This window comes from Ranitomeya variabilis, chromosome 6, assembly GCF_051348905.1.
Source record: "Ranitomeya variabilis isolate aRanVar5 chromosome 6, aRanVar5.hap1, whole genome shotgun sequence".
Taxonomy (NCBI): domain Eukaryota; kingdom Metazoa; phylum Chordata; class Amphibia; order Anura; family Dendrobatidae; genus Ranitomeya; species Ranitomeya variabilis.
The window spans coordinates 511,555,657-511,699,835 of NC_135237.1; the positions used below are offsets into that span (position 1 = coordinate 511,555,657).

A 144,179-nucleotide genomic window follows, 5' to 3' on the forward strand; every position below is an offset into this window, starting at 1 on the left:
GCGGCCCCTGGACCTTACCGATTGTAACCGTCAGCCTCCGTTCCTAAGAATGAGGAGTTTAGGACCCTCGATGACGTCGCGGCTTGTGATTGGTCGCGTGCCACTCATGTGACCGCTCACGCGACCAATCACAAGCCGCGACGTCATCGCAGGTCCTAAGCTCCTCAATGAGGAGGTATGTATATTTTATCTAGGGGGTTGTCCACCTTTGGGGACATTTTAATTTTGTACTTAAATGCATGTATTCGAAGTTAAAAAATCTTTTTTTTTTTTTGCAATTGGATTTCAATAAATATTTCCAGCATTTGCCTTTTATAGCCTCTGTGTTGTACTGTCTATTGCTGGCTGCAGAATGAGTTATCCGAGAAACCATCAGCGAGTTTGTGGTCACAAATCAGCTCAGCAATAAAGTCAGTGCAACACGGAGGCTAAAATAAAGGCAGTGGCAGCAATTTTTTTTAACGAAACCCAAATTTTAAAAATTATATTTAGCCCCAAATACATACATTTAAGTAAAACGAAAGAGATAGAGGGATTTTTGGTACTTACCGTAAAATCTCTTTCTTGGAGCCTTCATTGGGGGACACAGGACAACCGTGGGGTGTATGCTGCTGCTGCTAGGAGGCTGACACTATGCAAAAAAAGGAAAAGGCGTAGCTTCTCCCTGGCAATTTACACCCACCGACAGGCACCAAGCACCTCAGTTAGTGCAAAAAGCAGTAGGAGAAGCGACAGAACTCATAATAGTAAAAGTAACAACTCACCTAGGGCCTCCTGGCCCCAAACACGGTACCAGAACAAACAAGTAGGGAGGGTGCTGTGTCCCCAAATGAAGGCTCCAAGAAAGAGATTTTACGGTAAGTAACAAAAATCCCTCTTTCTTTACCGCTTCTTTGGGGGACACAGGGCAACCGTGGGACGTCCAAAAGCAGTTCCGGAAAAGGGTGGGTAGAAAGGAAATGAGAAAAGGTCTCAGGTCGGCCGGTGTGCGACCGCCGCCTGCAGTACCTTCCTACCAAGACCTGCATCGGACGAGGCTTGGGTATGAACTCGATAGAACCTCGTAAACGTGTGCAAAGATGACCAGGTTGCGGCCTTGCAAACTTGCAAGGCGGAAGCCTGGTGGCGAACAGCCCAAGAAGCTCCGACAGCTCTGGTGGAGTGAGCTCGCACCCCCGGAGGAGGACGTGCCTTATGAACACGGTACGATTCTGAAATTGCCGAGCGAATTCAGTGCGAGATAGTGGATTTAGACGCTTGAAGGCCCTTCCGACGACCCTCGAAAACAACAAGGAGAGAATCGGATTGACGGAAGGGAGCGATTCTAGATAGATAGACCTGAATGGCCCTGACCACGTCAAGCTTGTGAAGGGACCTTTCCAAAGGATGAGCTGGAGAAGGGCAAAATGATGGAAGGACTATGTCCTCATTGATGTGGAAAGCCGAGACCACCTTGAGAAGGAATTCGGGAACCGGTCCAAGAGCGACCTTATCCTGATGAAAAATCAGGAAGGGGGAACGGCAGGATAGGGCTGCCAACTCGGAGACCCTCCTAATAGATGTAATGGCAATGAGGAAGGCGACCTTCCAAGAGAGAAGGGAAAAGGGCACGTCCTGAAGAGGCTCAAAGGGAGCAGCCTGAAGAGCACCAAGGACCAGGTTAAGGTCCCAAGGATCCAAAGGAGGATGGAAGGGAGGGGCAATATGCGCAACTCCTTGTAGAAATGTCCTATCCTGGTGAATGGAGGAAAGGTCACTCTGGAAGAGGATCGACAGAGCGGACACTTGTCCCATGAGTGTGCTGAGGGATAAGCCCAAATTGAGACCAGACTGGAGGAAACTGAGAAGATCCGGAAGAGAAAAGGACATTGGAAAAACTTCATTAGTTTCACACCACCGGAAGAACGCTTTCCAGTACCTATGGTAGATACGGGAAGACGCCGGTTTTCTGGCTCTGATCATGGTCTGTATGACCTGGGGAGAGAGACCAGAGTTCTTCAAGACTGCGGCCTCAACGGCCATGCCATTAAACTCAGCGACTGAGAACTCTGGTGGTAGAGAGGTCCCTGCGAGAGGAGGTCTGGCCGATCCGGGAGTCTCCAAGGAGTATTGGCGAGCATATTTACGAGCTCGGTGTACCATGGCCGCCTTGGCCAGTCCGGCGCTATCAGTATGACTGGAATCCTTTCCAACTTGATCTTCTTTACCACCCTTGGAATCAAGGGGAGGGGAGGGAACAGGTAGGGAAACTGAAACTGGGACCATGGAATTACCAGAGCGTCATGGCCGACGGCAAGAGGGTCCCGGGATCTGGCGACAAACTGAGGGACCTTGTGGTTCATCCAGGACGCCATAAGGTCGACGTCCGGCGTACCCCAGCGAAGGCAAATTTGGTTGAAAACTGCGGGGTGGAGAGACCACTCGCCTGCTGCTAGACCCTGGCGAATGAGGAAGTCGGCTGCCCAGTTTTCGACCCCGGGGTATGAATGGCTGATATGGCCGGAACATGGCGTTCCGCCCACCGAAGGATCCTTGCCGCTTCTGCCATTACTTGGCCGCTGCGAGTCCCACCCTGGTGGTTTAAGTACGCCACGGCCGTGGCGTTGTCTGACTGGATGCGGATGGGGAGACCCGTCAGAAGAGACTGCCAGTGTATTAGCGCAAGGAAGATTGCCCTGATCTCCAGAAGGTTGATGGGAAGAAGAGCTTCCTGGGTGGTCCAACGGCCCTGAGCCGTGTGATGTCGGAAGACTGCTCCCCACCCGAGTAGGCTGGCATCGGTGGTGATGACCTGCCACTGAAGGGGAAGAAATTATCTTCCTCTCAGGAGAGAGAGGACGACAGCATCCACCAGGTTAGGGACTGACGAACCTGGAGAGGAAGGTGGACGGGGCGGTCCAGGGAATCCAAAGACATGTTCCAGGTGGATAGGAGGAATAGCTGGAGAGGGCGGGTGTGTAACTGGGCGAAGGGAACAGCCTCCATGGAGGCCACCATCTTCCCCAGGACTCCCATGCAGAACTGAAGCGACCGGGGAGCTGGGCGTTTGAGAAGACGGACCGCTTTGAGGAGAACTGAGAACTTGTCCTCTGGGAGAAAGACCCGAGCTAAGTTTGTGTCGAACACCATGCTCAGGAAGGACAGTCGTTGGGACGGAATCAGGGAGGACTTGGTCCGGATGATAATCCAGCCGAGACGGGTAAGGGTGTCCAGAGAGACCTGGAGACTCTGAGCACAGTCTAAACGAGAGGACCCCTTGATCAACAGATCGTCCAGGTAGGGGATAACGAGAATCACCCTGGAACGAAGGAGGGCCATGACCGCCGCCATGATTTTGGTGAAAACCCTGGGGGCAGACGCTAAACTGAAAGGAAGGGCCGTGAATTGGTAGTGATTGTCTTCGATTGCAAATCGAAGGAATCTCTGATACCGTACACAGATGGGGACATGAAGGTACGCATCTTGAATGTTGACTGAGCAGAGGAACTCCCCGGGTTCCATGGCGGCGATCACTGACCGCAGGGATTCCATCCTGAAGTGGCGAGGTCGGACGTGGCGGTTCAGAAGCTTCAAATCCAGGATAGGGCGGAGGACCCGTCCTTCTTTGGGACTACAAAAAGGTTCGAGTAGAACCCGGAAAAACGTTAGTCGGAAGGAACGGGAACTACAACTCCGGCGGCAACCAGAGACGCCACGGCTTGGAGCAAACCAGGTAAAGGGGACGGTTGTTTTGGGGGACGAGAGAGAAAGAAGCGATTTTCCGGGAGGGTAGAAAATTCGATCTTGTACCCAGAGGTAATAATCTCTCTGACCCAGGCGTCGCTGATCACTGACAGCCAGGTGTCTTTGAAGAGAAGAAGCCGGCCTCCCACCCTGGGAAGACTCCCAGGTGGGGGTGACCCGTCACTTAGAACGGTATCTGTTGGAACGAGGTCCGGACTGCCTGGGGGGGTGGAGCCCTGGACCTCCACATGGGAGCTGGCTTGTAAGAGGGTTTTCTACGTTCGCCCGTGGTAGCGGGGCGCTCTTGTTGCGATGAGGAATCTGAGGCTGCAAGCGGCCGAAAGGGACAAAATGTCCGAGGACCCTTTGAGTTAAAGAAGCGTTTTGGCTTGGACTGGGGGAGAGAGGTACTCTTGCCACCAGTCGCGTCAGAGATAATTTGATCCAGACGAGCACCAAAAGGCCTGGAACCTTGAAATGCTAAGTTGGTGAGAGACTTTTTACAGGTAGCATTTGCATTCCATGCTTTCAGCCAAAGAATGCGGCGAATAGCGACAATGTTGCTGCTTGCCTGGCCGAACAGGCTGCGGCATCTAGGGAGGCATTGAGAAGGTATTTTCCTGCGTGGTTAATCTGGTCTGCGAGGTCAGCCAGCTCGGTAGGGGAGACCGAAGCCAAAATGCCCCGACGGAGAATCTTGGCCCAGGCAGAGATGGCCTTAGCCACCCAGGTGGAAGCAAAGCTGGGACAGAGGGAAGCACCCGTTGCCTCGAAAGCTGACTTGGCCAGTGCCTCAATCTGTCTGTCCGATGCATCCTTAAGTGACGCGCGATCCGGTAAGGAGAGAACCGTCTTGGAAGAAAGACGGGAGATCGGCGGATCGACCTTGGGAGACTCAGCCCACTTAGAAAGAAAATTGGCGCTAAAGAGATAGAGCACGTCCAGATGTTTTCTACCCGAAAAACGCTTTTCAGGATGTTCCCAGTGTTTAGACAGGGTAGACTCAAACTCATCATGGGTAGGAAAGGAGCGAGAGGGACTCTTCACCCGCTTAAAAGAGACAGCGGAATCCTGGGGGGAAGCCTCGTCTTGTTTTAGTTTGAGGGTTTGCGAGATAGCCGAAATAAGACTATCTACAACAGCCTGCATGCTAGAAGTCTGATCTGATTCGGAGTCCGAACCAGACTGGGAATCCACATCAGACCCAATGTCCTCCAAAGAGGGGAATTGGGAGAGCAGTTTGAGCACTGCGGAGGGACCCGGAGAACTAGACGAAGAGCTAGAAAGAGTCCTCTTTCTAGAGCAGCTGGTTGATTTGTCTCCCTGTGGTTCAGGATCAGGTGCGGCCGACTCACCATGGGAGACGGTCGGAGCAATGGTGGCTGTAGGTAGCTGTGGAAGACGTTCAAGTGCCTGGACCAGGGACTGAGACACCTTAGTAAAATCAGAGACCGACTGCGAGATAGCAACGGCCCACTCAGGGGGAGGGGGAGCGCCCCCATCCCGAGAGTCAGAAGCTTCCTGCGGGGTAGACATGGCAGGAGGACTGCAGGACTGGCAGAGAGGCGATGATTGGCCTACTGACCACTTTATCTTACGAGCACAGGCGTAGTGAGTTATGGTAGGTTTGTGAAGGAAGGCTCCCGAAGAGTTGGTCATAAGGAGATTCTGCAGCGCTATACTACAAAGAAGACTAAGGGCCTACAGTGGTATGGATAATACCAAGGGAGGGGCCAATATAGCGTCACAATCCTACCGCACCGCAGTTATCTGTGTCCCCCAACGCACGATGTCTCCTGTGCACGGAGCTGCAGAGGCAGGAAGTGCCAGCGGTGAAGGAGGGGCGGAGCTATGCTGTGAGGAATAAGCCAAGGCTCCTGATAGGGCTGCGCCAAAACGGAAGGGCATGCCCGAGATGTAAGGGCCATCCTGAGTGGAGGAAGAAAAGAGCGCCGAAAAAGCGCACCCAAGGAGGGGCGTGGCCTATCGGGGGCGTGGCCGGTCGCAGCGGGGAAAATGAAAGTTAAAAAGCCGGGACTTTGTGTCAGGGTGAGAGCGCTGGACATCTAGTCAGGGGGAGTGGGAGGATACTGCTGCGGTAAAGCGGCCTGCTGAAGCGCTGGTACCTGCATGTCCGGTTCCACAGGTAGAGTGGGGAGAGAGGACCGTCCAGGGGCCCGTTGAGAGAGGGGTCGCTGGATACGGAATCCTTCGTCCAGAAGACGGCCTTGACCCCAAAGACAAGGGGGAGGGTCACCCCCAGTGACCACAGTCTTCCTCTCAGCCCTCTCCGAGGAGAGGGGGACTGTTTTGGCAAGGACCGTCACCATAAAGACCCTGGAGCACCTGGGAGGGTGACAGGGGATAATGTCCTGCCGGCGGTCTGAGGGCTGCGATGCGGACGACACCACACTGCTCGCTCAGCCGCCCTCCTGGGGAGGCAGGGTGGGAGATTACACCCTGAATCCCTGAATGCTGTATCTGAAAAAGAAAGCCAAATCGTTAATAAAAACAACAAAACCTGTAAAGGAATTCAAGGTTAGCAGCAGATCTGAAGATCCAGGTCCGCCTCCTACAGACACTAAGCACAAACTGAGGTGCAAGGTGCCTGTCCGTGGGTGTATACTGCCAGGGAGGAGCTACGCCTTTTCCTTTTTTTGCATAGTGTCAGCCTCCTAGCAGCACCAGCATACACCCATGGTTGTCCTGTGTCCCCCAATGAAGCGATAAAGAAAAATAAATGACCTCACCCCTCCTCTCTTGGAGGGGGCAATTATTTTTATTACTTAAATGCACGTATTTTTAGCTAACAAAAAAACATAATTTTTGTAATGTTGCTCCAATTGCCATCGATAAGTCTCTGTGTTGCACTGCCTAGTGCTGAATGCAGAATGAGTTAACTGGGACTCTGCCAGTGAGCTCGATCTGTTGTTCCGATGGGAGAATTTGTAACCCTGATCTGTCTTTTTCGAGCTCCTCGCAGCTGATTTATGACCACATCAAAGTTAAGTGCGCAGGGAAAGATCTGGCAAAAGGGGACACGAGTATTCATTAAAGGGCACTGCAAAAATTATTTTTTAATCCCAAATACATGTATTTTGGATAAAAAAAAAAAAAATGTCCCGAGAGATGGACAACCCTAATCTTGGTCAAGGGTATTAAAAGATGCCCAAGAATTACACGAGGCTCACCGATACTAGCCGGCATCTAACGAATCTCCGTGAACTCCGATGGTCCACTAGGGGCAAGATCCATCCATGTCCACTGATCTTCCAAAAAGTTAAGGGACTGTTGTGATGGTTCTTATACTTGTAGAATACCTTTCAGCACATGTTGGATTTCCAGTTACCTTAATAAAACAATATCAGGTTGCTTGGAGTTTCATAATAGCCATTTGTTTAACCTTTTCGCCGCCAATGACAAATTCATGAGTTTCAATGACTGCTGCTTGAATATTAAAGCTTAGACCTTGTTATTAAAACTCAGAAGCCGCATTCAGGTCACCAGACTCGATAGTCTTCCGTTGGAAAGTAAAGAAACAAACAAAAACAACACCAAAAGGGTTTTACGTCCCAGTTCCTGTGTTTCTATACAGTTGTGGCCCACAGGTTTGAGACACAGATTTTGGTTTTCACAAAGGTTTTTCCGCTTCAGGGTTTAGATCTTTTAGTCGGATGTTTCTGGTCTCTGAAGCTGAATTTTCAGCTTTTTTTTTATAAGTTTTTACACTTTTGACAAATACATGAAGTTCATGGACAGACTCAATATTTACAATGTAAAACGCAAGAAAAAAGGCTGAAAAGGAGCGCTTCTGAGGAGGGACTAGGGGAAGAAAAACCAACAAAACACCATATTTTTCGGACCATAAGACACTTTTTTCCCCCAAAATTTGGGAGGAAAATGGAGGGTGCATATTATAGTCTGAATACAGGCTAACCGGGTGGGGTCGTGGCGGAGGAAGCGTGTTGATGTGGAGGGCCTGGTGTCGGTGGTGAGAAGAGCAGAGTTCATCATTGGTTTCCCAGTGGCCATCTTCCCGAAACCGTGGGACGCCGGAGGTGTCCATTTTGCTGAGGCTGGGCTGAGATCCCAAACTGCGCACACGCCTCCTTCAGCTGGCCCATGGCTTCTGGAAGATGGCGCCAGAAAAGCAATAATGAGCTCTGCTTATAGCCGATATTGGGCCCACAGCATCGCCACACTTCTGCCGCCGTGGGCTAACTCTGCACTACGCAACGCACTCTGCTGTGCCTCACCGCCGACACCAGGCCCGCAGCATCGCACCACAGGGATACCCCCTCCTCCCACCCAGGGCCCACAGCACGGCCCCACTTTGACCGCTGTCAGCTCCCTGAGGAAGGCACCATGCCACCTGTGGCCCCTGCTCCACCGCTGCTGGTCCCCAGCTAAGCTACATTAAATTCAGACTATAAGACGGACTCCTATCTTATACATTTTTTTTCCTATTTTCCACTCCAAAATTTGAGGTGCGTCTTATAGTCTGAAAAATACGGTACACTAAATATATTGAACTAGCTGTTTCCAGCCAGCTAACGCTCGGCGCGCTCATTGCTATCTAATTAACGATGCTGGTGATTAAACTAAAGTAAATAATGACAACATTCAATAGCGCTTACGCAGGTGGTAAATTAAGTTAAAATGAAGTAAATAACAATAATTGTGGTAATGTGGTGGGGGGCGGGATTATCTGTGGTAATGTGGTGGGGGGCGGGATTGTGTGTGGTAATGTGGTGGGGGGCGGGATTATGTGTGGTAATGTGGTGGGGGGCGGGATTATGTGTGGTAATGTGGTGGGGGCGGGATTATGTGTGGTAATGAGATGGGGGGTGGGATTATGTGTTGATGAGGTGGGGGGCGGGATTATGTGTGATGTGGTGGGGGGCGGAATTATCTATGGTAATGTGGTGGGGGGCGGGATTGTGTGTGATGTGGTGGGGGGCGGGATTACGTGTGGTGATGTGGTGGGATTGTGTGTGATGTGGTGGGGGGGCGGGATTGTGTGTGGTGGGGGGCGGGATTACATGTGGTGATGTGGTGGGATTGTGTGTGGTGATGTGGTGGGGGGGCGGGATTGTGTGTGGTGATGTGGTGGGGGCGGAATTATCTGTGGTAATGTGGTGGGGGGTGGGCGGGATTATGTGTGGTAATGTGGTGGGGGGCGGGATTATGTGTGGTAATGTGGTGGGGGGCGGGATTATGTGTGGTAATGTGGTGGGGGGGCGGGATTATGTGTGGTAATGTGGTGGGGGGGCGGGATTATGTGTGGTAATGGGGTGAGGGGGCGGGATTATGTATGGTGATGTGTTGGAGGGCGAGATTATGTGTGGTGATGTGGTGGGGGGCGGGATTGTGTGTGGTGATGTGGTGGGATTATGTGTGGTAATGATGTGGGGGGCGGGATTGTGTGTGGTAATGTGGTGGGGGGGCGGAATTGTGTGTGGCAATGTGGTGGGAGCAAGATTGTGTGGTGATGTGGTGGGGGCGGGATTGTGTGGTGATGTGGTGGGGGGCGGGATTATGTGGTAATGTGGTGGGGGCAGGATTATGTGTGGTGATGTGGGGGGGGCAGGATTATGTGTGGTGATGTGGTGGGGGCGGGATTGTGTGTGGTGATGTGGTGGGGGCGGGATTGTGTGTGGTAATGTGGTGGGGGCGGGATTATGTGTAATAATGGGGTGGGGACAGGATTATGTGTGGCGATGTAGGTGCGGAGCTACTGTGCAGAGGGCGGGATTAGCGAGTAATCACGATGCCTCTTATATATATATATATATATATATATAGATGTGTACAACTTTGTTACAGCTCAATCAGCCCACTGTTACCAGGTACGGACATCCTAATCAGCTGAAAAAAAAGAAACAAAAAAAGGAGCGCCAGCCGAAGGATTCAAGTCCCACTCACTTCATAGAAGGGAGAAAGATTCCTATCCCTCCTTTTTTCAGGTCAGCCTCTTCCAGTTTGTTTATTTGTTATTAAGTTGTAAAAGTTTTTTTATCCATTAAATTAATTCTGGGAGTCTCTTGCTGGATTGGCAATCACTCCGTTACATGGTTTAACTTGCACGGCGTTGGTTTATGTGCAAGGTGGAGAGGCTGACCTGGAAGAAGGGGGCATAGGAATCTTTCTCCCCTATGAAGTAAATGGAGCTTCAATCCTTTCACTCTCCATCTCCAGCACAGTGGGTCTATCAGTGGACTCACTGTGCTTTTCGGCTGGCGCCCCCCCTTTTTTTTTTTCCAGCTATCTCAATATTTTCATTGTGTCCCTTTATTTTTCCAAACTTCTGCTCTTCGTCCTGACAGCTGGATATTAGCCAAATCCTGACTGATGATTGCCCGTTCTTGTCTCGTCAGTGCTTGGAGTTTATCACAATTTCCGGGTTTTTGATTGTCCACTCGATTTTTGAGGGATGGGATTGAGATCTGGGGAGTTTCCAGGCCAAGGACCCAAAATGTCAATGCTTTGTTCAGTGAGCTACTTAGTTGTCACTTTTACTTTGTGACATGGTCTCCATCATGCTGGAAAAAAACATTGCTCGTCACCAACTTTCTGCTGGATCATTGGGAGAAGATGCACTTGGAGGAGGTTTAGATCCCATTCTTTATTCAAGGCAGTGTTCTTGGGTAAAATTGCGAGTGAGCCCCCTCCATGGATGAGAAGCCCCCACACATGGTCCCAGGATGCTTTACTGTTGGCAGGCACAGGACTTCTGGTAACGGTCACCTTTTCTATTCTGGACATTCATTCTTCTAGATGTCCCAAACAGTCTGAAGGGGCATCTTCTGAGAAAATATCTTTCCCCAATCCTCTGCAGTCCATTCTCTGTACTTCATGCAAAGTCATTTTCTTTGATGACTTCAGACTGGTTGAGACAACTGGAAAAATGTCCAGAGAAGAAAAGGTGAAGCCTACCAGGAGTCCTGTGTCATGCCAACAGTAAAGCATCCTGAGACCACTCATGTGTGCGTTGAGAAACACGTGATGGTGTCTCCGCAGCTATCCTACATGCATTTGCATATTTCCCATAAGGGATGGGGGCAGTGTTCTGGATCACTGCGTTGAGAAACATGTGATGGTGTCTCCGCGGTGTTGGATGTTTTGGTCTCCCCGAGGCCAATCATCTGTTCCTTCACAGCCTTTTACTAGGCACTGCTCCTAATAGCCAGATTCCTACTCCACACTGATGAGGGGCAAACACCCCGAAACAGCTGTCTGTGGATGGATACCATGCTTGGCATAGGTGGTTTTCCTGTATTGGATGCTGCCCTTCCCGTGGTTGTTCCTTCCCGGGGAAAGGTCTGGCTATTCACTGCTTGTGTTGAGAAACACGTGATGTCTCCGCAGCTATCCTACATACACTCATGTGTGGGGGCTTTTCATCAATGGAGGGGATCACTCGCAATTTATCTTTAGAACACTGCCATGAATAAAGAATGGGATCTAAACCTCCTCAAAGAACAACTTCTCCCAACGATCCAGGAGCGATTTGGTGATGACCAATGCTTTCTCCAGTAAGATGGAGATCATGACTGAAAGCAAAAGTGATAACTAAGTGGCTCAGTGAACAAAACTGACTTTTTGGGTCCATGGTCAGAAATCCCACCCTCCCCCAGATCTCAATCCCATTGAGAACTTGTGATCCTCAAAAACGCATGAGGACAAACAAAAACCCAAAAATCGTGATAAACTCCAAGCTCTGATTATACAAGAAGAGGCGGTCATCAGTCCGGATGAGCTGGTATCCAGGGCACAAGTCTTCAGAACGAACACAACACAATATTGAGAATTTGTATAAATTTGATGTATTTATCAGGAAAAGTGTAAAAACTCCTAAATGATTGAAAAACACTGAAACAGCAAATTTAGTAAAAAACAGAATTGGGATCAGCCTCAAAACTGAAAATGAATGTCTGAACGAGGCCTAAGCTGCGGAATGACAGGACAGAAACACTTTTCTTTTTTTTCACAACAGTTTATTCTGTACCTCCACGTTTAGACCACTGATGGCGGCGGACATACAGCAGCTGCGACAAACTCCAGCGCTGCCCAAATCAGCGGTCCCCTCAGTGACGAGCACAGTACCCCGGATTGTCCGGCAGCTTCTGGAGAGCATTTTGGCAACTTAATCAGTAATTTCTCCCACCAGCCTGTTCTCAGAAGATGGAGACTACGCTATTGATTGAGCGAGCAGAAATGGATTAATATGTAAGAAAAACCAGACGAAAGCTGTAAACATACAGGTGACCGATGGGAATAGGAACACTTAATACTACGGGGAGAGGGTCGGCCTTCTCGGCTGTCAGATGCCGCACACTGGGTAACTACTGGAACTTCAAGTCTGATATGAAAGCCATTTTTTATTATATTTTCATCTAGATAGGCTAGAAAATTTGTTCTGATTAATTTCTTAATGCAGATTATTAATGTCTTTCCTGATCTAAAGCTCCAAATCCACTGCAGAAATCTAAAAATGCCTGCAGCTGCCACCAGAGGGCGCTTACTGCACACATTAACCCCATGTAGATTTTTTATTTATTTTTGGCGCCAAGAGCAGTAATTTTGATTTTTTATTTTTCGCAGATATAGTCGTGCAAGGGCTTATTTTTCTTTGGGTCAAATTGTAGCTTTTAGTGAAACCATTCATTTTACCATATATTGTATGAAACATATATAAGTGCGGTGAAAAATAAAACACCATTCCGATATAATTTTTTGGGGCTTAAAGGGGTTGTCCAAAGCTTGTAGTTCAAGACTGCAGACTTGAGAATGCTCTCAGTGCGGTCAGGATTCTCCGGTGCTGGGAGCGGGCGGTCACGTGACGACTAGACTTCTTTAAGTCAGTACGATTAAGACATAACGAAGACGTCTAAATATATTTATAAACTTTCGTTAATTTCCTTAATCATATATATATATATATCATTTTAAGTGCGTAACAAGACACTACAAGTTGTTTTTCAGTGGAAATGTGGCGACCAACAATTCTGGCATTTTGATGTACCGTGTAAGTATGCATGTATGTATGTGTATATATATATATATATATATATATATATATATATATATATATATATATATATATATATATATATACACACACACATATATATATACACACACATATATATATATATATATATATATATATATATATATATATATATATATATATATATATATATATACACACACACACACACACATTATTGTATTACTTTTTCAGACAGAAGGGAGTGAAGTTAAAAAACATTTTTTGTGGTTTTTTTTAAATATTTTTTCTTAAAACTGTGATAGTTTGTACTGTATATTGTAACAATGCAGTGTACAATTAAAAAAAAAACAAAACAAAAAAAAGACTTTCATCAGGTTGGCAGCTACAATGGCAGCCCTTCGACCGCATAGGTGGAAAAGAGGGATAAGTGCCCTTACCGGGATCGATCCATTTAAATGCCGCTGTTAGCAATTCACAGTGGTATTTAAATGGTTAAAAAGCAACAATCAGAGCAAGCCCCAGACCCCGACACACTGATAAATGAGGAAGGGGTTATTATAAGCGATCACAGCACTGTTTGCAGTGAGCTCCCTCTAGTGGTGACTGCAGGAAGTGCCCTTGTAACTTTTAGATCCGTCTATACTGGGGAATTGGAGCTTTTGGACCAGATCTCTGATCGTGATAAAAGATAGATTAAGATAAACCAGTACAGAATTTTGCACCTAAAAATATGGAGGTAACAATGTGGCAGGTGGGGCTTCTTAGGTGCGTTACATTTGTCTCCTATGCAATAAGGTAATGGTACAGAAGTGGTGTGGTCTGCAGTCTGGATACAATGGGTCATGGCAGAAGAATCTGGGTGGTCCCTAAAAGAGAAAAAAAAATCCTTAATTCACGTAGATGACAAGCAGGACATCGTGCAGGACTTGTCCCAGAGCCGGCATGTGAGAAACACTAAAAAAAAAAAAAAAAGCAGCAAATCATTGGTAAGATCACACTACACGGTAAAACGTAGGGGAGCGCCAGCGGCGATCGAAGCCACCGACAGGCAGAAAGAAAGGTCAAAGACAAGCAGCGGATCACAAAAAGTCTGCAGGTCAGAGAGCGCGCGGATCGTCTCCCGTGCAGCACGGTGAGGGGCCGCCGCGGCCACGCTGGACACCTACTGCCAGGGCAGAACAAGGACGGTAGGATCCAGCGTCAGAATGGCAAGAAAAGGTGAATGGTTGGGAAATTCACAGTCACTCGGGGTCCCGAGCCCCCCGGAGTCGCAGTCTTGCTGATGACCAGTCCGTCCTGCTTCATGCTCTGTGATTATCAGCAGCAGGTTCAGCCCGCGGACCGGGAGTAAAGTCTGCCTTCCGTCTCACAGTCACTTCTTTCCAACGCCATTGGTGACTTTCCCCCTGCGATTCTTTCTCCTGGACGTCGTGGGGCCTTCATGGTGTCTCACCGGAACTTCTGGAAAAAAGGAATTACAGTGTATGTAGTAGGTGTAATAATAATAATTTTAATACCTCCAATTACAAATGTAGTATAGTTCTTCTGATTCGCTATGTCTCTTTCCTCATGTGAAGGCATTGCACATGTATCCATGGTTACGACTACTAGCAACTAGCTAACTAATCGTCACTATATCAATGGTCATTACCTAAGCTACTGCAATGACTGCACAGGAGGAAAATACATAGCGAATCAGAAGAACTATACTACATTTCTAACTGGAGGTATTTGCTAATGATATGAACAACACGTCCATCTTGACCTGTCCTCCCACCTCTCTTCTTGTTCCCTCTTCAACCGCTTACAATCTGGCTTCCGGTCACAACACTCCACTGAAACTGCCCTAACTAAGGTCACCAATGACCTATTAACCCCTTCATGACCCAGCCTATTTTGGCCTTAATGACCTTGCCGTTTTTTGCAATTCTGACCAGTGTCCCTTTATGAGGTAATAACTCAGGAACGCTTCAACGGATCTTAGCGGTTCTAAGACTGTTTTTTCGTGACATATTGGGCTTCATGTTAGTGGTAAATTTAGGTCGATAATTTTTGCATTTATTTGTGAAAAAAATGGAAATTTGGCGAAAATTTTGAAAATTTCGCAATTTTCGAATTTTGAATTTTTATTTTGTTAAACCAGAGAGTTATGTGACACAAAATACTTAATAAATAACATTTCCCACATGTCTACTTTACATCAACACAATTTTGGAAACAAAATTTTTTTTTGCTAGGAAGTTATAAGGGTTAAAATTTGACCAGCGATTTCTCATTTTTACAACAAAATTTACAAAACCATTTTTTTTAGGGACCACCTCACATTTGAAGTCAGTTTGAGGGGTCTATATGGCTGAAAATACCCAAAAGTGACACCATTCTAAAAACTGCAGCCCTCAAGGTGCTCAAAACCACATTCAAGAAGTTTATTAACCCTTCAGGTACTTCACAGCAGCAGAAGCAACATGGAAGGAAAAAATGAACATTTAACTTTTTAGTCACAAAAATGATCTTTTAGCAACATTTTTTTTATTTTCCCAAGGGTAAAAGGAGAAACTGGACCCCAAAAGTTATTGTACAATTTGTCCTGAGTACACAGATACCTCATATGTGGGGGTAAACCACTGTTTGGGCGCACGGCAGGGCTTGGAAGGGAAGGAGCGCTATTTTACTTTTGAATGAAAAATAAGCTCCAATCGGACACCATGTCGCGTTTGGAGAGCCCCCGTGTGCCTAAACATTGGAGCTCCCCCACAAGTGACCCCATTTTGGAAACTAGACCCCTCAAGGAACTGATCTAGATGCATAGTGAGCACTTTGAACCCCCAGGTGCTTCACAAATTGATCCGTAAAAATGAAAAAGTACTTTTTTTTTTTCACAAAAAAATTTCATTTAGCCTCAATTTGTTCATTTCCACATGGGCAACAGGATAAAATGGATCCTAAAATTTATTGGGCAATTTCTCCTGAGTACACCGATACCTCATATGTGGGGGTAAACCACTGTTTGGGCACACGGTAAGGCTCGGAAGGGAAGGAGCGCCATTTTACTTTTGAATGAAAAATTGGATCCAATCGGACACCATGTCGCATTTGGAGAGTCCCTGATGTGCCTAAACATTGGAGCTCCCCCACATGTGACCCCATTTTGGAAACTAGACCTCCCATGGAACTAATCTAGATGTGCGGTGACCACTTTACACCCCCAAGTGCTTCACAGAAGTTTATAACGCAGAGCCGTGAAAATAAAAAATCATTTTTCTTTCCTCAAAAATTATTTTTCAGCCCTCAATTTTTTATTTTCACAAGAGTAACAGGAGAAATTGGACCCCAAAAGTTGTTGTCCAGTTTGTCCTGAGTACGTTGATACCCCATATGTGGGGGGAACCACTGTTTGGGCACACGTCGGGGCTCAGAAGGGAAGTAATGACGCTTTGTATTGCAGACTTTGATGGAATGGCCTGCGGGCATCATGTTACGTTTGCAGAGCCCCTGATGTGCCTAAACAGTAGAAACCCCCCACAAGTGACCCCATTTTGGAAACTAGACCTCCCACGGAACTAATCTAGATGTGCGGTGAGCACTTTGAACCCCCAAGCGCTTCACAGAAGTTTATAATGCAGAGCCGTGAAAATAAAAAATCATTTTTCTTTCCTCAAAAATTATGTTTTAGCAAGCAATTTTTTATTTTCACAAGGGTAACAGGAGAAATTGGACCCCAATAGTTGCTGCACAGTTTGTCCTGAGTATGTAGGTACCCCATATGTGGGGGTAAACCACTGTTTGGGCTCACGTCAGGGCTCGGAAAGGAGGGAGCACCATTTGACTTTTTGAACGCAAGATTGGCTGGAATCAATGGTGGCGCCATGTTGCGTTTGGAGACCCCTGATGTGCCTAAACAGTGGAAACCCCTCAATTCTAACTCCAACTCTAACCCCAACACACTCTAATCCCAACTCTAGCCATAACCCTAATCACAACCCTAACCCCAACACACCCCTAACCCCGACACACCCCTAACTCTAATCCCAACCCTAATCCTAATCCCAACCCTAACCCTAATCCCAACCCTAACCACAACCCTAACCCCAGCACACCCCTAACCATAACCCTAACCACAAGCCTAATCTTAACCCTATTTCCAACCCTAGCCCTAATTCCAACTCTAACCCTAAGGCGATGTGCCCACGTTGCGGATTCGTGTGAGATTTTTCCACACCATTTTTTAAAAATCCGCAGGTAAAATGCACTGCGTTTTACCTGCGGATTTACAGTGTTTTTTTGTTCGGATTTCACCTGCGGATTCCTATTGAGGAACAGGTGTAAAACGCTGCGGAATCCGCACAAAGAATTGACATGCTGTGGAAAATACAATGCAGCGTTGCCGCGCGGTATTTTCCGCACCATGGGCACAGCGGATTTGGTTTTCTATAGGTTTACATGGTACTGTAAACCTGATGGAAAACTGCTACGAATCCGCAGCGGCCAATCCGCCGCGGATCCGCAGCCAAATCCGTACCGTGTGCACATAGCCTAATTCTAACCCTAATTCTAACCCTAACCCTAGTTCTAACCCTATCCCTAGTGGAAAAATAAAAGTAAATATACTTTCTTTATTTTTATTATTCTCCCTACCTATGGGGGTGATAAAGGGGGTGTTCATTTACAATTTTTTTTATTTTGATCACTGTGATAGGTTTTATCACAGTGATCAAAATGTACCTGGAACGAATCTGCCGGCCAGCAGATTCGGCGGGCGCATGCGGACGGAGGGGAGCGGAGCACAGGACGGAGGACATCGGTGGCTGTGGGGGGGCAGATAAGGGTTTCCAGCCATGGCCGATGATATTGCAGCATCGGCCATGGCTGGATTGTAATATTTCACCATTTTCATAGGTGAAATATTACAAATCGCTCTGATAGGCTGTTGAAAGTGAAACAGCCAATCAGAGCGATCGTAGCCACAGGGGGGTGAAGCCACCCCCCTGGGCTAAAGTACCACTGACCCTGTCCCTGCAAATCGGGTGAAATTGGAGTTAACCCTTTCACCCGATCTGCAGGGACGCGATCCCTTCATGACGCCACATAGGCGTCACAGGTCGGATTGGCACCAACTTTCATGACGCCTCTGTGGCGTCACAGGTCGGGAAGGGGTTTACCGGCAAGAGCAAGCGACACTACTCCGTCCTCCTCTTGGACCTGTCCTCTGGCTTTGCCCTATCCTGGATCTTGTCATACCTAACAGACCAGACATTCAGCGTCTCCCACTCACACACCACCTCGCCCCCTATCTGTCGGAGTCCCACAAGGTTCAGTCCTAGGGCCCCTGCTCTTCTCCATCTACACCTTCGGCCTCGGACAGCTCATAGAATCTCACGGCTTTCAGTATCACCTCTATGCTGATGACACACAGATCTACATCTCTGGACCAGATATCACCACCCTACTAACCAGAATCCCTCTATGTCTGTCCGCTATTTCATCCTCCTTCTCCGCTAGATTTCTAAAACTTAACATGGACAAAACAGACTTCATCATCTTTCCCCCATCTCACGTGACCCCCCCAACGGACCTATCCATTAGAGTAAATGGTTGCCCACTCTCCCCAGTCCCACAAGCTCGCTGCCTCGGGGTAATCCTTGACACTGATCTCTCCTTCAAACCACATATCCAAGCACTTTCCACTTCCTGCCGACTTCAACTCAAAAATATTTCACGGATCTGTACATTCCTCAACCAAGAATCTGCAAAAACCCTAGTCCATGCCCTCATCATCTCCCGCCTCGACTACTGTAACCTCCTGCTCTGTGGCCTCCCCTTGAACACTCTCGCACCCCTCCAATCTATTCTAAACTCTGCTGCCAGACTAATCCACCTGTGCCCCCGCTATTCCCCGGCCTCTCCCCTCTGTCAATCCCGGCACTGGCTCCCCATTACCCAGAGACTCCAGTACAAAAGCCTAACCATGACGTACAAAGCCATCCACAACCTGTCTCCTCCATACATCTGTGACCTCGTCTCCCGGTAGTTTCCTGCACACAACCCTCGATCCTCACAAGATCTCCTTCTCTACTCCCTTCTTATCTCCTCTTCCCACAATCGCATACAAGATTTCTCCGGTGCATCCCCCCATACACTGGAACTCTCTACCACAACATATCAGACTCTCACCCACCATCAAAACCTTCAAAAAGAACCTGAAGACCCACCTCTTCCGACAAGCCTAAAACCTGCAGTAACCACCGATCGACCAAACCGCTGCACAACCAGCTCTGCCCTCACCTACTGTATCCTCATCCATGCCTTGTAGATTGTGAGCCCTCGCGGGCAGGGTCCTCTCTCCTCCTGTACCAGTTGTGATTTGTATTGATAAGATTATTGTACTTGTTTTTATTATGTATACCCCTCCTCACATGTAAAGCTCCATGGAATAAATGGCGCTATAATAATAAATAATACTAATATTATTATTACACCTACTGCATATTGGGATAGGATCTTGAAAATGAGAATACCCCTTTAAGTATCACCTACCTGTCTTCTCTATGTGATGCCAGGGAACATCGGTGTTATACGTGCTGTCCTCACACTCAGAATAGCTCTGGAGAGAAGAAATAAAGAAATGTCAGAGACAGAACCCTATAAAGGAGTAGAAGAGACCAGAAACGTCCACAAGATGCATCCGGATGTCCCTAAGTTCCCGTCGGCAGTGCTGGACTTTGCCTCGGACGACCCATGGATGCCTGGTGAGCCCCATCATGTTGGAGCCAAATTTTCTTTTTTGCCTTATCCTATTTTTTCCCCCCTTTTACCGTTTTTTTTTTTTCCCCATTCATATAGCTGTATGAGGACTTGCCAAGATATAGATCTAAAGGACACATTTGTTTTATGGCATAAAGTAATGAAAAATCACAAATAAAATTCCAAAAGAGGTGAAATGGTGACAACATCTGTTTTTATAGCGCTGACTGTGCGGTAAAACCACCCGGTGACTTGATTCTTCAGATCAGCGCCATCGCAGTGAGACCACAGCTTGGATTTTATAACTTTTGCAAAAATGAAAATGTGTCTCGTCTCGCGACTTCGGAGATCCATAACTTTATTTCTGTTGATGGAGCCGTTATTTGTGGCGCGAGCTCTAGCTTTTACTGATACAATTATGGGGTACAAACAATACTTTGATCACTTCATATTGTAATTTTTGACTGCAAAAAGAAAAAAAAAAACCTAAGAAAAAAGTTTCAGTTTCCCCCCCCTCTTTCTACTGATGCAGTTCCAGCAATGTTGGGGCACGGGGTCTCGTGATGATTGTTACGCAGCCAATCAGCAACCACTAAAGGGCTGGGGTGCTCACACTTCCCTCCGACAAAACTTGGACGTCCGACGGAAGTGTGAGTCAATCAGCTCATCAGCGGCTGCGGTGCTAAGATGGCGATCATAACGAGACCTGGAGCTGGTGTGGAAGGAGACTACAAGGTTTTTAGTTTTATTTTACATGGGGGACTACAGCATTTAAGAATGGGTTGTCCAAGTAGTGAACAAACCCTTTAAATATTAAAACAGTAGTGATTGGAGCTAGCTCTGGTCGCTGATGCCAGAAGGTAAGTGCCGGCTGTGCAGCACAGCCTGCGTCTGTCCTTATACTTCTACCTTCCCCAGAACATTACTATTAATGTTATCAAGTGTAAATGGCCTAAAGTGCATCGGATCGCCAGCTGATATAATCCCCTGCCATGGTATCGCTACCTTCTGCCTCTGTCCACAGTGATCGGCGTACCACACCATCCCATAGAGGCAGAGGAACGTTGTAATCGCCTGCAACAGACATCAAGAAAACACATTTAGTATCCACAATAGCGACCCGACAATAGTCACAAAAATGCCATACATTCTCCAAGGACAACACTACTGACGAGGAAAAAAATCAATTTTATATAGAGACACCAGAAGAGGAAAGGTGGGAAATGAAGGTTAAGATCCCATTATGAGCCAAAACTGGAAAATTAAACCCATGTTCAAAATAACCTAATTTAACTTACATTTTGGTGATACGAAAAAAAACAATACATAATCCTATAACTATCACTAAATCACATAAAATAAAGTACAATTTTTTTTCCAAAAATATATGCTTAAATTTTATTTGCAGACAATTACAGTATTAAAACAACTACAAAAGACAAAACCATTTAAAAAAAAAAAAAAAAAAAAAAAAAAAAATGGTAAAATTAAAATAAAAGGAAAATGAGCACAGGCAATTTTATTACCTGGTTTGGCACAACCAGATAATACAAATTACAATACAAATTGTCTAATGACACTGCACAGTACCACCTGAAGAAGCTGCACGCGAAACGTGCGTCGGGGTACTTGGAAATGTGGATTTTATCCATGATGGCACATGGTGGGTACAGGCTTCAGCTTAGTTTCAGTTGATTTTTCATATTATATGAGCGATAATGCAGGGGGGTCTCCTAACTCTTCACATTAATGTCTCCCAGGGATAAACTCCATGTTTCTGTAATCTGTGAGGACTACATTCCTATGCCCCTATTACTTATTAATCTGGTAACTGTCCATTTTCCCATTTTCTTTTTATGTTTCTTTTATGGTTTGGTCTTTTGTAGTTGTGTTAATAATGGTCTATTAATAAAGTGTAAAACCTATTTTGATAAACATTCTGTCCTTTATTTTATGTGATTCGGTGGAAGTTATAGGATTATATAAGATCACGTCATCCTGTCCCCAGGATGAGAAAACATCACTGGGAATTAGCAGTGAAGCGACCAGTGCCAGGCAGCTGCTGTAAAGGCAGACAAGATGACATGGGGTCAGCGGAGGACTGTGAGCACATAATGAGGACAGATCTAGATCAAAAAAGTGAAACTCCTCGTGTTTAACCCCTTTCTGCCAAGATTTTCCTTCCATACAGCTCTGTGTTGTTTTGCTTTTCTTGGAAAATTAACTTTTAAACTTTTTCATCATTTTTTTTCTTCAATTTTTTTGGGAGGCGGATGACAAAAAAGGGAGAAATTCTGGCATTAGTTTAAATGGCATTTGCCCCCCCAGGTGAGATAAAGCTAAGCCACTGTATAGCCGCTTAGATAACTAAACGGTCTCGGCTTCCTGCATTGCGGTTGTCATATGCCGTCTACACACGTGACCAATGCAGCAAATCATTGCTCTCTGCAGGATGACATGTACGCGCCAGGCCACGTCAGCTGTGACACAAGGGGGCTGGCTTGGCTACTATAACGAGAGAGCCAGCCCCCTTCACACACAGCACTGGTTGAGATATAGCAGAGGGGGATGCTCCCTTTCCGAGTCATGATCAATACTGATGTGAAGCTGCCAGGAATTCCAGAGGGGGGCCGTATCCTGGCCTTAGGGCATGTATACGTGTAGTATTTAGTACAATTCTATGCCATTCCATACACATCAGCTGGACGACCTACCACACACAGGAGCCACAGCACCACGTACAGCAGATGGGTCTTGGAGAACAGGTCCTGCCCAAACTTAATACACACGATGGCTTCTAGGAAGGCGATTGCTCTGTAAAATAACAGATCACTGACTCAGGAGGACATTTTACATGTTAAGTTTGTAGCCGTCTCTTCATTAATAGATATGGCCCTAATATATTAACCTCTTAATGACCAACATCTCAGGACTGCTCCAGAGCTAAGAAGACAGAAGTGGATTTTAACCAGTTCTGCCCTCCTATTTCCAATAACTGGGTGACAACAAGTATGTGGAAGACATTGCCATTTACACAAATATCCAGTGTCTACAGCTCAAGTGCACTCCAGCTCTGGGAGAACTACACCTCCCAGCATGCCCTGAGATTGTGGTAGGTAGGCGTCGCTACGCTGTACCTCGTAACACGGGGTCCCGAAGAGAAGAGCATCTTCTGTGAGGAGCGCTTGCCCTGTAAGGTCATACACAGTGTCCGGTTTCTCTATCCCCCATACACAGTGTCCGGTTTCTCTATCCCCCCATACACAGTGGCCGGTTTCTCTATCCCCCCCCTACACAGTGGCCAGTTTCTCTATCCCCCCCATACACAGTGGCCGGTTTCTCTATCCCTCTATACACAGTGGCCGGTTTCTCTATCCCCCCATATACAGTGGCCGGTTTCTCTATCCCTCCATACACAGTGTCCGGTTTCTCTATCCCCCATACACAGTGTCCGGTTTCTCTATCCCCCATACACAGTGGCCGGTTTCTCTATCCCCCCATACACAGTGGCCGGTTTCTCTATCCCTCTATACACAGTGGCCGGTTTCTCTATCCCCCATACACAGTGGCCGGTTTCTCTATCCCCCCATACACAGTGGCTGGTTTCTCTATCCCCCCATACACAGTGGCCGGTTTCTCTATCCCCCCATACACAGTGTCCGGTTTCTCTATCCCTCTATACACAGTGGCCGGTTTCTCTATCCCCCATACACAGTGGCCGGTTTCTCTATCCCCCCATACACAGTGGCCGGTTTCTCTATCCCTCTATACACAGTGGCCGGTTTCTCTATCCCCCCATACACAGTGGCCGGTTTCTCTATCCCCCCATACACAGTGGCCGGTTTCTCTATCCCCCCATACACAGTGTCCGGTTTCTCTATCCCTCTATACACAGTGGCCGGTTTCTCTATCCCCCATACACAGTGGCCGTTTTCTCTATCCCCCATACACAGTTGCCGGTTTCTCTATCCCTCTATACACAGTGGCCGGTTTCTCTATCCCCCCATATACAGTGGCCGGTTTCTCTATCCCTCCATACACAGTGGCCGGTTTCTCTATCCCCCCATACACAGTGGCCGGTTTCTCTATCCCTCTATACACAGAGGCCGGTTTATCTATCCCCCCATATACAGTGGCCGGTTTCTCTATCCCTCCATACACAGTGTCCGGTTTCTCTATCCCCCATACACAGTGTCCGGTTTCGCTATCCCCCCATACACAGTGGCCGGTTTCTCTATCCCCCCAAACACAGTGGCCGGTTTCTCTATCCCCCTATACACAGTGGCTGGTTTCTCTATCCCCCATACACAGTGGCCGTTTTCTCTATCCCCCATACACAGTTGCCGGTTTCTCTATCCCTCTATACACAGTGGCCGGTTTCTCTATCCCCCCATATATAGTGGCCGGTTTCTCTATCCCTCCATACACAGTGGCCGGTTTCTCTATCCCCCCATACACAGTGGCCGGTTTCTCTATCCCCCCATACACAGTGGCCGGTTTCTCTATCCCCCCCATACACAGTGGCCGGTTTCTCTATCCCTCCATACACAGTGGCCGGTTTCTCTATCCCCCCATACACAGTGGCCGGTTTCTCTATCCCCCATACACAGTGGCCGGTTTCTCTATCCCCCATACACAGTGTCCGGTTTCTCTATCCCCCCATACACAGTGGCCGGTTTCTCTATCCCTCTATACACAGTGGCCGGTTTCTCTATCCCCCATACACAGTGGCCGGTTTCTCTATCCCCCATACACAGTGGCCGGTTTCTCTATCCCTCTATACACAGTGGCCGGTTTCTCTATCCCTCCATACACAGTGGCCGGTATCTCTATCCCCCATACACAGTGTCCGGTTTCTCTATCCCCCATACACAGTGGCCGGTTTCTCTATCCCCCCATACACAGTGGCCGGTTTCTCTATCCCCCCCATACACAGTGGCCGGTTTCTCTATCCCTCTATACACAGTGGCCGGTTTCTCTATCCCCCATACACAGTGGCCGGTTTCTCTATCCCCCATACACAGTGGCCGGTTTCTCTATCCCTCTATACACAGTGGCCGGTTTCTCTATCCCTCCATACACAGTGGCCGGTTTCTCTATCCCCCATACACAGTGGCCGGTTTCTCTATCCCCCCATACACAGTGGCCGGTTTCTCTATCCCTCCATACACAGTGTCCGGTTTCTCTATCCCCCATACACAGTGGCCGGTTTCTCTATCCCCCATACACAGTGGCCGGTTTCTCTATCCCCCATACACAGTGGCCGGTTTCTCTATCCCCCCATACACAGTGGCCGGTTTCTCTATCCCCCATACACAGTGGCCGGTTTCTCTATCCCCCATACACAGTGGCCGGTTTCTCTATCCCCCCATACACAGTGGCCGGTTTCTCTATCCCTCCATACACAGTGGCCGATTTCTCTATCCCTCCATACAAAGTGGCCGGTATCTCTATCTCAGGTTCAGTCTATGGGTCCTTAGACACTGACAAGTTCGAGTTCCCGAAGCAGCAGAACAATGTCAGTCTCACACTGCCACACTGGGCTGTAGGTGCCATGTCCCTATTGAGTTGTCCCCTTCTCTCAGAACTTTACCTCAAGTCACTTTTGGACCATGGATGTGACTCTCAGTAGATTTTTGCCTTCCCGAAGCTTTGAGTGTTGGCAGATGATGGCTCTTACTGTTCGTCCATGTCCTAGCTTTGGTTGGGATCGCACTGGTGTCACGGCTTCTCTTACATCTAAAGCTTTTCTGGACTCGTCTTCAGACCCGAACGGGCGAATCCGGACAGAAGCCAGTAACTTCATAGGCGTTGTCCACTATTGAGATCATTCACTACAAAGTCGTGCTTTACCAGCTCCACAGCTTACATCTGGCCACCGCCTCAAACATCAATATCTCAGTAGTGGACTCCCTGCTTACTAAGGTCCATCGCGGTTTGGAGGCCTAACACTGCAGACTGTACTATCCTTGCTATCAAAAATCTGTAGTTTCAGACATCTCAGGCGGCAGTTTAAACCCTTATTGACCCAGGGTATTTTCGTTTTAGTTTTTCGCTCCCCTCCTTCCCAGAGCCATAATTTCTTTATTTTTCCGTCAATTTGGCCATGTGAGGGCTTATTTTTTGTGGGACGAGTTGTAATTTTGAATGACACCATTGGCTTTACCATGTCATGTACTAGAAAACAGGAAGAAAATTCCAAGTGCGGTGAAATTGCCAAAAAAGTGCAATCCCACACTTGTTTTTTGTTTGGCTTTTTTGCTAGGTTCACTGAATGCTAAAACTGACCTGTCATTGTGATTCTCCAGGTCATTACGAGTCCATAGACACCAAACATGTCTAGGTTCTTTTTTATCTAAGTGGTGGAAAAAATTCTAAACTTTTCTAAAAAAAAAAAAAAATTGCGCAATTTTCCAATACCTGTAGCGTCTCCATTTTTCATGATCTGGGGTGGGCTGAGGGTTTTTTTTTGTGTACCGAGCTGCCATTTTTAGTGATACCATTTTGGTGCAGATAAGTTCTTTTGATCGCCCATTATTGCATTTTAAGCGACAAAAAAAAAATGAGAGGAGACCTCTGGTTGTTATGCCGACGCACTGATGACCCCCGATCACGTGACCGGGGTCTCCAATGCACGCATTTGCAGCCGGATGGCCGGAAGCGCTTGTTAAATGCCGCTGTCAGAGTTTGACAGCAGCATTTAACTAGTTAATAGGCGCGGGTGGATCGTGATTCCACCCGCCACTATTGCGGGCACATGTCAGCTGTACAAAACAGCTGACATGTCCCGGCTTTGATGCAGACTCACCACCGGAGCCCACCTCAAAGCGGGGGTTCTGCCCTCGGATGTACTATTCCGTCCAAGGGCAGAAAGGGTTTAACTCACGAGAGAACAAAATGATTCTTCCCTAAATGGGTGGGCTAAAAGTAGTCGGTTTGGCTGACTTTAATATTCATAGGGATGTTAAGAGAGCAGGTACTTCTTAAGTGGGTGTTAAAGGGGCACTCCCATCTCCAAGATCCTATCCCAATATGAAATATATATTTATTTTCAGTAATATTAGCAAATACCTCCTATTAGAAATGTAGTATAGTTCTTCTGATTCGCTAGGTCACTTACCCCATGTGCAGGCATTGCAGTAGCTTAGGTATCCATGGTTATGACCATTCAGATATTAACAGTTATCGTCAGCGGTCATAACCATGGATACCTAAGCTACTGCAATGCCCTGCACATGAGGGAAGTGACCTAGCGAATCAGAAGAACTATACTACATTTTTAACTGGAGATAGTTGCTACCATTATTATTCTGACTACACCTACTATATATTAGGATACGAACATGGAGATGAGGATACCCCTTTAAATCATAATTCACGGTGAGTGAATCTGAGGTTAGGAAAGCAGTAGATTCAATCATATGATGTAATGAGCTCACTGACAACATGTCTGGTCAGGGCCAAGCCATCCCCCTCCTGCCTCCACCTACTAACGGCCTACTGACTGCAAGTAACAAACCAAATGAACCAGAGAAATGGCAATGCCTGGTTGTCACCTCATCCATACAGCTCAATGCAACGATGCTACTCACCCGAACACCCAGCACTGGGTACCGACTCTTTTGCACTGTGTATCTGTAAGATATGCGTAGTACTGCCTGTAAAACAGAGGAGGATGGAGGGTAAGCTGGAGGTATATAGCAGGGGTACAAGGGGTAAAACTGGAAAATAGCAACGGAAGAGTCAATAAATAGTGATGAGCGAATATGCTCGTTACTCGAGATTTCCTGAGCACGCTCGGGGGTCCTCCGAGTATTTTTTAGTGCTCGGAGATTTAGTTTTTCTTGCCGCAGCTGAACGATTTACAGCTATTAGCCAGGGTGATTACATGTGGGGATTCCCTAGCAACCAGGCAACCCCCACATGTACTTATGCTGGCTAACAGATGTAAATCATTCAGCTGCGGCGATGAAAACTAAATCTCTGAGCACTAAAAAATACTCGGAGGACCCCCGAGCATGCTCAGGAAATCTCGAGTAACGAGTATATTCGCTCATCACTATCAATAAATCTCCATCACAAGATCCCCGTCAAAATGATGACTTGGAGCACATGCACATCATTACCAAGATTTTTGATCCATTGAGGTCCAGGAGATCGGACCCCAAAGGACTCTAGAATGAGGTGGTCATGAGCCCCCTGGGGGCTTTTATCTGTCTGACACTTTGGATTGGTCACTACAGTTTTTCGGAAGAAAGAAATATTAGTTGTTCACTTTTGGGGACACATTTTTTTTTTTCTTACTTAAATGCATGCATTTTTTGGGGGGTAAAAATAATTTTTGTAATAGAGTCTCATTAAAGAAAATTAGCACACTTTGCATTCCATAGTGCTAGAAAAGGGGTTTCCAGCATTTTTCCCATTAATGACATAGTCGCTGCTGCCGGGTGCTGCAGAACAGCTCCTATTCTTGATTCCCACTGATCGGATATGGTTGTCCTGTTCTGAGGATACATCTGGACAAAAGCTTTCATAAATTAAGGTCTGATCTGGTCATTTCATGACCTGTAGGTCGGGGAGGTGAAGCCTGTAAGAAGCGATACATTTACGATCCATCTCGCCCATTACCTGACTGTCGGAGCCGTGATGATCCCAATGAAGAGAATCCGGCACCAGCTGAGCGGGTGACTGGCTTGGAACACAAAGATGTGCTTCAGGAAGAAAGTATTCAGCTCCGTCAGCTGCAGGGGGAAAGAAAACAAGGAAAAGACTTTCATGTGATCCCCGGTGTACGGGAACGAGCGCAGCGAGAACACGGAATCTTATCATCCAGGACATGAAAGCCCCCAGGGTGTCGCATCTGCCCCTCCGATGGGTTTCCCATCTGTCTGCCCGCACCTTCTCTCCTCACTTCATGATAGTCTCTGGTTACCAAAAAGATCCCTTTAATAAGAACACAGAGGATGGTTTTCCTTCATGTGTCTGCGACTTCTTTCCTGATGCTTCACTGTACAAAACGTGAGGCTGCCTTTGGTTGTGCGACCCAACTTCGCAGCGTAGTGGTGCCACATCGTATCGCCGCATCTCCATCCTCAAGTTGCCGCAACTGCACCATGCAAGCGGCAGAAAGTCCAGCGGTTTCGCGGTGACGCAGCCATTTTCACTTCCATCTTAGGCCGCACGCCGTGCATTGCAGCCAGAGCCGGCGCCGTATTCACTGCCAGAAGGTTTTCTTGGTAAAGTGAAGCATCAGGATTTTAGGAAAGGAATCAAAGTCACAGAGACGAGGAGGAACATCATTATAAATCTGTGTGCGTTGTGGCCTAAAGTCCCAGCCTAAAGTGTTCATAGGCTTAATAAACATATACAAACAATAAAATAAGCAGTTTTCCACATACAAGAAAGCAAAAAACAAATCCCATAGCGGGTGCTCACCCTCCTTTTTAGGTCTCGGTGTCTTAGCTCACGTCAACAGCTCACATAACCGCTGCAGCCGATCAGAGTTCAGATGCGGTGCCAAAACAAGTTGTTGGTTTTTTTTTTAACAAACTTTATTAACTTTTCCATTCAATTATAAATACATGTAAACTGTAAATGATGGCTGACGATGGACAAAAACCGGTCCGAGATGCTTTCCTTCTACAGTCGTCAAATAGCAAATATGTAACCTATAAGGGCTCCTTACAGGGGAGGGTCACCTCGGCCATGTCATCAGAGGGGGTCTGTGCTCCGTGACCCTCTCCAATTACTAGAATGAAGGAGGCAGGACCCTCCGAACCATCTCCTCACTGCCCGCCGCAGCTTGTGTGGTAATGATTGGTAGATGAGGACTACAGACTTGGAAATCTAGAGTCAGAAGGTAAATTGTAGGCTCTTCCTTCTAGGAACCATGGTTGGAGGGCCGCAAGGCACAGATCCCCCACAGATGACGTTGTCTGACAAGTCTGTGTAAAAGGTAAAGCTTCCCGATACAGCTCAGGTAGTTGCAAGCGATGGAAAGGTAATATTTTTGGTTGTAAATAATGTCCATCACTTCAGTCCTTCATTGACCCATTAGGGCCTGTCCACCCCACATCTGTCATTATACACGTTGTCTGTCGCGGCCCCACGGCATAAAAGCATAGACTTATTTACTGTGTAATTTTCCATGGGAAAGCGTAGTCTACTATGCGGTTTCTTACCTTTTCTTTGCAGTACGCTGACAGAAGCCATGCGGACACATTATTAACCTCTGTGGGGTGAATGGAGCCCTGTGTATATGTTTAGCATCCATGATGGGAGAACAGACTAAGTTTGGGGCTTATAGGGTCAGTTTGTCACTTGTCCTCAGTAGAAGTTATATTTTGCTGATCAGTGGGGGGCCAATTTCTGAGATACCCATAAATCCAGAGACCAGGGCCGTACACTGGAGATATTGGAGCGCGGTCCTATGCACCATGATCGGGGATTTCACACCTTTGTTCTAGGAGATATTTTTTTCAGACTGGCATAAGAATGTAACCGGCTAGATTTTGTGCCTATCTAAAAAGATAAACAAATGGAGTCCATCTGAGCTCCCTTTGTGTCACTGCAGTTTAGGGCTCCATCCATTTTTTTGGGATTCAGACAGAACCCCTGGCAGAGTCACAGACGCTCTGCATACATAGAGTGAACGGGGTCTCGCTACATTTCAGGGTCCGAGTCGGGCACCGGCTTCCTAGAGGATCGGGATGTGATATCCATTGGTGACTGTACGGGGCGTCGGACACCACAGAGACGTCTTCCTGCGCTGGTTTCTATAGAATAAGGCTGTAACGCTTTAGGCCCCAGTTGCTATATTAACATGGAGGCGACCATTGGAAGTGGCCGGTACTGTTGAGATCCCCAATGGGCATTCCCAGAGCGGACGTATCCTGCAAATAGGCCACAAATGTCTGATAGATGCAAATCCCCCAATGGGATATGTACCCATCTCAGGAACAGGACCTCTGAGGGAACAGAGAGGGGGCTGCTTATCTGACACTCTCTATACACGTGTATGACAATTCCAAATATTACCGAGCAGCCAATCAGGACGTGCAGGGCAGCAATCCGGGCATTTTACCAGTATATGGCCCCTTGTAGACTGGATGGGTCCTCTGGTTTCCGGACTTTCTGTAGCATTGGATATGGATTTTTGTGAATATGGAGCAGCAAAGCTCATTGTAAGTGGATAATATTGTGACCAGAAGGAGCGCTGTACTGGTAACACGGTCACAATCAGTAAGAGCCACCGACAGACGGACGCCCTTACCTGCCAGATGATCATGAACAGATAGACTCCAGTCACTCTCTGAAATGAGGATTTAGGGTCGAACCAACGCACGTAGATCCAGCTGGCTGGGGTAAATTGTAACATGGCCCTCTTTATTTTCCCACTGGTCGTGTGAATGTCCCTAAATGAGAAAAAACAGGCAAATATTGGAGGACACTGAGCGTTCCATAAAAAATTCCTATACCAGCTCCTGGAGCACCGCTCCTCTGCACGTACTGCAGTGTCCCCCGCCAGTCTCGGAGAATCAGCATCTGGGAAGGGCGGAACGTGACCGCTGCAGCCAATCTACTGCTGATTATGGTCACGTGACGCCCCCTCTGGATGTTGATGCTGCAAGACCTTCGGGGGACAGTAGTAAGTGTGAAGGAGTAGGGAAATGTCACTGTTCCAGGAGGGGCGCATAGACTTTTTCTTTATTTTTCATACCCTACCTGGGAAGAAATGGAAAACCCCTTAAACAGGCACAAAATACTCTGATATATTTGTACTTTACATATCTCCTAAGGAGCATGAAGCTGAGGATAGCATGGCCAGCGCCTTCTTCTGACCCCACAGCAACACGGGGGGACATGTGTCAGTGACGGTGCACTTTAATAACAGCAGACATGTAAATGCGCAGACAAAAAGGCTTCCCCCGGAGTTGCACCTACTTGAAACTTGCCCAGTGATAAGATCTCATCTCCAAAAAGCGACAGACCACCATGCCCAGAAGGATGCCGCCTCCATTACATAAAAGGATGTCCAGGATAACTTGGTCCCACCAACATTCAGCAAAATTAGGAAGAAGGTGCATGAAAAACAGCTGAAGGAAGAAGAAGAAGAAGAAGGAGAGAACAGGTTACAAGAACAAAGCCACAGAAAAGACCCTCATGGAATCAGATAAGTCCATGTATGATCCTTTGTAATCCAAGTATCTATGACACTAGATCCAGATTAGTGCACCAGCCGAGATCGGAGGTCTCCACCATATGACTTCACCCCATGGAAGAAGACTCTCCATAGTGTCTGGATGGAGAGAGATCACAGCTGCTGCATCCCCATAACAGACACCTCCAAGTAGACACCCCTTTAAAAAGTTATGTTGACATAGATTTTTGGGGAGGTTTATTTGGAGCAAATCAGCTACAAATCCTCCTCAAAAAATGCTTGGACGACTTCTTCCTATTCAATTTTTGAGCTATTTTCTTCAAATTGAGGATTTAACGATGCAGGAAAAAAGTGCATGTCACTTCTTTGAAGCAACTACTGTAGAAATCTGCTCTAATCTAGGCACTGCCCAATCAGAAGACTGCAAAAAAAACACTTCAGGAAAAAAAAAAAAAAAAAATCGTTCTAAAACTCTTCTATGCCAAGTACACACAGAGTCTTTTTTCTGAGTAATCAGAGCAGAAACTTTTGAGATGTGGAGAGTTCTCGCAAAGTTTCTGCTCAAAAAACTCCTTAATAAACTCTGTGTGACCATAGGTGAAAACTGCTTCAGGAGCCGAAAAACTTCTCCAAAAGCTCCCCCCAAAAATGAGTTTTGAACATCATAAACTCTGTGTGAACATACACTCCCTGACAGAAGTTATGTCGCTTATCCATGTTATGTAAATAAAAGCTTATAACCTGACGTTAAATTCATTCATTAGTTGTATAAATTATTCTTTTGAAAGCTGAAACCCTCCGAAATGTGGTTTAGGTTAAGAAACTAAATTGGCATCAATGCAGAAATATTGATCAGTTATTGGACACAGAATGGTCAGATTTTGGCAAGACAAAAGTTTTGTCGCCCACAGAAAGTAATGTGATATTCAAACAAATAATTAACTTAAAATACAAATATATGTTGCATAACATTGGTGAATGAAGTTGTGGTGCTATTAGAGTCATATTTAATATTTTGTGTGAGCTTGAAGGACTGCATCCATGCGGTTCAACAATGATTCATGCAATTTATTAATGAAGTCATCAGGAATAGCAAAGAATGCAGTCTTACATGCCTCCCAGAGTTCACCTAGATTCTTTGGTTTCGTCTTCCAAGCTTCCTCTTTCATCCTACCCCAAAAATGCTCAATGATGTTCATGTCTGGTGACTGGGCTGGCCAGTCCTTGAGCACCTTGATCTTTTTTGCCTGGAGGAACTTTGTTGTAGAGATGGATGTATGAGATGGAGCACCATCCTGCTGCAGAATTTGACCCCTATTATGATTTGGAATGTAAGAGGTAGCTAATACTTCTTGATATTTTAGGCTATTGATATTGCCTTCCACCTTGCAAATGTTTCGCACACCCCCATACTGAATGTAACCCCAGACCATGATCTTTCCACCACCAAATGTAACTGTTTTCTGGGTGTATTTTGGATCCATACGGGCTCCATTAGGTCTCCTGCAGTATTTGCGGCGGCTGTGGTGTAATTCTACTGAAGATTCATCAGAGAAATCCACCTTCTGCCACTTTTCCAGCGTCCATCTGTTTAGCAGGCTGTGGGACTTTGCAAATGCCACACAGTTTTTTATTTGCCTTTTGTTTAGTGCTGGCTTCTGGGCACTGATTCAACCATGGAGGCCATTTCGAGACAGAATCCTACAAACTGTTCTAGTTGACAGCTGTTGGAGCTCTGCTGCAGTGGAAGAGGGGCTTCCTTTGGATTTTCTAACCAACAAACGTTCCTCCTGAGCAGTTGTCTTGCGGGGTCTGCCAGACCCGGGCTTGTCAAACATCTCCTGTCTCTTCAAATCTTTTTTTAAATTCTTTGTACTTGACGCTGAGACACATTAAAGGTGCCAGCCACCTCTGCAGTGGATCTGGTCTTCAGTTTCTTGATAATCCAGGCTTTGGTCGCAGGGTGGATTTTTGGCATGTTGTCAGAGCTCAAGTTGCAGTTCAAGTGAAGGTCTGGGGCGCTGGGTTTCTTTTAATACACACACACTAATTAACAGATCATTTACAGAGAACAAGTGAGGATGTAAACTAGGATTGGGTGCATTATATGACCAGGCGACAAAACTTTTGTCTTGCCAGAATCTGACCATTCTGTGTCCATTAACTGATCAATATTTCTGCATTGATGCCAATTTATTTTCTTAACCTAAACCACATTTCGGAGGGTTTCAGCTTCCAAAATAGGGATTTTTGTGTACTCACCATAAAATCCTTTTCTCCGAGCCATTCATTGGGGGACACAGACCGTGGGTGTATGCTGCTGCCACTAGGAGGCTGACACTAAGTGATACAAAGAAACTTAGCTTCTACCCTGCAGTGTACACCCTCCGGCTTGCTCTCAACTAACCAGTTCGGTGAAAAAGCAGTAGGAGATCAATAACAATATATGAGCGTATAACATGTCACATTATATATGAGAGTATAGCATGTCAGATTATAAAACAAGCATAAGCTAATAACATGGTGGGAGCTGTGTCCCCCAATGAATGGCTGGGAGAAAAGGATTTTACGGTGAGTACACAAAAATCCCTATTTCTCCTTCGCCTCATTAGGGGACACAGACCGTGGGACGTCCCGAAGCAGTCCCTGGGTGGGAACAACATCAGATCAGGAACTGTGTAACAGCTACTTACAAGTGTGCCACCGCGGCCAGCAGAGTCCGCCTGCCCAGACTCACATCTGTGGAAGTGTGGAAATTATAGTGCTTCAAGAATGCATGCAGACTGGATGAATCCGCAAGCTTGCAGGCATGCTTTGCCGACGCCTGGTGCCTAGAACCCTCGATAGGCAGGGAGATAGGCTGACATCTAACACGGAAGGACTCCTGGATGGTGAAACGAATCCACCAGGCTAACATGGCAGATGAAACGGCTAAACCCTTTCTGTAAACGTCAGGAAGCCTTCGGAAGGACGCCGTCCTTGAGACATACCTACTCAGAGCACTCACTTCGTCCAGAATATGGGGAACTCATTCCATTTTGTGGACTGGTGCTGAAAGAGATGAGGGAAAAACGATGCCCTCATAACAGTGGTAATACAATACCACCTTGGTAACAAGGGACGGGGATGGCCGGAGGACAACCTTGCCTTGAAGGTAATAAGGGAAAAAAGTCCGAAAGAACAGAGCAGCTAGCTCAGAAGACTCATCAGGATGAGGATGTCGCAGAGAAAAAAGGGCGACCTTCCCTGATAGTAAAGTCTGTCCGGATCAAAAGGAGTCTACTGTAAGACTCCCAGGACCATTAAGGTCCCAATGATCTAACGGTATGCGATAGGGAAGAACTACGTGTGAAAACTCCCTGCGAGTAAGTCCCTACTTGCAGTTTTGTTGCAATATGGCAGAAAGATACTAGCTCCACAAACAAAACACTGACATGGTCAGTGCGGATCTCCGAGGATCACTGGGGCCCTTTCTGCTTCTGAAAGGGGAAGGGGAGTTATGGAAACTGGTACCACGGAAGAACCAGAGCATGCAGTGCGATGGCTCTTGGATCTCGAGGTCGAACCACGAACTCGAGAACATTGGCGTTCAGTCTGGACGCCATCCGATTTACAACTGGAGAGCTCCAGTGAAGGCAGATCTGATGGAAGACTTCCGGGTGAAGTTCCCACTCACTTGAGGTGGAACCCTGACGGCTGAATATGTTTGCCGCTCAGAGTTCTACTCCTGGGATATGTACTGCCGAGATCACCGAATGATAGATCTCGGACCATCAGAGAATGTGAGGTACCTCGGCCATGGCGCCTGACCATGGGTACCTGCTAGATGATTGACGTATGGCACAGCCGTGGCATTATCCAATTGAATTCAGATGGGGTGACCCACCAGAAGGCAGTGGACCTGCTGTAGTACTACTGTTCGGATCTCCAGAGCAATGATCGGGAGAAGAAGACTGGCATTGGTAGTTACTAATAACCAATACACCGGGAGAAAGACCCTGGATGAAAGAGGAGCTCAGAGACTACCATCTGAAAGTATGTTTGACTTGCTGAAAACGAGCGGAGCGTAAGAAACTGCTTCCATTGTCGTCACCATTTTTACTCAGAACCCTCCTAGCAAATCGAATGAAATGAGGCGATGAGTGATCAAGTGCCCGAGCTCCCTGTTGAAGGGCCATGACCTTGTCTCGAGGGAGAATTACATTTGATTGGCCAGTTGTACTGTCTTCGGGAAAAGGTTACTGGTGTGAATCGAAGTAGTTAATGTCTCCAGCCAGGAGACCATTGCTCTAGCAACCCATGCGGCGGCTAGGGAGGGTAGAGCGCTGAACCCGAAGCCGCAACGAACCAGATTTGCTGACCGTCCGTGGTATTTTTAATTGATAATACATCGGGCAGGGATACTGCTAGGTATACCACAGGAGATTCTACCCAGTTAATCTGCCAAGTGGCAGAATACGCGGCTGCATCCAGCAGGTCATCATCTCTTGCCATCGCCGCTGTTTTGACGGTGCAGAGTTAAAAATTAGGAACCCTCGATCCACCATCCTCTTAACAGGGAAGTGGAGAGGGATTGTCCGCCTTTTTGCATTATCTGCTAAATAGTGGTGATGCAGAGGGGGGTGCTCGGACGCCAAAAAGGGTGCCTCTGTACATCCACAGAGTTCAGGTCTCCGGGTGGACAGGGCTGGTGGTCTGGCGTTAGGCCTGGATGCAGAAGAGGATACATGGAGGCGACACTCCGTGTGCTCGTCTATTGATGGTGTGGGGAGATCGGTGCCCTTTAAAGGACCCGTCGCCCTTAAAAATCAGACCAGGCATGGCATTCCCCATAGAGGCTTCTGTCCAGTGAATCGCTTATCCGGACTGAATGGCAAATGCTCTACGAGGGAGTTTAGTCTCCTTATGAGGGACACTGCGTAGTCTAGAGCAGAACCGGAGTCCTCGTCAATGTACAGAGATTGGTTGATGATATAAATAGGCAAGTTCATCCTTTACTGAAGCTCTGGCAAGTCCAGGTCCAAGGCAATATCCGATCCATATTCAGAGTCTCGTTCTCAGTAAACCCTTGGGGAGAGAGATCAGGAAATGAAAACTTCCGTTTTCTAGAAGCCTGTACGTTTCTAGAATACTCGCGGCCCCTGCTAGCCAACGGCTCCCATGTAGGAGAGGGACCATGTATATCGGTCCTGCGAGCACTCCGAGCTACAGAGGGATCATGGAGGGATTCAATCTCTTGGTCAGAGAAACCATGGATTGCGGTCAGTGACGAAGTCAACTGAGGGAACTAGGTACTCTGGGATAAACTGGGATCAGCGGCGGAGGGCTCCTGAGCTTTGGTCATGTGCCTTGAAGACCAGGGAATACTGGTCATGTGCCTTTTAGAACAGGGAATACTGGTCGTGTGCCTTCTAAGACCAGGGAATACTAGTCATGCGCCTTTAAGACCAGGGAATACTGGTCATGCGCCTGTAAGACCAGGGAATACTGGTCATGCGCCTGTAAGACCAGGGAATACTGGTCATGCGCCTGTAAGACCAGGGAATACTTGTCATGTGCCTGCAAGACCAGGGAATACTAGTCATGTGCTTTTAGGACCAGGGAATACTGGTCATGTGCCTTTAAGACCAGGGAATACTGGTCATGTTAAGACCAGTCATGTTGCAGAGTCGTTGTGCCCCTTTAATGCAAAGTCGTCGCCCCTGTGTGAGCTGGCCAGGTGGACCAAGATGGCCATCGGGAGTTGCAGAGGTGATAAAATCTTGCAGAGAGCGAGACGCGCCAATTCGGGGGCGGAGCCACAGACACGATGTGGGCGAAGCCTCGAGACTTCCATGAATAGGCCCAAGCCGGGGCCTAAATTTCTGCAGCCAGCGGAAGCGATACCATCGGAAGAAGTGAGGGGCGTTGCAGGCCGAGAAAACTGAGCGCTTCTGTGCCAGGCGAGAAGAGCCAGAAAGGCAGGCAGAGCCGCCTTAGGGCACCACAGTGCGCTTCCGGGGTGCGGCCTACACATCGGCCGAAGCCGGGGGCTAAATTTTTGCAGACGGCCGGAGCGTTACCTCAGGGAGGTGGGCCACAGGGAAGCGGAGACTGCCTGTGAGCAAGGAGCCCACCGCTGACAGGATCCACTCACCATCGGTGTGCGTCCCTGCATGGAGCCGCCGCGGATGACTGCAGGTCAGGTACTGCAGCGTGGACGGTGCAGGGATAGAGGGATAAACCTCAATCCATCATCCCTTTGTTAGGGAGGTGGAGAGGAACCGTCCGCCTCCTTCTGCCATTCGCCTTTACAGTGGTGGGACAGTGGGGGCCGCTCGGACGCCATAGAGAGGGGCCTCTGTACATCCACGGAGTTCAGCCCCAGGGTGGACAGGGCCCATTGTCCGGCATTAGGCCTGGCTGCAGAAGAGGGTACGTGGAGGCGACACTCCCATGTGCTCGTCTGTTGATGGTGCGGGGAGATCGGTGCCCTTGATGGGACCCGTCGCCCCTAAGAATCAGCCCAGGCAGTGGCTTCCCACGTCGCAGGAGAGGATACGGAGAGGCGACACTCTCCGTGCTCGCCTGTTGATGGTTTGGGGGGAGATCGGAACCTTGAAAGGATCCGTCGCCCCATTCATCCGTGAAAAAAATAAAATAAAAAATGTAAAAGGTAAAAATAAAATAATAAAGAGTTTTGGGTCTGAATAGCAGACCAGTCCGTGTGCCTCCTACAGACACTAAGCAAGAACTGGTTAGCTGAGAGCCAGCAGGAGGGTGTATACTGCAGGGGAGGAGCGAACTTTCTTTGTATCACTTAGGCCTCTTTCACACTTCCGTCTTTTGCAGACAGTCGCTATGCGTCGTTCTGTGGAAAAAAACGCATCCTGCAAAGTTGCCCGCAGGATGCGTTTTTTCTCCATAGACTTGCATTAGCGACGCATTTCCACACGTTGCATCCGTCGTGCGACGGATGCGTCGTGTTTTGGCGGACCGTCGGCACAAAAAAAGTTCCATGTAACGCTTTTTTGTGCGTCGCGTCCGCCATTTTTGACCGCGCATGCGCGGCCGAAACTCCGCCCCCTCCTCCCCGGACTGCATAATGGGCAGTGGATGCGTTGTAAAACTGCATCCGCTGCCCACGTCTTGCAGTTATTCACAGCGTCCGTCGGTACGTCGGCCCGACGGATAAGTGTGAAAGTAGCCTTAGTGTCAGCTTCCTAGTGGCAGCAGCATACACCCACGGTCTGTGTCCCCCAATGAGGCGAAGGAGAAAGAATAATTTATACAAATTAAGGCTATGTGCACACATTGCGGATTTGCCTCTGGAATTTTTTGTGCGGATTCTGCATCTCTTGGCAGAAAACGCAGGTGCGGATTTGATGCGTTTTTTATGTGGATTTTGTGCGGATTTCATGCGTTTTTTACCCCTGCGGATTTCTATAATGGAATGGGTGCAGAAACTCTGCAGATCCGCACAAAAGAAGTGACATGGTCCTTCTTTTAATCCACAGCGTTTCCGCACGGAATTTTCCACCCCATCAGCGCAGCATTTTTTTTTCATTGATTTACATTGTACTGTAAATCACTTGCGGATCTGCAGCGTTTCTGGACGGTAAAAAACGCTGCGGATCTGCAGGAAATCCGCAACGTGCGCACAGAGCCTTAACGTGAGGTTATAAGCTTTTATTTACATAACATGGATAAGCGACATAACTTCTGACAGGGAGTGTAGTCTTACGTCCTAGTCTCTGCTATTCCATATAGTAGCATCTAACAGAACTTTCCAAGCAGCTGTGGAGCACGTACCTCTGTCAGCTCCCACGTGATGCTAATGGTCCAGCAGAGGCCATAGCTGCGGATCAGTAAGGCCTTCATGGACCAGCCCCAGAAATGGCCAAAAGCGAAGATATCAAAGTGGCTGAGGATTCGTTCCCAGGTGATTACATGGCAATTAATTGCATATTCCTGAAAAAAAAAAAAAAAAAAAACAAGATACAACCATTATGTATACTATTATTTTTTTTTTCTAATGGAAATATTTTTTCAAATAAAGTAGATGGCGGTATGTAAAGTCCTTTGGATGATTGGATCCCAAACGTTGCCTGGATTTTACAAAACAAACTGCGTACATAGTAAACAGATCTCTTGGACCCGATGAGACTAGTGTGCTTACTTTAGAAATTCATGCAAGAATGGTTGTATAATCCTGTTAAGACTTTCAACTAAATCTTCATTCATCTAGCCCAGTGTTTCCCAAACTCCAGTCCTCACGGACCCCACAGGTCATGTTCTCAGGATTTCCTTAGTATTGCACAGGTGGTTGAAGTTTCATCAAGCCCTCAGGAATTCTCTCACCTGTGCAACACTATGGAAATCCTGAAAACATGACCTGTGGGGACCGTGAAGACTGGCGTTTGGGAAACACTGATCTAGCCTGATGAGCAGCTCCTCAATGTGTCTCCTCCATGCTGAGATCTCCCACTGATCAGAGCAAGCTGCAGCTGTCAGTCAGGATGGGCGGCGGAGTCTGAATATACTAGGTTTCCTGAGCTCTCACACTCTTTATTTTCGGTCTGAGCGTTGTCTGGAAATAAACTAAAATGCACTCAGACTAATGGTATTCAATGGGTCAGTGTAACGAGCGACTATTTTCACGGACCAAAGCTGTGCATTAAAAAAGGAAATCGCGGCATGAACCAATTTCTTTTGTAAAGGATATGAGACTCGGACTTTCAAGTCTATAAGTCCATTCAAAAAAGTATATCATCTGATATTTACGGCTACATTGCAATTCTATAACATAAACTATAAATGGTCGCGTAAATGATTAAAAGCTGCTGAGTAATAAAACGGATGTGGTTAAATTCTGAAGTGGAACCATCTCACACTATAGCAGAATTTCATAAGGTAAAAAAAAAGAAAAAAAAAAAAAGGGTTTTCTAATAAAGTTAACATCTTTAGGGAAACTGTCAGAAACCATTAATTAGTCTGTAGGCCTTCAAAGGATAAGCCAGTTTATCGTATCATGACCCTATAGCACTACTCCAGCACCGAGAAATCACATTCTTAAGTTCTGGAAGAGCATTGGGAAGTGACTATGCACTTACAGCTTCTCAGCCCCACGCTGTATGTCCAACCTAGCAGCACCTCCTCATGGCTGATTGACAGCAAAGAGGCCATAAACCAGAGGAAACGATCTGTCAATCAGACACGGGAGGGTGCTTCTAGATAAAAAAAATACAGTGCGAGGATAAGGCGCTGTAAGTGCATCGTCACCTCCCAGTGCAGTCATAATAGGTTCAAATGGCTTATCTTTATCTTTTAAAGGGCTACTCAATTGTATAAATGATTTAGGGGGAGTTCATCTTTCTGACAGGTTCCCTTTACATGCAAGAGACAGACAACACACTTGATTGTGACGATTCCCCACCATAATATCAGCTTCTCTGGTGGCATAGCGCAGGTTTGGATCCAGCCAGTACATCACCGCTTTCACCTGCTCTAAGTTCAGGAAGAGCAGAAATACTAAAAATAGGAAATAAAGGACACTGAGGCCTAGAAGACAAAATGTGCAAAAAAAGATTAAAAGAAAAATGTTACGAAAGGCAGTAAAAAAAGAAGTATTTTATAGAGAATGCACATGTACAGATATTACAGCAAAACCACCTGCCTAATATTGTGTGGGTAAAATGGTCTTGTCGAGGCAGCTCCAACTCATTGAGGCGTGGACACCACAAGATCTCTGGAGGTGTCCCCCATTACACTGCCCTCACCATGCATACAATCCTTGGGCAGCCCCAACCCTGCTGTTTCCTCACCGACCGTCCTTCCTTGCACCATCTTTGGTAAGTACGCACCATGGCATTGCAGGAACTCCCCACAAGACCAATAATCCGACAGTCGTCCAGCAATCATAATTGTCAGTCACTCAGACCCTTAAAGCTTGTTAAATTGTTTTTGCTTCCAACATCTTAAGCAGTTTATTCACTGCCAAAAAAACCTCTCAAATATAAGTTGAGGTAATTATAAAAAAAAAACAAAAAAAAACACAACTCGAATATTACTCACTCACCCCAGATCCGGTGCCAGCTCCCCTCCAAGTCTCTGTCTAGCCGCAGCACTGACATCACGTCAACAGAGCTGAGGTCAATCACTGACCTCATCGGCTCTGCACAGGCCACTCAAAGCTGCTGAAATCATTGATTAGCTGCAGTGCCGTCAACGGGATTTCAGCACTGCAGCCAGAGACCAGGGCAAATTTAATTTTTTTTTTTTATAACCACTACAACTTTTAATAGAATGTTTATACAAATTGAACAACCCCTTAACTTTAATCACTGACACACTGCACACACACACAGAGGGCGAGAGCGGCGGCAGAGGGCGAGAGCGGAGAGCGACGGCAGAGGGCGAGAGCGGAGAGCGACTGCAGAGGGCGAGAGCGGAGAGCGACGGCAGAGGGCGAGAGGGGAGAGCGACGGCAGAGGGCCAGAGCCGAGAGCGACGGCAGAGGGCCAGAGCGACGGCAGAGGGCCAGAGCCGAGAGCGACGGCAGAGGGCCAGAGCGACGCCAGAGGGCCAGAGCCGAGAGCGACGGCAGAGGGCCAGAGCCGAGAGCGACGGCAGAGGGCCAGAGCGACGGCAGAGGGCCAGAGCCGAGAGCGACGGCAGAGGGCCAGAGCCGAGAGCGACGGCAGAGGGCCAGAGCCGAGAGCGACGGCAGAGGGCCAGAGCTGAGAGCGACAGCAGAGGGCCAGAGCCGAGAGCGACGGCAGAGGGCCAGAGCGACGGCAGAGGGCCAGAGCCGAGAGCGACGGCAGAGGGCCAGAGCCGAGAGCGACGGCAGAGGGCCAGAGCCGAGAGCGACGCCAGAGGGCCAGAGCCGAGAGCGACGCCAGAGGGCCAGAGCCGAGAGCGATGCCAGAGGGCTAGAGCCGAGAGCGACGCCAGAGGGCCAGAGCCGAGAGCGACGCCAGAGGGCCAGAGCCGAGAGCGACGCCAGAGGGCCAGTGCCGAGAGCGACGCCAGAGGGCCAGAGCCGAGAGCGACAGCAGAGGGCGAGAGCGGAGAGTGACGGCAGAGCGGAGAGCGACGGCAGAGGGAGAGAGCGGAGAGGGACGGCAGAGGGAGAGAGCGGAGAGCGACGGCAGAGGGAGATAGCGGAGAGCGACGGCAGAGGGAGAGAGCGGAGAGCGACGGCAGAGGGAGAGAGCCGAGAGCGACGGCAGAGGGAGAGAGCCGAGAGCGACGGCAGAGGGCGAGAGCGGCGGCAGAGGGCGAGAGCGGCGGCAGAGGGCGAGAGCGGCGGCAGAGGGCGAGAGCGGCGGCAGAGGGCGAGAGCGGCGGCAGAGGGCGAGAGCGGCGGCAGAGGGCGAGAGCGGCGGCAGAGGGCGAGAGCGGCGGCAGAGGGCGAGAGCGGCGGCAGAGGGCGAGAGCGGCGGCAGAAGGGGGGGAGCAAGGATGGAGGGGAGACAAGTAGGTGGGAAGCTGTACTGAAATGTTTTGCCCTGCCATGGTGCACCGAGCTCCTGTACTTGCTTTGAACCATCGAACCATTGGTCCTCTGGGAAGTGATTTCAGTGTCTGCAGATAATGCACTTTATACTCGCTTTACAGCCCAGCCTGCTGAAATGACAGATCAGATCCACTAATTGTATTTGGTTCTCTGCCTTCTTGTTGTGAAGAAAGTTTTTCACAAGAACAAATGAAGACCGGGGATTTATAAGTCGTCTGATTTGTGCCTTCACTATGTCCATGGCAAGTCCAGGTAACTTATGTGCCATGAATTAAATGCAGGAACAATCTTTTTACAAAGCCTTTACCAATGGTTGCATCAGGCCTAGCATTAGAGATGGATGAATGCCACGTATACATCTCACAAGCTAGAGCTGATGTGGACTATCTACTGACGATTTCTGAATTGGCGCCTAAAACAACCCCAGGACCAGGACTAAAAACCAGCACACAAAGGACATTTTTTAGTTAGTAAAAGCGACGACAGGTTCAAACAAGGATGAGAATCTAACGATACAAACGTGAGCCAACAAAGCATACATCTCCACTGTATACGTAGCGGTGGTGCCCAAACCCATGTGTGTAACCAAGAATTAACAACAGTTACTAAACACCCTGTGATTCTCAGCAGATCACATAGTAGAAAGACTCAGAAAACAACCCCGTACATGATCCCTCACATGGCTGAGGTTACACATGTCTGAGTCATTACCAGGGGACCTCAGGGCCGGTGGTAAATACTACCAGCATGGCTGCCGGGCCTCAATAATTCACCTCCACATCTCCGAAACGTGAAAATATATCTATTACAGCTGCCCAAAATATTCCTAGAAAGTCATAGACTGTGGGGTCATTTCAGGACAGCGTCTGGGGTTTGTGACTCCAGAATACGGCACACCGTGATAATTCATCTCTCGTAGGGGAGACCACCCCGTAATCAGACGTTCTGTCAAGTATCACTTACCAAACACCATCCTCCACAGCGCAGGGTGCGGCCTCGTGAAGGGACCTGCAAAAAGGTCAAGAAAGACTCGTGAGAAGACTCATCCTGGAGAGTGGCGTCTCGAAAGGCTCAAAGCAGAAAAGCCTCTCAGCCAGAAGGAGAATCTACAGATATATAGAGTACACTGCGGACTGTGTCATCAGTCACAAGATGGAAAGAGCCTGAGAAAATGGAGGGCGAAGCAGCGTGAGGAACAACTATTGCACACACAGACTTTAAAAAAAAAAACTTCCGTCATTGGCCGGTAAATAAAAATGTAGACATGTCCGATTTTGATCTGATCTGCAGATGAAAACTGCCAAATTCAAGTCAATGGATCCATGAAAAAAAGAAACAGGCAGCGCACCAACGACAACCATGTTGCATCCAAATGTGGTCTTTTTTTTTTTTTTTTTTCCTACTGGGATACAAGAAAGACTTAGGGCACACTGATGGTTAAAATGGGGACATGGTCCAAAAATAGGAAAAAAAAAAAATAATTCAGCACACTGATGAGGGGGAAAAAAAAAAAAAAAAAAGATATATATTGATGACATATGGATCACCATTAGGATGAACAAAAACTACTAATATTTCATTATTAATAAAGGAGTAATGACAGTGAGGGCGATTTAAAAAAAGTTATTTTTTTTAGTCCTTTTACAGGACTTTAATGAACAATCATTTCAATCAACACTTCATCTATATATTCCAATACAGCTGGGGTCTTCCGCATGCCTCCTTTTGTATGGTAGCCCATTAGCTGATTGAATGGTGGGAAGCTAGAGACACAGGAGTAAATGGACGCCCTACAGAAGTGCCGCTCTTAGTTATTGACAGCTGCATTTAAATGGTTAACCAGCAGCGATTCTTCAGTTAAAGGTAAGACGCTGGTCGCTTCCTGCAGCCGCCATCTCCTGGGCACCAGACGTGGGATGACGTCACACTTCAAGAAGGGGCTGCAACTCATCGTATATCCATACGATACATGATAAGTTTCTGGTCTTTAAGGGGCACACTCCTTGTGTGAATGGGCGTCCCCGTCAGAATAAAACATTTTTCCATACATTGACAGGTTAAACAAAATAAAAAAAAATAAAAAAAAACAATCACTGCTCTTTTTTCCATTGATACTGTGATATCCAATGTCCGTCGTGCCGCAGTGAATGCATATGAATGAGACTCTGTGAGGAAGGATACGTTACCATTGGGGAAGGCTAGAACACTGATAATAAGGAAGAAGAAGATGACGGACAGGATCCCTCTCCATATATTGTCTTCTGGGCTGTTGTCTTCCCTGCAACACAGAAAAAGTTTAAAAGGACCAGTGAAAGTGCCATCTCTACTTAACACTTAAAAGGGGATGTCTGTGCATCTACTATTAATGACCTATCCACAGGATTGATGGCAGTCTGACATCCAGCACTGCCACTGATCAGCCGTTCTAAGCTCCGGCTGCTACATGCTGAATGCATTTGTGCTGTTCCCCGTCCTTGGACAGATGATCAATATTCGATGGCCGTTCTATCTTACAAGTTACCAGGGGTATGCCAGCCTGACAAAAGAAGCTATACCTATCCCAGGAACTGGCCCTCTTCTCCAGCGATGACGCTCTCCGCCACACCCGGCAAGTGATGACATCACGACCACCAGAGAGCTTATAGAGACCGCAGGTAAAGAAGGATGCAGGGACAAAAAGGAGCCAGAAAGCAAGTAACGTTTTTTAACTTTCCTTTAACTTCCAACCCAACAAAGATAACAACAGTTTTCCACGCAGGGAACTTAAACACAAGGTCACAATTTCACAGTAAATCCTATCTACTATATGGGCGCCCTGAACTATACCCACGGAACGCGACAGCGCTTCACTAGTGACCCCCTAACTGGAATAAGTCAACAAAGTTCACTTATCAGCGCTGTTTCAGCGATGCAGTCCTGATGGTGAGGCTCCGTCAGCGACGTAGTCCTGATGGCGGGGGAAGGAGGTGTCCTCTGTCGACGAGCCCAGGTGCAAATTCGAGTCCAGAATGTCTGTAGCGGTGCTGCGTCACCCCCTGCAGGCGGACGTTGATCCGGGGTAACGGTTTCCAAGTCCAAAGAGGAGTCTTTTCGAGGAGAATTGGCGGAGTAATCCGTATCAGTGGCAGCTGTGACAAACCCAAGAGGAACCGGAGCACTTTCTGGCAAGATACTCCCGGGGAGCGCGGTGATACTGTCTCTGAGATGATCAGCACTACCCCTCTGCTTTGGGGGTCGCTGACGACGGATCCGCCGCTTTCTGGGGGCTCTGGTAATTGCCCACAACGTCTGCTGCACGTTCTCCCCCTGCTTCCAATAAGTCTCTCTGCGGCCTGCACACACACGACAACTGCGCTGCAGTTCCCTCTCCTCAGAGTTTTCCCGCGCTTCTCTGCCCCTGCTTTCGCGCGCTTTCCTTTTTATCCCTCCCTCTCCCTGCGTCACTCTGTCTCCTGTCACCTCAGCCTGGCTTCTTCGCCCTTCAAATCCGTCCCCCGGAACCCCGACTCCCGGCAACAATGGTTCCACCCGTCTGTACGGCGCGACAGATCCCCGTCCCCTACATTCCCCCACCCTGTATGCTCGCCAGTCCCTGGGCGAGGTCTTCGAACTGACAGGTCGCCCACTTGACGGATTGTTCCACACTTGGGTCTGTCTAGCGTGTAAGTCAGGACTGTAGCGAGTTGGGGGTCTACCTGCAGTAGAACGTTCAGAACGTCGTAGCTCGGGTCCTTGTGTAGGGGGTGTCGGGGGAATGCAGTCAACGGAGGGGCGACTAATCAGGGGTAGTGTAGTAGTCGAGATAGGGGGAGTATTTTGACGCCGTTCTTCTTCTTCATCATCCTCTCCATCCCACCAATGGTTGTTGGGGGACTCAGTCGTAGGTGGCTCTTCCCTGATTGCGGATTCCGGGGTGTCCGAGTCAACAGAGCGACACAAACGGAGCATGTTGCGATGGAGAATGCGAGTACCTGTACTTCCGGGGACCTCAGACCGCACTTCATATACAGGACCATGCGGATCTATACGGCGAAGCACCCGATAGGGTGTCTTTTCCCAACGATGGTCTAACTTGTTTTGGGGTCTTTGCTCTCGAACGAGTACTCGATCACCTGGCCGGAACTCTGGGGGTTTTGCTGTAGGGGTGCTCCGATGCTCCACTTCCCGAATTCGAGTGTGCACCATCCGGTGTAAGGTCTGCAGCCGATGTCGATGATCACGCACCCACGAAGCCATCCCTGTTCGGGGGCCTTCTTCCTCCGAAGACAGTTCCAGATCTGTCACGCCTTTCCCTGGGCGCCCAAAGACCACTTCATACGGGGTGCGTCCTGTGACTTGATGAACTCTATTGTTGTAGACCCACACTAGGTCAGACACATACTCCGGCCAGCGGGTTTTCTGATCTTGTTCTAGCGCACGCAACATTTGAAGCAAAGTCCGGTTAAACCGCTCACAAGCCCCATTTCCTTGGGGGTGATATGGTGTGGTGCGTGACTTATCAATGCCATAGAGGCGATGCAGCTCATCCATGACTTTGCCCAAGAAACAGGCTCCTTGATCCGAATGTATTCGCCTCGGACAGCCGTACACTTGAATAAAGTTCTTACAGACAGCGCTTGCCGCAGACTCAGCTGTCTGATCGCGGGTAGGGGTGACTACTGCGAACTTTGAAAAATGATCCACCATAACGAGGCAGTGTTCGTAGCCTTGATGCGCTGCTCCAATGGTGATGTAGTCTATCATCAATACTTCAAATGGGGCAGACGTCATGATGCTCTGCACAGGCGCCCTTTCCTCCGGTGACTTGGTTAACTCACATTGTCGACATTGCCTACAGGCAGTTTGTACTTCCGCGAGCAGCCGAGGATGATAGAACCGAGTTTGCAGCCACTTAAACGTCCTCTTCACCCCGAAGTGTGCCCCGGACTCATGAGCTTCTTTAGCAACTGCGGCCACCACTGGCCCTGGTAAGACCATCTGCCACGTCGGCCCGGAATCTGCCTGAGCCATGGTTAAGTGGCATAAGAGCCCTTCCTGAAGAGTTAGGCGCTCCCATTGCCGCAGAAGAAGGTTCAGGTCTGACGGGAGGGTTTGTCCAGGAGTTCTCACAGGCAATAGACCATTCGCTACCCACTGTCGCAATGGAGCTAGCTCCTGGTCTTCCTGTTGCAGCCGTATCCATTCGTCCCGACTCTGAACCAACAGTCCTGTAGCCGTTCCGTTCCCGGTCTGCTCCCGGCTCACAGCCGTCCGAGCAGCGCTCCCGATGGCGTAGGGGATTTCTTCTCCCTCCAGCTCCTCATCTCGGTTAGTTCTTGGGGTGTTCCTCCGCAGACGAGATAATGCGTCAGCATGCACATTCTCCGCTCCTCGCTTGTAGAGGATACGGTATCTGTACTTGGCCATCCGGGCTACCCAGCGCTGTTCCAGGGCACCCAATTTCGCATTTTCCAGATGTGCCAATGGGTTGTTATCCGTGCGTATCAGCACCTCAGAACCGGCCGGGTACTCAGCAAACCGCTCCGTCATAGCCCACACCACGGCCAGCAGCTCCACCTTGAAAGAACTGTAATTGTCCGGGTTCAACTCAGAGTCATGAAGAGACCGACTCGCATAGGCGATCACTCTCTCCCGCCCATCCTGAATCTGAGACAACACAGCCCCCAATCCCTGAGAGCTGCCGTCGGTGTGTAGGATGAACGGTTGCGAAAAGTCCGCATAAGCCAACACCGGCGGCTCCATGAGAGCTGTTTTCAAGTCCCGGAACGCTGCTTCTTGTGGCTCCTGCCATTGTATCTTCTTTCCCCGTTCCTTGGGGGAGCTTCCTTTCAGCAGGACTTGTAGATTGTGAGAGCGGTGAGCAAAGTTCTTCACGAAGCGCCGGTAGTACCCAGCGAGGCCCAAGAACGCTCGTACATCCTTGGCGGTCTCCGGTGTGGGCCACTCCTGGATTGCGGCAATCTTCTCCTGTGATGGCCGGACTCCTTCGGCAGACACCACATGCCCCAGGTACTCGATCTGTTCCCGGAACAAGTGACACTTCTGGGGCTTCACCTTGAGCCCGTATTTCAGTAACCGGTCTAGTACCTGCTCCAGTCGGCACAGATGTTCCTCGAATGTTGGGGCATAGATGATGATGTCATCCAGATAAATGAGAGTGGCCTCGAAGTTCAAATCCCCCAGACACCGCTCCATTAGTTGTTGGAAGGTGCCTGGAGCGTTGGCCAGTCCAAACGGCATTCGATTGAACTCGAATAGTCCCATGGGCAGGATAAACGCTGTCTTAGGACGATCTGCTTCTGACATCGGGACCTGCCAGTATCCGCTGGCTAGGTCTAAGGTGGAAAAATATTTGGCCCGACCCAGCACGGAGAGAGACTCCTCAATACGGGGAAGTGGATAAGAGTCTCGGACGGTGCATGCATTTAGCTTACGGTAGTCCACACAGAACCGGAGCGTGCCGTCCTTTTTCCGCACCAGCACGATCAGGGCAGCCCACGGGCTCTGACTCTCGCGGATCACTCCTTTTTGTAGCATCTGGCCTAACAACGTCTTTACTTCCTGGTACTTCTGCGGGGGAATCTGTCTGTACCGCTCCCTGATGGGCACTGTATGCCCGGTCGGAATTCCATGTTCGATGGCCGTGGTACAGCCAAAATCATCTTCATGTTGTGCGAACACTTTAGCATAATGTCCAAGGAGTCGCTGCACTTGTGAGATCTGTGATGGATCCAGGCCCGATAATTCTGTCCGCATGTGCTCCAGAATAGTTTGACCCTTTCGAAACGCTATCGGCTCAGGATCCTGCGTAGACCGGACACTGACCATCCAGGGATCAGGGGAATCCACCTTTAACTGCAAAGTATCTGGAGGAGGCATCACTTCTAAAGGTCGTAACACTTTGGCCATCTCACTTCGGACCCGTAGCTCGACATCGTGTTCGTCCACGTTCACACATCGCACTGGTACGGCCCCATTTTTAACAGTAGCCAGAGATCGGGCCACCAGCAGTCCTGTGGGCAAAGGGGATGTAAAGGTGGGCTCAATCTGTACTTGTACTCCTTCTAGAGGGATGCGAGCTCGTATGGGCAGGGATATAACAGTCTGTCCTGGGGGGAACGTCACCTTTGCTGTCGGGGAAGTAATTACTCTCCCTCCTGACAGGTCTCTTGTACCCGGACTTCCCTCACTAACTGTCTGAACACGGAGCCCTGAGGTGTACTGGTCCCCCACTGATTGAGTGTCTCTTGCGTAGTCTCCCCTAACAGAAAACTGCCAAAATCTTTCAATACGTTCATCCCCAAGGTCACGGTATGTTGTGGGCTGGGATCTCCCCGTGTTAACACAACCCCCCGGCGGCCGAGGTCCTTCCCACATAAAGATATTTGCATCCAGGTGACCCCTTCCACTGGGATGGGCAGCTGATTGGCGGCCTGTAACCGAATTACGGGACCCCATTGGGGTCTGACTGTCAAAGGAAAGTGTTTTCTAAAATAAGCCTCGGGCATAGTCGTGACTTGGGACCCGGTGTCCACCAGACAACGTACAGCCCGCCCTTCAAACTCTGCCCAAACCAGGGGGCAGCTGGCAACCAAATTTCCGGGACTTTCACCACCCATCCGCGGGGACTCTGGCTCCGAGCGTCGCCCCTTAGCTCGGAGCCCTCTAGTTTAACGCCCGACGAGACGAGGCCCTCCCTCTCCGGGGGCACTCCCGTGCGAAATGTCCGGCCTCCCCGCACCCATAGCAAACACCGGGGACTGGATAATATCCTGGACGAGCGCCACGAGCTGGACTCCCAGACCCTTGCCCCCGGGGTAACTCCCTTGGGCTTCGCGCATCCTTTTTAACTTCAGCCAGTTCATCTCTGATTTGTTTTAGCTCCTGCCGCATCTCTTGGACCCAGGACGGCTCACCCTCTCCTGCGGCGGCGGTCTGGATAACCCGAGTCTCTCCTGTCGGGACCGTCACCCCCCTCTCTTGCTCCCGGGTGCGGGCCTCATTGCCTATGTCGGAGAAAGTCAGGCGCGGGTCGACCCACACTCGTTCACGTAGAGCCTGTTTGGTCAACTCATCTCTCAGTCCCGTCACCAGCTGGTCGCGCAGGGTCACGTCAACATGTCCCATCCCCATACCATCTTTCCGCACGATTGCAATGTTTAGCTCTTGCAGAGCATTCATGTACTGAGTGACAGTCTCGCCCTCTTTTTGTCGCTGTCTAAACAACCGGGCCCGCAGCTCTCCCACGTCGGTGGGATCCCCGTGCGTCCCCTCTAACACATTTAACACCCGGGTAAAAGTATTCCGCTCTGTGGGGGGTCTCAACATCACTGAATCCCAGGCCTCTCCGTCTAAGGCCATAATGGCCACCTCTGCTTCCAGGGCCGGGGTCATAGGATGCATTCTCAGCAACCCCCGCATTCTTTCAGTCCAGCTCCACAACAACATGTTGCTCCCATTAAACTTGGGCAGATTATTTAACATGGCCCCCAATGAGAGAGACGCTCTCGGCCCAGTCCCATCCTCTGTATCTTCTGGCTCCCTCTTTGGATCCTGCATCCTGCCGACTACGCCAAATATAGAGACCGCAGGTAAAGAAGGATGCAGGGACAAAAAGGAGCCAGAAAGCAAGTAACGTTTTTTAACTTTCCTTTAACTTCCAACCCAACAAAGATAACAACAGTTTTCCACGCAGGGAACTTAAACACAAGGTCACAATTTCACAGTAAATCCTATCTACTATATGGGCGCCCTGAACTATACCCACGGAACGCGACAGCGCTTCACTAGTGACCCCCTAACTGGAATAAGTCAACAAAGTTCACTTATCAGCGCTGTTTCAGCGATGCAGTCCTGATGGTGAGGCTCCGTCAGCGACGTAGTCCTGATGGCGGGGGAAGGAGGTGTCCTCTGTCGACGAGCCCAGGTGCAAATTCGAGTCCAGAATGTCTGTAGCGGTGCTGCGTCACCCCCTGCAGGCGGACGTTGATCCGGGGTAACGGTTTCCAAGTCCAAAGAGGAGTCTTTTCGAGGAGAATTGGCGGAGTAATCCGTATCAGTGGCAGCTGTGACAAACCCAAGAGGAACCGGAGCACTTTCTGGCAAGATACTCCCGGGGAGCGCGGTGATACTGTCTCTGAGATGATCAGCACTACCCCTCTGCTTTGGGGGTCGCTGACGACGGATCCGCCGCTTTCTGGGGGCTCTGGTAATTGCCCACAACGTCTGCTGCACGTTCTCCCCCTGCTTCCAATAAGTCTCTCTGCGGCCTGCACACACACGACACCTGCGCTGCAGTTCCCTCTCCTCAGAGTTTTCCCGCGCTTCTCTGCCCCTGCTTTCGCGCGCTTTCCTTTTTATCCCTCCCTCTCCCTGCGTCACTCTGTCTCCTGTCACCTCAGCCTGGCTTCTTCGCCCTTCAAATCCGTCCCCCGGAACCCCGACTCCCGGCAACAATGGTTCCACCCGTCTGTACGGCTCGACAGATCCCCGTCCCCTACAAGCTCACCACTGATTGGCTGCAGGGTGGGGTGACCGGGGTGGTGATGACATCATCCATTCTGAACAGGCGGGGACCTTCAGAGCAGATTCTGGAGGTTAGTAAGGCTTCTTTTATCAGGAAGGCATCCCACTAGTTATTTTTCATAAAGAGTGGAAAAACAAATTTAAAAATAAAATATGAGATTAAAAAAATTACCTATTGTTTAAAAATCGGTTATGAATTTTAAGAACATTTTGGCAATGACTTTCCATTTCAGAAAGTGTATTAAAAATAAAAATGCTTTTTTTTTTTTTTTTTCACACCGTCCACTGGAGCTTTTTTAGACTAGAACTTCCTGTTGTTTCAGGAAACTATACATGTACATAGCTACAAAAGGTGAGACCTGGCCCTATCGTTTGCATTGCTCTAGGTTCTTGTGGTCAGTGTAAATAACCACTTGAGGCATCGCTCCTTCAAGCAAAAATCGCCACTACCCCAGATCCGGTTTTATCGCCAACAGTTCTCGATCGCCTATCGAATAGTTGCCTTCTGGAGCCGAGAAGATTTTAGAAAAGATATCGCCAGTCGCAATACGGCTTGAAGGAGACTTCTGGGTAAGAACGACTAAGGCCCCAGAAGAAGAAGCATCCTCTACTTCCAAAAAGAATTGCTTATTATTGTCAGGTCAATGAAGCACAGGAGTGGAGGAGAAGGCCCGTGTTAAGGCGACAAAGGAATTTTCTGCTATACCATAGGGTTAGCCCCCTTACTTAGCGAATCCGAGAAACCACTGGATAGCTTTCAGACAGTCAGGATGGGATCACCTTCTTGGGATCCATTCTCAGACCGGTCTCAGAGGGGATATACCCTAGAAACAGAAGATAGTTTTGCTTGCAGACGCACTTCTGAAATTTGGCATACAGGCAGTTCTTCCTTAATCTCTGCAAAACCTGGCGTACATCCCTCCTGTGTGTGGGTAGATCGGGAGAGAATATCAATATGTCGTCCAGGTAAACTACCACACATGAATGGAGAAGAGTCAGGAAAAATATCGTTCACAAGTTCTTGGAAGACTGCAGGGGCATTACGCGATACTTGTAATGGCCATTGTGTGTGTTAAAGACAGTCTTCCAATCGTCCCCCTGGCGTATTTGGATCAGGTTATACGCCTCCCGCAGGTCAAGTTTCGTGAAGACTCTGGAAATTTTGAGACGATCAAACATCTCTGAAATGAGGGGCAGAGGATATTTATTCTTGATCGTTATCTCACTGAGTCCCTTATAATCGATGCAGGGTTGAAGTGAGCTGTCCTTTTTCTTTACAAAGAAGAACCTGCTCCAGCTGAGTATGACTTCCGGATAAATCCCCTGGCAAGATTCTCTATGATATACTCAGACATGGCTCAGGTCTCAGCCAGAAAAGGGGGTAGACTCAGTCTCGTGGAGAAGAGCTACGAAGAAGGTCGATATGGCAGTCAGGTGGTAGCGTATTAGCCACCTTTTTTTCAAATACATCAGTGTACGTCCATTAAGCAGAAGGCAAGACAATTAAATTTGATGGAGTAGCCGGAGACTGAGCAGGACGAATGAGGACTAGACAACTCTCGTGGCCCTCCTGACCCCAACGGAGTACTTCTCCGGATTTCCAATCCAAAACAGGCTTGTATTTTAGTAGCCATGGCAGACCTAGAAGCAGAGGATGAGACAAACCTGGCCGCACATAGAGAGGAATCTTCTCCGAGTGTAGCATTCCTACCCAAAGTTCCACAGGCCCAGTAACGAAAAGAATGGTCTCTGAAAGAGGTCTCCCATCCACTGAAGGTACCACCAAAAGATTCTGCAGTTTTGGATTCAGATAGGCCGATTCAGTTAAATGGATGTCACCACAGGAAACAGATACTTGGAGAGTCAGGGGAGGAGTGAAGTAGTCCTTGCCCAGAGTTAGCCACCCCAATGGACCCTAGGCTTTGGAGTTTTTCGGGATTGGAACAGATTACATGTTCAAGACTGCCACAATAAAAACACCTCCCTTCAGCCCGACAGTCTTCCTGACGGTGCTTGGCCAGCTTCACCTGGTCTATCTGCATGGACTCAGAGGAAGATGTCAAAGTCTGTGGCTTGATCGGCCTTTGAAAGGTAGGAGCCAAACCCAAAACTCTTCTCTCGCGAGTCACCTCTTTGGAGAGCTCCTGAAACCCAATGTTGATTCGGGTAGCCAGGGATACTAGGTCATCCAGTGAGGTGAGAATATCACGCCCAACCAATTTGTCCTTAATTCTTCCAAAAACACTCTCTCCCAGAAGGTGGCCACCAGTGCCTTGTTATTCCACCAGAGTTCAACAGACTGGACATGAAAGCGGACGGCGTATTGGCCCACAGTGAGGTTACCCTGACGCAATCTGAGAAGTGAGGAGGCAGCAAAAGAAACACATCCAGACTCATCAAAAACCTTGCGGAAGGCTTCTAAGAAAGTCTGAAGGCTAGTGACAAGAGGGTCACCTCGCTCCCATAGGTGACTGAGCCAAGCCAGAGCCTTGCCAGTGAGATGGGACATAATGAAAGCCATTTTGGTCAAATCTGAAGCAAACTGATGGACCAAGAGTCCAAAGTGCATTGATTGATAAACCCACATCATAGGGCAGTAACGTGCCATAACGTGGAGAAGCTGCCAGTTGGGGTCCAGACCCAGGAACATAGATGGCTGGATGATGGATCACGGTGCGGATGCAGTCGCAGATGGTCATTCCATGTCAAGTGAACCAATAATATTTACCTCTAGATTTTTAATTCTTTTGAGATTTTGTTATTTGGTAACAGTGTGTAAACAAATTCTATATATATATATATATATATATATATATATATATATATATATATATATATATATATATATATATATATATATATATATATATATATATATATATATATATATATATATTTTTTTTTTTTTTAATTGATTTTCAAAGTTCGGAAAAATTGCGAATTTCGGTTTTGCCTGCCTTTACATTTCTCCTCATAACTCAGGCTAGAAAAAAAGATAGAGAAACAAAATAAACACCATTCTACTCAGATCTGTACAGGCTTTCACCAGATAGTATCAAAGATACTCTTGTGACCTATTTTACCCATCCGAATGCAAAATTTTAAAACGCATTTCCAAAAAAAACGTTTACTTTCAAAATTTCAAAAACTGCACGTGCCTGCTCCTAGCCACATCTGTACCAAAATACAAGTTGGGATCGTGATGGGATATTTAAAAAAAATAAAACTATTACAGTGTCAATTTGAAAATCTCAAATTCAGATCTGTTCAGCCTGTGGTGTAAGGCTATGTGCACACGTTGCGGATTCTCAGCGGATCCGCACCTGATTTACAGTACAATGTAAATCAATGAGAAAAAAAAAATGCTGTGCACACTTTGCGGAAAATCCGCTGCGGTTAAAGGCTATGTGAACACGTTGCGGATTAGGCTTAGGAATTTCTGGTGCGGATTCTGTCTCTCCTGGCAGAAAACACACCTTTGTTTTTTTGTGCGGTTCCGCAGCGGTTTTTTGTGCGTTTTTGCTGTGGTTTTCTTGCGAATATGCTGCGTTTTTTTACCCCTGCGGTTTTCTATAATGGAATGGGTACAAAAACGCTGCAGATTCACAAAAAAGAAGTGACATGCTACTTCTTTTAAACCGCAGCGTTTCCGCAGTGGATTTTCCGCAACGTGTGCACAGCATTTTTTTTTCTCATTGATTTACATTGTACTGTAAATCAATTGCTGATCTGCAGCGTTTCTGCACTGCAAAAAACGCTGCGGATCCGCAGCGAATCCGCTACGTGGCCGTATTCAGACCAAAAACACCCAGGAAACTCCTCAAATGGAGGGTGAAAACTATTCTTAACATCCAGTTCATGTATTGTACAAACCAGGACTATGAAGAGGAGGAGGAGAGATTGTGAAAACATCGGTTACAGGGAGCAGAACCCATCACAGGGACTCGGCAATACCGGACTGTCATCCCATGTAGGGAAACAGAACTAAAAACAAGGATTTTCTCATTCAGCAAAGACAGTGACGTCCATGAAGTGGTAGAAGGCGCCACAGGATCGGCAATGGATGACAACTAGTGATGTGACCTGTGAATATGATCGGCGCTGGCGGCTACTGGACTCTCCAAAAATTGGGAAAATGAAGAAGTAGAAAGGACTTTATTGCACCTTCGGGACCAGCGCCGTCCTATGTCTATCCAAGAAAACCAGAGATTGTAAAAAAGTTACAAAAATCAGATATTAACTCAGGTGGAGCCGAGCACCATGACAGGCCGTCCATTGCTAGTAATATGGACAAGATGACATTTCACCCACTAGAAGGGACACATTGATGATAACAGGCCAGTTTACAAACCTACTATTGATTGTTTGATTAGTTCATATTTTATAGTACGAGGATTTAACTACTAGACTATTCTTCTTAAACACTTCAGAAATGACATGTTTAGTGATATAGTAGAAAAAAAAATTGTTTCATGTATAAATAGGTGGTAAAAATATTGGTTCTTTTAATCTTGTTTTTAACATATAATTAGGATCAGACTGTATTTAGATAATCACACTTGAGGATATGATCACGTTTTTTCTTTTGGTTTGTTCAATGCATTCAGGTTGAATATGCTGAGCAAGTTGTGTTATGATGATTAAGATGCATTTATTCTGGCATTTCAGTATTTGTTTTTTGCGTTTCTTTATTGTTACATATAAATGTTGAATTCAGTAAGTTGTAATTTGAAAAGAAAAAAGGAAGAAACTCACACAAACATAAAATCAGATGGATCCAAGGCTTAAAAAAAAAAAATACAAATGTGACAGGTCCCAAGTTGAATCCCTGTACAAATATAAACAAGAACACAAGTAACACACATGCATGTTTTCACAAATTTAAAACATACGTTTTTTTCACAATTGCGCATCAAAGTTTTGAATTTGATTTCTCCAAAACAAAATATTAAAAAACATAGTCTTGTGACATATCAAATGAAAGCTGCTACCGTTCTGAGAAAAATGATGCCTCATCCACCTCTTTATCTGAATTCTAGCCCGAGATATGATAAAAAACATAAAGCCATACATGGCCAAAATTCGTGTTTTTTCAAAACTTAAGAAATCTGTAAAAAATTAACTGATGAAGAAAAAAAGTCAAAACTTTTTAATTTGTAATTAACTTAAGTTGTACTTCATAAAAACAAAAAAATAAAAAAAATCTAAAGACGTCGGGTAAAAAAAATATTCATATTTGGATCACTTGATATGGAATGACCCAGATGTCAGCGTGTCAAGGTGGTCACTGTCTGCAGGTAGAAGAAGATTTTGTCCCGCTGGTCTTTTCTGGTAAGAAGTCTGAGAGATTCCATGGCCTGAGCAAACTCTAACGAGGGTGGTGTAACCACTGTACCACGATCCGGAGAGCCTGGAGGGTCGTGACTACGCGAACACCTGAATTTTTGCTAGAGCCCCTGATGGACTTGGCTCCCAATGGACACGAGGTGCTATTCCAAGACAGACCTCAGACACACAGCAGCTGACCCCCAAAGGGGCAGGTAGATGAAATGGCCAAGACTAGGTGGACTTGAAAGTACAGGCAGGAAAGACAAGAAAACTGGAAGGCAGGTGTAGACAGGTACGGCTGGTAGACAGACTTGCACGGCAGGTGCAGAAAGGTATAGTTGGTATACAGGCTGGCACAGCAGGTGCAGGCAGGTATCGCTGGTATACAGGCTGGCATGGCTGATGTACATGCAGGAATAGCTGATATACAGGCAGGTACTGGCGAGCATGGCTGGAATACAGGGACACAAGGCAAGTACGGACAAAAAGGCACAGGAGAGGTAAACTGGTGGGTACTAGGGACCCGGCAACTAGCGAGTGTGCAAAAAACTGACTTTACACTTTGCTCCGGCACCTCCCATCAGGTGGGGTTGCCTTAAATAATAGGTGTCTCCCAGCCATTCTCTGGAGACACGTTAGGACAGCGCGCGGTCCCTTAAAGAATCATAGTTCTTGGAAATCTGTGAGCCATGCGCGGACCCCGGGCAGCAGCCAGAGGGGAAGGAAGTGCAGGATTGAGCCCATGCCATTGGAATCCATGCATGCCCATGCAATCACATGGTTGTCGTGTGCTTTGGATCATGAGCTGTTCCAATTGTTTTGCATATTTTCTTATTCTCATAATTCGAGTACAGGTTGATCTTACTTTCATCTGTCCTGTGAATGCTTTTCCAGAACTCTCGCCTACCATCGAAACCTTCAAAAAGAACCTGAAGATCTACCTCTTCCGACAAGCCTACAACCTGCAGTAACCACCGATCGACCAAACAAACCGCTGCACGACCAGCTCTACCCTCACCTACTGTATTGTCACCCATCCCTTGTAGATTGTGAGCCCTCGCGGGCAGGGTCCTCTCTCCTCCTGTACCAGTTGTGACTTGTATTGTTCAAGATTATTGTACTTGTTTTTATTATGTGTTCCCCTCCTCACATGTAAAGCGCCATGGAATAAATGGCGCTATAATAATAATAACTGGGTAGCTTCTTGATGTGTTTCTGGCAAAGTCTAATCCAACCTTTCTAATTTAGGAATTATTCAGTGTTCTTGGGTGGATGTTGTGAAGGGCTTTTTTTTCAGAATGCATTAAACTGTTGATTTGACCACTCCTAACATTTCTGCTATCTCTGATGGATTTCTTTCTTCCTTTTCAGCCTAATAATCGCCTGTTTCTCTTCCACTGAGAGCTCCTTCGACTGTATCTTGTGGGTTCACAGCAACAGCTTCCAAATGCAAATGCCACACTTGGAATCAGCTCCAGACCTTTTATCTGCTTAATTGATGATGGATTAACAAGAGAATAGCTCTTTAAAGAGCTTTTGCGATACTTGCTTAATTATTTTTAGTCACTTTAAAAAGAGTCAGCTACATATTAAAGAGCTGTAACTCCTAAACCTTTACTACAATTGAGACGCGGATATCCTCAAAGTAAGGACATGTTCAGCCAAAATCGGGAGTGGGTGAAAAATTCAGAAGTGGGGTATGTGCTTATATTATAATTTTCCTCAGATTGTTCCACTCCTGATTTTGGCTTACAAACACTGATGGAAAATACTGACCAAATACTGATCGTGTGAACGCGGCCTAAAGCTGAGAGTTTGCACTTTAAGCCCATATTGATTAAATAACTATCTTGAATACGTTTTGGAAAACAGCTAAAATGCCAAAACTGGTGTCACCATCCAAGTATTTCTGGACTAGCACAGTATGCACTTATCCTAATGACACAACGTTATGCTGGGGCCCCACTTAGCGCTTGAAGTGTGAGCGAAGAATCCACTTTCTAAAAGTCGCATCATTAGAAACGAAGAGGCCGACTCACAATCTGTACATCTAAGGGCTCTTACAGATGACAGTATTATCGGTCTGAGTGCGATCCGAGAAAACACCGAATGACGCTCAGACCAAGGTTATTCTATGGGGCCGTGCACGTCAGCTTATAATAATAAAAAAAAAAAATACATAAAAAATAAATAGCAACATGTCCAAGTTTGATCCGATATTTGGATCGCACTCGGCCATGCAAGTCAATGAATGTGCAGAAAATATTGGACTGCACTTGGATGACATCTGAGTGCAGTATGATTTCCGCGTACGGACACAATGGAGAATTTTTTTTCTCCATCTTCTCCTTTTCCGAGAGCATCGGATCACAGTATGAGAACACTGTCAGCACTCGCCTCACATGCCGACCATTAACCTGTGTCCACTGTCGGATTTTGGAATAATGAAGCGTCACCTATCACAATCTGCTCCTCTGGAAAATTATTTGTGCCGAAGTTATCTCCTACAAGATTGATAGGAGAAGGTGGAGAAACCTTCTTTTTTTCTCATCAGTGAACACAACTGATGAAACTCGCTCAGTTTTGCTCGCACGTCCAAAAACCTGATGTCTGAATGAGGCCTTATAGACGATATTATTATTATAACTACAGTGTGTCCGTAAAGTCACGGTGCACTTTTATAGTTTACATTTTCGCGCCCTTTCTCTGGCCCAATCATATCAGACCTGTTCATGAGGAGAGATAACAAGAACCAATCAAACAACACAAACTCATTTAAGCTGTTGCTGAGCCCCCAGTCAGATTAACCCCTGATAAACTGAACTCTGATTAATACACTGGGTCTGTGACATCCTCATGCCTATGTTGAGTACGAACGTAACACCCGTAAAGTGAACGTGTGATGTGGCCAGATGCATGATAAGGTGATAGGTATGAAACTGGGAGAGGTTTTCTTTTATTTGGAGCAGATTTCACATTTCTATCGTTTCTTGTTGCTTTCCAGTGACTTGTCAAAAGTGCACCATGACTTTACGGACACACTGTATATTGTGCATTCAACATCCTAATGTCACACTGTAACACACAGATCAGGCTGTGCACTCGCACAATCAGCCATTACCTGACCTGCAGACTGATGCCGCACCCCGACACAGGGGTCACTTCTGCTAGTAGTAGTCTGCCCAGTGTGAAGGTTAGTGATCCATCATGGGGGGAGTAGTCTGCCCAGTGTGAAGGTTAGTGATCCATCATGGGGGGAGTAGTCTGCCCAGTGTCAAGGTTAGTGATCCATCATGGGGGGAGTAGTCTGCCCAGTGTCAAGGTTAGTGATCCATCATGGGGGGAGTAGTCCGCCCAGTGTCAAGGTTAGTGATCCATCATGGGGGAGTAGTCTGCCCAGTGTCAAGGTTAGTGATCCATCATGGGGGGAGTAGTCTGCCCAGTGTCAAGGTTAGTGATCCATCATGGGGGGAGTAGTCTGCCCAGTGTGAAGGTTAGTGATCCATCATGGGGGGAGTAGTCTGCCCAGTGTCAAGGTTAGTGATCCATCATGGGGGAGTAGTCTGCCCAGTGTCAAGGTTAGTGATCCATCATGGGGGGAGTAGTCTGCCCAGTGTGAAGGTTAGTGATCCATCATGGGGGAGTAGTCTGCCCAGTGTGAAGGTTAGTGATCCATCATGGGGGGAGTAGTCTGCCCAGTGACAAGGTTAGTGATCCATCATGGGGGGAGTAGTCTGCCCAGTGACAAGGTTAGTGATCCATCATGGGGGGAGTAGTCTGCCCAGTGTCAAGGTTAGTGATCCATCATGGGGGGAGTAGTCTGCCCAGTGTCAAGGTTAGTGATCCATCATGGGGGGAGTAGTCTGCCCAGTGTCAAGGTTAAGGTTAGTGGTCCATCATCGGGGTAGTAGTCAATCTGCCCAGTGACAAGGTTAGTGATCCATCATGGGGGAGTAGTCTGCCCAGTGTCAAGGTTAGTGATCCATCATGGGGGAGTAGTCTGCCCAGTGTCAAGGTTAGTGATCCATCATGGGGGGAGTAGTCTGCCCAGTGTCAAGGTTAGTGATCCATCATGGGGGAGTAGTCTGCCCAGTGTCAAGGTTAGTGATCCATCATGGGGGGAGTAGTCTGCCCAGTGTCAAGGTTAAGGTTAGTGGTCCATCATCGGGGTAGTAGTCAGTCTGCCCAGTGTGAAGGTTAGTGATCCATCATGGGGGGAGTAGTCTGCCCAGTGTCAAGGTTAAGGTTAGTGGTCCATCATCGGGGTAGTAGTCAGTCTGCCCAGTGACAAGGTTAGTGATCCATCATGGGGGAGTAGTCTGCCCAGTGACAAGGTTAAGGTTAGTGGTCCATCATCGGGGTAGTAGTCAGTCTGCCCAGTGTGAAGGTTAGTGGTCCATCATGGGGGGAGTAGTCTGCCCAGTGACAAGGTTAGTGGTCCATCATGGGGGGAGTAGTCTGCCCAGTGTCAAGGTTAGTGGTCCATCATGGGGGGAGTAGTCTGCCCAGTGATGATGATTACCTAACATGCACTTGTAGATTTACAATCAGCAAACACTGTGGCACTACAAGTCTCGGTAGCCGGGCCCTGCTGAGAGTTGTAGTAGGCTGCGCGCTTACCTGGTGAAGGCGAAGTACATGAGACTGATGATGGTAAAGGTGAGCAGGGTGATGGTGTGCGGCCGGTAGAAGAAGTCTATGGTGATGTCCTCCACTTGCTGCTCGTTGATCATCCTGAAATGAAGTTTATAGTTGACATCATCTTTGCTGAGGGTCCTGGAGCGCAGACAGGACGCCATGTCCCTGCGAGCGCCCTCTCCGCCCAACCCAGGAAGCGACAGTCCCAGCGCGGGCCGCACCAAGCGGAGGAGAGGGGGAGGCCGGTCACAGCTCGTGCACGTCTGCCCGTCACCCGTGTGCTGTGCACAGCGCTCATCTCTATGGGTGTGCAGGAGCTCTGTCACCACACTGCGAGCCGCAGCTAGGCAGTGTGTAAGGATAGTACGCAAGAATCCCCCCCTGCGGGTACAACGTGGTACAGTCCAAACAGGAAGTGCTCCGCTCTGCTGGTACCCACGTGGGCAGGGATCTGCGGAGGGCACGAGCGGAGGAGGTGAGGTGAGGTGTGGGGGCTCGGGTGGGCACGAGCGGAGGAGGTGAGGTGTGGGGGCTCGGGTGGGCGCTGCTGCTCAGCTCTTCTGTCTATAGAACTGAAGGATTATTATCTGGTCAATGTCACCTGCAGATGGAATCAGCACCACTGTGGGGTCGGAATCAGTTTGTTTCTTTCGGGGGTGTTTTTTTTTGGGGAAGGGGGGATTTAAAAAAAAGCCAAAAAAAGCTACAAATGTAACTACACCATTTACATTATTTTTTCACCGGCTGTGATAAATATTCAGATATAATAATAATTGATAATATTGCATTATAAAAGCACCCTGTACTCGCCACACAGGCCCACACTCTATGTGCCCTTACCCATGAGCCATCTTTACAGGTAATATGAGGTATATAGATTACATTGATTCTATAAGATGGCGGTGAGGACCGCGTCAGCGATGTTACATGCGCCTGTGATGGCTCTTTGTAGTCCTGCCTGGTATCACTGACAGTGCAGCCTGCACCGCACCTCCAACCTCTGCAATGTTTATGCTAGTATTGACAGCGGTATCTAAAGGGTTAAAGAAGTTGCTCACTACTGGACAACTTCTCGTACCCCTCGCTCGGCCCCCATAAACTAATAAAGCCTGTACTCCCCTCCCGTGCCGGTGTCATTACGGTGCGTCGGTGCCCGCTCTCCCCGGGGTTGCCGGTGTCATTACGGTGCGTCGGCGCCTGCTGTCCCCGGGGTTGCCGGTGTCATTACGGTGCGTCGGCGCCTGCTCTCCCCGGGGTTGCCGGTGTCATTACGGTGCGTCGGCGCCTGCTCTCCCCGGGGTTGCCGGTGTCATTACGGTGCGTCGGCGCCTGCTCTCCCCGGGGTTGCCGGTGTCATTACGGTGCGTCGGCGCCTGCTCTCCCCGGGGTTGCCGGTGTCATTACGATGCGTCGGCACCTGCTCTCCCCGGGGTTGCCGGTGTCATTACGGTGCGTCGGCGCCCGCTCTCCCCGGGGTTGCCGGTGTCATTACGGTGTGTCGGCGCCTGCTCTCCCCGGGGGTGCCGGTGTCATTACGGTTCGTCGGCGCCCGCTCTCCCCCGGGTTGCCGGTGTCATTACGGTGTGTCTGCGCCTGCTCTCCCCGGGGTTGCCGGTGTCATTACGGTGTGTCGGCGCCTGCTCTCCCCGGGGGTGCCGGTGTCATTACGGTGCGTCGGCGCCCGCTCTCCCCCGGGTTGCCGGTGTCATTACGGTGCGTCGGCGCCCGCTCTCCCAGGGGCTGCCGGTGTCATTACGGTGCGTCGGCGCCCACTCTCCCCGGGGTTTGCGTGCCGTAGTTGTGACATGTGACCCCCGGCGCCCAATCAGCGCTGTCCCCGCCTCCTGTCAAATTGAGCAGGAAGAGGAAGTTCAGACTTCCTCTTCACGTGCGATTTGTCCTAAGGCGAGGACAAAAACTCATCGTCTTATGGTTCCAGCAAAGTGGACGGGATTTCTAGAAATCTCCTGCTTCGTTCTTACTCGGTGTGACCTGGCCTGCGGGGCGTATTTCACATCCGCTACATGTCAGTTTCTCTTGCTGAGATTTCTGTGCAGATTTTCCTCTTTGACTTAAATTTAGATGCGGAAAATCTCCAGGTAAAAAAAAATGCACGTGCGGGTTTAGTGCATTTTCACAGCGGAAACTCATTAAAAACATATGTGATCCGCACATGACTATATCAATAAAGTTTTGTCAAAGCCAAATACCCGGAAATGTCAAAATCAAAGCAGTTTTATTTAAAACATGACACCTCCAAACAGAAACAAAAACTGCAACATCAAAAGCGCCATAAAAATGCACAAATAAAAACACAAGTAACCGGGTGGCGCTGCAGAGTGTCACTCTCCAGATTGCTGGGGATCTGACTGCTGGGACTACAGATGGGCACAACTTACTATGAGGGTATGTGCACACGCTGCGGATTTTGCTGCGGATCTGACGCTGCGGATCCGCAGCAGTTTTCCCAAAGTTTACAGTACCATGTAAACCTATGGGGAAAAAAAACCGCTGTGCACATGCTGTGGAAAAATCCGCGCGGAAACGCAGCGGATTATTTTCCGCAGCATGTCAATTCTTTGTGCGGATTCCGCAGCGGTTTTCAACCTGCACCAATAGGAAAGTGCAGTTGAAAAACCGCAGAGGAATCCGCAGAAGAAACCGTGAGAAAATCCGCAGTGAAAACCGCAGTGGTTTTGCACTGCGGATTTTCCAAATCCGCTGCGGAAAAATCTGCAGCAGAATCCGCAACGTGTGCACATACCCTTAGGAACAACCCAATAATTCTTTTCTTACAAATCTGTCCTGGGCATGCAATGATCGCACAAAGTGGCCTTTTACAGGTTGGAAAAAAAAACATTTGCAACACGTCCGTGGTTTACATGTCCACGCAAAAGTGTTTCCTCTGCACTTTCTACCAGTGAGTAACACAAGAAAAAGGGAAACTCTAAATATAAAGAGACCCAATAGAGAGTATCTTAAGAAAAGTATAAATTTTATTAAACAATTAAAATCCAATAATCCGTGGCAGAGTAAAGCTAGCCAAGCAGGATAGGAAGGTGCACGTTCACCACATGAATGATAGTAATTCATGCGCACTATATGGCACTTATTTGCAATGCCAAATGGATAATTAGAGTATAAGCTCACTATTAGAAGCCATATCTAGTCAGGGAAATCAGAGCTTATTGCATAATAAATACCATACACATATTTAAAGTGCATGTGCATAAAGATAGTATATAACACAGCTATTAGCAATCCACATATGACCTCGTATAGCCAATAAAAAAGTTACTGCTTAGAATCTCCATACAATCAAAAGCAAGTGCAAAGGAATGCTAGGCAGAGGAGAATGAAGGGTGCAAAGCTGCGTTGTTAGACTAAAGTGCATATCTGGAGCAAAATCGTTTGTTCAAAATAAATTCTGTATGTATATAATACCGACATGTGGTGAGAGACCTAGACCCCAGCCTGCCGCCTCAACGCACGTTTCGCCGATCTTCGTCACCAGTTGTAAATTTAGGATGCGGGTATCCTTTCTGGTCTTCCAGGTGACATTCTACCAGCAAACACTAACAAATAGCGTTGCAGATATGAACTCTGCACATACAGCTCTGCACATACAGCTCTGCACATACAGCTCTGCACATACAGCTCTGCACATACAGCTCTGCACATACAGCTCTGCACATACAGCTCTGCACATACAGCTCTGCAGATACAGCTCTGCAGATACAGCTCTGCACATACAGCTCTGCAGATACAGCTCTGCGCGCCTTTTGTTTTTCCTGGAGAATTATGTTGCGAATATTGTGACGCATTTTGTAAGGCCAAACGTGATTTCACCAAACCTGAGCCGTGCACCTGGGAGATCATCGCATGGCCAGGACTGACCTGTCAGCTTCTCGTAGAAAATAATCACGATTGTTAATCAGTCACAACAGCAAGCAGAGGTCTGTAAGAACTCGGGGGAATTGATGCACAGATTAGACAATGGCCAGAAATACTTAATACATGAGGGTAGCCATACTTATTGGATAGAAGTAGACTTATGGATCTTCTGGTTTTCCAACTTGGCCCTACACATTGGGTCAGGTGGCTTAAAGGGGTCTTCCCATCTCCAAGATCCTATCCCAGTATGTAGTAGGTGTCGTAATAATATTAGCAAATGCCTCCAGTTAGAAATGTAGTATAGTTATTCTGCTTCACTACGTCTCTTTCCTCATATACAGGCATTGCAGGACCTTAGGTATCCATGGTTATGACCACTGTTATAATGACAGCTAGTGCTCGTAACCATGGATACCTAAGGTCCTGCAATGCCTGCACATGATGAAAGAAACACAGTGAATCAGTAAAACTATACTACATTTTTAATTGGAGGTATTTGCTGATATTATTATTACATCTACTACATATTAGGATACAATATTAGAGATGGGAATACCCCTTTAATTTCACAGTCCACATATTGACCGCAATGCCCAGATTGACTCTGGGACTGCTGAGCTGAATTTCCAGCCTCATAGGCCTTAATATGATGTAGTAAGTTCAGGTCAGGAGTCCAGATAGCAGTATTGGGTGGGTGAAATAAAGCAGTCTGAACCCGGCCTTATAGAGGTTCCCGCCCCATAGCGGATGGCAGAGCGCGGCTATTTCTGGGAGTCCTGATTAGCGGAGGGGCATGTGGTGGTCTGAGGAATCTGATGCGGACTTGTTACCCCGAGGCTGCAGCTGTGGGCATCGCAACCCAGCTTAGCTGACAGCTGAGTATGGGAAAAGTGGCAGCAGTCCCCCGGTTACCCCCTATGTTATATACAGGGGTCTAAAAATACAAATAAATAGCTTGTTTAACCAGTAAAGCTGCAGCCGGCGGTGGATTCTCACTGAGCACTTCAGAGCCATACTCTTGGGCGCAGTGGTGGTCCCAGCAGCCAAACCGCCAGCAATCAGAAAGTTGGAGCCCATCACATGGATGTGTGATAGAACAACCCTGCAATGCTGAACAATTGTTTTTTGTTTGGGGTTTTTATTTTTTTGTAAGGCTGACAGATTAAGAAGAAAAAAAAAATTATTTTTTTCTTTTTTGTTTTATTTCTCAAGTGGAAACCATGTCGGCAAACACTCCAGTTTCTTTTTCATTTCCTGAAGCAATTTTGGAAGAGTTGTGTTTTTTTTCAGTTTTTGTCCTGATGTGTTTCTTTGCAACTTTTTAATTGGACAGTCCTTAGTTTGGAGCAAATTCCATCAGTACCTACTTCAAAGAAGGGACATGCACTTTTTTTTTTTTCACACCAGACGTTTTTCATAACCTCCTCAGGGAGAAAAAAATATCACTAAGGCTACGTTCACATTTGCGTTGTGCGCCGCAGCGTCGGCGCCACAACGCAAACAAAAACTCAGCAAAACGCTGCGTTTTGCGACGCATGCGTCCTTTTTTTGGTTGATTTTGGACGCAGCAAAAATGCAACTTGCTGCGTCCTCTGCGCCCGGACGCGTGCGCCGCAGTGACGCATGCGTCGCAAAACGCAAGTGCAACGCATGTCCATGCGCCCCCATGTTAAATATAGGGGCGCATGACGCATGCGGCGACGCTGCGGCGCCGAACGCTAATGTGAACGTAGACTAAGAAAACTCCTTTTATGAACGTCGCAGAGAATTTAACATTAACGTGAATTGGAAGAGTTTTTCAAAAGTTTTTGAAGATCCTCTCTTTGTGAACTAAGCCGAAATCTTGATTCACTCATGGCCGGTGCTTATAGACTCTTAAGAGCTTGCCATGGCCACCCACCTACACTAATCGATGGGGTGACGAAATTCGCCCTCTCCCTGTAATCTTCTATGTACCCCCACCTGTGCTGTAAACGAACATATGTTGGGGGGGAATGATTTGTTTGGTTTATCTAAACCCTAAATGCTACATCAATCCCTTAATGTTTTATCATAAGTCCGCAAACAGTGTTGTGCACACCTCAAAACATACATATTTATACACAATTCCCCATTGAATATTTTTTAGGGGAAAAAAGGAGGCATAGGCAAGAAAATAAATTTTGAATAAAAACTTCTCTTTAATACAAAAATTGATAAAATACAATGCTACAAAACAAGAGAATCCTCTATAAAAACAAACCGCTAGGGACTACATCCTAATATGGTATAATAAAGTAGCAGCAACAATGAATACAAAAAAATGTGTAAACAGCAAAATAGGGCACTATGTGTGAAAAGACCTTAAGCCTCACAATGCCTTACAAGAACGGCTGTGTATAAAGGTACCTTCACACGAAACGACATTATAACGATATCGCTAGCAATCCGTGACGTTGCAGCGTCCTCGCTAGCGATATCGTTTCGTTTGACACGCAGCAGCGATCAGGATCCTGCTGTGATGTCGCTGGTCGCTGAATAAAGTCCAGAACTTTATTTGGTCGTCCGATCGCTGTGTATCGTTGTGTTTGAAAGCAAAAGCAACGATACCAGCGATATTTTACACTGGTAACCAGGGTAAACATCGGGTTACTAAGCGCAGGGCCGCGCTTAGTTACCCGATGTTTACCCTGGTTACTAGCGTAAAATGTAAAAAAAACAAACAGCACATACTCACATTGCGTCCCCTGCAGTCTGCTTCCTCCTCTGACTCAGCGCCGCAAAGTGAAAGTGAAAGCAGCACAGCGGTGACGTCACCGCTCTGCTCTCACTGTACGGCGCTCAGTCAGTCAGGAAGTGGACGCAGGGGGACGTGAATGTAAGTATGTGCTGTTTGTTTTTTTTAGATTTTACGCTGGTAACCAGGGTAAACATCGGGTTACTAAGCGCGGCCCTGCGCTTAGTTACCCGATGTTTACCCTGGTTACCAGGGGACCTCGGCATAGTTGATCGCTGGAGAGCGGTCTGTGTGACAGCTCTCCAGCGACCAAACAGCGACGCTGCAGCGATCGACATCGTTGTCGCTATCGCTGCAGCGTCGCTTCGTGTGAAGGTACCTTAAGGTATTAAATGGATAAGAGACACATCTAAATATCCTGGAACACATGTTCCTGAAAATCCCATACACAGCCCTGAGTCTGTGGATAATCCAATTAATAATGTAACGGCATGCTAAGCTACACAGCAGGTACGTAATAATGTGCCCTAATACACCAAAGTTGCTAAAAAGGTATAATTGCCAAAGTGCAAATAGTTGCTGGAATTAAATAAACTTACATGGATGTAAATAGGAGTGTCCCGCCGCGACCCCGACAGCGCCGTTTCGCCGACTGGCTTCCTCACATAAGGGGCATGCGGAATTCATTCTAAATGATGGGATGCATAATGTATGCTGGTTTTTTTTTTTTGCGGTTTTATAGCGAAAAAAACGCGAAAAATCAGCAACATGTGCACAGTCTTAAAGTCATGTCTCAAAATATAAGATTATTGAAACTGTACCTTTTAAACAACAAAAATAAAAAAAATGAAATGCTAGAATGTTTCAGTCAACATATCCCTCCCCCCTATCAAAATAAAGAAATCTATATAAAGTGATCAAAATGTTAAATTTTCTCCAAAATTGGATTAATAAAAGCTATAGCTCAAGGATACACACAAAAAAATAAGCCCTCACACAGCTCCATTTATGAAAAAATATAGCTACTGGTCTCAGAAAAATGGCGGCACAAATGCAAATTGTTTTTTTTTTTCCTACAAGCTTCAGAATTATTTACATTTAGTAATGCCAGATCATATCCCCACAACACAATGTCATTGTAAAAACAAAGCCCAAAAAGTAATGGTGAGATTGTGTGTGTGTGTGTGTGTGTGTGTGTGTGTTTTCACTATTTCACCCCAATTGGAATTTTTAAAAATCTTTCTCTGTACAATATACAGTAAAATAAATGGTGTCCATCATAGGGCTATGTCGAAGGAAAAATAAAAAGTTATGGCTCTTGAAATAAGGAAGCAAAAAATAAAAATGTCCAGGTGTTACAAAGGATAATCTAAAGTTTCCTTTTTTCCTCGATTTGCTTAGTGAAGGATGGCTCTGAGCATCTGTCGGAGGAGCGCCGGATCCCTGCTTTCGGCTCTGCGTCATTTGCCGGTCGTAGCCCCTAGGCAGCTGAAGACTGATGATCTTTTTTCATCACTTCCATTTTCTGTTCTACAAAGCACAGCGAGCAGAAATATTTTCCAGTCTTGGGCTGTCTGTACACAATCCGGCTCCGAGGACGGCGTAAAGATCCCTCACCCAGAAAACAATCTGCCTGTCATCAGCCAAAATCAACAGGAGACCAATGTAATACCCCGAGTGGAAAGGGATCCAGAAGGTACAAAAGCGCTAATCGACCCCGAAAACTGTGGCGCCCATGGAAGTCAAAAAGGTGGACGGATGAGTGGGCGGTCGTTAAAGGGTTGATTGTGACTTGTAGGATCGCTACTTCCAATAGGTGGCGCTATAGAGTCCAATTTGCCTACTTATGGGGAGAATTAATAAGAAGGTGGCCGTGCATGTTCGTGGCTCTCTCCATTCATATCTATGGTAGTCAGCTGAGAGTATATTATGATACCCCTGTATATTGTGTCTGTTTTTTTTTTTAATAACTCGTGGAAGCGTCTCATTTTTGTCTCTTTTTGCCTTTCCAAGCACTGGAGGATGTTCCTTCTTTATCTCCTCTGGATGCGATGACAGAAGACGAAGTTACGGCCATGATTCCCGTTCCTGCAATCCCTCCATCATCCTTTACACTTCGAGACTATGTGGATAGCTCGGAAACTCTACAGAAGCTGGTTCTGCTGGGTGAGTGGGCGCCCGCTAGCTCCAGCTAGTTCCCTGATATTCTCAGCGCCATTTCTAAGGCTATATTTTGTTTTACAGCAGTTTAGATTAGGGGTATTTTCTGACATTAGCCGCTGTATCCACCCATCATTTACTGCCAGTGTAGAAAATCGTAAAATTGCACACCATATATGCAGATATACAGCGCATACAGCAAAATGTCTGTGACGTACGCACCAACATGCTCGTAGGTTCCAATGGGAGTCTGCCAGCAGAAAAAAGACTGTTCAAACCATGCACAAGTGCTCACTGCAACTTTGGGTGGCCGAGCAGTTCAGTGCTTCTTCCCACCTACTTATTCGGGACCTACTTTTCTCAAGACCCTGAAATCAGAGATAGAAGGAAAGCAAGTAGGTAGAAAGGTGCACTGAACGGCTCCGCTACTCCAAGGGTGCACTGTGAGCGCCTGTGCTTGGTTTGAACAGTCGTTTTGTGCTGACAAACTTTTTAATTAGCAGAAATATGGCAAAAAGATGTTCAGCTGGGATGCATCACGACCGATGCATTTGTTAAATGGGGGTTGTCACATGATTAATGAACATTTTAATGAATAGATGTGGAACTTATTTGTATTCCAACAATAGGATGTACTAAAGAAATGTTTCTGTGCTGAGATCTTATAAGTGTGTACAGCTGGCCACGGGAGAAATAAGTGATAATACAGATAACATAGAAACTGCTTTCTGTGAGGTAACGCATTTCCCTGCCTGTTTTATCACAGGAGCAAGTGTTTATTAATTTTTTTCTGCACCTCCAGTCCCAAGTTCAACATAAGTGAAGTCAGTGGCATAAGAGCGGAGCAGCAGCCGGGGCGTTTACCTGACTGACTTGATTTATGATCAGCTTAGGACGAGATGCAGAAGAAACAATCACAGGAGCGAATGTTTTTTCCCCATCTCTGTCCGGAGCTCATCATAAATTAAGTCACTAAGGTATTGCTTCATTATTGCCAATATTTTTTGTGACATTGTTCTGATGCTGATTCTTTAAATATCATCTTATCATAAAATTGAGAAAAAAAAGAGAAGAACGTGGCCTAACAGTTGTGTAATGCAGTGCGCATGTCGTTCCGCTATGTAGGTCACAGTAACTTAAACTGTTTAATGAGTTTGAGAGCCCGGGATGCGTCAGTGATGTGATTTGCTTACCTGTACCTGGATATTAGCTACATATGGCTGACCATATATATTAGATAGACGCTGTCCAAAATCTAGTGTAGCCCACCATTCTCTCCTGACGCCTCCCCCTTACACTGTGTGGCCTAGTGTGCCTGTGCTCTCAGTAGGAAAAGGGGAAGTAAATTCATCTAGAGGGCAAAAAAATGGATTGGATTTACTCCTCTTCTTGGACATCTGCCGCCGGGGGAGAGTCTGGAGGGTCCCAATACACATTACATAGTCTGTCAGCCTACTGAAATTAGTGGATTAATCTAAAGCAAATCAATAATTGCTGTGACCACCCTTTGCCTTCATTAATTCAATTCGGTACGCTTGCTCCCAGTTTTTTAAAGGAACTCGGCAGGGAGGTTATTCCAAACATCTTGGAGAACTGACCACAGATCTTCTATGGATGTCGCTTGTGCAAAGCCTTCTGTCTCTTCATGTAATCCTGGAAAGACTCCATGATGATGAGATCAGGTCTCTGTGGGTCCATATCATCACTTCCAGGATTCCTTGTTCTTCTTTACACTGCAGATCGTTCTTAATGACATTGGCTGTATGTTTGAGGTCAAAATAAATTTTCGCGCTAAGCAGACGCCTCCATGATGGTGATGCAAGATGTATATGGAGTAGTATCTGCCTGTGTTTTTCACCAATGAGGAAACTATTGAGCCTCAACTTCATTTCCTGAAATTCAGTGCCAAACTTACAAGGACCCTCCACCATGCTTCACTGTTGCCTGCAGACACTCATTATTGCATCACTCACCAGCTATTAAGCGAACAAACTGCTTTCTGTTACAGACAGATATTTCACATTGTCACCATTTTTCTGCACCCCCAGTTCCTATGTTTTCATGCATAGTTGGCTTTGTTTCCATGTCAAAGGTATGACTTTTTTGGCCACAATTGTCCCAAGGAGACCACTAGTAGCCGGACTTCTCAGTAGACCAGTGTAGCTGGGTCCCACTGGTTGCTGCCAGTTGAGCTGATGGCACTGCTGGACATATTCCTATTTCGAAAGTTCGTCAGCAAGATGTGACTCCCAACTGCTGCACAAAGTTTCACTGTGTTTACAGTCCTCGGTGTTGGCCATTTCTTCGTGTTTCTTCAAAAGAGCTTGAACAGCACATCTTTGAAATCTTTACTTAGGAGACACCTTGCTGATGCAATATAACTAACCTGTGTCTGTTTCTGTGGTCATTCTTGCCATGGTGTATGACCTGTGTAGAGACAGAAGAACAAAATCTTGGAAGTGATGATATGGCCCCCACAGAGCTCTGATTTGGTCATCGAATTTGCTTGGGATTCTAGGAAAAAAAACCAGAAGGATTTGCACAAGCTTACATCCACAAAAGATCATTGGTTGGTTCTCTAAGATGTTTGGAACTGTCTCCCTATTGTGTTCCTTCAAAAACTTTCTACGAAGTTTACCTAGAAGAATTGATGCTCTTTTGAAGGCAAAGGACGGTCACACCAAATGTGATTCACTTTGCATCTTATTGATTGATCAATATAAACTATAAATTAACACTTATATTTTCTAAAGTATTCTCACTTTGCAGTATTTTTTCCACACCTGCCTAAAACTTTTACACAATAATGTAACACGTATGACCAGATTTAGTGTTCTAAGAAGGACATTTCCCAAAGCCCATGTTTATTTTAAAATAAGGAGCCTAAAATAAAGAGATTATCCATCTCCTACAACTCGCCCTTGTTCTTTACCGTTTCCATAATGTTGAACTGATCATATCGGATCAAATGTATTACGCAACACCCATGCAAATAAATGGGCTCTGAATGATGTTATCTCACACGCTTGTGGCATAACCTCAGGATAAATGTGTGCTAGATGGGGCAGAATAAGGATCCTTGTTTTATTGATGGTCATTTGTTTAGACAGAAAACACATTTTTATTCCCAGGTGTGGATTTATCAAAGCTAGAAAAGCGACCAAACGTGGGAACGTTTCTCTTGAAGTTGGACTTTGAAAAGGATATCAGTAAAATCCTCTTTTTCCTGAAAGATGTGGGTGTAGAAGACAATCAGCTGGGAGCCTTCCTGACTACAAATCCATTTATCCTCAGTGAAGATCTGGATAATCTGCATAAAAGGTATTGATCTAATATATTATCAATTACTGACGTGTATGGCAAATCCAAGGAACGCCCCATAAACGTCTGATAGATGTGAGATTCAGCAGTGCCTGGCCATTATCGGAAGTAATCCCTGCATGTGTTGTGGGTGTTGTACAACTTCAAGACAAGGAGCCGCGGGGATTCGACCATATATTTTGAGCACGCAGACACTGTTAACACCCGAGAATGGACGGGTAACACCTTATCCCAGCACGCTCGCTCATCACTAATGACTATCAGACATTTATCAGGTGCAGCCAGTACCAATTATAAGGCACTATTGAGTTTAGGCCATCAATCTTTCATAGTACTTGGGGATCCGATTCATCAAACAATTTGTGAATTTTTGTGCAATACTTAGTTTGCCGTTTTTACGCCAGGTTAGCCATCCTTACGCAAAGTGAGCAAAACTTAGTGGAACGAGCGTGATCCAACAAATTCGTCATAATTCACACCACAAAAGTGCCGCAAACTACACCAGTAATTTACGAGGCGCACAGTTATTAATACATTCGGAGCATCTTAACCCAGTGGACTCTGTATCAAGACCGACATACAAAATGCTGGAATTCATTATCTCCGGACACACTGCGCTAGCTTTAGGAAACAATTTAGGATTCCGACTTTTTTTTTTTTTTTTTGTTCACATTTTCATTGTGGCTTGTGTTCTTCTTCTCTGTCAGATCGGTAGCAGCGCTTCCTACGCGAATGTGAGTAGATACGCATTAGACTAATGTTGGTTGAACCTGTCGAGATTGACAAGTTCTGCCGACAATCCAATGTCTGCGGGGGGGCGCTAACCTTATCCCGACAGATGATATCGGGGGAGATAAGGATCAGGCGTGTCTGTTTTCAGACTGACTATCCTTTTGTTCCGATGAAATAAGGCTTCTTTCACACTAGCGTCGGGCTCGGCCCGTCGCAGTGCGTCGGGCCGAGGTTACCGACGCTAGCATTATATACGCCGCACAACGGGGGCAGCGGATGCATTTTTCCAGCGCATCCGCCGCCCCATTGTGAGGTGCGGGGAGGTGGGGGCGGAGTTCCGGCCACGCATGCGCGGTCGGAAATGGCGGTCCGTCGGCAGCAAAAAACGTTACATGTAACGTTTTTTGCTCCCGACGGTCCGCCACAACACAGCGCAACCGTCGCACGACGGTTGCGACGTGTGTCAATCCGTCGCAATGCGTCGCTTAATGTTAGTCTATGGGGAAAAAACGCATCCTGCAAGCACTTTTGCAGGATGTGTTTTTTCGGCAAAACGACGCATTGCGACGGATTGCAAAAAACGCTAGTGTGAAAGTAGCCTAAGCCACCTCTTAAAATGTCTGTCGACAGCTCTCTCGTACCAAACGTTCATGTGTAGGGGAGACTTGGGGGAGACAACTGCTGGGTCAATCACCATTGTTTGGCTGACACCATTTTATGGCTTATGGGGCCCTATAGATTCCCCTTTTTTGTTATTTTAGGTTTGAACACTTAACAGGGTGAACTTCGGTATCGTGTGCACAGTGTCAGGATGCACCCTGTACTATTAGTTATGACATATTTATTCCATTTTTATATAACTCTTCACATTAAGTTCCAATATAGACAGGGATTTTACCCATAAAAAATGTCTCTTTTTTTGTAGTGTTATTGTAATTGCTGCAAAACTGCAATTTCAATATTCACCAATAGGGAAAAAACACTTTAAAAATCATCTGTGTAGCTTGATAAACAGTTCTTGCTGCTGTAGTAGTAGAAAAAAATTGTTTTTTTTTTCTATGTAAGTACGCATTTCAACGCCAAACAAACGTCTTTTTTCCAGTTAAAAAAAAAAAAACATGACCTTTTCAACATTAATTGATTCCAGCACCACCATTGTAGCTTTAGCCCACAGCTCTATGGTTAATGGAAATTGGTTTTAAAGTTGACAAAATGTCTACCAAAAATAAGATTTAACGGGATCCCCAATACAATTAGTTGAAAATTGTGATTGCTCGAGTCCCACTGCAAAGATCCTTAATGTTTCTGAGATGGTGGGGACCAGAGTCCCCATTGCGAATCAAGTGGTCCTAGACGGTGAACGGAGGGGCGGTCCTAGACGGTGAACGGAGGGGCGGTCCTAGACGGTGAACGGAGGGGCGGTCCTAGACGGTGAACGGAGGGGCGGTCCTAGACGGTGAACGGAGGGGCGGTCCTAGACGGTGAACGGAGGGGCGGTCCTAGACGGTGAACGGAGGGGCGGTCCTAGACGGTGAACGGAGGGGCGGTCCTAGACGGTGAACGGAGGGGCGGTCCTAGACGGTGAACGGAGGGGCGGTCCTAGACGGTGAACGGAGGGGCGGTCCTAGACGGTGAACGGAGGGGCGGTCCTAGACGGTGAACGGAGGGGCGGTCCTAGACGGTGAACGGAGGGGCGGTCCTAGACGGTGAACGGAGGGGCGGTCCTAGACGGTGAACGGAGGGGCGGTCCTAGACGGTGAACGGAGGGGCGGTCCTAGACGGTGAACGGAGGGGCGGTCCTAGACGGTGAACGGAGGGGCGGTCCTAGACGGTGAACGGAGGGGCGGTCCTAGACGGTGAACGGAGGGGCGGTCCTAGACGGTGAACGGAGGGGCGGTCCTAGACGGTGAACGGAGGGGCGGTCCTAGACGGTGAACGGAGGGGCGGTCCTAGACGGTGAACGGAGGGGCGGTCGTAGAAGGTGAACGGAGGGGCGGTCCTAGACTGTGAATGGAGGGGCGGTCCTAGACGGTGAACGGAGCCATGGTCGCATATGTCTGCTACTCTTTCAATCATGGGAGGATTTATGACACCAATTCTCATGATTTGGGCAGCAGGCTCAGCAACTGGGAGCCCAAGTGATTGTTCATTTATCTTGGTTGTGTGACAACCTCTGTGAGCGGGATGGCTATTACATCTGTTGGTTTAGACGCCATAAAACATGACTTCTTTCTGTGGTACCAAGACATTGGCAGCATATCCTTTTAAGTCCTGGAAGATGTGAGGCGCGGCCTCCATGGATTTTCTAGCATTTCCACAGATGCTCTGTTAATTGATCACCAGTAACCAAGGTAAAACCAGGCACATTCTGCCCAGTGCTTCAATAGGGGGGATGCAGAGGGACCCACAGTTGTACCGAAGTCAGTCAGGAAGCGATGGGATATGGCTGTGATCGCCATCATATCTAATGGTTGCAAAACTTCCGTGATACTTTTTCTAATAAAGTGAACAGGGGCATAGCACATCACATAATTTACCTGTTCTCAGCTGCCATGTGGTACAGTCTAGAAATAGACCTCGCCGGCTGACGTCCATGGTGCGTACTGTGCTCGCTCTGTAATGTAAGGGAGATTTTTAGCTTTGCCTTGTTCTACTTGACGTGTTAGAAAGTTTGATGCAATGCTTGGATCACAGTCTTATTTTTTTTTTAATTTTGTGTGTTTTCTGTCTTGGAAAAAATGAATAAATATTTAAATTGAACCTGTCAGTAGGATTTTTCTAAGTAAACTACAGACATTGTCAGGTTGGCCCTCTTACACTGATTAGAATGATATCTGGATGATGAAATCCGTCTTGTGGTTCTTGTGTAATCAGTGTTAGGTCTCATTTCAGGTAATGAGATGCCCGAACAAACATGTTCCTCATCATAGAGACAGATAGAGACTGTTTGTGCTTCAAGGCAGCCTGTAGGCAGTCTTCTCTTCCTGCTCTTAGCCGGAGAAACTAAGGAAAGACCTGTCTACAGGCCGCCGGCCCGAAGCACAAACAGGTTCTTCATCACAGTGAGAGACAGACTGTTTGTGCTTCGGGGCAGCCTGTGGGCAGGTCTTTCCTTGGTTTCTCTGGCTTAGAGCAGAAGGGAAGACTCTGTGTACAGTCCGCACAGGTATCTCATTAACTGAAAATCTCTAACCCTGATTACACAAGAACCACAAGATGGATTTCTTCACCCCAGGTATCATTTTAATTAGTGTAACAGGGCCAATATGACAATTCGTTTACTTTAACAAAATCCTGCTGCCAGGTTCACTTTAAAATAATTCATTGGTGTCCTGTATCTTCTCCCAGCTGTGTGGTGCCACTCCATACAACTCAAAGCTAGATATGGATCCCCCTGGGTGTGCTGCCCCCTAACTCCCATACGTAGAGTAGCAGCGCTTTAGCCCTGGTGGGATGTTCACTGATCTCTTCAATGAGCTTCCGCTTTTTAGATATCATGGAGGTCCCATCCTGAAGACCCCTATGGGAATATTATTATTTGTGCTACTGCCAATAAATCCTATTAATTTATAGAACGATGAGTTGCAATATCAGACGGCCCATAAAAGAGTGAGGAGAAATAATGTTGGAAATTTACGAAGATAAGTGTGCCACAATTCCCACTGAATATGCACCTAAAAACCTGGGATACATGTCCTGCTCCACATTTATGTGTTTTAGACACTTTTTTGGGCAATTAGGTAGAGGCTTAAAGTGTGATCGTGTACTAGTTCACTTTGTGTACCCAACAAGGTTACGCTGAGCGCTCCTGAGTGCATTTTTGGGGCAAAGACTAACACACCTTTATCATAAACCATGCCTACTTGTTGGGCATTAGAAAAAGTTGTCTTTTTATTTCAAGGCAGTGGTTTTGGGGGGCACAAATGATGCCAGAATTCTGGCGCTTGTATTATATCTGTCCCATTATCTGCGTTAACAGTTCAGTGGGATGTGAGCACTTTATGGCAGCTGCAATGAATGATGGTCAGAAAGGAGTCCACAGACTCAGAGAATTAAGTGAGCGCTGACCCTACAGTACATGGGATGATTTCTGTCCCATGATTCCGGGTGAAGGCCGCTGCGCGCCCCTATCTCTCCGGCATGTGATTCTTGATAACCTTGAACAATGGCTTGTAGATGACTAGCTGCAGAGTTTCGTGGAAGCCTGCGCGCTTGCTGTAAGGAAAGCACCGGCGTGTTTCCTCATCCTATAAGCTGTTCTGTTCCCGACGGTGCACTCGAAACAAGTCCGGACAAATGTGTGTGCGCTCTTATCAGAATTCCTGCCAAAATTGACACAAAGCTTCTTGTTGTACGGAGCGATTATAGGAGGTGAGAGCCAGCAGCCGGTTCCACAATAATGTAGGGTGTGTGCTCGCAGGTGGATCATGAACACACACGCTTATCTCCGCTCGTTACCATTCTCTTCCCCCAGAGCAGCGCTCCGGCGTCACCGGTACATTTTATTCTCATGTTTCACTTGTATACAATTTCCAAGTAATGAATTTGGAGTAATCTCATAAGCTGGCAATACTAGTCAGTCTTATTAACACTTACTTGGTCAAAGGGAAATCCTCTAACTACCGGTATTTGAAACCATGACATGACTAGTACTGTACGAACAAATGGCGCTTTACTCACTCTCCCCGGGTCCAGCACGGATTCCCCGCCGCTGTTCTCTGTGTCTATTATTATCTGCAGGGCTGCCAGGCGTCTTTTCAGCATTTTTTTTTTCTGCAGCAAAACCTGATCTCTTGGCAGGAAAGAAGCTGCAGAAAAAAAAAATGTTTTTCTTGTTTTTTTTTTTTTTTGTGCATTTTTTTTTTGCGGCAGTTTTGGCATGCTGATAAAGTTTAGTGTTGAAAAAAAAAGTCCTATTCCATAGAATCCGGTTTTGGCACAAAAAAACGCATCAAAACATGATACCAGCCTTTTTTTCAGCATTTTTTCACCACCCATTCAAGTCAATGGGTGAAAAACGCTGAAAGAAGTGACAAGCTCTAAAGAAGAAAAATACAGATGACAAAAACCAATGTGTGTGCATGAGATTTCTGAACTGTCATAGGCTTTGCTGGTACTGTAAAATGCAGCTGAAAATTAGCATAAAAAAAACGGATCAAAAACGCTCACTGTGAACTTGGCCTTAATATAGGTGCCCGGTCAAGCTTGAGTCTCATATTTATTAAGTCTTTATAACTGTATGTATAACCTTTTGTTTTGGGGTCCATTGCTTATTTCATGCAGTTATAGATGTGTGAAAAGGACAAAAAAAAAGTTAGCCTATAGTAATTAAAGGGGATGTACAGCCGCCCCTCTCCCCCCCCAGTTACATAATCTTAAGTGTAACATAACCTACTAATTTGTAGCACAAACTCTACTTAATTTCCTCCACAATGTGATGCCTTCCCCTTAAGATGAGAGCGGGGAGAAGACAAATAAAGCTCACACACTTGCTAAATTTCCGAAGCCTCGTCTTCTCCCCATTCTCCTCCCACAATGTAAGCGCCATATCCTGGAGATAAGAGACAGGTGAGTGCCGCAGACGTCTATCTCACTATTGACAGCGCTGTAGCCAGTAACTGAGCTCAGGGGCTCTGCCAGAGTCACGGACAGGAGCCGATTAGTGCCCCTGATCTCATTGATTGGCTGCAGCAACAGAGACTCGATGCTGGACCTGGGGAGGGTAAATAAAACAGGTTTTATTTTTTAAACATACTGCAGCTGGGGGACATGGATTATCAGAAACCAGTAAATCCTTTTAACGCTAGAGACTTTTAGCAGCTAAGCTCGCTGGCTATTCATGCTGAGGTTCACGGAGTAGGAAGTGCACACAAAGCACCAGGAAAATCACATAGGTTGACGGCTTGGTGCTGACACACATTTTTTACTTACCGTACTTTTGATGACTTGCTCATATACCTTATTATGACAGGTGCCGTAATCTTCTGGCGGCTGCTCCAGTTCCAGTTTGGACATCTTCACTTCCAGCTCCGTGCTTGATACATGACATTGTTTCCTGTGTCTGTACATACCCAGAGTTATGTGTGAAGGGGGCTGGCTGACGGCTCTTTTTCGATAACTAAACCAGCCCTCTTCTCTTTTTGTGGTCAATGCATAAACGGAGGCGGACAATGGCTTAGCTGCTTAAATGAGCCGCCAGCAAACTCTGGTTATGTATATCATGTGTCAATGACAGGGCTACCAGGACTCGAGCAGCTACCAGAGGATCAGGATCAGGACTTCTCTCATGCTGCACCAGTTTTCTGGAATGCTCTTTCTCAGACAATCTGGTTAATTCCCAGTATCCACAGTTAGAAGCGTGCCCTAAAAACATAGTTCTTTAGACTGGCCTATCACCTCACTAATCTAACTATGGTAACTATCCTCTGTTCTCTTCCACGCACTCAGCAGCACTTTATACCTGTACTGATGCACACACTGGCTGGTGACCGGTTCATGCAGCGTTATGTGAAAACCCTATTTAATAAACTGATGGCTGGACCGTACAATACAAGCACCTCATTTTACCTTTTTATACCCCCCTCCTATTTTTTTTTAAAGATTGTAGCTTGCGAGCAGCGGGGTTCTCACTCCTGTTGGTATATGTTGGATTATGTGTTACTCTGTAATGTCTTCTCTTCTTTGTACAATGTAATGTGTTGTGGAATATAGCTGGCGCTATAGAAATTAAAATGATTATTGTGTTATTACCCGGTGTAAGTGACTAAATAACACCAGGTGCCCTCTTTAAATCCATTTTAATAAGATCCACACATTGCTACAGTGGCCCAGAAGTATAGACCATCTTCTAGGGTCCTATGACCCCTGTGATACGCTGCATGCAGGGCTTATTGGGGGAAACGTAGGCACTTGTGGCCCTCTCCAGAGTAAGTCTCGCCTCCTGGAATGACCCAACATGTTTTATGGAGCCCCCCTACTGCAGTGATGCCATATACCTCCATAATCTCCCATCCTATCAGAGCATGAGAACAGGAAGTTTTCTACTAGACCTTTGTCATATTCTCAGTCTTTGGTCCTTTAAATGGACGCATCCCTGTGCCGCATCTCAAAATAGTTTTCTGCTCACAACAAGAAACCAGATCTCTTTTTTATAATCAGGGGTAAGACGTCTTCATTGAGCAGCGAGCACCTTCTTACACCTGCCTGCAGTTTACTAGGTAATGTCTTATTGTTGTAGGGTGGCTTACCTGAGCTCTAAAAAATTCAGCAGGCATGCGATTGCAAGACTTGTCTCCCGCGCCCCTTATTTGCTCAACTTTTCTGTGGAAAGACTGGATAATCGCCTGGGCTTCTTCCAGAAGGAGCTGGGACTCAGCGGGGAGAAGGTAAGAAGGTGCTGGCTTCCCGTCCGCCGCCCAGTGTTTCCTGGGTTTAGCTTCTCGGTGAATGGCGCCACCTACAGCAATCCCTGAATACCTGGAAAAATAATTGGGGGAGAAGTGTGGGAAGTGTAAGCCCCTCATGCCCACGAAGTTGGTTCTAAGTTATCTGTTTTTCTGTAGTTGTTCATTGACTCATGAAGTCCTTTAGGCTTTCAAGATCTCTGCTTGCTGTCAGTCAATAAACCGTTCGTCTGCCCGTCCCGTCCTGCAGTCCAGACATTCGTTATTTATATATTTTTGCTCATATTGTATAAAACATGTTTCCATAAGAGCAAGATTTTACATTTACGACAATATTTACCATTGTTACTAAAAATTTAACTATAGTTTAGCAAAACTTTTGGCATGTTAGGAGTTAGTGGGGGTCGAGTTGCTGAGACCCCGTGCTAATCACTAAATGAAAGAGTTTTTATTTTTCATGTATAGAACGTTCCCGTAATGTATGGTCTTTTTTTCTTTTTTTTTTTAGCCCCAAAAAAGATTGGTGACTTGTCTGTTTTTGATCCGAGTAATGGATCAAATGAAAGCTTGCAAATCTTTTATTATTATTATTAATATATTTTTTTTTTTTTGTGTCGAGGAAACGTGATAATGGATAAAACTGAAACAATAATGGAGGCAATAGAATTGTTTTTTTTTTTTTTATTATTATTATTATTATTATAAATACAGGAAAAGAAGCCTCTAAATGAGGACTAAAGTTAAGCTCATGTGTAACTGCAGCCAGGCACCTATTCGTAAAAATGTTTTTGGCAGAATTCTGCCATAAAACTGCTTAAAATGTCAGAAATATTTTGTGCACCTTGTAGCACAAAGACTTTATGACTTTTTTTTTTTATTCTAACCCCTCCAATGTTTTCAGCTTAGTTAGGAAGCCCCATGTGAGCACGGCCACATCATAAAATAACTTAAATTGTAACAGAAATGTTCTGTGCAGCAGCTGAGAGTTGCACCAAATGCTTTTAGGGGCACACGCTTTTTAACAAATTTGTAGCATCTTACTCCAGCGCGCCCTTCCCAAAGACTGGTGAGCAAAATGGCAGTGTTGGGGTATGTACACACATGGCATTTTTGCTGCATATTTTACCTTGCATCTCTGGTGCATGAAATTCTCCGTGTTTACCAGTATGACCATAATCAATGAGCGTTCTGAAATTTCGCGCCCTTGCTGTGTTTTTTTTTTTCTGCAAGTAATATATGCTAAGTTTTGTGTATATTTCTTTTGCCTTTTCTGCAGACTCGAGAATTAGTGACACGTCTTCCAAGGATGATAACTGGCAGCCTGGAACCCATAAGAGAGAACCTTAAGGTAGCGGAGGAAACTTTCCATTCTGTTTTCACTTCTCGTTTCATTACTGCAGCAGATCAGTTTCTGGGAGGCGGATGAGGTTACAAACATCTTATCTGTAGCAAAGTAATAATATAATAATAACTATAAGTTAATGGTAGTTGGGGACATCATTTCGGCATGGTTAGAATGGTAGGACTTAAAGGGGTAATATTAATATATATTATCCAGGACCATATCATTTTTTTACCACAGGCCTAAGAACTAACAGACCGGTGGCTGCTAACTACCTACCTGTTGTGACAGATACCGATCTCTGCCGGCGAATTCAGTGGCTTCTGCTGACATCACATCGACATAGCGGCTTCTCCTCTGCTTTTTTGAAGGGACATCACGGCTGACATTATGCTAATTGACAGCTGGCTCCCCACTGCCTAACTGCAGGGAGGCGGCGGTCAATCAGCTTGACATTAGAGCGGCTCAGAAGACAATCTGCTCTATTGACATGGAGCAGCTGAATCGCCTACAGGAGCGGTTGGTGACAGCTCTGAGCCGGCATCAGGTAGAACAAGCAGGTAGTTGCCTATGTTAGCTTTTAGGCCCATTGTAAAAAAAAATATGTACATATGTATAATTTAAAAAAAAGTCCTGGACAACTCCTTTAAGCATTTGCACGGTCCCCAGTTCTGTAGAGATCACTTCTTCGCAGTGATCTCTTTATCCTCACAGGCAGACTTACAATGACCGGCGTTAAAAAGCATATGGTACATTTTGTCAAGAAATTTTCACCTCCTTCTTCCTCCTCTTCCTGCACATGTTAGAGAGCATGCCTAAAACACTCTAGTCAATGAATCATTTTATGGCTGAGGCTTCTTATGTCTTTGTGTCTGTGTTTAAAGACGACCTTTCACCAAATTTTTCATGTTGAAATGGGGACACAAAGTCATAGTGGTCGCAGAGCAGAATAAATCTTTATTATCTCAACCAAGCTGATTGTACATGGGTGGCAATAATCTGAATGTCAAGATAAGCTAATCTAATTAATATGACATCTTAAATATCTAAACAATCCCAGCCTGGCATCAGATCATTGCCCCTACAGTATCTCTTCGGTAAGGTTGACGGGAAGATATTTTGCTATATGCGGCAGGTCACTGAGAACCATCCAACTCCAATCTGGACTTTATGCAATTATTGGATTTTAGATCTTAAAAGCGACAGCCACAATTAATTAAAAAAATAATACAAATTGTGATGCTTTTCCTTTAAAACCATCCACATAGAGCGCCATTACATTTCTGTATGTAGATAATTAATTTGGTTTAGGCTGCATTCACACAGCCGTCTGCTATCCTTTTAGTTTTTTTTTCTCAGACCGCACAGTGATCCATGGGGTTTCATTGAGGCATACTGACATTAGTTTTAAATATGAGTCCATGTCTATGGTCAGTGAGACTCAGAACCCGTCTTATTCTCGTCCGATCTGCCATTAGAGTCTATGAGGATTCATGTAAGGCCACGTTCAGTATTTTACATCGGTATTTGTAAGCCTTAACTTTATTAAATTATTTATTTCTATCCGTTTTTCTAGGTATTTGAAATAGAATTTGGATTTCGTAAAAATGAAATACAACAAATTGCTCTAAAAGTCCCCAAGATGTTAGCTGGTAACAAGAGGAAACTTACCGAAACCTTCGATTACGTGCACAATACGATGGGGATTCCTCACCACATGATCACCCATTTCCCACAGGTAAAGATCTCCTACTCACATCACGTGAGATTGTAAGAATGACTATCGGGGTATATTCAGACGCGGCAGATTTGTTGTAAAATTTTCTAAAACCAAACATCAGTTCCATACATGAGAATGGTATGAAGCGGTGACTGTTAACATAGCTGCTTCGTTGACGTCACGTCTACAACCACTGCAATCACCGGGCTATGCTGTGTACCTCATCAGGACCCCCCAGGCTCTAAATTGAGGCTGTAACATAGGTTGGGCAATATGGCTGCTTTTTGGTCATGTGAGTTTAGTCAGATATTTTCATGGCTCTTAAAAATAAGACTTTTTTAAATATATAATGTGCCTAGGAACTAACAGGTAGGTGATTGCTAACTACCTGCCTCTCGTGCCCGATGCCGATCTCTGCCAGCTCAGTAACGTCACAGACCGCTCCTGCTGATGTCACGTCAACAGAGCAGTGGCTTGTCATGCTGATTGACAGCCAGCTTACTGATGCCTAACTGTAGAGAGACAGTTGTCAATCAGCATGCCGCCGGCGGTCACGTCCTGTTGACAGAGCAACCCGGAAAAAGAGGAGCTGCTCTGTTGACGTGGAGCAGCTGAATCACCTGCAGGAATCGGTGACCGCTCTGAGCCGACGCCGTATAGAACAGGCCGGTAGCTGGGCCCATTTTTTGAACTACCCTTTTAAGCCTTACAGTGGGGCAAAAAAGTATTTAGTCAGTCAGCAATAGTGCAAGTTCCACCACTTAAAAAGATGAGAGACGTCTGTAATTTACATCATAGGTAGACCTCAACTATGGGAGACAAACTGAGAAATAAAAATCCAGAAAATCACATTGTCTGTTTTTTATCATTTTATTTGCATATTATGGTGGAAAAAAAGTATTTGGTCAGAAACAAACAATCAAGATTTCTGGCTCTCACAGACCTGTAACTTCTTCTTTAAGAGTCTCCTCTTTCCTCCACTCATTACCTGTAGTAATGGCACCTGTTTAAACTTGTTATCAGTATAAAAAGACACCTGTGCACACCCTCAAACAGTCTGACTCCAAACTCCACTATGGTGAAGACCAAAGAGCTGTCAAAGGACACCAGAAACAAAATTGTAGCCCTGCACCAGGCTGGGAAGACTGAATCTGCAATAGCCAACCAGCTTGGAGTGAAGAAATCAACAGTGGGAGCAATAATTAGAAAATGGAAGACATTCAAGACCACTGATAATCTCCCTCGATCTGGGGCTCCACGCAAAATCCCACCCCGTGGGGTCAGAATGATCACAAGAACGGTGAGCAAAAATCCCAGAACCACGCGGGGGGACCTAGTGAATGAACTGCAGAGAGCTGGGACCAATGTAACAAGGCCTACCATAAGTAACACACTACGCCACCATGGACTCAGATCCTGCAGTGCCAGACGTGTCCCACTGCTTAAGCCAGTACATGTCCGGGCCCTTCTGAAGTTTGCTAGAGAGCATTTGGATGATCCAGAGGAGTTTTGGGAGAATGTCCTATGGTCTGATGAAACCAAACTGGAACTGTTTGGTAGAAACACAACTTGTCGTGTTTGGAGGAAAAAGAATACTGAGTTGCATCCATCAAACACCATACCTACTGTAAAGCATGGTGGTGGAAACATCATGCTTTGGGGCTGTTTCTCTGCAAAGGGGCCAGGACGACTGATCCGGGTACATGAAAGAATGAATGGGGCCATGTATCGTGAGATTTTGAGTGCAAACCTCCTTCCATCAGCAAGGGCATTGAAGATGAAACGTGGCTGGGTCTTTCAACATGACAATGATCCAAAGCACACCGCCAGGGCAACGAAGGAGTGGCTTCGTAAGAAGCATTTCAAGGTCCTGGAGTGGCCTAGCCAGTCTCCAGATCTCAACCCTATAGAAAACCTTTGGAGGGAGTTGAAAGTCCGTGTTGCCAAGCGAAAAGCCAAAAACATCACTGCTCTAGAGGAGATCTGCATGGAGGAATGGGCCAACATACCAACAACAGTGTGTGGCAACCTTGTGAAGACTTACAGAAAACGTTTGACCTCTGTCATTGCCAACAAAGGATATATTACAAAGTATTGAGATGAAATTTTGTTTCTGACCAAATACTTATTTTCCACCATAATATGCAAATAAAATGATAAAAAAACAGACAATGTGATTTTCTGGAATTTTTTTTCTCAGTTTGTCTCCCATAGTTGAGGTCTACCTATGATGTAAATTACAGACGCCTCTCATCTTTTTAAGTGGTGGAACTTGCACTATTGCTGACTGACTAAATACTTTTTTGCCCCACTGTATACATGTATTTTGGGTGGCGGTGAATGACTGAAATTGCAATAAATTAAATTGTTATTTAGACCAAATCTGCTGATTAAATGGGAGCAAATATGTGGTCATCTCTAATTTTGGCTGAGTAGAACTTCTGAATTGTATAGATTCGATATAATGAACTCATTCATTAATACTGGTATTCTCTACGCCAGTCTTAGTGAGTGGGTGTGCAGGAGTAAAATGCGCCAAATTCATTAAGAGGCACAGCTTATTGGAGTGCACCTCCCCAGAAATTTTACTCCAGTCATGGCACTGGAGTACATGTCTGGTGTAAGTTGTATCACCAAAGTGGCTTAACTTTTAAAGAATTTGTGTGCAGAGAATCGCCTCGCCTTGGCCACACTCTGTTTATTTTTGCGGATCTGGCCAGGATTGGCATGAAAACGGAAAAAGTCATAACTTCTATTTGTGTTAAAAAAAAAAAAAAATGTTACAACTTTTCAATGTGTTTTACACTAGAATTGTGATAAATTGGAGCTGTAGACTTCTATGGGTTTATTCAATCCTTATACCACAGTTTTGAGTCAGAGGTAAACGAGACTATAGGGAATGAGGCAGGACATGCTAGGAAATCGGAGCAGCACCAGAGAAGTTCAGAGAACCATTGATCAGTAATGGCTACTCTGAAACACCCAAATATTTAGAATTGAGAGTCCTCAGTGGTTGATGCCATCTTTTAAGTTAGCCATTAAAAGGTAACAAATTGCAAGCTTTTGAGACTACTCAGGTCTCTTCATCAGGCATATGCCTGATGAAGGGACCTGAGTAGACTCGAAAGCTTGCAATTTGTTTCCATCTTTTTAGTTAGCCATTAAAAGGTATCAACCACTGAGGACTCTCAATTCTAAATATTATTCTATCTACTGGCTAACACGGTACCAAGATATATATCTTTCCTGTATCTGAAATCCCCGACACTCAGCTCGTTGTTATGAAGGTCTTTGCCAATAGTGAAAAATAATCTGTTTAGCTACAGAACATGGGAACATTTGATCCTCACTAGTCTCCACTTGCTCCATCCTTGTACAACAAGCATTACCGATGTCATTTTTGCTTTACAGGTGTTTAATACCAGACTTTTGAAACTTAAGGAAAGACATGAATTTCTGACATTTCTTGGAAGAGGAATCTATGACCCAAAAGAACCCAACTACGTCTCCCTAGATAAACTGGTGTCCATGCCTGACCAAACCTTCTGTGAAGAAATTGCCAAGGCTTCCACACGGGACTTTGAACAATTCCAAAAACAATTGTGAAGAAGCAACAGAAATCGCTATTATTCTGGTTATATCGCCTTTATATGTTTTGTATCAGACTACATGATTATTTATTTAGTAAGAACTAATCTAAAATAAATTAATAAGTGATCATTTTATAAATAATATTTGAGGGGCGTACACAAGATTTTGTAAAAAAAACAAACAAAAAAAAACAACACACAGTACACACTGTAACAGGCTAGTGCCTGTTGTGTTTACCCATGGGCTAGTGCACGCTGTTGTGTTTACCCATGGGCTAGTGCACGCTGTTGTGTTTACCCATGGGCTAGCGCACGCTTTGTGTACCCATGGGCTTGCGCACGCTTTGTGTACCCATGGGCTAGCGCACGCTTTGTGTACCCATGGGCTAGCGCACGCTTTGTGTACCCATGGGCTAGCGCACACTTTGTGTACCCATGGGCTAGCGCACACTTTGTACTCATGGGCTAGCGCACGCTTTGTGTGCTCATGGGCTAGCGCACGCTTTGTTTACTCATGGGCTAGCGCACGCTTTGTTTACCCATTGGCTAGCGCACGCTTTGTGTACCCATGGGCTAGCGCACGCTTTGTACTCATGGGCTAGCGCACGCTTTGTGTACTCATGGGCTAGCGCACACTTTGTTTACTCATGGGCTAGCGCACGCTTTGTTTACCCATTGGCTAGCGCACGCTTTGTTTACTCATGGGCTAGCGCACGCTGTTGTGTACCCATGGGCTAGCGCACGCTGTGTTTAACCATGGGCTAGCTCATGCTTTGTGTACCCATGGGCTAGCTCACGCTGTGTTTACCCATGGGCTAGCGCACACTTTGTTTAACCATGGGCTAGCGCCCGCTGTGTGTTCCTAGCACATAGGCTAATGTTGGGCTCGTATGCTGTCCGTTTTCCACATGGACAATAAATGGACAAAGAAATTAAATTCATGTGAACATACTTGAGAATGAGAGCCATGGATTGTGGCCAAACTCTGTGCATTTTCTTTAGGCCTCGTACAATCTGCTGGATAACATATAGCCTGGAGCCATAGGGTGATGTTCACACACTGAGGATTCGGTTCACAAATCCTGCCTAATGTTCCGCCATCAGTACTAGTGAATGTGATTATTTTATTCTCCATTCTCACACTCAGGAAAAATCTGCATGAAATATTGCACACATTATGGAATTTTAAATCCAGATATTCGTTACTGCCATATATTTTGCCCTAAATAGCTGCGGATTAACTTCAGATGTTGCTGAATTACAGTGGGTTTTCTTTGCATGTAGCTCCTCTGCCCAATCTGCAGTAGAAATCCAAGTCACAGACATTGAGTGGAGCAGTAGTATGCATGTTTGACCACCGCTCCATTCAAGGCTCATAGGACCCCTGTTCTAGTAACTGGTGAGGGTCCCTAGACACTGAATGGAATGCTAGTTCTCATGTATGACCTCCATTCCCTTCTAACAGAATTTGGGACCCCTGTACTAATGATTGTCCGTGGATTATACATTTACTACCTCTCCTGTGGAAAAGTGATAAATGGGGTTCCTGTCCAAAACCCCTTGGTCTATGTTCCCACTTATGAATTGATGTTCCGTTTATCTATTCCTGAGGGATTTCAAAGAAAAGAAAAACACAAGTTGTACAGAACCTTTCCACCCATCCCTTATATCATTCTGCTCATCTCCTGTATACTGAGTTGTCATCATCAGGTCAGACTGCAGTAAAGACATCACAGGTGCCCTTTAGGCTGTGTGCACATGTTGTGGATTTTTCACTTTTTTTGCTATGAAAATGCATAAAAAATGCATACATATGCATCCCATCATTTAGAATGCATTCTGCAATTTTTGTGCACATGATGCGTTTTTTTCCGCAAAAAAAACGCATCACAGTAAAAACGCAGCATGCTCATTAACTTTGCGGATTTCCCACTATATTATTGCATTGGGAAATCTCCAGAAAAAAACGCTAAAAACCCGCAAAAAAACGCTGTGGATTTCTTTCAGAAAATGTCCGGTTTTGCTCAGGAAATTTCTGAAGAAATCCTGACGTGTGCTCATAGCCTAAATGTAAAAAATGTACCCATTAGGCTATGTGCACACCTCAGGATTTTCTTCAGAAATTTCCTGAGCAAAACCGGACTTTTTCTGCAGGAAATCCGCATGCGTTTTTTTTGCGCTTTTTTTCCCAGAGCTTCCCAATGCATTAAATAGCGGGAAAAACAGGAAAAATCCACAAAATTAATGAACATGCTGCGTTTTTTACTGAGGTATGTTTTTTCCGCGGAAAAAAATGCATCATGTGCACAAAAATTGCAGAATGCATTGAAAATGATGGGATGCTCATGTATGCGTTTTTTAAGTGTTTTTCCCGCGGAAAACGGACGAAAAAAATGTGAAAAGTCCTGAACGTGTGCACATAGCCTTACACAACTGATGCCAATGGAAGCAGAGGCGATTATTATTGGGTCCATCTGGGTTTTATTTTGACAGTTTTTAGAATGGAAGAGTGAGTTTTGCACGCTTCCGTTTTCATCACTTATGAAACACATCCATTTTTAACATTAATTCTGTAACATTCCTTGTGTGTGTGGACATATCCTTACTAATATGCTTTACATTCAGAGCAGTAGAATCTATGAAGTCGAGTATTCTGCTGAAAAAAGTGGAGTGATCCGCTCAGTGTAATGAAGATTGGGAGTCTCCAGGACCCGTTTCCATCTGTTACTTGACCAATCGTGTAAATCCTCACTGAATCTTACGGGGAGAGGACATGTCTGATTTCTATAGGCAAGTGATTCCACATAGAACACATATTGGGACAGATTTTGGCAGGGATTGGAGTAAGACTATGGTCACACGTTCAGTATTTGGTCAGTATTTGACCTCAGTATTTGTTGGCCAAAACCAGGAGTGGAAAAGTATAATAGAAACACGTCACACCACTTGTATTATCACCCGCTCCTGGTTTTGGCCAACAAATACTGAGGTAAAATACGGAACGTGTGACTGTAGCCTAAGGGTTCAATGCAGGCGTCATCACACAGACTGCACCACAAGGACTGTGTGCCAGTCTCCCAAATTCGACAGCTTTAGATACGCCTATAAGGCAGTCGACCTCCAATCAGATCTGCGGACAGTCCGTGTATTATGGTCGCTGCTCAGATGTCTGCATGAACCCTAATGCTTCTTAATTTGGATTGTCCAGGTAAGACCTTATGAATGGTTCTTCGGTTCACCCCATTGGTTCCTAATTTGTTCCTGTAGACACTGACCCCCGGAGACAACCGAGCCCTGCAGTCAAAAGAACAATGAAGTATGGCCAGATATAGGCGGCCTCCTTTATTTCTAGAAAATAGGCTGGGAGGACATGGAGCGCCCGCGAGGACCGTGGGGTACTCGGTACCGGGCCAGTTCTGTTCTTAAAGGGGTGGTCACGGCAGTGACCCGGTCCGTGACGTCCAGTAAAACGGGGATTAATGGGAATAAAGTCTAATTTAGTATGTTCGTGACGCCACCTGTGGTATTCAACCAGGGGTGGCCGACGCTGCTTAAATGGATCCTTCTCGCTTCCAGGCATGGCATCACCCTCCCCATGAGGAAGGCAATACCACTGTGACAACCGAATTCCTGGGGTGTCACAGACATCCCATAGTTATGGCCTATCGCGGGACATGACTAAAAGTTGGGCTACGTTCACATTTGCATTGTGCGGTGCAGCGTCGGTGACGCAACGCACAACGCAAATGTAAACGCATGCACAACGCAGCGTTTTGTGACGCATGCGTCCACTTTTGCATGGTTTTTGGCGCAGAAAAACTGCATCATGCTGCGTCCTCTGCGCCCTGACGCATGCACCACAGTGACGCATGCGTCACAAAACGCAAGTGCAACGCATGTCCATGCGCCCCCCATGTTAAATATAGGGGTGCATGACGCATGCGTCGCCGCGGCTGCGCCTGATGCAACGCTAATGTGAACGTAGCCTTACAGAGACCAGGTCCATAGACTCCTCGTACCCGTGTATGATGGATATCACGGAGCTAATTAGTCTGTAACGTAATGGGAACGAAGGGCCGATTAGTCAGTCAGTCTTCACCAGAATTCTGTCATGCAATTGTAAAATGTTGTGAAACGTACAATTCCACAAAAATGGAGCAACTTGTGGCCGACCTAAGGGTATGTGTCCACGTTCAGGAAACGCTGCGTTTTTGACGCAGCACTGAGCTGCGGCGTCAAAAACGCAGCGTCCAGATGTTACAGCATAGTGGAGGGGATTTAATGAAATCCCGACTCCACTATGCGTTAAAAAACGCATGCGTTTTTGCTGCGTAAACGCACATGCGGTGCGTTTTTTAAAAACGCAGCATGTTGCTACAATGAGCAAAACACGCAGGAACACCGCAGGTGACCTGCCAGTGACCTCAGGTGCAGTTTTGGTCAGGATTTTACCTGCATAAAATCCTGACCAAAGCCTGAAGCAATCCTGAACGTGGACACATAGCCTAAGGGTATGTGTCCACGTTCAGGATTGCATCAGGATTTGTTCAGGATTTTTCATCAGTATTTGTAGCCAAAACCAGGAGTGGGTGATAAATGCAGAAGTGGAGCATATGTTTCTATTATACTTTTCCTCTAATTGTTCCACTCCTGGTTTTGGCTTACAAATACTGATGAAAAATCCTGACCAAATCCTGATGCAATCCTGAACGTGGACACATACCCTTAGGGTATGTCTCCACGGTCCGTTTCGCCGGCGGGATCGCCGCAGCGGCGAAGCCGCTCGGCGCTAAGCCCCGCCCCCTTTCTGGGACGCGATGGTGCCGGATGTGTACAGTACACATCCGGGATCATCGCACCCCTCGCCATAGCGCCCTGTGATATGCCTTGCGGGGACGCTGCGTCCCCGCAAGGTGTACGGACATGCTGCGTTCTGAAAAGGCGCGCAGCATGTCCGGAGTCGCAGGGCCGCCGCGTGCGGGTTTCCACGCATAGTGGAGACGGGATTTCATAAAATCTCCACTATGCTGGAACATCTGGACGCTGCTTGTTTGACGCTGCAGCGTCAAACAAGCAGCGTTTACTGACCGTGGAAACATACCCTAACACCACCTCGAGCATCTTTGGGCAGGAAAAAAAACGCGTCAAAATCACTTTCCAGAGAAGCGGCTTCCATTTGTCAACTCGTTCTTGAGTGTGCAGAGCGCAGCTCGGCCCTTCGACTTAATTTGTTCTAGTAAGCGGCAGCAGGAGCTCCGCACTGCGCATGCACTAGGTCACGTTACAGGACAGGTACTTCCGCCAGTGCTTCTTTACAGCTTCCGCCCTTACGCTGCTGCTGATGACGTCACTCTCGTCGCACTGATATTTGCGTCAGAGATCTGTCTCTGCTCTCAGCAAGATGGCGGCGAGGGCACCGGGTAAGGACGAGTGACGGTGTGATGTAGTGTGGCGGCGCTGGGTGTCAGAGCCGGGGGCCGTGAGGGCGGTGCCGTGCCCGGGCGCGCTCACTCTGCTGCCCCAGCTCTTCCCAGTGAGGATGGAGGAGACGTCCTGTTTGTCCTCCAGGTGACCCGGGGCTGGTGTCACTGATAACATGGCAGTGCTGCAGTATTAGAGGCTGGATGTGACGGACACCGAGGGGGACACGGTCACTAGTGGGGTCCCTGCAGCCATAGACTGTCAGGGGGGTTGTAGACGTGTGCTAATGCTCAGCACCTGGGTGAGGACGGCGTCTGACGCTTTAAGGGTACATATAGTCTTCTGGGGTACGTTCCCGCGATCAGTATGCGCTGCAGGTTGGACGCTGCGTACTTGTGTAGCTTCCAACCCGCAGCCTCCAGATGTTACAGCACAGTAGATGGGATTTCTAGAAATCCCATGCCCACTATACGTCCACAGACGATCGATCACCCGTGGAGACGGACATGCGGCGCGTCTCTCCAGACCGCAGCATTTCTATTTATCTTGCAGAGACGTTCAGTGTCCACAAGATAAATATCCCCGTACGGTTCAGTGATCACATGCAGAATCCCCTGCGTTCAATAGACGGCAGCGAACATACACTGCGTCCAAAGCGCTGCTACATCCGGATCGGGGGCATCCCGCCTTGGTCTTTTTGTTTCAGGCAGTGCGACACCTGACAGACAGTGATTCTGTATTTTTATCCTTATGGCACTTACTGTACAGATTCAAGTATTTTCATATATTGGACTTTTCCGGATGCTGTGATGCCACGTAGGTGTGTGGTGTATGTATGACTGATAAGGGTTTTATATGTTAATAACCTTATTTATTTTTAATCTTGACTTTAGGGAATTTGCTCTTGTGATGGTGCAAAGATGTTGATGGAGGAGGCGCAGCTCTGTAACGGTCTCACCATGTGATTGTAATCGTTCTGTGGATTAAATGGCACTGGTTGTAGCTCGCTCCGGTCACCGGTGTTACAGGCAGGTGCCTCTTGTGTAACACAGTTGGCACCTGCCCTGTATAGAGAAGATTGAGATCCTGAGCCTTGTCCATACACCTGCACCCACGTGTGACCTACATATACGTTACATGTTGTGTTGGTGCTAAAGTGCTATTCTCACCTTAAATAGTTACATAGGGGAGTCATCATTTTCCAATTGGTGAAGGGTGAAGCATCAGGATCCCAAAAACTAAGGGACTGATATCCACTCTAGTCATCCTGAGCCACAACGCTCCCCACCACCAACTGCACTTCATTCTGAGGATTGATAGAGGTTCCCGTTCATCAGACCCCACAGATTAGGAAGTGATCACATACAATATTCCAGCATTTAACTATTCTGGGAAAATCCTTTTTATCGCAATAGACATAAACGACAAATTAAACATAACCTGGATGCCTTAACCTCAAAATCTGCTGCTTTCTAATATCCGATTACTGCAGGAATAGATTCTGATTCATATAGTCAGAAAATGCTTAGAATATAAAAGGTCATTGCTATTTAAAGGGAACCTGTCAGCATTATAGACCCTAAACTAACGTCATCTTTGTAGTAATGTCATTGATTATGTCTATACCATTGTTTTATAAGCCAATATTGATCCACAAATTCATAATTTTAAAGACCCCAAAATGACAAGACTAATTAAAAATACATAACTACAGGACCTACTGAAAAAAAAAAAAAAATACCAAAACTATATTAAGAGGAGGCGGAGCAGGCTGAATCCTTGCAGGATGGCAGATACAGATATAATGTGCAAGGGCACACAGAGAATTAGGTTATGTTCATATGTTGCTTTTTTGTGCAAATTTTCAGCTTCATTTCGCAAAGTCTATGAGACTTCAGAAATCTCACGCACACACCTTGTTTTTTCATTGACTGATTTGTCAAAGAGCTGCATTTTTGCAATATGCAGCATGTCACTTCTTTCAGTGTTTTGGCAGCATTTTTCACTCATTGAAAGCAATCTGTAGTGCAAAAAACACAGGTATCGGGTTTTGTTGTGTTTTTGATGACAAAACCTGATGGTTGAATAAGATATTTTTTTATGCACTAAACTCTATCAACAATCAGACACTCCTAACATTAAGATATCTGTATATAAAATACAGTGTGCAGAGAGGTTACTGAACCATACATGACATAAGCCCAGACGCAGGTCATGATAGGAATCTCCAGTAAGTACAACAGATTGCAGGGGGGAATTGCATGAACAAAAATAATGATTAGACCTATAAAGGTTATGGTGTGAGACCGCAAACAATGTGCAGATTAATTTACTGACCCGGGTTCATATTGTGGATGCCGCTGTCACTGCCCCTCATTCCAACCCACGTTTCGCACGAGCTTCCTCAGGGAGTGATCACTAATCAGTTTTTTTAGGAGCAGGTCACAGTGAGAGACATGAGGTCAGGAGATGGAGGAGAAAGAGGCCCAGCTTATTTGCATAAACATTTGCCTGTTGATTTGTAGAAAACGGGCTTAAAATAAAAAAGGTGAGGACATAATCAACATTTTAGATGCTTGTCTAGGGTTTACAGACCAGCTGACGGGTTTCCTTTAAGTGCTGGGATTCGGTGCTGGTACCTGTTGACTTGTAGATAAGGTGCGAGGTTGCCGCTTGTTCCTTGCCATTGATGAATATATTGTTAGTTTTGTGGTTCTCATTCTTTGACTCGTGTTATCTTCCAGTTCAGGCTTCGGGCCGCTTTATGGAATCTATGCGCAAGTGGTACTATGGGCTCGCTGGGTTCAACAAAATAGGTAAAGTGAGGTTGTGTATTACCTAGTGAATTGCTCTAGTGCGGAGAGGAGTGATGAATATTGGCTTATACTTCATAGGGTTAATGCGCGATGACACCTTATATGAAAACCCCGATGTACAAGAGGCCATCAGGAGGCTGCCAGCTAAAGTGTACGATGACCGGATGTTCCGCATCAAGAGGGCCCTGGACCTAGATATGAAGAAACACATCCTCCCTAAGGAGCAGTGGACTAAATATGAAGAGGTGAGGACCCTCGCTGTGCACCCAGTCAGCTATGTAGACCCGATCTCTGCTCGTAAGCAGTGTGGGCGTCTAGTGCCCTCGGCATGGAGCAGCTTCGCTTTAGGAGAAAGTAACTTTATGGATCACTTAGCAGTTTGCTTTGTAGTAAATCCTGGTCTGAACAGGAACCTTGGACTTGCGGCAGTAGTAATCAGGGCTGTATACTGCAGTTTGTCTCTTTTTTAAGATATATCAAGACCAAGGCTGCTATCACACATCCGCTGTATATGTTCTAGTGCTACGCTTTTTGTAATATATATATATATATATTTTTTTTTATTCCCTTCCTGAAATGATTTTCCGCTTTTGTTTTTTTTGTTTTTTCTTTCCTTTTCTACCAAGACCCATGACTCCTTCCTTATACTGTTGAATCAACAGAGCGACGGCTTGCATTTTGCAGGACGGTTTGTAAATTTGAACAGTATTTAATTTACCATTAAATGTCCATGAAAACGGGAGGAAAAAATTCAAGTGCGCTGAAAAAAATTAAACCCCTCATTACAGTATTCATTTTATGGTAATTTGAGCTGGTCAAGTGATTTTTTTGTAAGTCAGTTCAATTACAGCAATACCAAACTTATGGGTGTGTAAAAATTCCTCCATTTTCCGAGACGTATAATGGTTTCATTTTTTCGATTGAGGCTGTGTGAGGACTTTTTGTAATTTTTGCCTGGGTTTTTTTTTTTTCCCCCTTTCCTCCTTCCTGATTACACTATTTATACCTATATCAATTTTTTTTCTTATTTATGAGGGATTTCAATTTATTTTTGTTTTTATTACTTTTTTTTTTTTTTGTGGTCCCCTTAGGAAGCTTGAATCTGCAATTGCCTGTTAGCTTATACTATATACTGCAATACCACAGTATTGCATTATGTAATAAAAATCAGTCTCCCATGAAGACCAGGCATGGTTTTCTATCCGTTTTTAACTAATCTATAGTTATTCTTTTGAGAAGAGTCAATGAATTAGCAAGTTGTCTACCTGCCTCAGTTTTTAACTCCTTTCTGCCAGCTGACAGAATAGTACGTCAGCTGGCAGTATTCCCCGCTGTGGTCGGCGCTCATAGCAATGCTGTAATTCAGCTACATAGAGGTGATCTGTGCATCACCTCTATGTAGCAGAGGCGATCGAGTAGTGGATGCTTCTAGCCTCCCATGGAGACTATTGAAGCATGGCAAAATAAAAAAAAAGTGTTTAAAATTATAAAAAAAAAAAAAAAAAAATTCAAATCACCCCCTTTTTGCCCCAATCAAAATTGAACAATAAGAAAATCAAATCTACACATATTTAGTATCGCCGCCTTCAGAACTGCCCGATCTATCAATAAAATAAAAAACGATTAACCTGATAGCTAAACGACGTAGGAAAAAAAATCAAAACACCAAAATTACGATATTTTTTTGGTCGCCGCGACATTGCATTTTAACGGGCAATCAAAAGATCGTATCTGCACAAAAGTGGTATAATTAAACACGTCAGCTTGGCACACAAAAAATAAGCCCTCACCCAACCCCAGATCACGAAAAATGAAGACGCTACGGGTCTCAGAAAATGGTGCAATTTTTCATTATTTTTTTTTTTCTTTACCACTTAGATAAAAGAGAACCTAGACATGTTTGGTGTCTATGAACTTGTAATGACCTGGATAATTATAATAGCAGGTCAGTTTAGCATTTAATGAACCTAGCAAAAAAAACAAACAAACAAAAAACAAGTGTGGGATTGCACTTTTATTGCAATTTCATCACACTTGGAATATTTTTCCCGTTTTCTGTTACATGACATGGTAAAACCAATGATGTCATTCAAAAGTACAACTCGTCCTGCAAAAAATAAGCCCTCACATGGCCATATTGACGGAAAGATAAAAAAAAAGTTATGGCTCTGGGAAGGAGGGGAGCGAAAAACGAAAAAAGCTCCGGGGGTTAAACATGGATGGGGGAAAAAAATGAAAAATAGATGACACAATGTGTGAATGTAGCCTAAATAGCCCAGATTGCAATGCTAAGGCAATATATGGAGTTGTTGTGCTCGGGTCAGGAGACGCGCGGCCAGTCTGTGCACTGTGATCCGAGATTGGACCAGTGATCACGGACGTCTGAGAGCCCGTACACATTTATGATTCCTGAATGTCCTTTAACATTTACTTGACCTAAATCCATTTTTTTGGCTGACTTTTGTCAATTGAGATTTCTATCCGCTGTCTCATGTATTCAGGGTAAGTTCCATTATTTACTAACTTCTATATATTTTTTTTTTCTTCAATAGGATGTTTCTTATCTGCAGCCATACCTCAGAGAAGTAATCCGCGAGAGGAAAGAAAAGGAGGAATGGGGCAAGAAATGATATGCCCGTCACTGTCCAGAAATCTTTTTATAATATTCATCCCTCATGTACACACTGGAGGACTGAACTTTCTGAGCTCTTATACCGCTCTCTCTACAGCAATAGAGCCAATAAAGAAAACTTTTCAATCACCATTTCTGCATATTCTCACAGCTCTTTCATTTTAGACCGTACGTTCCTCTGATCGGGTATAATGAACTGTTCAAAAAACTACTGCCAGGGGTTCTCAAGGAAAAGAAAAAATACAGTTTTCATACATCAGTTTATTCATTTTAATTAGCAAATCAGTCTCTTGAATCTTGAGAGGTAATCACTTTGAGACATTAAATTTGCCTTCATCTTGTTACACAGATAGAAACCTGTACTAGAATCGAATTTCAGGACGTAGGTGCCCGTGAGCATGTGCAGTAGGAAGGAAGCTCTGTTGCTTTGACAGTACACAGTATAGATTATCTCCAGGCCACAGCAGTTTCTCAGCATTCAGATAGACTGGGCTTACAGCAGTGTGAGCAGCCTCTACTTACCTCAGCACCTCTGGTATCTCCAGTATTAGATTAGATATACAGGGTGGACAGCAGTGTGAGCAACCTATTCTGACCTCAGAACCTTGATAGCTCCAGTATTGCATCAGCTAGACATGGTGGACAGCAGTGTGAGCAGCCTCTTCTGACCTCAGCACTCCTGATATCTGCAGTATTAGATCAGATAGGATGGACAGCAGTGTGAGCAGCCTCTTCTGACTCCAGCACCCTGATATCGCCAGTATTAGATCCGGTAGACATGTTGGACAGCAGTATGCGCAACCTCTTCTTACCTCAGCACCTCTGGTATCTCCAGTATTAGAGCAGATGGGGTGGACAGCAGTGTGAGCAGCCTCTTCTTATCTTAGTACCCTGATATATCCAGTGTTAGATGAGAATATCCACTGGGAGCACATCTTCCTACACATGAAAGGAGGGGGCACAACTTCCTTCATGCTTTTGTCTATGGATCTGATGTGCATGGCTGAGCATGGACACTGAATAGAGCTCTGTAGTTGCATATAACTGATTTTTTTTTCCAAGCCTAAATACACTGCTCAAAAAAATAAAGGGAACACTAAAATCCCACATCCTAGATATCACTGAATGAAATATTCCAGTTGTAAATCGTTATTCATTACATAGTGGAATGTGTTGAGAACAATAAAACCTAAAAATGATCAACTTAAATCACAACTAATATTCCATGGAGGTCTGAAGTTGGAATGATGCTCAAAATCAAAGTGGAAAATGAAGTTACAGGCTGATCCAACTTCAGTGGAAATGCCTCATGACAAGGAAATGATGCTTAGTAGTGTGTGTGCCTGTATGATCTCCCTACAACGCCTGGGCATGCTCCTGATGAGGCGGCGGATGGTCTCCTGAGGGATTTCCTCCCCAACCTAGACTAAAGCATCTGCCAACTCCTGGACAGTCTGTGGTGCAATGTGACGTTGGTGGATGAGCGAGACATGATGTCCCAGATGTGTTCAATAGGACTCAGGTCTGGGAAACGGGTGAGCCAGTCCATAGCTTCAATGCTTTCATCTTGCAGGAACTGCTGACACACTCCAGACATGTTAGGTCTGGCATTGTCCTGCATTAGGAGTAACCCAGGGCCAACCGCACCAGCATATGGTCTCACAAGGGGTCTGAGGATCTCATCTCGGTACCTAATGGCAGTCAGGCTACCTCTGGCGAGCACATGGAGGGCTGTACAGCCCTCCAAAGAAATGCCACCCCACACCATTACTGACCCACTGCCAAACCGGTCATGCTGAAGGATGATGCAGGCAGCAGATCGCTCTTCACGGCGTCTCCAGACTCTGTCACGTCTGTCACATGTGCTCAGTATGAACCTGCTTTCATCTGTGAAGAGCACAGGGCGCCAGTGGCGAATTAGCCAATCCTGGTGTTCTGTGGCAAATGCCAAGCATCCTGCACGTTGTTGGGCTGTGAGCACAACCCCCACCTGTGGACGTCGGGCACGCAGACCATCCTCATGGAGTCGGTTTTTAACCCTTTGCGCAGACACATGCACATTTGTGCCCTGCTGGAGGTAATTTTCCAGGGCTCTGGCAGTGCTCCTCCTGTTCCTCCTTGCACAAAGGCTGAGGTAGCGGTCCTGCTGCTGGGTTGTTGCCCTCCTTCAGCTCCCTCCACGACTCCTGGTGTACTGGCCTGTCTCCTGGTAGCGCCTCCAGCCTCTGGACACTACTCTGACACATGGCAAACCTTGCCACAGCTCGCATTGATGTGCCATCCTGGATGAGTTGCACTACCTGAGCCACTTGTGTGGGTTGTAGAGTCCGTCTCATGCTACCATGAGTGTGAAAGCCCAACCAATATTTAAAAGTGACCAAAACCTCAGCCAGAAAGCATTGGTACTGAGATGTGGTCTGTGGTCCCCACCTGCAGAACCACTCCTTTATTGAGTGTGTCTTGATAATTGGCAATAATTTCCATCTGTTGTCTATTCCATTTGCACAACAGCATGTGAAATTGATGTCAATCACTGTTGCTTCCTAAGGGTATGTGCACACGTCAGGATTTTTCATCAGGTTTTGTAGCCAAAATCAGGAGTGGGTGATAAATGCAGAAGTGGTGCATATGTTTCTATTATACTTTTCCTCTAATTGTTCCACTCCTGGTTTTGGCTACAAATCCTGATGAAAAATCCTGACAAAATCCTGACGTGTGCACATACCCTAAGTGTTACATAGTTACATAGTTATTAAGGTTGAAGGAAGACTTTAAGTCCATCTAGTTCAACCCATAGCCTAACCTAACATGCCCTAACATGTTGATCCAGGGGAAGGCAAAAAAAACCCATGTGGTAAGAGTAAGCTCCATCATGGGGAAAAAAATTCCTTCCCGACCCCACATACGGCAATCAGACTAGTTCCCTGGATCAACGCCTTATCAAGGAATCTAATATATATACCCTGTAACATTATACTTTTCCAGAAAGGCATCCAGTCCCCTCTTAAATTTAAGTAATGACTCACTCATTACAACATCATACGGCAGAGAGTTCCATAGTCTCACTGCTCTTACAGTAAAGAATCCGCGTCTGTTATTATGCTTAAACCTTCTTTCCTCCAGACGTAGAGGATGCCCCCTTGTCCCTGTCACCGGTCTATGATTAAAAAGATCATCAGAAAGGTCTTTGTACTGTCCCCTCATATATTTATACATTAACATAAGATCACCCCTTAGCCTTCGTTTTTCCAAACTAAATAGCCCCAAGTGTAATAACCTATCTTGGTATTGCAGACCCCCCAGTCCTCTAATAACCTTGGTCGCTCTTCTCTGCACCCGCTCCAGTTCAGCTATGTCTTTCTCATACACCGGAGACCAGAACTGTGCACAGTATTCTAAGTGTGGTTGAACTAGTGACTTGTATAGAGGTAAAATTATGTTCTCCTCATGAGCATCTATGCCTCTTTTAATGCATCCCATTATTTTATTTGCCTTTGTAGCAGCTGCCTGACACTGGCCACTGAATATGAGTTTGTCATCCACCCATACACCCAGGTCTTTTTCATTGACGGTTTTGCCCAGAGTTTTAGAATTAAGCACATAGTTATACATCTTATTACTTCTACCCAAGTGCATGACCTTACATTTATCCCCATTAAAGCTCATTTGCCATTTATCAGCCCAAGCTTCTAGTTTACATAAATCATCCTGTAATATAAAATTGTCCTCCCCTGTATTGATTACCCTGCAGAGTTTAGTGTCATCTGCAAATATTGAAATTCTACTCTGAATGCCCCCTACAAGGTCATTAATAAATATGTTAAAAAGAAGAGGGCCCAATACTAACCCCTGTGGTACCCCACTACTAACCGCGACCCAGTCCGAGTGTGCTCCATTAATAACCACCCTTTGTTTCCTATCCCTGAGCCAGCTCTCAACCCACTTGCACATACTTTCCCCTATCCCCATTACTCTCATTTTATGTAACAACCTTTTGTGGACAGTTTATCACAGGAGTTTGATTTACTTGGAGTTATATTCTGCTGTTTAAGTGTTCCCTTTAATTTTTTTTTTTGAGCAGTGTATATACCCTTGTTCGGCTCTCAGCAGTGAGACATTTATCATCCTATGGATAGATAACACTGGTCAACAGCATTTTTGGTGCCAAAGATATTTCATCGAATTTAGGGTATTTTGGGGGTGCTGATTCTGAATATGTCATCAGTTTTGCCAGATTGGCTCAAGTTTTTGAGATTTTTGGTATCTTATTTATAGCACTTGTTGGTAAATGCGACGCATCATCTCATTAATTTCTTTGGATTAGTACTTGAACTGAGCAGTTCTCAATATAGTTGTGTGTTAATTAGTGTTCTAAAAGTTTGTTCATAGCTTGATTTTTGCACTAACTTTATGTTGTTGTCTGTTTTCCAGTGAAAAGCATGAACTCATCAAGAAGAAGTTGTCTTAACGATCCAGACTCATTCTGTTACATTTGTGGTGAATACACACTGCCAAAACATAGAAGAAACATAACAGACTTCGTAAAAAAAAGTGTATTTTGCCTATTTTGGGGTTATGCTTGGGGACCAAGACAAGTTTTGGGCACCACACATAGTGTGCAAAGCATGTATCGAATTGTTACGAAAATGGAGCAAAGGACAAAGAAAAAGCTTCAAATTTGGTGTTCCAATGGTGTGGAGAGAGCCAAAAAATCATCATGATGACTGTTATTTATGGTAAACACAGGTACAGGCACATCTTCACAGGTGCAGGCCTGTAATATTAGTTAACCCCTTCAGATGGATTACATCGTGGGACGTGATCTGACATCAGATGGTATGTATATTGTGCGTTTATTATTTTGCCAAGCGAGGGTGTTGCTGATGGATTGCGAGAACAATAAATTATTACAACAACCGCTGTGTTTATTTCATTAAAATCCTTTTTAATCATGTGTGTGTGTTTTTTAACCCTTTCAAACAATTGGATTAATAATGGATAGGTGTCATAATTGACGCCTCTCCATTATTAATCTGGCTTAATGTCACCTTACAATAGCAAGGTGGCATTAACCCTTCATTACCCCATATCCCACCGCTACAGAGAGTGGGAAGAGAGTGGCCAAGTGCCAGAATAGGCACATCTTCCAGATGTGCCTTTTCTGGGGTGGCTGGGGGCAGATGTTTGTAGCCAGGGGGGGCCAATAACCATGGACCCTCTCCTGGCTATTAATATCTGCCCTCAGTCACTGGCTTTACCATTCTGGCGGAGAAAATTGCGCGGGAGCCCACGCCAATTTTTTCCGCCATTTAACCCTTTATTTTAGCAGCTACAGTGCACAAATTTTGCACATACACACTACTAACATTAGTAGTGTGGAATATGCAAAAAAAATGGGGATATGAGATGGTTTACTGTATGTAACCATGTCTCATATCCTGTCGGGTTTGTGAAGGAGAAGGAAAAAGCCGGCAATTGAATTACCGACTTTTCACTAACAGCGCTGCGTATTTCTCGCAGGTCACACTGCTGGTCCGTGTGGAATCCGTATTTTTCTCGCCCCCATAGACTTTCATTGGCGTATTATTTGCGCAATACGCTGACAAACGCAGCATGCTGCGATTTTGTACGGCCGTAGAAAGCCGTATAATACTGAACCGTAATATACGGCTAATAGGAGCAGCCCCATTGAGAATAATTGTGCCGTATGTAATGCGAGTTTTACGGACGTAGTTTCTGCGCTCTTACATCCGTAAAACTCGCCAGTGTGACGCCGGCCTTATACAGAGGCAGAGACCCTGATTCCAGCGATGTGTCGTGAACTGTGCTACTTTCTGTGGTTTTATCAGTAGCAGTTACTGTAACTTTAAAGCTAGTTTTAACATGTACAGAAAACATCCAAGTAAGGCTGCAAGTTTATGGCTGCAATAGACACTATATCAGCACTGTGCACGTATTTTATACATGGATTTGACTATTGCTGCACGGAAATTATGAGGTTCTTTGGTGACCTTTTGATCAAAGCCTGTTTGCCCATGTGCCAGATAAACACTTGGATAAGACCCTATTCTAAAGCCTCATCTCTATGGCTAGACCACAAATGACCTGGGTAAGAAGAGGATCCAGTTATACTTGTCCATGTGTTATCTGGTATCGGAGCTTTGATCCATTGTAGTAGTGAATAGGGCTGACCAGGATGGGGTGATATTTCATGGTTATTCAATCCCTGTGTAGCAGGGATGGGGAATTTTTTTTTTTTAATTTTCCTGCCAAAGGCCATTTTGATATTTATATCATTCCTCGGGGGCGGTACAAATTGTGTGCTAGCGCCGCCCACAAAGTACATCCTGACGCTGTCACTGTAATCTTTCATTGCACAGTGCTCAGTAGTGAACACTGCATGTGCATCCTCACAGCAAGAAGGAATTAATGTGCATGCACTACAGACCCCGGGAATCTGCCCGAGGGTTTGATAAAAGGTCATTGAGGGCTGTAAATGGCTCGTGGGTCTGAGGGTAATATATAGGATCTAATGTAGTCACAGGTTGTGGTGTATTTGTTGTCTTACCCCCTTCTGACATGCCCATGTGTGGTCAGAGGGTTAAGTTAGCATGAAATAGTTATTTTCCGATAATGGCGATTACATGTAACAGCGCCCCCATAAGGCTTAATTCACATGAGCGTATGAAAAAAATCGTCGAATTTTCATCCAGAAAACGTGGACAATTTTTTTCTCTGTATTGTCCTCCATACGGCCTCCGATTTTATACATTAACGGTTATTAACATAAAACAAAGCATAGTTTCCAGTGTTACAAAATTGCAATGTATCTGTAAAAATTGCTGCATGGATGATCTGTACGAGATTAATTTTTTTTTGTGTGCACCTATAGACTTGAATGGGTGAGTCTCATCCAACGTAAAGAAGAAACTAGTGAATGCTACTTTTTTCAAAAAATCGCTCATTTATATAGTCCTATTGAATTACATTGGTCCAAGTGCTATCAATTGTGTCATGGACAGAAAACTTGGCCTTACAGTGACACCCCAACAGCTCATAAGGCTGCCTTCACACACATTTTTTGTCAGTCTTTTTGGCTAATAATATGTATGTAAATGTGTCTGTGTGTTAAGCCACTTATAGGGAATCTGTCAGTAGGTTTTTGCTGTGTATTCTGAAAGCAGCATGAGGTAGGAGATGAAACCCTGATTCCAGCGCTGTTAAAATTCCTATGCTGTGTTTTGCTGTTTGAATAATATCTGTGATTTATCAGCAGGAGATTATTACTACAGGGCTAGATGTCTCGTGTCAACTAGTCCACACCCCCACCACTGATTGGCAGCTTCCTTTCAATATGCAATGTACACAAAGTAGCCAATCAGTGGTGTGGGCGGGGTTTTACACAGCTCAGCATTCAGAGATATGATAGATTTGCAGTAGATAAAATAGGAATTTAATCAAAACTGCAGCAAGCAGCCCAGTAAGTGACACACTGCTGGAATCGGGGTCTATGCCCCTACATAATGTTGCTCTCAGATTACATAACAAAAAATTGCTGATAGAATCCCTTTAAAACACAGGTGGTGTTTTGTTTGTTGTTTTTTTTTTTTTTTAATGCATCAACACACTGTAGATTGACCACTATAATATATATGTGGGCATCTGCCTGGAAATGAGTATTACATGAACACTTTTTTATTTTAACATCACTGTAGCTGTTCAGAGGTTTATTTGTGCAGGGCAAAATCTAGGTGAGTATGCATGGTTGACTCTGGCAGATTGGCACTCTTTCTTGCCCCTGACAGGTGGGCACTCTTGCTTCACTTGCCTCTGGCAGGTGGGCACTCTTTCTTGCCCCTGACAGGTGGGCGCATCAGCTTGCCTCTGGCAGGTGGGCACTCTTGCTTCGATCAAAATGTACATTAAAACACAATCTGGCTAAAAAAAATGATCTGCCAATTTATTTAGCAATTTTAAAATCTGTGCCAAAGTATTTTCCACTTGTTGGAATTCCATTATATCTAAGTGTATTTGAGTCACCCCGCGGGCAAGGGGTACTCGGTACTGGGTCCTGCTGTTTCACAGGGGAATGTCACGGTGGCTGCAACCTGGTCCGTGGCCCAGGGCGCCCATGTAAAAGGGAAAGGTCTTTAAAGGGATAGTTTATGTTCGTGACACCACCTGTGGTATTCGGTCAGGGTGACTGACGCTGCTGTAAGGGGTCCGCTGGGGTGATGTTATGGCAGTTAGATGGTATACCTTCCCACAGGTGAAGTGTGTCCCCAGGGCTTCCCAGTGTGTAGATGGTGGATGGTGAGAGGCGCAGAGAAGAACGAGGACACAAGGTTGCAGTCTCTTTACCTTTACTGAAGACTTCATCATCCACAGTCCAGGGCACCAGATCACAGGGCAGGCAGAGTCCGGCCGGTTTGGAGGCAAGTCCAGAGTCCCCTTCTCCAGGTGGAAATCAATAGCCTTCCCTTGCGCTGTAGTGGTGTAGTCCCTTACTGCCTATGGCTTCACATAAGGGTCTCACAGATGTTGTGTTTCTCTCTCTCTCTGTCCCCCATATAGGATAGGACAATACACGTATGACTGGTGACTTGAGCCTGTTTATAGGGTCTCTTGGATAACCCGACTCTGTAGGTGTCACCGTGCCTCCTGGGTGTAGGTGCGGACAGGTAACCTGCAATTAGCTGTCCTGCCGGTCTCTGAAATAAGGCGTAGAGGTCCTTACTCCCTCGGTGTTCCGGCTACCGGGATTTTGTGCCTCAGAAGGAGGCAGCCTGAGCGGGGCTGGTCCCCTTCTGGTATCCTCTCCTTTGCTTCAACTTCCTTCACGCTCGCCACAATACAATTCTGCCTTTCAATGTCTCTTTCTGGGAGCTGCAGCTCTGAGGGCATTAACCTTCTGTCCTCCTCAGACTCTGGTCTGGAACTAACTGAGCTGAGCTCAGCCAGCAACTAACTAACTTTCCCTACACACTACCAGTTATATATTTATGGGGAGTGACCTAATAAATAGGAGCAGAAGCTCCCCCTGGTGGCCTGGAGTGTGAAATGTGTTGTTGCATGTTTGTGATACCTGGATGCAGTTATCCTTCTTTGCCTCCAAACGTAGCATCACTCTCCCCGAGAGGAAAGCAATACCACTGTGATGACCAGGACCCTGGGGCGCCACATATTCTTCCCAATCAGATGGGTTTCATACCTCACAGATAAGCTGCGGACAGGTTTTTAATGCTTTATCCTTTTTGAAGTCGGGATAGGATAGCAGTCACACTACACAGGGTATGTTATTAAGTATGGATCTAGGAAAGACTAGACTGAGGGTTTGCGATTACATATATGATGGTCCGCTGTACAATGCTTTTGATTTTTTTTACGTTATACAGTCACCATTGTCTCCCTTCCCCAATCTTTCTCGGAGGTGTTACTCAGCAGAACTATCGATATCCCAACAATCACCCAAAAATTAATATCATGTGCTCTTTGCTGCCAGAATTACTGTTGTAGGAGGCCTTCAATTTGAAACTCATGGATCAGGGTTAATGAGAAGTGGAGATGAGGCACATCTGACCTGATTTTGAATTTGCCCCATTCATGTCGATTTTACCAGGGAAGTCTGTTCACAGCAAATTTATTCTCTGTGAATTGAATGTCTCTTATTGTGCTGCGGGGTCTGGAGAGACCCCAGAACATAATAAATGTAAGATGTAGAAAAGGAACTAATACATCACCTGTCACCTCTTCGCTTCTCCTGCATCTTGCTACCCCCCATACGATCCTTGCATCACCGCCCGGCCTAGAGTGTGTGGTAAGGCTCCAGGTGCAGAGATGTCCCATCATAAAGTGAAGAACCCCTGGGATTCAACGTACAACCAAAAGAAGAGGCATGGAGGACCCTATGGGGATAGCAAGCAGCAGCTGTGGCCGGAGAGGTGAGCAGTGAGGTATTCGTTTATTTGTTTTTTTACATTTTGCCGGCCCTATTTGGTTTGGCAAAATGGTGCCAGCTGTACAATGAATTTGTGCCAAGCGAATTAAAAAAACAAACAAACTGTGTTCTGGGAAAATACACATTTTTGTAAAATTGTAGTAGAATTCAAGTCCACTCTAATAAATTTGCCCATCAGTGGTGAGGAGCTCTGTAGTATCCTCTTAAATAGGGCTGCCTTGTTTGAGAGGACTTGAGCTACCATGGATCCAACTTTTGGAGGTTGAGATTGATTTCTGTAGTGAACTGATGATGGGCCATTGTCAGGTGTTTTCCTTGTGGAGTTGGGAATCGGAGGAACATTCTCCACTTTCCCCTTCTTGCTACCTAGTCCTTTCTTCTGTTCTTTGTTCTTCCTTTCTCTCCATTCTGTATCCTGCTCTTTTCATTTGCCGCAGCGTGAAGACAAGAAGAGGACTTCATCGTAAGAAGATGGGAGGCCCCGGACCGGACCACCCCTGCGTGAGTATAATCTAACCTCTTTTTCTCATCTTTCAGGTACATCGGGGGCTTATCTACAGCATTACACTACAGCTGTATATAAGCCCCTGATGCTGGTGGGCTTAGCTCACCTTCGATTTTGGGGGTGACAGGTTCCCTTTAAATCCTCATATCCTGATCTATATTTTGGAGTTCAGGTCTTATTTCCTTTCTTCAGATCATTATAGTGATCTGATCTATTTTTTTTCTTTTTTTGTTTGCTCTCAATGTCGCCATCCAACTTGTTGTTGTTTATTGTGCCTTGTGGTCTTGTGTCCTCATTTCATTTGCTTTTTTGCGTTTCATTCTATATTGGTTCAATAAAAACTTCGAAATCTAAAATATTCTTAAAAATCCCCCTCACGTTATACATGTGAGATGACAACTGTTTTTGCATTGAAATTTCTCCAACATGCGGTCCCTCTTGATGCACCTATGACGGCAAGTGGAATCACTACCACAGAGCCATAGGGAACTGTCTGCCAACAAGAAGTCTCCATACTCTTGTCTAAAGGTGGATGTCCCTTTACAATTTAAGTTCATCCCCGAGCGCAGTTTGTATTAAAAAAAAAAAAAATTGCTATACTCACCTTCCCCGGGACCACCGGTGAGTCTCTGCCGCAGCTCCCAGTATCTGGCATTGGCTGCAGTACTGACAGCATGTTGATGGTGCAGCAACCAATCAGTGATCTAAACAGCACCGCCGTATCATCTATATTAGCAGAGCCGCTGCGCTCTCTGGGCTGTCGACGTGACATAAGTGCCATAGCCAATGCCAGAGAACGGGAGCAGCGGCACAGACTCGCTGGGGAAGGTGAGTCCAAGTGCAACAGTTTTTTTTGAATTCTTATTTCATAATCAATAGTACACATGAAAATAAGTAACTTTGTAATATATCTTATTAGAAAAATCTTCTTCTTTCTCCCACTGGATTGATTTATCACCACCCTCAATTCATGTGTAAAATCTGCAAACAGTGAAAACAGACTTTGACATAACTGAGCTATGACATGGCAGCTGGTGCTCATAAGATTCTATGGAGAGAGGAGGAGCTAGAGGCGGAGACAGACATTCTGCTGCATGTTCTCCTGAAGCTGCAGTTACAGTTCTCCATAGAACTTTATGAGCACCAACTGCCATCTCCTCAAGGGAAGGAAGAAAGCACTACTGTAAAAAATGGACACTACTCCTGAAAATCATAAAAAAATATAGCAAAAAATCTTTATTTAGCACGCAAAATAGCAAGTGAAATAAAACATAATTAAAAACAGATGTGGGTACCAACACTCCATAGTCCTGAGAATACAGATAGAGGGGAAACCGCATGCAGCGCCCCAGAGTCCTGGTCGTTGCAGTACTGTGGCTCCGCCACTATGGGGAGCTACGGTGCGTCCGATGGCACTGAAGGAGTTCATCTGATCAGGTATCACAGACACCAATACATTTCACAGTCGGGCCTCCGGGGGGAGCTAAGGGTGCTATTCATTAGGCCACTCCCCACCATAGTGGGTAAACTGGGGGTCAGGCAGGAAGTTAGATCAGAAAGCTGACTGGATTGGACGAAGCAACACCTAGTGGCAGAGGGTGTTGTGGAGGAAGAGACAGTAGGGTCTCTGTCAGGGGTGGGATCCTGACAGAGGCTTGGCATTGAAAAGAACGTAACGGGTCCGCGCCAGCTCCGGGAAGCGGCGGGACCCAAGAAAGGACTAGAAGCGAGATAGATTGTGCTGAGTGAGAAACGAGATCAAGCAATAGGAGAATACCAGTAGGGGTCGTGCTGTAAGACCGGAGCAACATCCTACTGAGGCGCACAACCGGTGGCCGGAACGCCGAGGGAGTATTACAATAACCAGCTTCAAGCAATACTCTAAACAGCGGCAGGACAGTCAGTTTAAGGCGGGCTGTCTAACACATATCACCTATGAAGTCTTGGGAGGCAATTGCGGGAGAGGGGCGTCTCTAGGGTCCCGGAAGAACTCCAGGCCTATCCGACAAACGGGTGCCGTTCTAACTGTAACATCAGGAAGGGACGGAAGATTAGAAGAACATCATTTAATCGAGTTGTGAGGGAACTTAAGAAACAGACACAACGGTTGTGGGGTACTTTCCGTAAGCATAGCAGGGAAGGACTACAACACATAGCGCTAAGAAGGAAGGCACCGATTTCCACCTGTGAAGTGAACTCTGAAGGTGCCATTGGACCGGCCGGACTTGCGCAGCCTGGTGAACCGTATTCTGGACTGAGGACTCAGAGATCTCCAGTAAAGAGGTAAAGAGACTGCAACCTGGTGTCCTCGTTATTTACCGCGACCTGCACCCCACAACTGCACCACCAACATCCACACCTATTATTTACTGTGCGCCCCACGGCAGGGTCACGGACCGGGGCCTAGCCGCCGTGACAACCCCCAGAAGCAGAGACTCGTAGGCCCGGTACCGGGTACCCCTCGGCCCTGCGGCGGTGGGGGCGCTACACGCACATTGCAAGGTATGTGACCTCATATAACGCAATATGTAAAGTATCATATGCTTACTATCATATAATATTTAGTACATTCAGGGGTAAGCAATGTCATAACATACTAAATGAGAAAACAATAAATGAAAAAGGAACAGCTCCCCAATGTAACCCTCATAACCCAATAAGGCGTCATGAAATCAACATCAACCAAGCTGCAGAGAAAAAAATGGTTATTGAGGGACCCCCCAGCATGTAGGTAATGGTGAGCAAACCCAGAACATGGTGGAAAGGAAAGGGAATCACTCACGATAGACAGCTCAAAACTAGTGATGAGTAGGGTTGAGCGAAACGGGTCGGCAATTTTCAGAAGTCGCCGACTTTTGGCAAAGTCAGGTTTCATGAAACCCGACCCGACCACTGTGTGGGGTCGGCCATGAAGTCGGCGATCTTCTGAATCTGGAATCGGAATTCCGATACCGATTCCCGATATGTTTAAGATATTGGGAATTGGTATCGGAATTCAGATTTAAGTGTAAAATAAAGAATGAAAATAAAAAATATCGCTATACTTACCCTCTGACGGGCCCTGGTACTAACCGGGAACCTTCCTTCCTTAGAATCAGCCTTCCAGGGCCTTGCGGTGACGTTGCGGTGACGTCGCGGCTTGTGATTGGTCGCGCGGCCGCCATGTGACCGCTCGCGCGACCAATCACAAGCCGCGACGTCACCGTGACGTCACCGAAGGTCCTGGAAGGGCTGATTCTTAGGAAGGAAGGCTGCCGGAACGAAGCAGGGCGTGTCCGAGGGTGAGTATATAGCTAATAGGAATATACTCACCCTCGGCTTCGTTCCGGCAGCCTTCCTTCCTAAGAATCAGCCCTTCCAGGGCCTTCGGTGACGTCACGGAGACGTCGCGGCTTGTGATTGGTCGCGCGAGCGGTCACATGGGGGCCGCGCGACCAATCACAAGCCGCGACGTCACCGCGACATCACCGCAGGTCTTGGAAGGCTGATTCTAAGGAAGGAAGGTTCCCGGTTAGTACCAGGGCCCGTCAGAGGGTAAGTATAGCGATATTTTTTATTTTAATTCTTTATTTTACACTTAAATATGGATCCCAGGGCCTGAAGGAGAGTTTCCGCTCCTTCAGACCCTGGGAACCATTGGAAACCCAATGCACTGCATTGGGTTTCGAGTTTCGGCCGACCACGACCCCGACTTTTTTATAGGATCGGCCGATTTCACTCGACCCGACTTTTGAAAAAGTCGGGTTTCGTGAAACCCGACCCGATCCTATAAAAGTAAAGGTCGCTCAACCCTAGTGATGAGCGAATATACTCGTTGCTTGGGTTTTCCCGAGCACGCTCGGGTGGTCTCTGAGTATTTGTTAGTGTTTGGAGATTTCGTTTTCATCCCCTCAGTTGAATGATTTACAGCTAGTAGCCAGGCTGAGTACATGTGGGGGTTGCCTAGTTGCTAGGTAATCCCCACATGTAATCAAGCAGGCTAATAGCTGTAAATCATGCTGCTGAGGCAATGAAAACTTAATCTCCGAACACTAACAAATACTCGGAGATCACCCGAGCGTGCTCTGAAAAACCCGAGCAACGAGTATACTCTCTCATCACTATTCAAAACACAACTGTTGGTGTAATAATGCCAGTCACCAGCAAATAAAGCCCAATAACCTGAGGGAAACACACTGGTGTGGATCGATCCGATATGGGAGCAAATCCCAGTTAACCAGGACTAGGGTGGATGGCCCATCTCCTATCTCAGTAATAGGAAAATCAGTATTCACGGAAGACACATTTTACCAGTGAATTGAGAATTAATGAACAGTTTAGAAGGGGAAAAAAGCAGATTTCTCATATTAGATATATTACAAAGGTTTTCGCTTTCATGCTTACTATTGAATTAAAGGGGAAAAAAATAAATAAAATGATGCTAACTCTATAATTGGAAGGAAACAACTCCTTTAACTAAAATTAAATTGTTTTAAAGTCAATTGTTGAAGAAGATAATCGTCTGCTGGTTGTCGCTGTGAGTCCAAGCCGTTCTTTGGCCATAAATTGTAGAATGATATTATATTAAATGATTGCGTCGAATAAAGTACCTGTTATTTCTGATTGCCTCATTTGCTGCACTTTATACCTCATTTCCTGCGACTAAATAGTTCCCAAGGGACGGATGAGTGTTGTGAGCCCATAAGCCTCAGCAGATCCATCTGCTAGTCATCCTTCTCCCTCACACATCTCCAGCTCCTCTATGGAGGACGAGGCCTGTGTAAACACTCTTACCCCGAGAATGATGTGTTCCTGCTATCCAGGCCGCCAGAAACTGATTATAAGTCCTCCTCTGGAGAGTAAGAAAGATAGCTCAGGAAAAAAATGTGTTAATCGTACATCATTTGGTAGAAGCTCTGACAGCGTACACCTCATTTTCGTGTTTAGATCATGGAACATGGCCTATTAAAAGTGACAGGTAGCTCTAAATATCGCAGATAGATTTCTCTCTGAAGATAACTCCGTCCCTCCTCTCCAGGACACCGGTGAAAGTTGTTGAACTTGATTCTTGGATTTGCAGCCAGGAATATCATGAAAACGCTTCCAGAAACGATAATTTATGACTTAAAGTTCTCAGGATAAGCTCAGAGGTTTCCATATAGAGCACAGGTGTAAAATCCTCCACATCATTAGAACGTGGGGTAAGAGGGAAAAGAAATAGAGCTGACACACACATATATATTCCTGCCCCGTGGAGTTTTTCACGTTACACCACCCAAACTTAAATGTACACAAAGTAGCAAGGTTTTCAATTTACTTCAAAAATTTTAATCTGAACAGTTTGGAGCGCCCCCACACCGCCGCAGGGCCGAGGGGATACCCGGAGCCGGGCCTCTGCTTCTCAGTCTCGGGGTTGTCACGGTGGCTAGACCCGGTCCGTGGCCCTGCCTGTCAGTGGGGGACGTCCGGTGCAATAAGCGGTGTTGTAACGGTGCAGGTCGCGGTAAATAATGAAGACACCAGGTTGCAGTCTCTTTACCTCTTTACTGAAGATGTTGGAGACCTCAGTCCAGAGCGCTGTTAACTGGGTTTTCAGAGACCGGCCGGTCCAAAGGCACATCAGGAGTTCTCTTTACAGGTGGGAATCAGTGCCTTCCTTCTAGCGCTGTGTGTTGTAGTTCTTCCCTGCTGAGCTCTCGGGATAGTCCTCACAACTGTTTCTTTCTGTCTCTACTGTTCTTTCTCCGTCCTCCAGGTGATATGGTAGGACGCACCCGTATGACGGGGTAGGCCTGGAGTTCTTCCGGGACCCTAGAGTCGCCCCTCTCCCACAGCTGCCTCCATTGTCTGCTTAGGTGTTAAGTGAGACAGCCAACCTGTAATTAGCTGTCCTGCCGTGGTTTGCAATGTACTTAAAGTCTCTTACTTGCTCGGCGTTCCGGCCACCGACTGTTTGCGCCTCAGAAGGATGTTGCCTCGGTCTAACAGCAAGACCCCTTCTGGTATTCCTCCTTTTCTGTATTCCCGTTGGTTACTGGTTAGTTCTGCTCTGAGGAGTCTGCCAGGATCCCATCCCTGACAGGTCCTCTCACTAGCTCTTCCCAGCTACTTCTCTCTGTCTTCCTGTCCAACCCCCAGTTTTACCAGAGTTGTGAGGAGTGGCCTACTAGATAGGACCACCCCCCCTGGTGGCCGGAGTGTGAAGTGTGGTGTGAGTGTACCTGGTCAGAGAAACTCCTTTAGTGCAATCAGACGTACCACAGCTCCCCATAGTGGCGGAGCCACAGTACTGCAACAACCAGGACTCTGGGGTGCTGCACTCCCCCCCGGTTAAATCCAGTACTCCGGGACTGGGAAAACAAGAACAATAATACATGTTAACAGGAAACACACAAACTTTTGAAATAGCATAACAATTGAACATAACAAGGCTTCCCTTTACGGGAGGTGAGGATTCTTGAACGTTGCAAAAGTTAGGTCATGCACAGTTTATGACTCTCAGTTCAGTGGTTGAAACAGCGGGGACCCCGGGTAAACAAAGGGGTCCCCCTTATGAAAGTTTTTGAGCAATTCACTGTCCATTACTCTATTGTCCATTTTAACAACCTGTAACAAAAAGATATGCATACAAACATTTTTAATGAAATAGCAGCCCTTATCACAATACCTCCACATTTTGTAGCGGAGGGGAGTTTGGTTCTGTGTGCTGCGTGTGGACCTTCGCAGCGCAGGGGTTGCTATTGGCCTAACAGGGCCCGCTATGCTTGCTACCGCTGGTGTAGTGCGCTGTCTTCTAACTACACTTCTAGTGAGTCTGGGTAGCACTGGCAGGTTGGGGCTCTCAGAGCTGCTGCTATCAACAGTGGGTACGGCAGGCTCACTGATAGCAGAGGGAGGATTTGCCGGTTTAACGGTCGGCATGGCTTCTTCAGGCAAGGCTTGTTGAGGTTGCGGGGCCGGATGATCTGGTTCCACCATTGTTTCTGGCGGGTCCGGCTGTTCAAACATTACAACAGGTACCGCAACGGCTTGGTTTATCAGAGTCCAGGACTGGGGAAAGTCACCAAGGACAGTATGGAACATTTTCTCCTTTTCCACCGGCGGGGAGATTTCTGGGGCCGTGCCCCTCTCTTTCAATTTATCGGGGCAGACCTTAAGGTGATCCCTGGATACCGCGGTCGAGGTCTCCCCTTTGTCCTTGCTGATGAGACAGACCTTAGTGTTGTCGAAGTCGGATGGCAAGATGGTATACGGTTCCGCTTCCCATTGGTCATCGAGCTTGTGTAACCTCCTCTTTCGTTTAAGCACCTGCTCACCAGGTGACAGGGGAATCGCAGGAGCGTGTTGGTTGTAGTCCCTTTCTTGCCTCTGCCTAGCCTGGGCGAGACTTCTCTCCACACACTCTTGCACTTCGCGGTACCTTCGCTGCCTTTCTGCATCCCAATCCGCATCCGGCGAGGTATCTTCGGGTACTAGGACCCCCATGTCCAGATCAACAGGTAACCGACTAGACCTTCCTCGCATCAGGTACGCTGTAGTACAGTTGGTGGAACTTACTGGGATGTGGTTGTACATATCCACCAAGTCAGGCAACTTTGTCGGCCACAGATTCCGTTCCTCCACAGGCAAGGTCTTCAATAAATCGATTACTACCTGGTTCATCTTCTCGCACATCCCGTTGGTTTGGGGGTGGTACGGTGTAGTTCTGATCTTCTTACACCCGTACAACTGGCAGAATTCTTGAAACACTTCCGCTTCGAATGCAGGCCCCTGATCGGTCAGTACTTTCTCTGGGTAGCCATGGGGTCTACAAAAGTGCTGCTGGAAGGCCCTGGCGGCAGTCCTAGCTGTTAGATCCTTGACAGGCACAACCACCAAAAACCTGGAGTAGTGGTCCACGATGGTAAGGGCGTAGATATAGCCCGACCGGCTAGGCGTCAGCTTCACATGATCCAGCGCGACCAGTTCGAGCGGCCGTTTGGTGATGATAGGCCGCAGGGGAGCCCGTTGACTGTCACGGTCCTTCCTTCGCAGACTACACGGACCACACTCTCGACACCACTTCTCAATGGTTCTCTTCATGCCAATCCAATAGAACCTCCCTCGGAGCAGCTTCTCTAGCTTCCTCCATCCGAAGTGTCCGGCTCCATCATGGTAGGCTCCCAGAACCATGGGCGCATCTCGCCTTGGCACCACTATCTGCCACACCAATTCATGAGTACGTGGGTCGATGCTCCTCCTGCACAACTTGCCATCATGGATAAACAGTTTGCTTCTCCCCTTCCACAGCTGTTGAGTTTCTTGTGGATCATCTGGGCCAGGGTGCAACCCAGCCTGCGTCAAGAGTTCCTTCACCTGACGGACCGCGGGGTCACTATCCTGGGTTTCTGCCCATCCGTGGTGGGGCAGGGGATTCAGCGTGGCATCCGGTTGGTTCTTGTGCCTGTTCTTCACATGGTGAGAGTTCTGAGTGGCTTTGGGGCGATGGAAGGCAGGCAGCTCCACCTCTTCAAGTGCCTCCGGGTCTTCTCCCACTTCTGGTAGATTGGGCATTCGGGACAGAGCATCGGCATTGGCATTCTGGTGTCCTGCCCGATATTTGATGGTGAAATCATAGTTGGACAGCCGGGCCATCCACCGCTGTTCCAAAGCCCCGAGTTTGGCAGTATCCAGATGCGTTAGCGGATTGTTGTCCGTGAAGACGGTGAATTTCGCAGAGGCCAGGTAATGCTTAAATCTCTCTGTCACTGCCCAGACAAGGGCAAGGAATTCCAGTTTGAAGGAACTGTAGTTGTCAGGGTTCCTTTCCGTGGGACGGAGTTTCCTGCTGGCGTAAGCGATCACCCTTTCTTTGCCATTCTGAACCTGGGACAGCACGGCTCCTAATCCCACATTACTGGCATCTGTGTACAGCACAAACGGTTGATCGTATTCGGGGTAAGCCAGTATCTCTTCTCCCGTCAGTGCCGACTTCAAACAGGTGAAGGATTCCTCCAGCTCTTCGTTCCAATCAAAGGGGGTTTTCCTCCCCTTGGTCTTCTTTGGTTGGCCCACCAGCAGATTTTGCAAGGGTGCGGCCTTCTTGGTGAAATCCTTAATGAATCTCCGATAGTAACCTACCAACCCGAGGAACTGCCGGACTTCGTGGAGGTCACTGGGCTTTGGCCAGTCCTTGATCACTGTGACCTTGTCGGAGTCTGGGGCCACTCCTTCAGCGCTCACCACATGGCCCAGGTACTGCACTTTAGGTTTCAGCAGATGACACTTGGACGGTTTCACTTTTAGGCCGAAGTTGGACAAGGCTTCGAACACCTCGGCCAGGTGCTTCAGATGGTCTTCGTAGGTTTTAGAGAAGACTATGACGTCATCCAGATATAGCAGTACGGTTTCAAAGTTCAGGTGTCCCAGGCAGCTCTCCATCATCCTCTGGAACGTTCCGGGAGCATTGCACAATCCGAAGGGCATGTAGTTGAACTCACAGAGGCCCATTGGCGTCGTGAAGGCCGTCTTCTCTTTGTCCGCCTCCGCCACAGGAACCTGCCAGTACCCACTGGTGAGATCTAGGGTAGAGAAGTAGTTAGCAGATTTTAAAGCAGCCAGAGATTCCTCTATCCTGGGCAGTGGGTATGCGTCCTTATGTGTAATGCGATTCAACTGCCTATAATCAACACACATCCTCATTGTACCATCTTTCTTTTTAACGAGGACTAACGGAGCTGCCCAGGGGCTACAGCTGTCTCTCACCACCCCAGCCTCCTTCATTTCCCGCAACATGTCCTTGGCACACTGGTAATGAGCTGGGGGTACAGGGCGATATCTCTTTTTTATGGGTCGGTGATCTCCCGTGGGGATGTGATGTTGGATCCCTTTCACCTGCCCAAAATCTGAGGGGTGTTTGCTGAATACCTGCTCGTACTCGTGTACTACCCTGTAAGCCCCCTGTATTTGATGAGATGGGGTAGAGTCAGTGCCCACATGCAATTCCCGACACCAGTCTTTCGAGTGCTCTGCAGAACCTTTGTTCTCCGCCACGTTTGACGGGACCAAGGGTCCAGGTGTCTGTATTACACTATTATTGACAGTGAACAGTTTGGCGAGCGTGGTATACTTGGTTAGGTGGACCTCTTCCTCCCCACAATTAAGGACACGTACGGGCACTCTCCCCTGTCGGACGTCGACCACCCCCCGGGCTGTCAGAACAGTAGGCCTATTGTCTGAATATACAGGTTCTACCAAGGCCTGGTAGTCCCTACCCCTGAGGCCTATGGCTGCTCGACACCATATTAACATTTCACTCTTGGGAGGTATCGCGATGGGGTTTGAATCACTTACAGTGACACGACCAATCTCACCACCAGTCATCTCTACCTGCTGTCTCTGCATCAGAGCTCTGATTTCCTTCTGCAGGGCACGTTGCTCACTGTGGCCAGCGTTTTCTGCCACCTGTTGCAACAAAACAATCACTTCTGCAAGACAATTTTCTATAACATTAGTACCAAGAGTCATCATGGGATTACATTCTCGACGATCAATATCTACAATCACAATCCCTTGGGCTTTCAATTCCACCCGCCCCACTTTGATGGTGACCTCCTTATACCCCACTTGTGGCAACGGCTGACCATTACTGGCGATTATGGTGAAATCATCGTCAGGGCCACGAGTAATATCAGCGTCCTCCCAATACCGTTTGTAGAGCACGTAAGGTATAGTCGTCACCTGAGAACCGGTGTCCAGCAAAGCATTCAAGGGGATTCCATCAATCACTACAGGGAGAACTGGTCGTCCTCCAATATACTTGGTTCTCCAATGCTGCGGGCCTGACCGTCCTACTCCTGGGGGTTGGCCCTTTGCCCCAGGGGTTGCTCGTTTAAAGGACAGTACCTTGCAAGATGGCCCACCTGGTGACAGCGGCGGCAGATGGGTCGTCCATCCTGGTGGAAGCGGTCGTCGGGCCGGCTCCTGGTCGGCGGAGTCCTCCTCTGTCGCATCCAAGGGACATCCTCCGGGCTGGAAGCCAACTGGATCTTCTCTTTGGGGGCCTCCTGTAGGGACTGCACCGTCCGGGCCAGGGCAGCAACGCTCTTGGTTAGCTCTTGCATCTGGAGACGAAGTCCTGCAGGGGAGTCGTCCTCGAAGCTCTGGGCGTCGGCCTCCGTGGCAACTGGGGTATCCGATGCCACCTCCTGGTGGTATGTGAGAGCGGGGCGCCTGGGTGGTACTGCGCGGCTGGGCTGTCGCTCCTGCAATGCCTGGATAGCTTTATCTTTAAACTGCGCAAAAGTCAAGTCTGGATTTTGCATGGCCAGGAAGTGCAATTGGCCCCGCTGGTGACTGCACAGGAGCCCCTCAATGAACCGCTCCTTCAGGATTTTATCTTCATCCTGCATGCTGCCGGGGTCACTCTGCTTAATGGCCCGCATCGCCTCCTGGAGATTAAGAGCATAGTCCCGCAAGCTCTCCTGTGACCTTTGTTTGCATCCATAAAAAGTCAGTTTAATTTCTGTAGCAGTGCGAGTATCAAAGGTGGCTTTAAGCTTGGCAAAAATCTGTTGTGCAGTTCCTTTATCCTCAGCGGGCCAGGATTTCACTTCTCTCAGAGCCGCCCCAAAGAGTTGGCCGGTTATCATATGGACCTTCTGGGGCTCGGTTAGGGGATAGAACTCGAGCAGGCTGCAGAGTCCTTCTTTAAAGTCAGTGAACGTATGCGCCTCCCCAGAGTATCGTGGGAGCCAGGCCGCTCCGGGCAGGTAGGGCATGGAGAAGGGCATTATGGCTTTTGCATTAGCGGCAGTGTCCGACTGGCTGATGGGAGCAGCGGGTTCTGCGGCAGCCGGTGGTGGTATTAGGGCCGCGGCTTCGCCCGCTGCGGGGACCGGAGCTGCCCCTGCGTCCGCGGCTGCGACCGCCACCTCCTCTCCTCCCGACTCGGACATGGCCGTCCCTTCCTCCCACTAACCTGCTGGAGGTCGGAGTTCCTCTTCCGGGATGGGCGCCTCACCGCGCTTTCCGTTCCGCGCTTCTTTTGGCCGATCCCGCCCACGTAGCTAAGGCTCCTCCCTCCGCGCGCGGCAATGGCGAATTTTGGCGGCAAATGGCACAGCACAGTCTTTTCAATAAAGTACAGTCCAAGCACAATAAATCACAGTTCCAAGGCACACATGACCTGATTTTTCAGGCTTAAGTAAATCCTGTTCGTGACGCCAAGTTTGGAGCGCCCCCACACCGCCGCAGGGCCGAGGGGATACCCGGAGCCGGGCCTCTGCTTCTCAGTCTCGGGGTTGTCACGGTGGCTAGACCCGGTCCGTGGCCCTGCCTGTCAGTGGGGGACGTCCGGTGCAATAAGCGGTGTTGTAACGGTGCAGGTCGCGGTAAATAATGAAGACACCAGGTTGCAGTCTCTTTACCTCTTTACTGAAGATGTTGGAGACCTCAGTCCAGAGCGCTGTTAACTGGGTTTTCAGAGACCGGCCGGTCCAAAGGCACATCAGGAGTTCTCTTTACAGGTGGGAATCAGTGCCTTCCTTCTAGCGCTGTGTGTTGTAGTTCTTCCCTGCTGAGCTCTCGGGATAGTCCTCACAACTGTTTCTTTCTGTCTCTACTGTTCTTTCTCCGTCCTCCAGGTGATATGGTAGGACGCACCCGTATGACGGGGTAGGCCTGGAGTTCTTCCGGGACCCTAGAGTCGCCCCTCTCCCACAGCTGCCTCCGTTGTCTGCTTAGGTGTTAAGTGAGACAGCCAACCTGTAATTAGCTGTCCTGCCGTGGTTTGCAATGTACTTAAAGTCTCTTACTTGCTCGGCGTTCCGGCCACCGACTGTTTGCGCCTCAGAAGGATGTTGCCTCGGTCTAACAGCAAGACCCCTTCTGGTATTCCTCCTTTTCTGTATTCCCGTTGGTTACTGGTTAGTTCTGCTCTGAGGAGTCTGCCAGGATCCCATCCCTGACAGGTCCTCTCACTAGCTCTTCCCAGCTACTTCTCTCTGTCTTCCTGTCCAACCCCCAGTTTTACCAGAGTTGTGAGGAGTGGCCTACTAGATAGGACCACCCCCCCTGGTGGCCGGAGTGTGAAGTGTGGTGTGAGTGTACCTGGTCAGAGAAACTCCTTTAGTGCAATCAGACGTACCACAGCTCCCCATAGTGGCGGAGCCACAGTACTGCAACAACCAGGACTCTGGGGTGCTGCAATTGTGACGTGCATTTGTATTCAACCTCCCTGAGTCAATACTCTGTAAGACCACCTTTTTCTACAATTACTGCTGCAAGTCTTTTGGGGTATGTCTCTACCAGTTTTGCACATCTAGAGCCTGAAATTTGTGCCCGCTCGTCTTTGCACAGTCAGTGAGATTGGATGTAGGCGTCTGTGAACAGCAATTTTCAAGTCTTGACACAGATTTTTGGAATATGGACAAGTGCCCATCACGAGAGAAGGTAATGGATCACAGGTGCACTGCCGAAAGGGAAGGGAGATACCTAGGGCTAACAGAGCCAATGGTAAAAGAGATATGATAAGGAGGAAAGAATGGTAGGACTGAAGATGTGTTGAACTAAGAAAGTAAGGGATATGAATTGCTGTGTCCTATGCCACTTGATGAACTTGGACTGACTAGTTAACGCTTGCTTGTTGCAATCAACTTGTCCCATGAATTGTGTGCGGCAACTTAGGATGGAGGCAGTGGAGGCCCGCGGCCTACAAGTGAGTTTGATGCACCCCACACCTGACTTGGACTTGGACACTGGTTGTAATGTGCCAAAGTGTAACCGGACAGCAGCTCGGTCATGACTACCACTCGTGCACTTTGCAACAGGTTCCCAATAATGAGTTTGACGCATCTTTAAGAGTAGCCATGCGCCAGTGTAAAAAATGTACTTCAGTCCTGGACTTGAGTACATTTCTGTCGTAATATAGGATGTAATTAATGATTACAGCCACAATCCTCCTTGCCAAGCTCTGGACACTTTTATTTAACATGACACAGTTGGCCAAAGATAGTGTAAAAATACCAAAAGTTGCAAATTTTGACCAATTTTACTCCAGAATTTTGGTGAATTCATCAGGATTTCTTTTTACCAGGAGTGGTATAAAACCTGGTTTAAAAAAAAGGCTAAAAATATTTCTTGCATGAACAGCTACCATGAGTCGATTCCCCATGACAATGAATTGGAATAGTTTTCTAGGTGGTTTTGAGGGTATGGTGCACGTGTCATCTTTAAGACACCAGTTGGCTCGCTGAGGTTTTCCTAGGCGAAGCAGCTTCAGGAAACAGCCCTCTGTTGATTTTTCTGCCCCTGGCATCTTTTTTTTTTTTACTTTGATTTAAGCTATAGCTGGCAAGAGGTTTCCTAGTGGAAGCCATTCACAGGATGAGCATACTTCTTTTAAGCTCTTCCCAAACTTTTTTCTGATATCTGAAGTGGTTAAAATAAGTAACAAAAGACTGAACATGGGCACAGAAATGTGGTTTTCATATTGTCGTGCACCATATTCATTTTTGCGGCGGTTTTCAGTGCTTTGTCAGGTACATTCCAGGCAGAATCTGTCTGAAAAAGACGTCGTACACATACCCAAAGAGGTTTTCCAAAAACTCTCAATGTGAACATTGCCTTATTAGCACCTTGACACTTGAGACATATTTTCCGATCATGAGGGGGAAAGCCGATTTTATGAACGGTACCATGCAGAATTATGATCCCATAGAACGTGGAGGGATATGGGTGCTTAAAATTCCATTCTGAGGGGTTTCTTGTTGAGGCTTTTAACAGTACAGATCTGCTGCCATTACATTGATTAGAGGGATTTACTTCTTTGTAGCATCATTATAATTGTGCAACCAGCCTTACTCCAGTGGGAGGAAAGGTCATGGACATCCAAACACATGTCCAAGTTCATTTAGGGACACAAACTTTGTGAAGACCATGAATTGCTATAGGGACAGCACCCCATAGAATTACTGAGGTCATGTTCTGTAAGTTACAAAACAAGATATTTACCATAATTCTGCTGAAATGACTGGTTCTAGTAATAATCGCTATATCTAAATGATGACCCTGCCCAAAACAATTCCCATTCAATCATCAGTTCTTATCCAATCTCCATTATCTGTAAATGATTGCATAAAATTGAGGATTAGAGAGGAAAGCCTAATTATGGAGAATAACACAGTCTTGTTTTTCTAGGAACATTTCTTGTCAAAGGTTTTCTGTATTAGGCAAGCAAACCCCGGCAATCATCCCAATAATGAATTATCTGTAATTCCATCTGATTGGGGTCAAGTACTGTATGTGTGAAGCCAGACTTGTACTTATATACAGTATCTATTATTTGTTTATTCATCTACATCTTCTTGGCCATAAGAATGTGGACACCTGACCATAACACCTATAAGAGCTTGTTGAAGATGCCATAACAAAATCATGAATGTTACACTTTCTTGTACACTCCACTCTTGGGAAGGTTCTCCACAAATTTCGGTGGGTTTTTGTGGGAATTTATGCACATTCAACCAAAAGATTAGTTGTTGGGTGTGATGCCTGCCGCACCTGGTTCGCAGCATACTTGTCTCTCCCGGCGCGCTTCTCCCGTTGGGTCTTCTTCCGGCTCCCGGCACGCTTGTCCGGCTCTGCACATCCCCGGTGTGTCCGTGTGCCGCCTGGCCTCCCGACTTCCAGTCTCCTCGCTGGCTCCTGGTTCTCGGTGGTGGCACGTGCGCACGCGCACTCCCTCTGGCCGACCTTCGTTCGTTCCGCTCCTCCTTTCCATGATGCTGCTGGTTTCCTGTCCCGGAAGTTCTACTGACGCTTCCTTTATCAGGTAGCCTCTCCCTCTGTCATTTGCCTGTTTGTCTATAGTTCTCTGCGCTAGACTCAGGTCCCTCGCTTCCTGGCTTTCCTATCCAGCTCTCTCCTGCTTTGTTACCTCTCTGCGATTCCCCTTTGTGCCTTTCATCCGTCCGTGCCCTCTCCTTGTTTGTTTGCCATTTTTTGTGTCTCCTGTATATCCTTCATCCATCTTCCTCGTCCTGTGCCACTTCTATCCCTCCTGGTATCTCCTGCCTCCGCTACCTGTTTTCCCCGCCTTCCTCTTGTGTTTCTTCTACGTCCTGTCCCCGGGTATCAGCGTCTGTGGTAATAGTCTCCTTTGGGCCTGCTCCTGACGCTCCCTGTATAGGGGGTGGTTTACCAGGCCAGCTCACCTTAAGGAGGTTCGTTGCCGTGGTCCACCGGGTTCACCCTAGGAGTCCCACAAACCATACATTGGGTCAGGCAATAATGTAGGATGAGAAGATCTGGCTCAAAATTGTCACTACACTTTATACCAAATTTGTTAAATGGGTTTGAGGACAGGGCTAAGCGAATTCTTCCACCGAAAATCAATCACTCCAAGTCTCTATGGACTCCACTATGTGAAACAGATGATCACCATCTTTGTTGCCAAAAAGTTGGAATCATACAAGTGTCCAAAATGTCTTGTTATGCTGATGTTTTATCATTGCCCTTCATTTCTTGAGACACGACTTTTTACTATTATCCCTTCTCCACCAAATGTTGCATTAGGCACTATGTATTCTAATAGGCACCATCTGCTAAACCCAGATCCATCAGTCTGTCAGATAATGAAACATTATTTATATCTCCAGAAAACCTGTTTGCAGTGCTCCAGTGAATGGCAGCCGTCAGCCATTGTCCAGCCCAAGCTTAGCACTGCATGGGTTGTTAATCATTCTTCTTTTGTGCCAAAGCTTTTGGTTGATTTCACATGTTCGTTACACGTATCATGCTTGGATCAGAATTTTCAGCCAACCTCTAAGTCTCCTGACATGGACTAGCAACCTCACAGGCATCCGCAAGGCTTTTAGAATCATAGCATGCTAGAATTCACCACCATTCCACCAGGGTCATCGTGTCCAACCCCCTGCTCAATGCAGGACTCACTAAACCATCTTAGACAGATGTCTGTTCAGCCTCTATTTGAAGACTTTCATTGAAGGAGAAATCACTTCTTGTGGCAGCCTGTAATCAGGTTGCGGGATGCAGTGACAAACAGGAGGCAGAGCAAGAGTTAACGAGATGTAACAATTTAATAAAGCATGGTATTCACTCCTCGCAGGGAGGTTAATGGCTAAAGGAGGGATAATAGGGGTAGCAACTGTAAAACAATAGCAGTCCAATGAAAGAACTTATCGTTTCCTGTATGGTCATTTGCAGCAGATGATCCCACAGGGGGGGTTTTAGAACTGGCAGCGGCCAGGCGATGTCCTCAGATGGGGTCCTTTAGGCGATGGTCCATCTTCTGGCGGCACCTTCTGCTGAGCCCCTAGTCCATAAGCCCGTGCAGCTGAAACAAACAAGGCCACGGCACTCTCAGGGTCAAATGTAAACAGGCGGGAAGCAAGTGGCAGGTTAGGTCGCAAAAGTCTGCTCGGTACTCGGCCTTCTCTCCTGTGCACGTGCGCGGTACTCACAGTCACTGAGCGCACAGCACTTCTGTCTCTGGCAACTACTGATGCATGGCACTTCCCTCTGCAGGGGTCCCGCTTGAGGCAGTGGGGACCAAACAATGCAGCCCGTCGCGGCATCGGTGCTCAGAGGATGTAGCATGCTGCTCACCCGGTTGCGCACTGCTGCTGATTCACGCCAAACTGAATGCGGCTGTGCGTGTTTGCTTTTTAAGCTGCCCCTCCTACCCGGGTCATGAGGTCGGTCCGGCTCCTCATTCCTTCACCCAGGCAACAAGGGAGGCAGCCTCAACAGTTCCAAACCCGGCTCGGTACAGGTACCCGCAGCCCGGTCTTCCTCCTTACAGTTTCCCAAGTTTTTCCACCTTCATTCTTATCAGGTTGCACCTCTACATAGCAAAGTGAAAAGGATGTGAAAGGTGACCAAGGCGGTAGCCTTACGCGAGCTGCTGCTTCTCCTCATCCTGCAACACCACAAGCAGACAGTGTCCCAGTCCATTTGTGATGTGCTGTGAAGTTTGCTTTGCACTCACTTGTAGGCCAGAGACCTCATCTGCATCCGTGTTATTCTTGCAGGATCAGTCGCACGCACACCAGGGGACACCCGGTTCATTTTAACAAGATCAACTTTACTGGGCAGTTCAATTACATCAGTATTTAACATGCAGTATCGGGCACAGCACCCTCCAGTTCCAATTCCATCAACACAGAATATTTCAAGCCTATGCTTAAGATCAGCTTGGACTATCCCTCCGCAGATCCTCTTGTCAGAACCAGGGTTTTCCCATTCAGCCCCACAGCACTTTTGAGATCTGTTACATCTCCCTCTCGCATTTCATCATCTGGTTTCCTCTTTCCCTAAGATAATGGGCCTGATTTTGGTATTTCCAAGATGGTTATGGTGGCTTTATCATGGTTCTAGCATGCACTTAGTTTATATGGTGTGGTAATATGTCTGTATATAGCACGTTTTACTCCACTTGTCCTTGCTGAGAATTAGGGCCAGAAGGAACAGTCGTCGGTAAGCGGGGTACCATTTGCGCAGACAGTATGGTGCCAACCTCTGTGGAAATGCAGGGTTTTAATAGTGAATTAATAGGGCGAGACATACTACCCCTGTTTTTGTTATCCTGTGTTATTAAGTTAGGGTGTTTCTAGGCTTTATTTATTTGCTTTAAATAATTAATAAGAGTTATATTTTACTATATCTTGCAAGTACAGAGTTGTTTACAGTGAAACCTTTGTCCAAGTGATACTTGTACTGTTGTGAATTCTGCTCTTGGGCTCCCTCCGGTGGTTGTAAGTGGTAGCACTGCTGTCTCTGAATCGCAGCATTTATCAGGTGTGTTCACTTTTTGCAATTTTGACTGGGCTATTTAGTCTTGCTTCACCCTTTAGTCAGTGCCAGTTGTCCATTGTTCCTGGAGGATTCACATCCCTGCCTGGTCTCTTCTGCTTTGCAGTTCATTTCAACAAAGATAAGTTCTGGCCTTGATTTTTGCTGTCCACATGCTGTGGCCTTATTGTTCAGTTCTTTTCCATGTTTTTGTCTTGTCCAGCTTGGTCTGTATAAGGATTTGTTTAGCCAAGCTGGTATCTCTGGAGATGCAGATATACCCTCCATATCTTTAGTTAGCTGTGGAGATTTGTATTTTCTGTGGTGGATATTTTCTAGTGTTTTAATACTGACCGCATAGTACTCTGTCCTATCCTTTCTATTTAGCTAGAAGTGGCCTCCTTTGCTAAATTCTCATTTCAGTCTGTGTATGTTTTTTCCCTCTCCTCTCACAGTCAATATTTGTGGGGGGCTGTCTATCCTTTGGGGATTTTCTCTGAGGCAAGATAGTTTTCCCTTTTCTATCTCTAGGGGTAATTAGTCCTCCGGCTGTGTCGAGATGTCTAGGGAGTGCTAGGTACATTCCACGGCTACTTCCAGTTGCGGTGTTAAGTTCAGGGTCTGCGGTCAGTACAGGTACTACCTTCTCCAGAGTACGTCTCATGCTGCTCTTAGGCCACCAGATCATAACAGTACAACTGGCCAACAATGAGTTAACCGCATCTCAGAAGAAGGGAAGGAAAGTGCTGAGCCATTTTTTTTTCTGTAGTCTGTTGTGTTTTTTTTTTTTCTTCCCTCTTTACCTCTGGGTGGCTCAGGAGTTCGGCGCTGGTATGGATGTTCAGGGATTGGCTTCTCGTGTGGATCAACTTGCTGCTAGAGTACAGGGTATTTCCGATTATATCGTTCAGACTCCGGTTTTAGAGCCTAGAATTCCAACTCCTGATTTGTTTTTTTGGGGATAGGTCCAAATTTCTGAGCTTTAAAAATAACTGTAAACTGTTTTTTGCTCTGAAACCCCATTCCTCTGGTGATCCCATCCAGCAGGTTAAAATTGTTATATCTCTGCTGCGTGGTGACCCCCAAGATTGGGCATTTGCCCTAGAACCTGGGAATCCGGCGTTGCTTAATGTAGACACCTTTTTTCAGGTGCTTGGGTTATTGTATGATGAACCTAATTCAGTGGATCATGCTGAGAAGACCTTGTTGGCCCTGTCTCAGGGTCAAGAAGCGGCAGAATCATATTGCCAGAAGTTTAGAAAATGGTCTGTACTGACTAAATGGAATGAGGATGCCTTGGCGGCAATCTTCAGAAAGGGTCTTTCTGAATCCGTTAAAGATGTTATGGTGGGGTTCCCCACGCCTGCTGGTCTGAGTGATTCTATGTCTCTGGCCATTCAGATTGATCGGCGCTTGCACGAGCGCAGAGTTGTGCACACTATGGCATTGTCTTCCGAGCGGAGTCCTGAGCCTATGAAGTGTGATAGGATTGTGTCTAGAGCTGAACGACAAGGATTCAGACGTCAGAATAGGTTGTGTTTTTACTGCGGCGATTCTGCTCATGTTATTTCTGATTGCCCTAAGCGTACCAAGAGAATCGCTAGTTCTGTTACCATCAGTACTGTACAACCTAAATTTCTGTTATCTGTGACCCTGATCTGCTCATTATCGTCATTTTCTGTCATGGCATTTGTGGATTCAGGCGCCGCTCTAAACTTAATGGACTTAGAATTTGCCAGACGTTGTGGTTTCCCCTTGCAGCCTTTGCAGAGTGCTATTCCTTTGAGGGGCATTGATGCTACACCGTTGGCTAAAAATAAACCTCAGTTTTGGACACAGCTGACCATGTGCATGGCGCCAGCCCATCAGGAAGATTGTCGTTTTCTGGTGTTGCATAATTTGCATGATGCTATTGTGCTGGGTTTCCCATGGTTACAGGTGCATAATCCGGTATTAGATTGGAAATCTATGTCTGTGACTAGTTGGGGTTGTCAGGGGGTTCATGGTGACGTTCCTTTGATGTCAATTGCCTCCTCCCCCTCTTTTGAAATTCCTGAGTTTTTGTCAGATTTCCAGGATGTATTCAATGAGCCCAAGTCCAGTTCCCTTCCACCGCATAGGGACTGTGATTGTGCTATTGACTTGATTCCAGGCTGTAAGTTCCCTAAGGGTCGACTTTTCAACCTGTCTGTGCCAGAACATACCGCCATGCGGAGCTATGTTAAGGAGTCCTTGGAGAAGGGGCATATTCGGCCATCTTCTTCACCATTGGGAGCAGGTTTTTTTTTTGTTGCCAAAAAAGATGGCTCCTTGAGACCCTGTATTGATTATCGCCTCTTGAATAAGATCATGGTCAAATTCCAATACCCTTTGCCTTTGCTTTCTGATCTGTTTGCTAGGATTAAGAGGGCTAGTTGGTTTACTAAGATTGACCTTCGAGGGGCATATAATCTTGTTCATATTAAGCAGGGTGACGAATGGAAAACTGCGTTTAATACGCCCGAAGGCCATTTTGAATACCTTGTGATGCCATTCGGACTCTCTAATGCTCCATCTGTGTTTCAGTCCTTCATGCATGATATATTTCGGAATTATCTTGATAAATTCATGATTGTATATTTGGATGATATTTTGATTTTTTCAGATGATTGGGAGTCTTATGTGAAACAAGTCAGGATGGTATTTCAGATCCTTCGTGATAATGCCTTGTTTGTGAAGGGGTCTAAGTGCCTCTTTGGAGTACAGAAGATTTCTTTTTTGGGCTTCATTTTTTCTCCCTCATCTATAGAAATGGATCCGGTTAAGGTTCAGGCCATTCATGATTGGATCCAGCCCACATCCGTGAAGAGCCTTCAGAAATTTTTGGGCTTTGCTAATTTTTATCGCCGTTTCATTGCCAACTTCTCCAGTGTGGTTAAACCCCTGACCGATTTGACGAAGAAAGGCGCTGATGTGACGAATTGGTCCTCTGCGGCTGTTTCTGCCTTTCAGGAGCTTAAACGCCGATTTACTTCTGCCCCTGTGTTGCGTCAGCCAGATGTTTCTCTTCCTTTTCAGGTTGAGGTTGACGCTTCTGAGATTGGGGCAGGGGCCGTTTTGTCTCAGAGGAATTCTGATGGTTCCTTGATGAAACCGTGTGCCTTTTTTTCTCGAAAGTTTTCGCCTGCGGAACGCAATTATGATGTCGGCAATCGTGAGTTGTTGGCTATGAAGTGGGCATTTGAGGAGTGGCGACATTGGCTTGAGGGGGCCAAGCACCGTATTGTGGTCTTGACCGATCATAAGAATCTGATTTATCTCGAGTCTGCCAAACGGCTGAATCCTAGACAGGCCCGATGGTCCCAGTTTTTCTCCCGTTTTGATTTTGTGGTCTCGTATCTTCTGGGTTCTAAGAATGTTAAGGCTGATGCCCTCTCTAGGAGCTTTTTGCCTGATTCTCCTGGGGTCCTTGAGCCGGTCGGTATTCTGAAGGAAGGGGTGATTCTTTCTGCCATCTCCCCTGATTTACGACGGGTTCTTCAGGAATTTCAGGCTGATAAACCTGACCGCTGTTCAGTGGGGAAATTGTTTGTTCCTGACAGATGGACTAGTAAAGTGATTTCGGAGGTTCATTGTTCTGTGTTAGCTGGTCATCCTGGGATTTTTGGTACCAGAGATTTGGTTGGTAGGTCCTTTTGGTGGCCTTCTTTGTCACGGGATGTGCGTTCTTTTGTGCAGTCCTGTGGGACTTGTGCGCGGGCCAAGCCTTGCTGTTCCCGCGCTAGTGGGTTGCTTTTGCCTTTGCCGGTCCCTGAGTGGCCTTGGATGCATATTTCTATGGATTTTATTTAGGATCTTCCGGTTTCCCATAGGATGTCAGTTATCTGGGTGGTTTGTGACCGGTTTTCTTAGATGGTTCATTTGGTACCTTTGCCTAAGTTGCCTTCCTCTTCTGATTTGGTTCCGTTGTTTTTTCATCATGTGGTTCGTTTGCATGGCATTCCAGAGAATATTGTGTCCGATAGAGGTTCCCAGTTTGTTTCTAGGTTTTGGCGGGCCTTTTGTGCTAAGCTGGGCATTGATTTGTCTTTTTCTTCCGCATTTCATCCTCAGACAAATGGCCAAACCGAGTGAACTAATCAGACTTTGGAAACTTATTTGAGATGCTTTGTGTCTGCTGATCAGGATGATTGGGTGGCTTTCTTGCCATTGGCCGAGTTTGCCCTTAATAATCGGGCTAGTTCTGCTACCTTGGTTTCACCCTTCTTTTGTAACTCTGGTTTTCCTCCTCGTTTTTCTTCGTGGCAGGTTGAGCCTTCTGATTGTCCTGGGGTGGACTCTGTGGTTGACAGGTTGCAGCAAATTTGGACTCATGTTCTTGACAATTTGGTGTTGTCTCAGGAGGGGGCTCAGTGTTTTGCTAACCGTCGTCGGTGTGTTGGTTCCCGGCTTCGGGTTGGGGATTTGGTCTGGTTGTCTTCCCGTCATGTCCCTATGAAGGTTTCTTCCCCTAAGTTTAAGCCTCGGTTTATTGGCCCTTATAGGATTTCTGAGATTATCAATCCAGTGTCTTTTCGTTTGGCCCTTCCAGCCTCTTTTTCCATCCATAATGTTTTCCATAGATCTTTGTTGCGGAAATATGTGGTGCCCGTTGTTCCCTCTGTTGATCCTCCTGCCCCGGTGTTGATTGATGGGGAGTTGGAGTATGTGGTTGAGAAGATTTTGGATTCTTGTTTTTCGAGGTGGAAGCTTCAGTATCTTGTCAAATGGAAGGCTTATGGCCAGGAGGATAATTCTTGGGTTGTTGCCTCCGATGTTCATGCTGATGATTTGGTTCGTGCCTTTCATTTGGCTCGTCCGGATCGGCCTGGGGGCTCTGGTGAGGGTTCGGTGACCCCTCCTCAAGGGGGGGGTACTGTTGTGAATTCTGCTCTTGGGCTCCCTCCGGTGGTTGTAAGTGGTAGCACTGCTGTCTCTAAATCACAGCATTTATCAGGTGTGTTCACTTTTTGCAATTTTGATTGGGCTATTTAGTCTTGCTTCACCCTTTAGTCAGTGCCAGTTGTCCATTGTTCCTGGAGGATTCACATCCCTGCCTGGTCTCTTCTGCTTTGCAGTTCATTTCAACAAAGATAAGTTCTGGCCTTGATTTTTGCTGTCCACATGCTGTGGCCTTATTGTTCAGTTATTTTCCATGTTTTTTTCTTGTCCAGCTTGGTCTGTATAAGGATTTGTTTAGCCAAGCTGGTATCTCTGGAGATGCAGATATACCCTCCATATCTTTACTTAGCTGTGGAGATTTGTATTTTCTGTGGTGGATATTTTCTAGTGTTTTAATACTGACCGCATAGTACTCTGTCCTATCCTTTCTATTTAGCTAGAAGTGGCCTCCTTTGCTAAATTCTCATTTCAGTCTGTGTATGTTTTTTCCCTCTCCTCTCACAGTCAATATTTGTGGGGGGCTGTCTATCCTTTGGGGATTTTCTCTGAGGCAAGATAGTTTTCCCTTTTCTATCTCTAGGGGTAATTAGTCCTCTGGCTGTGTTGAGATGTCTAGGGAGCGCTAGGTACATTCCACGGCTACTTCTAGTTGCGGTGTTAAGTTCAGGGTCTGCGGTCAGTACAGGTACTACCTTCTCCAGAGTACGTCTCATGCTGCTCTTAGGCCACCAGATCATAACATTGTACTATATGATCTAAATAATAGTGTGAATTCTCTGCATGGAAGGGATTAAGGCACACTTCTCAGTGTCTAGTTCGGACCATAGGACCCGGACGTTGCAGGAACATCAGCAGGAAATTTGGCACAACCTCATGCTGCCAGAACTATATATGCTCCACGTATCTCCAGCCCACCGCACCTTGAACTTGATCCTGAGGCGTACCTCACACTTTCTCTAACTAAACAAGGAAGTGGTTCCCCTTTTTACTTAACCTTACCCCTCCCATTATGGGCTATTCCCAAAACATTAACTGTATCTTGTCTCACTGTATCTACCCTTAGCACTAATCTATATTCTATAATTTCCCTGTACCTGAGCTGAGTGAACCAGAGTTACCATAGGTGTTACCTTATAGTTCCCACACAGCAGAATCAGTATTTATCACATTTTACACATTTCACATTACACAATAAAACCACTCACAATACTCTCCACAAATTGTTGTTTTAAGCTGCAGGTATATCACAGTCTCACCATTACACATGGAGCAATTCCTAGAAGTATATGTTATAGATGCCATCCTCTAATATACAGACCCACGAATTATTGGGATTTCAGTGATGGATCAGGGAACGCTAGCATTAACAGTCTGCAAGGAAGTGAAAAGCTCAGAAATAAGATCTCTTAATTTTACGGTTGGCTCTTGTGCCTAAAGGGCTGATAATGTGACAAAACAAAATATTGCAACCATCTCCTCCCGCTGTCTTCTTAGGATCTTGGGAAAACAGCCCACTGTTCTAACTGAAGGAAAAATCCCATCCAGGCAATATCTACACCACTCCGCGGGCGGCCTGCAAATAATAAAGCCCCTGCTGACAAGATTATAGGAGAATCCCATCCTGAATGTGCTACACACTGTAATCCACGGAGCAGCGAGATGGGGCACTAGCCTCCCCGAGAGTCATAAAGGAGGATAGGTCACAGCTATTATTTATTAATTAGTTGAAATCAGCCTCCCCCCTTACTATGGCACGCTGAATTAGGCAACTGCGTGTGAGAACCGAGCTCCAACTTTTTTCAAATTTAGGCATTCAATTCTAGACATTTCCTAGGGAGATGTACAACAACTGCTAACCCACACACCCAGGACGGGAAACGGAACTAGACCTGTACCACAGAATGTCCAGCAAATTAATGGGATTTCGCCTAAGTGATACGCTGTCTTTGTACTGACAAGATTAGGATCCGGGGTCTGAAAAAAAGAAATAACGTGGATTAAAAAATTGAAACACAAGTCAAGCGACTAAAGTCCCAATGGAATAACTCTGATTAGGGTGCTGGGTTTTGCTTTACTCTATGCATCCAAAATATATTTGGGAAACTGCAATGGAAGCGCCTGGATCCTATTGAAATTATTGTCTGTCTTTCCATATCTCTGACAACTTAGTGATTTCTTTGAAAAGTTGTCTGGGGGGGGGGGGGAATAAATAATTGCCCTCTAATATATTTTTACAGACAAATTGAAAAACAATGTAACTTGTAGCTCGTGGGCCCCAATATAAAATGTCCAAATGGGCCCTCAACTATCACAGGTCCTTAAAGAAGCAATTCCATCTATATTTTTTCTATTAAGCGCTCATTCGGATGTCTAATTTTCGCTTACGAGTCCTATCCGTTTGTGACTTTTAACATTTGTATGATTTATTCCAAGTTGTCTTACAGATCTAAAATAAAGCTGCATTTGAACAAGGCACAAGTCTCACTGTGGTATCCAGGGGTGGACACAGACAGCTTTGGGCCCCTGTGCAGGAAATGTGTCTGGGCCCCCCTCGTTTTAGGTTGACAAAGCTACATACATATACAGTATATATATATGTAGCCACACACACATACATGTACTGTATATATTACATAGTCTCTTTTGTTATGTATATTGCCGTCCCTTATTATACAGTGCCCTCTCTTGTTATGTACATCACCATCCCTTACATATTGGATTTTATAGAGCCCTGTTTTTTATTACATACCGTCCTGTCTTGTTAGCTGTATAATGCAATTATGGCTGATGGAGCATGGGAAAGCTTCTTTTCTAAAGGAAGAGCTGATGGACTGGTAGTCTGGTCACTGGCTCCTCCATCAGTAGTCATTTTATATCTAACAAGAGAGGGGACTATGTAATAAAAGAGGGCCCTGTGAGTAACAAAAATAACAAGAATACACTTTGTAAGAGACAGCACTGTACATAACAGCAGAGGAAGCTATATAATAAGGGACGGCACCATATATAACTAAAGAGAATGGTATGTAATAAGAGACAGTGTTATACATAACAAAAGAGGAAACTATGTAACTAAGGATGGTGTGATACATAATAAGTGAGTACACTATACACTAAGGGACTGTGCTATACATAAGTCAGTACACTATATACTAAGGGACTGTGCTATACATAATAAGTGAGTACACTTCATACTAAGGGACTATGTTAGACATAATAGTCGATAATAATGTCTTCCTCCACCTTCTACTGTTCCTAAATCCATTATAAATCCCCCTTCCTCCCATCCCAATCCCCCACACCCCTCATTGTCTTCCTCCCCCGCATCCCATTATTGCCCTCTCCCCCACCCCCACGACGGCCCTCTTCACCACCTCCATCATTGCTTTCTCCCCACCACCACATTATTGCCCATTCCACCACCTCCATCATTGCCTCCTCCCCACCACCACCATCATTGTCCTTTCCATTGCCAACATCATTGCCTTCTCCCCCACCACCCCATCATTACCCATTCCACCACCTCCATCATGTCCTCCTCGCCCACTACCCCCATCGTCCTTTCCACCACCATCATCATTGTCTTCTTCCCCACCATTCCCATCATTACCCATTCCACAACCTCCATCATTTCCTCCTCCACCACCATCCCCATCATTTCCCTTTCCACCACCACCATCATAGTCTTTTCCCCCACCACCCCTATTATTGCCCATTACACCTCATACATCATTTCCTCCTCCCCACCACCTCTATTATTGCCCATTCACCACCTCCATCATGTCCCCCTTCCCCGCCACCCCCATTATTACCCTTTCCACCACCTCCATCATTGCTTTCTCCCCCACCACCCATATCATTGCCCTCTCCATCAACTCAATCATTGCCTTCTGCCCTATCACCCCCATCATTGCCCTCTTCTCCACCTACACACACAGCACCATTCACCTCTCTGCACACACACACACACACACACACACCACACCACACCTTACCTCACCTCTGTGCACAGTATTCTGAAGCCACACCATCGCTGGCAGCTTCCTGTCTCGCACAGCCACGGCGCTGAATGATGATGTAATTCTGCCGCTGCTGTGTGAGACAGAAAGCGCGGGTAGAAAGCAGGACAGATCCATTCCCTGCAGCTCTGCTCTGCTGCCATTTTCTTTTGCAGGCAGCGGAGCTTCAGGGATTGCTCCTTGCCCGCCACACATGAGTGCATTCTGGCCAGGGGCCCCCGAAGCCTCAGGGCTGGATAAACTGGCCAGATTGCACTCATCTTGTTGTGCTGCAAGTATTCCGTGCATAGGACGTACCAGACCTGGTTGATATGGAAATACAGTTGAGCTCACTTAGTTTTCAAATTTACGTATGGAGTACTGAGATGAGAGAACCAGAACTGTAAAGTTGAGGATTGTTACCTTACACCTAGAGTCCGTTGCTGAACTCCAAACATGGGCTTCTCCCAGAAATCTGTTGTCCTGTTCGGATTCGAATGCTGAATAAAGTTTGTTGAAAAGCTGCAGTGCATCACTGCCATGCCAATACTTGTATAAATGCCGGATCACGGGTGGCACCGCCATTGTATTCTGAGCCTGGTACCCTAACAAAGCCTGGTGCAGAGTACCCTAACAGCCGGGTGTAGAGTACTCCATATGAGCCTGGTCCAGAGTACCCTAACAGAGCCTGGTGCAGAGTAGAGTAACAAAGCTTGGTTCGAGTGCCCAAATACAGTCTAGTGTAGAATACCCTAACAGAGCCTAGTACAGAGTGCCATAATACAGCCTGGTGCAAAGTACCCTAAAAGAGCCTGGTGCAGACTATCCCAACAGAGCCTGGTGCAGAGTACCCTAATAGAGCCTGGTGGATATGAGTGTGATCCATCAGAACCACGGATAGCACTCGTCACATTTAAACAATTGCGTGCACGAGACCTAATGAAGTGAGCTTTGTGATCTCGGTCGCTGCCTATGCAGAGTGTAGAAACTGATAATAAACTCAACATGACTGCTGCGCTCTGCATAAGCATTTATGAAGGATACAAATGGTTGAATGAAGTGTGTATGTGGATGTATGAAAAGAAAGAACTCGGCACTCGAATGGGCGATATGATGAAATCAGATGAAAAATGTGTTATGTGGTCCAAACTGTGTGTACAATTCAGTGCTATTAGAGAATGCGACCTCCGTCGCTTGTGGTACATCGCGCTCATTTTTTAACCTGGCAGCACTCTGTATGGCCATTTATGAGGTGCATCTGCCACTGCAGCACCTTCTGTCTCTTTTTTGCTACCAATGGGGAGACACGAGACAGAGACGGGACGGGACTCATGAGAGCTGCGGAGCCGGAGAGAATATCATCAATTGAACATGGACTACTAAGTAAAGTTGAACAGTTTGATATGAAGCAAATGTCCCCTGGTCTCTGAGCGACTGTTCCTGGATCGGGGATCATGGAGACAGCGGAGGCCTGCAGCCGAAACGTGAGTTTACTGCATTGCACCTACCGCACATGGGAACTAGGACATTGTTTATTTATGGGGTGCCAGGGTGTGGGCACACGGCAGCCCCTCTCCCAGGACTACTGCCCTGTGAACCTGACAGGTGGACTATATGGGTGACTAAACTGTGTGCGGGGCTGTGGGAGTGATCAGACTTGGAGGGCTGTGGGGATTATTATACTGTGTGGAAGTCTGTGGGGGCCACTATATTGGAGGAGGGCTGTTTGTGGCCATTAAAATATGTGGAGGGCTATTATACGGTGTGGGTGTCATTGTACTGTGTAGAGGGCTGTTGGAGCAATAATACTTTGCTGTGAAACTGTGGAGGCCATCATGCTATGTTTTTGGACAGTGAGGGTTACCAAACTATTATATGGAATTGTGGGGCCATCATACTGTGTAGTAAGACTGTGGGGACAATCCTACTATGTTTGGATCATTGTGTGCGTGTGTGAGCGGGCAGGGGGGAAAGTGGGGACAGCACTGTGTCGAGGGCACACGGGGGGATAGTTATGGCCGATTTACTTAAAGACACAGTCCACAGACAGAGTCCACTGAACAGATGGTCAGTGAGCACCCCCGGCCCCTTGTACATAAAATAGACAGGACGAACACAGCTCCTTCCCACAGGTTACCTTTTCTTTCCAGCCACTGTAGTCCGGCAATCAAAATCCAGGGTCACCGCTGTGATCCAACAGGGATAATTTTATTTTATGCTTTGCAGTAATAAAGAAGTAGATAGTAGAAAAGAAGATACAACACTGGCTTCCTGCTCTTTTGCTGACACTATCCATGGTCGTACCCACAATGGTCACGGTAGCCGAGATCAGGCAATCAGTTCACTCGCTGGAATCAGGACTTTTATCGTCCCTTCAGCTGGGGCCCATCCAAAGTCCTGGGTCAGTGTTGTGGTCCTTTAGCAGATTTCCTCCCTCCTGGGAGTCTGGCAATGCTCCGTTGTGTCTTTTGACCTGGGGTAGCAGATCCTTTCCCTGCTGGGAGTTTGGCAATGCCCCCGGCTGCAGCCACACATCTGCTCAGGGCTCACGTGCCCGAGCTTCTGACCCAGAGCAGCAGCTTCATGCCACCGTTTCTGCTGCTGGCCCAGCCCATCTATTTAACTATTGACTGTCCCTAACTCTACAACAGTATGTATAACACAGTGCACAGCAAGTACATATAGGGACATTATTGACACAATAGGATAACATATACAAGGTGCAAACAGGGCCGCATAGGCTCCGCGTAGGGGAAGGGGCAAACAAGGTTCTCCGCCACCTCCTTACAAGTGTGGAAGGTATGGTGTAGAAACTTGCTGTGGGGGTATCATACTGTGTTTTGGGGCATCTTTGTGGGCATCATACTTTATGGGGGCAATGAGAAGGTTATCATAGTGGGTCACCTCACTAAGGGGATTCATTAGGGGAAAAATTACTTTGTAAGTGCAGCAATAAATGTGTGTTGTGACCCGGTCTATTCAACCAACATTTTTGGGGGAGGAGGCCAAATTAGGACGATGGTGCACCATAGTTTCTATGTACCCCCGGATACCACTGTCATATGCTATGCCATCATACTGTTAAATTGTCAGAAAATTTGTGAAAAAAATACCTTTGTATGAAATCAAGGTGCCGAAGGCCATTGCCAGTAAATGAATGGCTTGTATAACGCAGAGCTGTAATACGTCCGCTCCATATAGTTTTAGGTGCAGCCTCTTCTGTATTTGTCACAGGTCATTATATTCTTTATGCTTCCCATGTACTTATTTAACCACAGTGATCACAATTATTAATTATCAATTACTAATATGGAGTGATCATATGGCGAATACCTTTCCTACCATGGGAAAAAATGTCAATGCGCGAGTTACTACACAGCAAATCCCATATGGTAACAGCATGAAGGCAGATCACAAGGTGTTACAGTTACACAAGTAGGAACTTTTGGAGATGCAATCTTTTAACTTTAGCCTGATATTTTTTTTGGCTGTTCCTTGGTGGGATTTGAAGGCAGGACACCAGCGCTGTAAGGCTGCAGTGCTAACCACTGAGCCACCATGGGTAAAGTCTTCAAAGAATGCAGTGTTTCCTATTAGTGAAATAGGTGATGACAGTTGGTGCTCATAAAGTTCTATGAAGAACCTGCAGCAGAATGTCTGTCTCCAGCCCCTCCTCCACCCACCGTAGAATCTTATGAGCACCAATCGAACATGTCACTACGCTTCTCCACAAAAAAACCCCAGGAAATGCAAATGGCCCCATAGACTATCACAGTTACGAGTTCTATCAATGAAAACCACAGATCGCACTCGTACGAGAAAATCAAACTTCTGAATGAAGCCTTATATGTGGATTTTGGGGCAGTTCACCTTGGATTTCACATGAAAGTGGAAAAAAAACTGATGAAAATCTTTGGCCTTATCTAAACAGGACATTTTTCTGCACCGAAAATCTGAAATGTAAAATGCAGCATATTCTTGAAGGTTCACCCCACAATAAAAAAAAAATTGTCTCACCGATTGAGAGACTATTGGGGGGTCTTCAAATGAGTGGAACAAAATTTCATTTTATGCACAGATTCCCAGCAACTCATGACGGCTACCATGGAGCTCAACATGCAGACAATCTGGAAGAAGACCCACACAGATTTTGCTCAGAATCTCTGTATTTTGCATGCATATCCCATTTGGATCCTTATATTTACACCACCAGTCAGTAAAAATATATTAACTGTATACTCATTCAATTATTATTGGCCTGAAATCCATACATCTGCTCCTCTTTAGACAATATCAATATTTACCACTAGATGGCAGTAGCATCAAAGTCTGGACCATGCCGCCAGCCACCGTCTTCTTCCCCGATAGCCGCCCTGTTCCCCGTCCACCCCCCCAACCCCAACCAGCATTTTTCAGGATGACAACACCTTTGAGTTTTATGAGCATCAGGAGAATTTACAACTAAGTCCTGTACTGATGTAATGAAATGTAATATATGCTGTGTAATGAATTATGAGATGTTATTTGGTTTCAGGATTTTATTACTCCAATCAGTTATGACCATATTTCCTTTTATATGAGAACTCACACTTTAAACATACCAGATGACCGTGTGATATTATAGAGAAACACCTAATGAAGCCGATTCCTGCAGCACAAAAACAAGTTCAAAATAAACATTTTCGTTTAGTGATGTCGATCGGCTGCGACCCTCAGACAGACGAGCTGTGATATCAAGGCGTCTTTAATTTGTAAAAAAAAAAAGTAAATAAAATTGGAATTTATATTCTTTACATTTCTCCAGGGAAGGTTTTGTATCGGTCACCGAAAGTACATATATGTGTTATATGTAGTGTATATAAAGGGTCGTTTAGTTTGGATGACTTTAGGTAAGGAGTATGGAAACGGACCTATGATGTCCTACAAAGATCGGGGGCCCAAGCCCCAAGTTATATTCCCTCCCTGAAAAAGTATTCATACCCCATGGACTTTTCCACATTTTTTTTCATCTTACACCCACAAATTTAAATGTAATTTATTTGGATTTTATCTGATATACCAAAACTAAGTAGCAAGTATTTGTGAATTGTAAAAGAAACAATGCATGCTTTGCTAAATATTTTATAAACATAAATCCGAAAATTGTGATGTGCATTTGTATTCAGCCCCCCTGAGTCAATACTTTGTAGGACTACCTTTCTCGGCAATTAATCTTCTGCAAGTCTTTTGGTGTCTGTCTCTACCAGCTTTGTACTACTAGAGGCTGAAATTTGGTCCATTCTTCTTTGCACACTCTCTCTCGCTCAGTGAGATTGGATGGAGAGACCTCTGTGAACAACAATCTTCCAGGATTTCCCTGTATTTTACTCCATCCACTTCCTTTCAACTCTGACCAGTTTGCCTGTCACTGCTGAAGAAAAGCAACCCCACAGCATGATGCTGCCACCACCATGTTTGACAGTGAGGATGCTGTTTTCAGTGTAATATGCAGTGCTAGTTTTCCGCCTCACATAGCGTTTTGCATTTAGCCCAAAATGTTCTACTTTTGTCTTATTTGACTAGAGCACCTTATTCCACATGCTCTCTGTGTCCACTACATGGCTTTTTACAAATTGCTTCCTCTTGCCACTCTTCCATAAGTGTCAAATT

The 144,179-nt window shown here is 46.4% G+C and overlaps 3 protein-coding genes across 4 annotated transcripts; 2 read left to right on the top strand and 1 right to left on the bottom strand.

Annotated features, from left to right (window-relative positions):
* Positions 1-11,698: 11,698 nt before the first annotated feature.
* PTDSS1 (phosphatidylserine synthase 1) lies at positions 11,699-82,992 on the bottom strand. Its single transcript, XM_077270929.1, has 15 exons — positions 82,702-82,992; positions 77,992-78,068; positions 62,614-62,727; positions 45,327-45,418; positions 44,104-44,148; positions 41,056-41,180; positions 39,432-39,590; positions 31,424-31,575; positions 30,753-30,894; positions 28,109-28,221; positions 27,073-27,138; positions 22,195-22,294; positions 20,486-20,554; positions 19,274-19,340; positions 11,699-14,200 (listed from the first exon to the last, which is right to left on the bottom strand). Exons 1-15 carry the CDS (start codon positions 82,975-82,977, stop codon positions 14,112-14,114), a joined length of 1,686 nt encoding a protein of 561 aa, XP_077127044.1. The 5' UTR covers positions 82,978-82,992; the 3' UTR covers positions 11,699-14,111.
* MTERF3 (mitochondrial transcription termination factor 3) lies at positions 62,968-89,704 on the top strand. 2 transcript variants are annotated; one of them, XM_077270931.1, is made up of 7 exons: positions 62,968-63,106; positions 70,643-70,937; positions 71,255-71,407; positions 74,533-74,722; positions 84,134-84,205; positions 85,776-85,937; positions 89,331-89,704. In XM_077270931.1, exons 2-5 carry the CDS (start codon positions 70,649-70,651, stop codon positions 84,144-84,146), a joined length of 645 nt encoding a protein of 214 aa, XP_077127046.1. In that variant the 5' UTR covers positions 62,968-63,106; positions 70,643-70,648; the 3' UTR covers positions 84,147-84,205; positions 85,776-85,937; positions 89,331-89,704. The 2 variants fall into 2 exon arrangements, with proteins under 2 accessions (XP_077127046.1, XP_077127045.1); XM_077270930.1 differs by lacking the exon at positions 89,331-89,704 and having other exon boundaries at positions 70,643-70,991; positions 85,776-85,913.
* A 5,139-nt stretch (positions 89,705-94,843) lies between these two features.
* UQCRB (ubiquinol-cytochrome c reductase binding protein) lies at positions 94,844-100,510 on the top strand. The gene is made up of 4 exons (XM_077270932.1): positions 94,844-94,929; positions 97,675-97,746; positions 97,825-97,991; positions 100,299-100,510. Exons 1-4 carry the CDS (start codon positions 94,911-94,913, stop codon positions 100,374-100,376), a joined length of 336 nt encoding a protein of 111 aa, XP_077127047.1. The 5' UTR covers positions 94,844-94,910; the 3' UTR covers positions 100,377-100,510.
* Positions 100,511-144,179: the final 43,669 nt, after the last annotated feature.

What these genes read in the sequence shown, in the direction of transcription:
- MTERF3 (XM_077270930.1), top strand. Translation starts at nt 70,649, where the DNA reads ATGGCTCTGAGCATCTGTCGGAGGAGCGCCGGATCCCTGCTTTCGGCT. An exon ending in CGCCCATGGAAGTCAAAAAG is followed by an intron (nt 70,992 to 71,254) that starts GTGGACGGATGA and finishes TGCCTTTCCAAG; the next exon opens with CACTGGAGGATGTTCCTTCT. An exon ending in ACAGAAGCTGGTTCTGCTGG is followed by an intron (nt 71,408 to 74,532) that starts GTGAGTGGGCGC and finishes TTTTATTCCCAG; the next exon opens with GTGTGGATTTATCAAAGCTA.
- PTDSS1 (XM_077270929.1), bottom strand. Translation starts at nt 82,977, where the DNA reads ATGAGGGGCTTACACTTCCCACACTTCTCCCCCAATTATTTTTCCAGG. An exon ending in TGTTCTAGCCTTCCCCAATG is followed by an intron (nt 44,149 to 45,326) that starts GTAACGTATCCT and finishes ACCTTTTTGCAG; the next exon opens with GTCCCTTCACGAGGCCGCAC. An exon ending in TCACGTGGGAGCTGACAGAG is followed by an intron (nt 31,576 to 39,431) that starts GTACGTGCTCCA and finishes TTCTTCCTTCAG; the next exon opens with CTGTTTTTCATGCACCTTCT.
- UQCRB (XM_077270932.1), top strand. An exon ending in CGCTGGGTTCAACAAAATAG is followed by an intron (nt 97,747 to 97,824) that starts GTAAAGTGAGGT and finishes TATACTTCATAG; the next exon opens with GGTTAATGCGCGATGACACC. An exon ending in AGTGGACTAAATATGAAGAG is followed by an intron (nt 97,992 to 100,298) that starts GTGAGGACCCTC and finishes TTTCTTCAATAG; the next exon opens with GATGTTTCTTATCTGCAGCC.